Source organism: Bufo gargarizans, chromosome 3 (assembly GCF_014858855.1).
Source record: "Bufo gargarizans isolate SCDJY-AF-19 chromosome 3, ASM1485885v1, whole genome shotgun sequence".
Classification (NCBI taxonomy): Eukaryota; Metazoa; Chordata; class Amphibia; order Anura; family Bufonidae; genus Bufo; species Bufo gargarizans.
Genome location: NC_058082.1, coordinates 121,461,565 through 121,605,743, shown reverse-complemented (window position 1 = coordinate 121,605,743; position 144,179 = coordinate 121,461,565). Strand labels below are relative to the sequence as shown.

The 144,179-nt window shown below is 43.9% G+C and overlaps 2 protein-coding genes across 5 annotated transcripts; both read right to left on the bottom strand.

Annotated features, from left to right (window-relative positions):
* Positions 1–27,086: 27,086 nt before the first annotated feature.
* Positions 27,087–115,736, bottom strand: STAT2 (signal transducer and activator of transcription 2). Of its 2 annotated transcripts, none has more exons than XM_044284813.1 (24): positions 115,600–115,736; positions 110,112–110,267; positions 97,919–98,063; positions 97,060–97,155; positions 93,627–93,719; positions 90,802–90,880; positions 86,810–86,895; positions 84,857–85,005; positions 83,692–83,850; positions 82,388–82,480; positions 76,816–76,875; positions 74,458–74,478; positions 74,241–74,328; positions 69,058–69,114; positions 68,884–68,967; positions 68,136–68,234; positions 67,145–67,280; positions 64,734–64,783; positions 55,628–55,722; positions 54,703–54,842; positions 54,292–54,480; positions 48,658–48,712; positions 32,579–32,718; positions 27,087–27,508 (listed from the first exon to the last, which is right to left on the bottom strand). In XM_044284813.1, exons 2-24 carry the CDS (start codon positions 110,240–110,242, stop codon positions 27,444–27,446), a joined length of 2,310 nt encoding a protein of 769 aa, XP_044140748.1. In that variant the 5' UTR covers positions 110,243–110,267; positions 115,600–115,736; the 3' UTR covers positions 27,087–27,443. The 2 variants fall into 2 exon arrangements, with proteins under 2 accessions (XP_044140748.1, XP_044140749.1); XM_044284814.1 differs by lacking the exon at positions 115,600–115,736 and adding an exon at positions 110,665–111,031.
* Positions 115,737–120,916: 5,180 nt separating this feature from the next.
* On the bottom strand, positions 120,917–135,596 carry APOF (apolipoprotein F). 3 transcript variants are annotated; one of them, XM_044286751.1, is made up of 4 exons: positions 135,501–135,596; positions 124,532–124,735; positions 123,836–124,041; positions 120,917–123,625 (listed from the first exon to the last, which is right to left on the bottom strand). In XM_044286751.1, the coding sequence occupies exon 4, from the start codon at positions 123,621–123,623 to the stop codon at positions 122,586–122,588; it is 1,038 nt and encodes a 345-aa protein (XP_044142686.1). In that variant the 5' UTR covers positions 123,624–123,625; positions 123,836–124,041; positions 124,532–124,735; positions 135,501–135,596; the 3' UTR covers positions 120,917–122,585. The 3 variants fall into 3 exon arrangements, with proteins under 3 accessions (XP_044142686.1, XP_044142687.1, XP_044142685.1); XM_044286752.1 differs by having other exon boundaries at positions 123,836–124,036; XM_044286750.1 differs by lacking the exons at positions 123,836–124,041; positions 124,532–124,735 and having other exon boundaries at positions 135,501–135,564.
* Between the last annotated feature and the right edge of the window lie 8,583 nt (positions 135,597–144,179).

Genomic DNA, 144,179 nt, shown 5'->3' with positions numbered 1-144,179 from the left:
ATATATCGTCACATCTAATTTCCCAATTCCCCAATGGAGGGGGGAGTGTTTTCCGCCAATTAACTGCGACTAGTACTCTAGCTGCTGCCAGTAGTTGCGTGATGAGGCGTTTGGTAGCGACTCAACAATTTATCTGGTCTAATAAGTTAAGTAGACAGATCTGTGGAGAAGGCTGCAAATTAGTCTTGCATACCTTTGTGATAACTAAGCATATCTGTTCCCAATACGTTTTGATTATCTCACATTTCCACCAAATATGTAGAAAGGTGCCTCTCCCTCTTTCACATCTCCAGCATCTCTCACTTACCTCGGGGTACATTTTATGTAAAACTTCTGGCGTGTAGTACCATCTGGTTAATATTTTAAAATAGTTTTCTTGCAACCGCACGCAAGTTGAAATCTTCGGGGTCAGTGAGAGACACCTATGTAGGGACTTTTGATCTTTATCTAAGCCTAAATCCAATTCCCATTTCTGTAAATAAGGGTTAACATCCGGGCTTGTAAGTGCGAATATCATAGAGTATAAACTGGAGATTTTTTTAACAGGTTCCTGTCTCTGGAGGACTAGTTTCTCAAACCTCGTTGGGTCCGTCTTGTTTATAGGTGTAATTAGCTTTAAGTAATCCCTGACATAAGATTTTTATAGAAAAGATAAACAGGAAACATTTTCCCCTCTATCCCACTCTTTTCTCAGTGTGCCCCACTCGTCTAAAACATCCACTATTGGCTTAGTGCTAGCTTTAGCCTCTTCTGAGAGAGTTTGTATAAATTGCGGAGATGCATCTTGTAGGATATCCCTCAGTTGTGTCAAGGGGGAGAGTGTGGCAGTGAGAAAATCATTTTTCAGTTTTTGTCTCCATATCCGTGTCGTATTTTTAGTAATGGGATTCCCAATATTTGTTTCATTAACACACTTGTCATGTAGACGTAAGGGTCGTATTGAAGATCGACTAATGGCAAACTCAGACTGAATATCAAGTCTATCCCCTTGATAGCGTAGCCACTCTAGACACCTCATCCCCTGAACTGCCAAGTAATATCCATAAAAGTCTGGCATCCCCATACCTCCTCGTTTGACGGGTAAAGTAGTGTATTGTTTAGTTGAAGTTTGTGTTTAAAACAGATTTTCCGCCATAGCTGCAACATGAGATCCACGACTCCTAAAGAGATATTAGGAGACCAAATTACTGCTAATGAGGACACTGGTGTCAATAGGTCAGATTTAAGTATAACCCACTGTGGGGGATTAGGGCGTGCATGGAAGGACACTAATTGAGACAGCCGACCTGCTAGTTAAGACTTCTATATTGAAATGAGCTTCTATTTTTTCTTACAGTAAGTATAGCAACAATTCAGTTTCCCTCTTTTCATGAATTCACCATTTACTTATGTCTTTGTGCATTAAGCAATGTGCTTTTTTACTTGTAGTTCTATATATATATTATATAAATGGGGCACTGAAAATCCACCCACCCTCTTACGTAAATGCATGATTGACCTGTCTATTCAAGGTCTTTTATACGTGTATGACCCATTAAAGGGGAATCTGTTACCTCCCGAGTCCTGTGAAGTGCAGTACTGCATGAATAGTACCGCTATCCCTGACTCCGGTTCACTAAGTTCAATGTCCATGTTCACCCTCATTCCCACGCTGTGCACCCACAAACCGGCACTTTAATACATTGAAAGGACTTATCCTGGAGTCCTCTCTATTATGTGTACATGCGTCCTTGCAATGTAATTAAGCGCCAATGTGTAGGTGTGATCTGCGGTCAGGGGTAGCAGTACTATTCATGTAGTACTGTACTTCATAGGGCTTGGTGAGGTGGCAGGCACCCTTTAAGCCTAAGGCTACTTTCACATTAGCGTTTTTTGGCGGATCCGTCATGGATCTGTAAAAACGCTTCCGTTACAATAATACAACCGCTTGCTTCCGTCATGAATGGATCTGGTTGCAGTATGTCTTCTATAGCCATGACGGATCCGTCATGAACACCATTGAAAGTCAATGGGGGACGGATCAGTTTTCTATTGTGTCAGAGAAAACGGATCCGTCCACATTGACTTACATTGTGTGTCAGTGCGGACCCGTCTTGCTCCGCACCACATTGCGAACAGAAAAACGCTGCTAGCAGTGTTTTTCTGTCCACGATGGGGACACAACCAAACGGAACGGAATGCATTTTGGTGCATTCCGTTTCGTTAAGTTCAGTTTAGTCCCAATTGACAATGAATAGGGACAAAATAGAAGCGTTTTCATCCGCTATTGAGATCCTATGACGGATCTTAATAGCGGAAAATAAAAACGCTAGTGTTAAAGTAGCCTAAAAGATGCATGTGATTTTTCTGGTTGCCATCTAGTAAAGAAGAATCCCCTCTCTCTCATCTACCACACAAGGTTTTTTTTTTGTGGCTTAGATCGACACACAAACTTTTTCTCAGCCTTTTAGCTATAGATGCCTAGAACAAGTATGTGCAAGTTTCCACTCTTATTTCCTTGTCACATGAAGAAAACAGAATAATAATGAGATAAGGGAATAATTAGAGGAACCCATTGCCTCATAGGTTTATAAGTGCCATGTAGAAGGTGTGAGACTGCAGAATAGATGAATGGATGCATAAAGTCAGAGCCATGAGGTTTTCAGAGCAGCAGTGGATACATGGTTGATCACAAGTTAATCAATAATGAAATCATAGCCATATGGTGAAGACATCATTTTCAATTGTTATGCAAGGGAACCTGTTACGTTGAACGTGGTGTCTGAGCTGAAGGCAGAATGTTATAGAGCAGGAGGAGCTGAGCAGATTGATATATAATGTTATAGAGCAGGAGGAGCTGAGCAGACTGATATATAATGTTATAGAGCAGGAGGAGCTGAGCAGACTGATATATAATGTTATAGAGCAGGAGGAGCTGAGCAGATTGATATATAATGTTATAGAGCAGGAGGAGCTGAGCAGACTGATATATGTTATAGAGCAGGAGGAGCTGAGCAGACTGATATATAATGTTATAGAGCAGGAGGAGCTGAGCAGACTGATGTATAATGTTATAGAGCAGGAGGAGCTGAGCAGACTGATATATAATGTTATAGAGCAGGAGGAGCTGAGCAGATTGATATATAATGTTATACAGCAGGAGGAGCTGAGCAGACTGATATATAATGTTATAGAGCAGGAGGAGCTGAGCAGATTGATATATAATGTTATAGAGCAGGAGGAGCTGAGCAGACTGATGTATAATGTTATAGAGCAGGAGGAGCTAAGCAGACTGATATATAATGTTATAGAGCAGGAGGAGCTGAGCAGATTGATATATAATGTTATACAGCAGGAGGAGCTGAGCAGATTGATATATAATGTTATAGAGCAGAAGGAGCTGAGCAGACTGATATATAATGTTATAGAGCAGGAGGAGCTGAGCAGATTGATATATAATGTTATAGAGCAGAAGGAGCTGAGCAGATTGATATATAATGTTATAGAGCAGGAGGAGCTGAGCAGATTGATATAGAATGTTATAGAGCAGGAGGAGCTGAGCAGACTGATATATAATGTTATAGAGCAGGAGGAGCTGAGCAGACTGATATATAATGTTATAGAGCAGGAGGAGCTGAGCAGATTGATATTTAATGTTATAGAGCAGGAGGAGCTGAGCAGATTGATATATAATGTTATAGAGCAGGAGGAGCTGAGCAGACTGATATATAATGTTATAGAGCAGGAGGAGCTGAGCAGATTGATATATAATGTTATACAGCAGGAGGAGCTGAGCAGACTGATATATAATGTTATAGAGCAGGAGGAGCTGAGCAGATTGATATATAATGTTATAGAGCAGGAGGAGCTGAGCAGACTGATATATAATGTTATAGAGCAGGAGGAGCTGAGCAGACTGATATATAATGTTATAGAGCAGGAGGAGCTGAGCAGATTGATATTTAATGTTATAGAGGAGGAGGAGCTGAGCAGATTGATATATAATGTTATAGAGCAGGAGGAGCTGAGCAGACTGATATATAATGTTATAGAGCAGGAGGAGCTGAGCAGACTGATATATAATGTTATAGAGCAGGAGGAGCTGAGCAGATTGATATATAATGTTATAGAGCAGGAGGAGCTGAGCAGATTGATATATAATGTTATAGAGCAGGAGGAGCTGAGCAGACTGATGTATAGATTTGTGGGAAAAGATTTCATATAACTTGCATTTTATACATTTAAATTCCTGCTCATTTTGGGCTTTGACGTCCAGGAGGCGGTCCTATTAGTGATTGACAGTCCACCCCCCCCTTATGACTGTGTATACTCAGCTGTCAATCACTGATAGGACTGCCTCCTTGACTATAATAGGCCCATATATATATAAATTTCCCGTTATGAATGATTTTGTAACAAGTTCCTGCAGCATACCCCCTGAAACAGTAGATTCATACTTACCTACTTCCTACTGCTCTGGTCCTCTGCGCTGCCCCCGCTGTCTCCATCTTCCCAGGGCTGGCATCAGCACCCGGCAAAGCAGGGCAAGTGTCGGGGCCCACTGCTCTTGGGGGGGCCCACTCACAGATCTCTGAACAGTTGGAAATCCCAAAGAGTCGGGACTCTTCCTGGCTTAGGAGTCCCTGCTCTGACTCCATATATGGATATGTCCATATGTGGAATCAGTGCTATGACCATGAAGGGTGCTTTCCCGATCTCTGCTGGGGAGAGGCGCTTCTGAGCAGGAAACCCGCGCTTCCATTTTTTAACACTCTCAGATGCCGTAGTGACATCTGACAAGGGACCCACTGAGATTTATCGCCCAAGGGCCCACATGAACCTGGAGCCGACCCTGCATCTTCCGGTCCCCACACTGTTTACATCTGACTGTGGGCATAGTCACATGCACTGCTCAAGCCAACTGGCTTCAGCAGTGATGTAGCCACAAGCAGCACTATTGTTACAAGGTTATTTCTAGTTATTCTTATTGGTTCTTTCCCTTTAAATTTCTGTCAGTACTTTCACTGTCTGGGTGGGCAGATAAAAATAAAAACAAAAAACTCTTTAATGATATACACTTCTTTAAAAAAAAAAAATGTAGATAAGTAAACATCCTCTAAACATTTAGAGACAGGCAGATGGGACGTGTTTGCTGCGTAACTAATGACCAATGTGGACTTGTTGTATCCACTTTAGGTTCAAGTTTCTTGGCATAATTATTTGTGATATACTACATTAAAGGGGTATTGCCATTTCAGAAAATGGGGGCATATCACTAGCATATTCCCCCATTGTCTAATAGTTGCGGGTCCCATCGTTGGGACCAGCACCTACAACGAGAACAGAGCGGTGAGAGCTAACACCAAGCGCTGCTCCCCGCTGCTCCCATAGAAGTGAATGGGAGAGCACGCGTGGCCCCTGCTCCCATTCATTTCTATGGGGCCGCCAAAAATAGCCGAGCGCAGTGCGCCCTCCGTTCATTTCCCAGCTCCGTTGTCATTGTAGGTGCAGGTTCCAGCGGTGGGACCTGCACCTATCAGACAATTGGGGCATATCCTAGCGATATACCCCCAATGTCCGAGATGGGAAAACCTCTTTAAAAATATATCGGTGCTATTAAAACATATGAAGACAACACCAGGTCCCAAAGAGAAACAGCCCAGCCGTTATCTGGTACAAATTATCAACAAGTATTCACCTCTGCTGGGTTGAAACAATGTGGCTGGCCGATGTGTCAGAGACTATGTGCTGTATAGAGATGTTGTCTGCCCTGCACTCAGTCAGTCCATGTAAAGAGCCGAGAATCGCTCATAGCTAAAGCCCCCTAACTCAGGGAACGCTATCCTGCTCTACGTGTTTCAACAGATTCTGTAGTAAATGTCTCACCAGGAGCTAGATAGCTGAATTAGAGCGCGATTCCCTAGGGTAAATTGAAGCGGGCGGTGCTGGCTGTAATAGTAACGTGCAGCCAGGTCTCCGGCATTGGTATGGCCATCAGGTGACGACCAGGCTGCATGGACAGGAGTACTGCATGCTGGACATTATGAGGAGAAGGCCCACTGGACTAGGTATAAAGAGAGATGCATGTAAGATACAGTTTAAATTGGTTATCCAACCCCTATAATGCCCTGGCCCCTCATACAGGTTATACCCACCCCTATACTGACGTTAGGGAGATGCAGCGGCGGCCGTGCTGGGAGCAGGAGTGACGCGGTAAATATAACCTGTATGAGGTGCCTGGCCATTTTCAGGGGCATTATAGGTGTTGGATAACCCCTTTAAGCTCCAAGTGACATCTGAAAGGAAAGATGTATGTGCCTACTTCTCTGTGTATTAACCATTGGGTGTCGGCCAAGTGCCGTATTGGGAGCTGGCCGATGAGGAGCTTGCCCATTGATTGCAGGTTACAGTGATTGTTTCTTTACTTTACTATGTATGTGGTCTGTCTGTTTATGTCTTCTATAACAGTTAGTAAACTTTTTATCCACTTAGCCTTTGCTAAGCTTATCTTATTCTCGTATCTCAAGCTACTTTCACACTAGCGTTTTTTGCAAAAATACTTCCGTTACAATAATACAACCGCATGCATCCGTCATGAATGGATCCGGTTGTATTATGTCTTCTATAGCCAAGACGGATCCGTCATGAACACCATTGTAAGTCAATGGGGGACGGATCAGTTTTCTATTATGTCAGAGAAAACGGATCTGTCCCTGTTGACTTACATTGTCTTGCTCCTCACTAAATAGCGGACAGAAAAACACTGCTTGCAGCGTTTTTCTGTCCGTGATCCTATGACGGATCTCAATAGCGGAATTGAAAACGCAGATGTGAAAGTAGCCTAAAAGTTGCATGTGATTTTTCTCATCTACCGCATAAGTTTTTAGTTTTTTTTTGTGGCTAAGATTGACACACAATTTGTTTTTCAGCCTTATAGCTATAGATGCCTAGAACAAGTATGTACAAGTTTCCACTCTTATTTCCTTGTCACATTAAGAAAACATAATAATAATGAATGTGGTGTCTGCAGGCAGCATGTTATAGAGCAGGAGGAGCTGAGCAGACTGATGTATAGATTTGTGGGAAAAGATTTCATATATCTTGTATTTTATACATTTAAATTCCTGCTCATTTTGGGCTTTGACGTCAGTGATTGACAGCCCACCCCCCTTATGACTGTGTATACTCAGCTGTCAATCACTGATAGGACTGCTCCTTTGACTATAATAGGCCTAAATATATATATTATATATATATCTATACACAGTCAGGTCCATAAATATTGGGACATCGACACAATTCTAACATTTTGGGCTCTATACACCACCACAACAAGATGAGCTTTAACTGCAGACTGTCAGCTTTAATTTGAGGGTATTTACATCCAAATCAGGTGAACGGTGTAGGAATTACAACAGTTTGCATATGTGCCTCCCACTTGTTAAGTTGCCAAAAGTAATGGGACAGAATAATAATCATAAAGCAAACTTTCACTTTTTAATACTTGGTTGCAAATCCTTTGCAGTCAATTACAGCATTAAGTCTGGAATGCACAGACATCACCAGACTCTGGGTTTCATCACTGATTATGCTCTGCCAGGCCTCTACTGCAACTGTCTTCAGTTCCTGCTTGTTCTTGGGGCATTTTCCCTTCAGTTTTGTCTTCAGCAAGTGAAATGCATGCTCAATCGGATTCAGGTCAGGTGATTGACTTGGCCATTGCATAACATTCCACTTCTTTCCCTTAAAAAACTCTTTGGTTGCTTTTGCAGTATGCTTTGGGTCATTGTCCATCTGCACTGTGAAGCACCGTCCAATGAGTTCCGAAGCATTTGGCTGAATATCAGCAGATAATATTGCCCAAAACACTTCAGAATTCACCCTGCTGCTTTTGTCAGCAGTCACATCATCAATAAATACAAGAACCAGTTCCATTGGCAGCCATACATGCCCACGCCATAACACTACCACCATGCTTCACTGATGAGGTGGTATGCTTATGATCATGAGCAGTTCCTTTCCTTCTCCATACTCTTCTCTTCCCATCACTCTGGTACAAGTTGATCTTGGTCTCATCTGTCCATAGGATGTTGTTCCAGAACTGTGAAGGCTTTTTTAGCTGTCGTTTGGCAAACTAATCTGGCCTTCCTGTTTTTGAGGCTCACCTATGGTTTCCATCTTGTGGTGAACCCTCTGTATTCACTCTGGTGACGTCTTCTCTTGATTGTTGACTTTGACACACATACACCTACCTCCTGGAGAGTGTTCTTGATCTGGCCAACTGTTGTGAAGAGTGTTTTCTTCACTAGGGAAAGAATTCTTCGGTCATCCACCACACTTGTTTTCTGTGGTCTTCCGGGTCTGGACCTTTTATCTGCTCATTGTAATTGGGATAATGAGGGAATAACACACACCTGGCCATGGGACAGCTGAGGAGCCAATTGTCCCATTACTTTTGGTTCCTTAACAAGTAGGAGGCACATATGCAAACTGTTGTAATTCCTACACCGTTCACCTGATTTGGATGTAAATACCCTCAAATTAAAGCTGACAGTCTGCAGGTAAAGCACATCTTGTTTGTTTCATTTCAAATCCATTGTGGTGGTGTATAGAGCCCAAAATGTTACAATTGTGTCAACGTCCCAATATTTTTGGACCTGACTGTATATATACTAGCAGAAGGACCCGGCTTCACACGGGTATATTTAATCTATTTAATTTCATGTTTCGGTGTGTCGTAAAAAGATATCAACAGTATCCCCCATAAGTGACCTCTACAGTAACCGCCCCTTTAACAATGACCTCCACAGTGCCCGCCCCTTTAACAGTAAACGCTCATTTAATAGGGACCTCTACAGTGCCCACCCCTTTAACAGTGGCCACTCCTTTAATAGTGACCCCCACAGTGTCCTCCCTTTTAACAGTGCCCACCCCTTTAACAGTGACCACCACAGTGCATGCCCCTTTAACAGTGACCGCCACAGTGCCCGCCCCCTTAACAGTGCCTGCCCCTTTAACAGTGACCCCCACAGTGCCTGCCCCTTTAACATTGACCACCTCTTTAACAGTGACCTTCATAGTGGCCACCCCTTTAACAGTGACCTCCACAATGCCTGCCCCTTTAAAATTGACCACCCCTTTAACAATGACCTTCATAGCGGCCGCCCCTTTAACAGTAACCTCCACAGTACCCACCCCTTTAGCAGTGACTTCCACAGAGCCCTCTCCTTGAACAGAGACCTCCACAGTGACCGCCCCTTTAACAGTGACCTCCACAGTGACCGCCCCTTTAACAGTGACCTCCACAATGCCTGCCCCTTTAACAGTGACCTCCACAATGCCCGCTCCTTTAATAGTAACAGCCCCTTTAACAGTGACCTCCACATTGCCCGCCCCTTTAATAGTGACCGCCCCTTTAACAGTGACCTCCAAATTGCCCATCCCTTTAATAGTGACCGCCCCTTTAACAGTGACCTCCACATTGCCCACCCCTTATACATTGACCACCCCTTTAACAGTGACTTTCATAGTGGCCGCCCCTTTAACAGTGACTTCTGCAGTGCCCGCCCCTTTAACAGTGACTTCTGCAGTGCCCGCCCCTTTAACAGTGACCTCTGCAGTACCCGCCCCTTTAACAGTGACTTCCACAGTGCCCGCCCCTTTATCAGTGACGTCCGCAGTGCCAGCCCCTTTAACAGTGACCTCCACAGTGCACGCCCCTTTAACAATGACCTCCACAGTGCCCGCCCCTTTAACAATGACCTCCACAGTGCCCGCCCCTTTAACAATGACCTCCACAGTGCCCACCCTTTAACATTGACCACTCCTTCAACAGTGACTTTCATAATGGCCGCCTCTTTAACAGCTCATAGCCCGAGAGAAAAAAAAGCCTCTCAGGCTATGAGCTGAGCGCTGCGATTGGCCAGCGCTGCAGCATAGGAGAAAGAGATGCCGGCAGGTTCCCCTGGGTGGAGCCTAACTATGAAGATACCGGAGGCAATAACGGGAGAACGGAGCGGCGCCCGGGTATAACAGTAAGTGCAGGGGGATCCCTGGGCGCTGCTCTACATGCCTGTATAGTTACTTTAGATGTTTTATTCTACTGAAAGGTCCTCTTTAAATTTCTGTAAGTTATTTTACTGCCTGGGTGGGCTGATTAAAATAAAAACAAAAAAACTCTTTAATTAGATACACTTCTTTAAAATATGTAGATAAGCAAACATTCTCTAAACATTTAATTAAGGACAGGCAGGTGGGACATGTGTTTGCTGTGTAATTAATGACCAGTGTGGACGTGTTGTATCGTCTTTAGGTTCAAGTTTCTGGGCATAATTATTTGTGTACTGCATTAACAATATATCAGTACTATTCAGACATATCCCAAAGGCAGACAGCACCAGGTCCCCAAGAGAAACAGCCCAGCCGTTATCTGGTACACATTATCAACAAGTATTCACCTCTGCTGGGTTGAAACAATGTGGCTGGCCGATGTGTCAGAGACTATGTGCTGTATAGATATGTTGTCTGCCCTGCACTCAGTCAGTCCATGTAAAGAGCCGAGAATCGCTCATAGCTAAAGCCCCCTAACTCAGGGAACGATGTGTGCATGAGCCCTTAGAGCGCGATTCCCTAGGGTACATTGAAGAGGGCGGAGCTGGCTGTAATAGTAACGTGCAGCCAGGTCTCCGGCATTGGTATGGCTATCAGATGACGACCAGGACATAAGTACTGCATGTTGGACATTATGAGGAGGGCCGCTGGACTAGGTATAAAGAGAGATGCATGTAAGAAACTGTTTAAAGGGGTTATCCAACCCCTCATACAGGTTATACCCACCCCTATACTGACGTTAGGGAGATGCAGCGGCGGCCGTGCTGGGAGCAGGAGTGACGGGGTAAATATAACCTGTATGAGGTGCCTGGCCATTTTCAGGGGCATTATAGGTGTTGGATAACCCCTTTAAGCTCCAAGTGACATCTGAAAGGAAAGATGTATGTGCCTACTTCTCTGTGTATTAACCATTGGGTGTCGGCCAAGTGCCGTATTGGGAGCTGGCCGATGAGGAGCTTGCCCATTGATTGCAGGTTACAGTGATTGTTTCTTTACTTTATTATGTATGTGGTCTGTCTGTTTATGTCTTCTATAACCGTTAGTAAACTTTTTATCCACTTAGCCTTTGCTAAGCTTATCTTATTCTCGTATCTTAGGCTACTTTCACACTAGAGTTTTTTTACGGATCAGTCATGGATCTGCAAAAATGCTTCCATTACATTAATACAACCACCTGCATCCATCATAAACAAATCCGGTTGTATTATGTCTCATATAGCCATAACGGATCTGTCTTGAACACCACTGAAAGTCAATGGGGGATGGATCCGTTTTCTATTGTGCCAGAGAAAACTGATTCATCCCCATTGACTTACATTGGGTGTCAGGACAGATCCGTTTTGCTCCACACCACATTGCGGACAGACAAACGCTGCTTGCAGCGTTATTCTGTCCGTGATGGGAGCGCAACCAAACAGAATGGAGTGTATTTTGGTGCATTCCGTTTCGTTCAGTTTTGTCCCCATTGACAATGAATGGGGACAAAACGGAAGCGTTTTCCTCCGCTATTGAGATCCTATGACGGCTCTCGATAGCGGAATTGAAAACTATGGTGTGAAAGTAGCCTTAGAATATGTAAAAATTCCTATGCTCTGAGCTTCCTCTCATGGTGGCTGCAGGCATCCAGTTTTACCATTTACTATGCGAGAGGCAGAGGATTTAGGCTAGGGCTAAACGACGATATGTGTCACACAACACATAGGGCACAACTACACAGCAACATACGGTACAGACCAAAAGTTGGGACACACCTTCTCATTCAAAGAGTTTTCCTTATTTTCATGACTATGAAAATTGTAGATTCACACTGAAGGCATCAAAACTATGAAGTAACACATGTGGAATTATATACATAACAAAAAAGTGTGAAACCACTGAAAATATGTAATATTCTAGGTTCTTCAAAGTAGCCACCTTTTGCTTTGATTACTGCTTTGCACACTCTTGGCATTCTCTTGATGAGCTTCAAGAGGTAGTCACCTGAAATGGTCTTCCAACAGTCTTGAAGGAGTTCCCAGAGATGCTTAGCACTTGTTGGCCCCTTTGCCTTCACTCTGCGGTCCAGCTCACCCCAAACCATCTCGATTGGGTTCAGGTCCGGTGACTGTGGAAGCCAGGTCATCTGGCGCAGCACCCCATCACTCTCCTTCATGGTCAAATAGCCCTTACACACAGGGGTCAAGTCCTGGGAAAAAAAGTGTGGGAACTCACCCAAGATCCAGTGCCTCCGCGTGAAGTCACGGCACGCGGCGTACGCAAAGGGCAGGGAAGGTCACTCTCTTTCTCCCCCCTCCCTCCCTAGTCACTCTCTTTCTCCCCCCTCCCTTGTCACTCTCTTTCTCCCCCCTCCCTTGTCACCCTCTTTCTCCCCCCTCCCTCCCTTGTCACTCTCTTTCTCCCCCCCTTACTTGTCACTCTTTCTCCCCCCTCCCTCCCTTACTTGTCACTCTCTTTCTCCCCCCTCCCTCGTCACTCTCTCTTTCTCCCCCCTCCCTCCCTTGTCACTCTTTCTCCCCCTCCCTCCCTTGTCACTCTCTTCTCCCCCCTCCCTCACTTGTCACTCTCTTTCTCCCCCCTCCCTCACTTGTCACTCTCTTTCTCCCCCCTCCCTCACTTGTCACTCTCTTTCTCCCCCCTCCCTTCCTTGTCACTCTCTTTCTCCCCCCTCCCTTGTCACTCTCTCTTTCATTCCCTCCCTCCCTTGTCACTCTCTCTTTCTCCCCACCCACCTCGGGTGTATCGTGGCCGAGCTCTGTCCGGTCCGTGATACAGGAGCATTTGCTGTACCCGGCCGGACTGACAGGAAGTGCACACTAAGTGAGCACTTCCTGTCAGTCCGGCCGGGTACAGGAAACAAAAGCTCCTGTACCACGGACCGGACAGAGCTCGGCCACGATACACTTGAGGCGCTTCCCTCCTGTCAGTCCCTCTCTTCATGCAGCGCCAGACCGGGGCGCCGACAGTGTTGAGGGGCACAATGCGCTGCCCTGCTGAAAGGGAACGGCGTTCCTGCCAAGAAAAAAGTGCAGGAACGCCGTTCCCACGCGTTCCTGCAGGACTCGAGCCCTGCTTACACAGCCTGGAGGTGTGTTTGGGGTCATTGTCCTGTTGAAAAATAAATGATGGTCCAACTAAACGCAAACCTGATGGAATAGCATGCTGCTGCAAGATGCTGTGGTAGCCATGCTAGTTCAGTATGCCTTCAATTTTGAATAAATCTCCAACAGTGTCACCAGCAAAGCACCCCCACACCATCACACCTCCTCCTCCATGCTTCACGGTGGGAACCAGGCATGTAGAGTCCATCCGTTCACCTTTTCTGCGTCGCACAAAGACACGGTGGTTGGAACCAAAGATCTCAAATTTGGACTCATCAGACCTAAGCACAGATTTCCACTGGTCTAATGTCCATTCCTTGTGTTCTTTAGCCCAAACAAGTCTCTTCTGCTTGTTGCCTGTACTTAGCAGTGGTTTCCTAGCAGATATTCTACCATGAAGGCCTGATTCACACAGTCTCCTCTTAACAGTTGTTCTAGAGACGTGTCTGCTGCTAGAACTCTGTGTGGCATTGACCTGGTCTCTAATCTGAGCTGCTGTTAACCTGTGATTTCTGAGGCTGGTGACTCGGATGAACTTATCCTCCACAGCAGAGGTGACTCTTGGTCTTCCTTTCCTGAGGCGGTCCACATGTGAGCCAGTTTCTTTGTAGCGCTTGAAGGTTTTTGTGACTGCACTTGGGGACACTTTCAAAGTGTTCGGACTGACTGACCGTAATTTCTTAAAGTAATGAAGGCCACTTTTCTTTACTTAGCTGCTTTTTTTCTTGCCATAATACAAATTCTAACAGTCTATTCAGTAGGACTATCAGCTGTGTATCCACCTGACTTCTCCACAATGCAACTGATGGTCCCAACCCCATTTATAAAGGCAAGAAATCCTACTTATTAAACCTGACAGGGCACACCTGTGAAGTGAAAACCATTTCAGGTGACTACCTCTTGAAGCTCATCAAGAGAATGCCAAGAGTGTGCAAAGCAGTAATCAAAGCAAAAGGTGGCTACTTTGAAGAACCTAGAATATTACATATTTTCAGTTGTTTCACACTTTTTTGTTATGTATATATTTCCACATGTGTTACTTCATAGTTTTGATGCCTTCAGTGTGAATCTACAATTTTCATAGTCATGAAAATAAAGAAAACTCTTTGAATGAGAAGGTGTGTCCAAACTTTTGGTCTGTACTGTATGTTGCGAGACAATGTTTATAATGATAGTCTATGGTGTCACACTGCGACATGAGACACGACAGTCGCAGAATAATTAATTTCAAATGGATTTTTTGCGTCTGTTGTGTCGCAGTGCGACACCATAGACTATCATTATAACAATTGTCGTACAACAATGCCGTAGTGTAGCCCTAGCCTTAAAGTTATATTGGGGAGATTTAGCAATGTATATATGGCAGTAGGTACTCAGAATTAGTGTCATATTTATCAAGCACCAGCTCCACTTTCACAATACAGAGGTTGGGTACAGTAAGTGAGGCAGAGTTCGACTTTTACCTTTTATAAAAACTTTCCTCCATTTAAAAAAAAAAATTTTTTACTATGGAGCCCTGTGAAAGCTGTGTACACCCCTGGTACAAACTTTTAATCTGCCAAACAAAAGTTATTTTTGACATTCAGAAGTCCCTTTAGTGCTGGGCAGATTTTCTTGGATTTATAATGCAAGCATCTCTGGCTTTGCAATCTTTCACACAGCAGATACAGAGTAGCTGGCATACATTTGGATTTGTGCATACATTTATAATATATAATAAATATGTGACATGCTAACAAACACACTACATCATTCTATTCATTTTTTACATATATATTTTTATTTAAAGTAATCTAGCATATAAAAAACACAACACATTCACAAGACAATTCTTTTTTCACTATTATTAGGCTACTTTCACACTTGCGGCAGGACGGATCCGACATGCTGTTCACCATGTCTTCACCATGTCGGATCCGTCCTGCGGCTATTTCGCTGTGCCGCCGGACCGTCCCCATTGACTATAATGGGGATGGGGGCGGAGCTCCGGTGCAGCACGGCGGTGCACGGCGAAAGGCCGCCAGACTAAAATTACTGCATGTCAGGCTTTTTAGTCCGGCGGCTTTCGCCGTGCTGCGCCGGAGCGCAGACCCTGTCCCCATTATAGTCAATGGGGACGGAGCGGCGGTCCGGCGGCACAGTGAAATAGCCGCAGGACGGATCTGACATGGTGAACAGCATGTCGGATCCGTCCTGCCGCAAGTGTGAAAGTAGCCTTACATTGGTTTTTCCAGTTTCCACTAAATAGTGCTCCACTACTGTGCAATAACAAGGTATGCCACTTACAGACACTGTAATTGTGCCTGGCCTTGACTTGCATATGGCTCTGTGGACATATAGCTGCTCAGTGTACTAAAGTTAGTGGTGGTCAGTTGATGTGCTCACATGGCCGCTTTGTACATAACTTCTAAACTTTGCATGTGCATAGGTACGGATAAATCGGTCATATAAGTACATCACGTGCCCATCACTAGTTTTTTAACCACTTAAGGACCACAGGTTTATACCCCCCTAGTGACCAGGCCCTTTTTTACAAATCGGCACTCCACAACTTTAGCAGTTTATTGCTCAGTCATGCAACTTACCACCCAAATGAATTTTACCTCATTTTCTTCTCACTAATAGAGCTTTCATTTGGTGGTATTTCATTGCTGCTGACATTTTTACTTTTTTTGTTATTAATTGAAATTTAACGATTTTTTTGCAAAAAAATGACATTTTTCACTTTCAGTTGTAAAATTTTGCAGAAAAAACGACATCCATATATAAATTTTTCGCTAAATTTATTGTTCTACATGTCTTTGATAAAAAAAAAATGTTTGGGTAAAAAAAAAATGGTTTGGGTAAAAGTTATAGCGTTTACAAACTATGGTACAAAAATGCGAATTTCCGCTTTTTGAAACAGCTCTGACTTTCTGAGCACCTGTCATGTTTCCTGAGGTTCTACAATGCCCAGACAATAGAAAAACCCCACAAATGACCCCATTTCGGAAAGTAGACACCCTAAGGTATTCGCTGATGGGCATAGTGAGCTCATAGAAGTTTTTATTTTTTGTCACAAGTTAGCGGAAAATGATGATTTATTTTTTATTTTATTTTTTTCTTACAAAGTCTCATATTCCACTAACTTGTGACAAAAAATAAAAAATTCTAGGAACTCGCCATGCCCCTCACGGAATACCTTGGGGTGTCTTCTTTCCAAAATGGGGTCACTTGTGGGGTAGTTATACTGCCCTGGCAATTTAGGGGACCATATGCGTGAGAAGTAGTGTGAAATCAAAATCTGTAAAAAATGGCCTGCGAAATCCGAAAGGTGCTCTTTGGAATGTGTGCCCCTTTGCCCACCTAGGCTGCAAAAAAGTGTCACACATCTGGTATCGCCGTACTCGGGAGAAGTTGGGGAATGTGTTTTGGGGTGTAATTTTACATATACCCATGCTGGGATGAGATAAATATCTTGGTCAAATGCCAACTTTGTATAAAAAAATGGGAAATGTTGTCTTTTGCCAAGATATTTCTCTCACCCAGCATGGGTATATGTAAAATGACACCCCAAAACACATTCCCCAACTTCTCCTGAGTACGGCGATACCAGATGTGTGACACTTTTTGGCAGCCTAGGTGGGCAAAGGGGCACATATTCCAAAGTGCACCTTTAGGATTTCACCAGCCATTTTTTACAGATTTTGATTTCAAACTACTTCTCACACATATGGGCCCCTAAATTGCCAGGGCAGTATAACTACCCCACAAGTGACCCCATTTTGGAAAGAAGACACCCCAAGGTATTCCATGAGGGGCATGGCGAGTTCCTAGAATTTTTTATTTTTTGTCGCAAGTTAGTGGAATATGAGACTTTGTAAGGAAAAAAATAAAAATAAAAAAATCATCATTTTCCGCTAACTTGTGACAAAAAATAAAAAATTCTAGGAACTCGCCATGCCCCTCACGGAATACCTTGGGGTGTCTTCTTTCCAAAATGGGGTCACTTGTGGGGTAGTTATACTGCCCTGGCAATTTAGGGGACCATATGCGTGAGAAGTAGTTTGAAATCAAAATCTGTAAAAAATGGCTGGTGAAATCCTAAAGGTGCTCTTTGGAATATGTGCCCCTTTGCCCACCTAGGCTGCAAAAAAGTGTCACACATCTGGTATCGCCGTACTCAGGAGAAGTTGGGGAATGTGTTTTGGGGTGTCATTTTACATATACCCATGCTGGGTGAGAGAAATATCTTGGCAAAAGACAACATTTCCCATTTTTTTATACAAAGTTGGCATTTGACCAAGATATTTATCTCACCCAGCATGGGTATATGTAAAATGACACCCCAAAACACATTCCCCAACTTCTCCTGAGTACGGCGATACCACATGTGTGACACTTTTTTGCAGCCTAGATGCGCAAAGGTGCCCAAATTCCTTTTAGGAGGGCATTTTTAGACATTTCGGATCCCAGACTTCTTCTCACGCTTTAGGGCCCCTAAAAAGCCAGGGCAGTATAAATACCCCACATGTGACCCCATTTTGGAAAGAAGACACCCCAAGGTATTCAATGAGGGGCATGGCGAGTTCATAGAAAAAAACATTTTTGGCATAAGTTAGCAGAAATTGATTTTTTTTTAGTTTTTTTCTCACAAAGTCTCAATTTCCGCTAACTTGGGTCAAAAATTTAAAACTTTCATGGACTCAATATGCCCCTCAGCAAATACCTTGGGGTGTCTTCTTTCCAAAATGGGGTCAGTTGTGGGGTGTTTGTACTGCCCTGGCATTTGAGGGTCTCCGCAATCATTACATGTATGGCCAGCATTAGGAGTTTCTGCTATTCTCCTTATATTGAGCATACAGGTAATGAGATTTTTTTTCCCGTTCAGCCTCTGGGCTGAAAGAAAAAAATGAACGGCACAGATTTCTTCATTCGCATCGATCAATGTGGATGAAAAAATCTCTGCCCAAAAAAAAAAGGAGGGGAAAGGCGTCTGCCAGGACATAGGAGCTCCGCCCAACATCCATACCCACTTAGCTCGTATGCCCTGGCAAACCCGATTTCTCCATTCACATCAATCGATGTGGATGAATAAATCATTGCCGGGATTTTTTATATTTTTTTATATATACAAAGTGTTTGCCAAAGCATAGGAACGCCGCCTCCTCCTCAGCTCGTATGCCTTGGCAAACGTATCTGTTACTGCAGAGGAGAAATCTCGTCTTGCAGCGCCGCATACACTGACTTTTGTGTAATCTGACAGCAGCGCAATGCTTCTGTCAGAATGCACATCAGTGCTGCAGCTGCTTGATCGCTTGGTCCACCTAGAAGGTAAAAAAAAAAAAAAAAAAAAAAAAAAAAAACAGGCCGCAACGCAATAAATTTATTAACATTAACTTTTATAAACTTTTGAAACAGAACAATAACTTTTTTGCTTACCGGTGATTTTTTTTTTTGTTTTTTTTTTTTACCTTTATTGAACAAACCTCTCCTTCCCCATGGGACAATGTGCAAAGCGCAAATCGCCCAGAGATGCGGCGAAGTACATTATGCACTTTGTCCCAGGTGAAAGGAGAGGTTTGTGGCAGCTCTGTGTGAAAGGGCCCTAAGACCCCTGTGTGCCTGTCCTGTGTACGCAATCCCTATGCTAATAGTGTACCTGAGTGTGGAACTTGCGGAAACACTCCCCTATGCATAGGGCAGGCTGGTCAGGACAGTCAGGACAAAAAAAGGTGGTGTCACGCCTTATTCCACCCCTGCTACAGACACGACATCTTTTTCTTGTGGAACGTTGAGTTGGGGTACCAGGATAGACAGACGGGAAGTGTCTGCCATGTAGCCGGCTCACTACATCAGGGCCTTGGGGCACGGACCCTCCTGGATACAGGATTTCCGAAATGATCTCTTCCTGGAATTTTAGGAAGGATCCTGTTCTCCCAGCCTTACTGTAGAGAACAAAACTATTGTACATCGCCAATTGGATCAAATAAACAGACACCTTCTTATACCAGCGTCTGGTTCTGCGGGAAACTAAATAGGGAGCCAACATCTGGTCATTGAAGTCCACCCCTCCCATGTGAAGGTTATAGTCGTGGACAGAGAGGGGTTTCACAATGACTCCAGTTGCCCGTTCAATTTGGACAGTCGTGTCTGCGTGAATGGTGGACAGAAGGTAAACGTCCCTCTTGTCCCTCCACTTCACCGCGAGCAGTTCTTGGTCACACAAGGCAGCCCTCTCCCCCCGTGCAAGTCGGGTACTAACGAGCCGTTGGGGGAAGCCCCGGCGACTAGGTCGCGCGGTGCCACAGCATTGAATTCCGACTAGATGTAAGTGCCGAAAGAGGGCCACGCTTGAGTAAAAATTGTCCACGTATAAGTGGTACCCCTTGTGGAGTAAGGGTGACACCAAGTCCCAGACAATCTTGCCACTGCTCCCCAGGTAGTCAGGACATCCGACCGGCTCCAGTTTTGAGTCTTTTCCCTCATAGACCCTAAAACGATATGTATAGCCTGTGGCCCTTTCACAGAGCTTATACAGTTTGACCCCATACCGGGCGCGCTTGCTGGGGATGTACTGTTTTATGCCAAGGCGCCCGGTAAAATGTACTAGGGACTCGTCTATGCAGATGTTTTGATTAGGGGTATACGCATCTGCAAATCTGGATGACAAATGGTCTATGAGGGGCCGAATTTTATGGAGCCGGTCATAAGCAGGGTGGCCTCTTGGATGACAGGTGCTATTGTCCGTAAAATGCATAAAGCACATGATGGCCTCAAAACGTGCCCTAGACATTGCAGCAGAGAACATGGGCATGAAATGTATTGGGTCTTTAGACCAATATGACCGCAATACATTTTTTTTAGTTAGACCCATGCTGAGGAGAAGGCCCAAAAAAAATTTAAACTCGGAAACGGTGACTGGTTTCCACCGGAAAGGCTGGGCATAGAAGCTTTCCGGATTGGCGGTAATAAACTGTGTGGCGTAGCGGTTGGTTTCTGCCACAACTAGGTCATAGAGATCCGCGGTGAAGAACAGCTCAAAAAACTGAAGGGCCGATCCTAAATGAGCCGTCTCCACGCGAACTCCAGACTGGGCGGTGAAAGGGGGCAATACGGGTGCGGCGGAATCAGGGGATTGCCAATTAGGATTTGCCAGCACCTCTGGGAGACTAAGGGTTCTACGGGCCTGTGAACGCGGTGGCTGCGACAGGGGAGTTATTGCACGTGCCACCGTACCAGCTGGAACTGCCCTTCTGGTGCTCGCCACTTCACCAGGGAATACGGCAGTGCTGGTAGAAGGTCCAGGCTGTGCTGCGCTGCTGGTGTATGCCGCACCATAAACAAGATCAGCGCTAGCACCACTCTGCTGCAAATGAGGATCATCATGCAGGGTAGGCAGAACTCTTACATGGGATCGGGTACGTCTGGCCGTAGCAGGGACCTCTACCTCGTCATCCTCACTAGCCGTTAGAGTGCCACTGCTGTCTACAGGTTCATATTCTGAACCACTGGATTCAGCGGATGAGGCGTCCCCATCGCTTTCATCCATCACGGCCAGAATCCTGTAGGCCTCTTCAGCGGAATACCCCTTGTTTGACATTTTGGGTTCACTAAATTTAGGGGGTATTCCTCTGAGACTACCCAGGGAAAAAGATCAAACCTGCTTAGTAAAAGGGAGTGCTTGCGAAGTAAAGCTGCGATCGCTAATAAAGATCCAAAAAGCTCAAAAGTGATCTTTATAGCGCCGCAGCGATTTTACGGTGTTTTTGCAGTGATCAGAAAAAAAAAATTCTGTCACTGCGGCGGGGCGGACTGAACGCAAGTGTGCGCACAAGATCAGGCCTGATTGGGCGAACACTGCGTTTTTTGTAGAACCTAAGGTGACCCTAATGTACTTATATAGATCTGATTGCGATCAGTATTGATCACTTACAGATACTATATAGTACTAGTGCTGATTAGCGACAGCGATGACGCTAATCAGCGACTAATCGGTGACTGCGGTGCGGTGCGGTGGGCGCTAAACTACCTAGCAAGTAGCTAACTACCTGGCAGGGATGAGGGACCCTTACAGGGGGGGTGATCAATGACAGGGGGGTGGACAAGGGGGTGATCAGGGTGATCAGGGAGTCTAATATGGGTGATCAGGTGCTAAATAAGGGGTTAATAAATGACAGGGTAATATCTAATGTGTAGTGTGGTGTTTGGTGCTACTTACTGAGCTGCCTGTGTCCTCTGGTGGTCGATCCAAGCGAAAGGGACCACCAGAGGACCAGGCAGCAGTTATATCAGACGCTATTTTCAAAATAGCGTCTGACATAACCATTTCATTGGACGATTCAAAAATCTACAGCCTGCCAGCCAATGATCGCGGCCGGCAGGCTGCAGATGAACTTGTGCACTATGCGTTCCTGTGAACGCGCGCTCCTGTGTGCGCGCGTTCACAGGAAATCTCGGCTCACGCGAGATGACGCCAATCGGCGTTAGCGTAGCCTGGGAGCGCCGCAGAGATGACGCCTTTCGGCGTTAGCGTAGCGGTAAGTGGTTAAGATATTCTTTATTTCTTCATTTTCACCCAATATATTTACAGATACAGACTGGAGTCACAAGTGAAAATGTATGATCTATTGACCATAATGATGTCACAGGGGCTTATGGGCAGAGAAGGAGCACCTTCTCTCTGTCAAGCTCCCTTGATCTTGCGGTTGTTGATCACAGTATCTGAGGGGTTAAATGGCCAAGACCAAAGGTTTCTCTGATCCCAACTATAATAGCAGGAGCCCTGCTATCAGTCACTGACAGGCTCCTGCTTGTTGATTGTGTGGCCATACCTCCTGTGCCCACATTAGTATGTACCTGGACATCATGGTGCCTTAGGGTACCTGCACACGGGTGTACGTAAACATGCAGAAGATCCGCACCCATTTCTGTGTGTTTCTGCACCACAAAAAGCACCAAAACCTGCAATATCCAACAGCGTTTTTGGTGCAGAATAGATGCAGTTTTGCCACAGAAAAGGGTGAAATCTGCAGCTAAAACCACAAAGATAATTGACATGCTGCAGATTTTTAGATCCACACAACAATGGAAAATATTGTTACGTGTGCAGGTACCTTTAATGCATGGCAATCCATGACACCATCCTAATCTTTTGCTGGCTTTACTTCTTCAAAATCATCCTTCAAAGTCTCCATGTCCTAGAAAAGTCCTCAAAATGCAAAGAAACGAGAGGCTGGATGTTCCTGATGACATATTGTCATCGACATTAGATTATGTGGAGAAGAAGGAAAAGCAGAAGAAGGGCTCCCACCTGTAGGGCAGGAGAGCGCTGGGGTTGGAGAAGTGGGTATGCCAGAGCTGATTAATATTCTGGGCATTGCAGGCCAGAACAACAATAATATGCATATTGTGCCCCCACCTAACCAGCCAAACCCCACACCAGCAACAGCCCCTGTTTAAAGGTGCATTAAAGGTGCTGCACAGCCATTAACAATGAAATAGGACTATACAGTGCGGTCTTCATTAAATGAGAGGCAGCAGTGGGCCAATTGGTTGCGAGGTTCTTCACCGCAGCATGGCCGCAACCCGTCCGCAGCACGGCTTCTCCATGTGGCCCTACCCTGAGGCAGAGTGGCCTGGGTATACCTGATTTATAGCGTTTTGTGACAAATTAATTCGGAACAAATCTAATTTCTTGGCAAACTGCGATGAAGTTGCCAAATCAATTTCTTCAAAACTTTGCTCATCTCTACATGTGACCCTGCTCCACAGCACCATATGCAAATCCGGAAAACTGGGCGCAACTGGAGCAAATATGGCAGCTGAGAATCATTATTGTTAACTGGAAGACAAACTAAATGTACTTTGTAACTGAATATTTGAGCAGTATAGCATGTAAAATGAAGAATAATGGTAAAATACTGCAGATGTAAATAAGCCACAACCCAGTTTTAACAATACCAGGAAACGCCAGGAACTCAGAGACTCATGAAGTCAGGGCATTTGACAGGCACACAATTGGCAGTTTCATGGAAATGGTTTTCAGAGCTTTGAAGTATAAGGAATCTTGCAGAACATAAAGATTATTTGTGACAATAACGACTATTATATGACTAACAGCATTTACCATCCTGCGGAAGCAAACAGTGGCCCTCGTTTATTATTACTGATATCTGTAGAATCTCATTACACACATACTTATGAAGAAAGTAAGCCAAAAGGAATAACCCACTGCACCCTGCCCGGGGCCAGGCTTCATGGGAAAAAGACATGGCTTCAGATGCACAAAGTAAGCCAACTAATAGGTGGCATAAAACTGGACTAGACAGTCTAAAGGTGCGCCAGATTTCTCATACAGCGTCAGCAACTGTGATGAATGTGGCGGATCTTTAGATTTCTTGTCTGAGTTTACAATTTCTACACCTTAGGGCTCTTTCACACTTTTGTTCTTTTCTTCCGGCATAGAGTTCCGTCGTCGGGGCTCTATGCCGGAAGAATCCTGATCAGTTTTATCCTAATGCATTCTGAATGGAGAGAAATCCGTTCAGGATGCATCAGGATGTCTTCAGTTCCAGAACGGAACGTTTTTTGGCCGGAGAAAATACCGCAGCATGCTACGCTTTTTGCTCCGGCCAAAAATCCTGAACATTTGCCGCAAGGTCGGATCCGGAATTAATGCCCATTGAAAGGCATTGATCCGGATCCGGCCTTAAGCTAAACGTCGTTTCGGCGCATAGCTGGATCCGACGTTTAGCTTTTTTTAGAGTGGTTACCATGGCTGCCGGGACGCTAAAGTCCCGGCAGCCATGGTAAAGTGTAGTGGGGAGCGGGGGAGCAGTATACTTACCGTCCGTGCGGCTCCCGGGGCGCTCCATAGTGACGTCAGGGCGCCCCACGCGCATGGATGACGTGATCGCATGGCACGTCATCCATGCGCATGGGGCGCTCTGACGTCATTCTGGAGCGCCCCGGGAGCCGCATGGATGGTAAGTGTACTGCTCCCCCGCTCCCCACTACTACTATGGCAACCAGGACTTTAATAGCATCCTGGCTGCCATAGTAACACTGAATGCATTTTGAAGACAGATCCGTCTTCAAATGCTTTCAGTTCACTTGCGTTTTTCCGGATCCGGCGTGTAATTCCGGCAAATGGAGTACACAACGGATCCGGACAACGCAAGTGTGAAAGAGCCCTAAGGCAGGATTAGTAAATCTGCCCCAATGTTCATAAATTCCATGCTGCTTCATGAATAAGTCGACAATGTTCATAAGTAGAGACCACTTCAAACGATAGAGTTTTCCGTCTGGATACGTTCAGTTCTGCAAACAGATAGCATCTGGACTGAACCCTGACCCATTCTTTTCAATGGGCATATGCACATGAGCATCGTTTTTGAATGACCATTCGTCTGTTCAGGAAAAATCTCAGCATGTTCCGTCTTTATCCGTTTTTCATGCAGGACTGGTACATTTAAGTCAATGGGTCAGTGACAAAAAATTGACAGCACGCGCATGACATTCGCACACAGTTTTTCACTGATGGTTGCTAGGAGATGCTGTGTGTTATTCTTCAGTTTTTCTTCATGTGCGTGAAAAACGGATGTAAAACAGATGCAATCCTGATGGAAACACTGAATGCAATCACAGACAATACTGATTCCACTTGTGTGCAAAATATAAAAAAATGTATTGAACAGACCCTGACACATTCTGTATCACTCATGTGAAAGAGGCCTTGAGGTGGTCACACACCTTCAAAAGTGGGTTCTTTTATATGTATTTTCCCTTTAAAACTAGAAGTACAATTCTGGACCCAAAAAGATACAAAAATCCGAACCCTTTCATTAGTGTTTAATATATATTATATATATTTACTGGCTGCTTTTAAAGGGTTTCTACCACCTCATTTGGACCTAATTAGCTGTCAGACACTAGCGATCTGCTAGTGTCTGCTCTACCTAACCATGCTATTGTAATACTTTTCTCTGCAGCAGTTACCCTAAAAAACAAACTTGTATTGCTATGCAAATGAGCCTCTAGGTGCTATGGGGGCGTCTTTTCAGTGCGGTCTACTCACCATGTCTGCCGCCCAGCTCGTCCCTCCAGCCCGCCCATCTCCTCTAGATTGACAGCCTCCATCGCGGCCGAATTCTCGCACCTGCGCAGTGTGCGTCTGTATTCGGCGCAGGCGCAGTGACTGTCAGACCGCTCCCTGCGCCGGCATCTCCACTGCGCCTGCGCATCTCCACTGCTTGAGGCCAGGCGTCGTCTGTTCCTGGGAGCACTCAGATGTCATCGGCGCAGGTGCAGTGGAGATGCCGGCGCAGGGAGCGGCCCGACAGTCACTGCGCCTGCGCCAAATACAGACGCACACGGCACAGGCGCAAGAATTCGGCCACGATGGATGCGATGGAGGCTGTCAATCTAGAGGAGATGGGTAGGCTGGAGGGATGAGCTGGGCGGGTAACCGCTGCAGAGAAAGGGATTACAATAGCATGGTTAGGTACAGCAGATCGCTAGTGTCTGACAGCTAATTAGGTCCAAATATGGTGGTAGAAACCATTTAAGCTCGGATCAATAATCGCTGCCTGCAGCTCAGCTACAATGTCTAATGGAGAATATTCTATTTACTGAAGTCCTTCTATCATATCTGAGAAAGTGGGAGCATATTCACACTAAGGACAGGATATAAAAATAGGATACCTTTTCCATTTTAAAAAATTGATGCATCCAGGTTTTTTTAAGCTGTAGAAGCTTATGGATTACTGGAGTTGTAATCATTTTACAGCTCATAATTCAGTATTCTGAACCATTTATATATTATGTGTAGATTTTATAATTTATTATGGTTTTCCGACGTGTCTGTAAAAATGTTGGCTGTCTGTAATTTTTTGGATACATTGTCCAGAAATATTAAAAATGAGGTTGGCAAACCTGAGTCACACTTCAGTTCTAGTGCATTCCTTGTCGTCCAAATGACAGAACCCATGATATACAGCAGTGCGGCATCTTCCGTCATGAATAGCAGCTACGGGGCATACATGAACAAAGCCTTAGCTACCTCTTAGCGCCCCCTCTACCCTCCTAGTAGTGACGACACTGGGCCAGCGGTAAACAGTGAGAAGGCCGCGGTGCTCCTGGAGTGCCGCTGCCTTCTCAAAACAGCTGATCGGCGGGGGTCCCTGGTGTCGGACCCCCGCCGATCAGATGCTGATGATCTATCCAGAGGACAGATCATCAGTTTAAACAAACTGCAGAACCCCTTTAAGGTATTAAAATATTGTATGAAAATGAATATGATACAATACAGAAAAATATCAATGCTAACTCTTTAAAAAGCAACCAATGAGAGTTTGAATTCTGCACTGGGATGAATTTTGACAGATTAAGGCTACTTTCACACTTGCGTTCAGAGCGGATCCGTCTGGTGTCTGCACAGACGGATCCGCTCCTATAATGCAGACGTTGGGATCCGTTCAGAACAGATCCGTCTGCATTATAGTTCAGAAAAATTCTAAGTGTGAAAGTTGCTCAGACGGATCCGTCCAGACTTTACATTGAAAGTCAACGGGGGACGGATCCGTTTGAAAATTGCACCATATTGTGTCAACTTCAAACGGATCCGTCCCCATTGACTTACATTTTAAGTCTGGACGGATCCGTTTGCCTCCGCACAGCCAGGCGGACGTCTGCTGAGCGGAGGACAAACGCTGCCAGACTGATGCATTCTGAGCGGATCCGCATCCACTCAGAATGCATTAGGGCTGGACGGATGCGTTCGGGGCCGCTTGTGAGAACCTTCAAACGGAACTCGCAAGCGGAGCCCCGAACGCTTGAAAGTAGCCTAAAGTGAATTCAGGGTCTGGATTAAAAGCTGACGGATAGCGCTATGAAGTTTGGCATATAAAGAGCCTAGAGTAGTACGGGACATTTATTGTTAGGGACGCCTTCTCCATTCTACCTTCATGTGCATATTCCATTACCTGCAGACGGCGACACAGATGAACCACTCTTTTCTTTTTCCATTGTGCTCCCACTTGTCGGCGTGGTCAGTAATGAAAGAGGAGTTTGGTCAGGATTTAATACACAGGAATGCTCTAAATACCTCGTACCCTACTGTGCAGAGATACAGTTTCAACCTGCACTTCCTCCCTGATGGTATGCATCACTGAACACGCACACTTTCTTTGAATTTCCCAAAATGAGCACTTCTTCTATCACTTTGTACATTGTAGATAATGGAAGTTGAGAAAACGTTCCTGGAAGATTTCATTACTAAGTGAGGACTGAGAACATTGGATCGCTGCCCGGATTTATAAAAACCGTATCCATTGTCATCTCTGAAAAATAAAGTGATATTCCGGATTCAGCATGTTATTACACCACGGCCTTCAGAGAACATTAAAAATAGAAACTATTTTAGGGTACGTCCACATGGGATGTAATCATGTGAATTCTCTGCAGAATCTGCATGACTTACATGTGGATTTGTCACAGATTTTGCGGCGAATTGTCACAGATTTCACCACGTGCTTCGCAAAGGGTGAAATCTGTGGTGAAAATCCACAGCATAGTTTGACTGGGGATTTAAAATCCGCACTGCCAGTAGAGGGCTTATTCAGACGACCATATCTGTTTTGCGATCCGCAAAACACTGATAACAGGCGTGTGCGTTCAACATTTTGCGGATTGGTACATCCTGTCCTAGGATAGAAATGCTTATTCTTGTCCGCAATTTCGGATAAGAATAGGACATGTTCTATCTTTTTTGCAGGGCCATGGCACATAAGTATGGATGCGGACAGCACTCGGTGTGCTGTCTGCATTTTTTTGCGGCCCTATTGAAATGACCGGTTCCGATCCGCAAAATTGTGGAATGGATGAAGACATAAGTATACGGTAATCTGAATGCAGACTTTTTTTGCGTGGTCTGTCTTCACGGTGAGCATGTCACTAACTGGATGTTACCATTTACCTTATTATGGGTGGCTGCACAGGGATCCGATTTGTGTGCAGAAAATCCGCAAGAAATCTGCCCTTATTAATGCGTTTTTGGTGCAGATTTTTCACAGATCTCACCCTTCCATTGAAAAGGGGGACATCTGCACAAAAAATGCAACAATTGACATCCAGTAGATTTCAAAATCCGCCCAGCAGTACAATTCCCACGCCTAAGAAAAAAAGCAAAGTGTACCTGAGGTTTGTCTACTCTCGTACACTTTGCTGGAACTGTATTAGGGCTTGTTCACACGAACGTTTTTTGCGTTCCGTATACGGGCTGTTTATTGCATTCCGTATACTGTGCGTATACGGAACCATTCATTTCTATGGGTCCGTAAAAAAAGCGGAATGTACTCAGTGAGCACTCAGTTTCCGTATGTCCGCATTTCCGTTCCGCTACATTTTGTGTCTTGTCCTATTATTGTCCGTAAATCACGTTCCGTGGCTCTATTCAAGTCAATTGGTCCGCAAAAAAAAACAGAACACATACGGAAATGCATGTTCCGTTTCTGAGGAACCATCTATTGGAAAGGTTATGCCCAGCCCAATTTTTTCTATGTAATTACTGTATGCTGTATATTCTATACGGAAAAACAGAACTGAAAAAACAGAACAGAAACGGAAACACATCGGAAACAAAAAACAGAACAACGGATCCGTGAAAAACGTTCCGTGAAACACTGAAAAAGCCATACGGTCGTGTGAACAAGCGTTTTTTCTGCATTAAATCTGCGTGGAAAGAAAAGTGAGTAATCTGCACCATTTGCAGCCACACTAAGGGGACGTGTCCCTATACAGCCGGATGTTGTCCAATTAGTGCGCGAGTTAGGGATACACCCTATTGACAAGCGGAATGATAACACCTTATTTCTTCATACGTTCCATGGAAAAATGACAGGAATGGTACAATACAGAGTTTCAAGAATTATTATTTTATGTATGAAGCAAGTATTTATAACTACAGAAATACCAGGAGTGCTCCCCTTTATTTTACTATACAGAATATTAAAGTGGACGCCACAGCCGTCGGGTATCCGCTGTTTTAAACAGAAGGCACCCAGGGCTTATGTATGCGATCATCGATAATGGCGATTGCATACATTAAACCCCTCCGATGCCTTGGTTCAGGGCCGTCTTTAATATTGATTGGACCCTGGGCAAGAATTTACTTGGGCCCCCTGGATCCCCCCCCCCCCCACCTGCACTTTGCTGTACTTGCTATACAGCATCACTTACCTGTCACATCCAGGGCCTCCAGATGACGTCTCCTCTCTGTCATCATCTTCTCCACTCGGTCTGGACAACTTCTCTCAGCCGCCTCGTCTCTGCAGAGTGTGACACACAGACATCTTAGCTCACATTCTATCATTATCCCCCAACTGGAGTCCCCACAGTGTTATCCTGCTGCTTGCTGTGCCCCCCCCCCCCCCCCCCGGGGTGTAGCTATAGGGGGTGCAGAGGTAGCAGCCCCTAGTAGTAATAGGACCTGCCTATAATGTCCCCTGGATTTGCAGTGCCCCCTGCAGTTATAATCCTCCCTCCACCATACAGTCCCATGTAAATAACATCACCTCCTCCCCAGCCGCCTCCAACGCACAATCCCATGTAAACATCACGCCCTACGGCTACTTTCACACTTGCGTTCCTGCAGATCTGTCCTGCACTTGTACAGGACGGATCCGCACCGATAATACAAACGAATGCATCCGTTCAGGACCGATTTGTATTAGATTTGAATTTCTAAGTCCCAATACGGATCTGTCCTGACTTACATTAAAAGTCAATGGGGGACGGATCTGTTTACAATTGCACCATTTTATGTCAATGCAATGGGATCCGTCCCCATTGACTTACATTGTAAGTCAGGACGGATCCGTTTGGCTGCGCAAGGCCATGCGGACACAAAAACGCTGCTTGCAGCATTTTGGGGTCCGCCTCCATAATGGAACAGGGGGCCGTACGGAGCCGAACAAATGCATTATGAATGGATCCGCATCCATTCAGAATGCATTGGGGTTAAACTGATGCATTTGGGGCTGCTTGTGAGAGCCTTGAAACGGATCTCACAAGCGGATTACCAAACGCAAGTGTGACCGTAGCCTAAACATTAATTCCCATGTACATAAACATCATTCCCCCCCCACAATCCACTTTCAACATACAGTCCCATGTAAATAACATCACTCCCTCACCCAGCCACCTCAAGCATACAGTCCTATGTCAATAACATCCCTCCCTTCAGCCCTAACATACATCCCAGTTAAATAACTACAACTCCCAGCATCTGCCTCTCCCTTCACTTACCTTTTCTCATGTACAGACATCACCATTAGGCTCCTTCTCCTCTTCACTCCGTCCAATCCTGCACTGGTCACATGATGGTGACATCATCCAGGTCATCCTATCACAGCCTGTTTTGCTGATCACATGACCTGTGATGTCACCGCAGGTCCTTCAGCTCTTCCCAGTGTAAGATTCAATTGTATTGCCGTTCTGTGTACGGCAATGCAGTTGTATCTAGCAGGCAGGCAGGACATTCGGGGCCTGGGACAAAACATCCCAGGCCCCGAATGTTTTAACCTAGCAACGCCCCTGGACTAGTGAATAGGAGTCAGGAAACAGAGCTCCCTTGGGCCCCCAGGAGCAACTGGGCCCGGGGCAGCTGCCCCTTTTGCCCTGTGGCAAAGACGGCCCTGCCTTGGTTAAATGTGACTGAGGCATCTGGGAGGATAAAAACCGAAAGCGCGCACTCCCGGCCGTGCACCGACTCCCCTAGCGATGATGGGGGAGCCGGATGTAGTGTGTGGCAGCTTCGGTCCTCCTGAGTGACATGAGGAGGAGTATAATAGTGTAATTCTCATAGCGCCCAGTGTAAATGCATTGAAGTCTTTGACAGATGCAATCTAATGATTGTTTGTTATAGTTCCCTAGGGAACTATTAAAGAGGGTAAGAAAAATTATAATAATAATGTAAAATATAAAAAAAATTACAAAAATTGAAATCACCCCCTTTCCCGAAAATTTATAATATATAAACAATTTAAAAAAATAAATGTCATGCGAAAACGCATTTACTATTAAAATATTTATCCCATACGGCAAACGGCAAAGCAAGTCAAAATGGCCAATTCACAATTTTTGGATTGCTTCACCTCCCATAAAAAAATTAATAAAAAGTGATAAAAAAGTCATACCCACCTAAATTGTATCAATGAAAAGTACAGATCATCCTTCAAAAAATGAACCCTCACACAGCTCTGTACACATAAAAGTAAAAAAAAAGTTGTGGGGATCAGAAAATGGCGATGCAAAGAAAAAAATTATTTTTCCAAAGTTGCTATTCTTTCAGTATTCAGTATCATACTGACCCAGAGAATGAAAATAACAGTTTTAGCGCATATAAAAAACTGTAAAACCCCAAAAACCTGTGGCAAAATTGTGTTTTTTTATAATTCCACCACACTTGGAATTTTTTTTCCTGCTTCCCACTACATTGTATGCCACTAGAAAGTACAATTTGTTCCGCAAAAAATAAGTCCTCATAAAGCTATGTGACTGGAAAAATAAAAAATAAAGTTATGGCTTTGGGTAGGCTGGAAATAAAAAACAAAAATGAAGTTAAAAGTTAAGAGAAAACTGGTTGTGGACGCCTTTGTGGGAATTTTTTTGTTATTGCATTCTACTTATTTAGGGAGGGAAAAAAACAAACATTCTTTTCAATTAGTCTTTATTGCTCCTCCCTTTTCAGTGAATCCGTCGAAGAGCTGCTCTGATGGCTTGAGCTGTGGCCCTGAACTTCTGACAGCTCATATACACTCATTATAGCTAAATTGTCATCAAACTAATAAGAATTTAGCTTTAATAAATTTTTACAAGCTAATAAGGAAGTACAGATCAGGGTTACAGATTGAGCTGTCACATCAGCTCTTTGACGGATTCATTGAGAAGCGGGAAGGTAACCGTGCCCACTTCCCTACCCCTTCGCTGTGACTAACCGCGCTTATTCCCCCACAGCCGGCTGGCTTTGCCGAACAGTTGGCTGTCAGTCACAGTAGAAGGGGCAGGGAAGGGGGCACAGTTACCTTGAATTGAAGCAAGGAGGCCGCTGCCCCCCTTGACTTCAAGCCTGACTGGAAAATAGCGCGGACGGAGGATAAAAGAACGTTTTTCATACTTCTGCCTCATCAGACTGCAGTAAGAAAATTATCATTAGAAACTCACTGCCGGCTACTTGAAGGTACTGCTGGCGGTTTGGGATGGCTTTTGTCGCTGACAGGTTAAAGGGGTTTTCTAGGAGTTGATAACGATGACCTATCCTCGGGATAGGTCCGAGTATTAAACCAAATAGTGTGATCCACCACTTTGGATAAGTAAGCAGATAAAACGGAAGGCAATCAATGACGACTCACGATTCAAGTTATCCGGGACTGCAACATCTTGGAAATATTCAGCTTGGTCTTGCAGACACATTTCATGCTCACTTTGTGTGGTATCTGAAAAATATTGGGGTGTTCCTGAAGCAATACTGCTGTGCGAGTCATCCACACTCCTAGAATAGAAAATATATATAACTATGCAGCTCAGAAAAGGCTAAATCAAGACCATTTATCCAAATCCTACAATATGACCCACAATGCTCATTCCCTAGCAGTGACTGCAATAATTGACTGTCCTTGTACATGGTTATGGTTAGGGGAGGTAATACATGGAGATTAGCTTACTAGTGGCTCCCTGCTCTGACTAACCGAGGGTCGTCTCAAGCAGGGGACACCCATCTATCACATCCATATGACCTAATAGGAAATATGGAAGGGAATTTGTTGGGACCAGACAATCCCTTCAAGGAAAAGACCTTGATTTCAAAAACTCATATGAAAAATAATCATGACTGTAATGTCTTCATCAAACTCATGCGGTTTGCATTGAAAACAGGATTTTTTATACTCACCTGTAAAATCATTTTATCCTTTTCTCGCTGTATTTATTGGGGGACACAGAAGACTATGGGTATAGCTGCTGCCACTAGGAGGCGATGCTAAGTGAGAAAAGGTGTTAGATCTTGCTACCGACTATACCCCTCCTGCAGACACTGAGCTAATCACTCTTGTAGAGAGTAGACGAAAATAGTTCCAGCACTTGAAATTAAACTGAGTTGCACTTTATTTCTTCTTGTAGCATATAACTCACATGGACACAATCCTTCACCTCAGCATGGTTGACGCGTTTCGAACACAGGTGTGTTCTTAGTCGTAACCTAATGAGACTATCCTTCCTGGCCTTTAAATACACTTCCCACCCCCAATCAAGTCAGGGGTGGGGATATACAAACCTCTTGCTAAGGAATGCTCATTAACTTGCCACACATAAAAAACTGAATCCACATATAAAATTACATCAAATGCAATCAATATATAATCCCAATTCCCAACCAAAAATTTGGTGCATGAAAACCATGAAAAAACGCACAATGTGAACGAACTAAAAAGGAAAAATTTTACAATTAATTTTCTTAGTTTACATTGTCAAAATGTAAATAATAAAACATATTTGACAACATATAATGGAATTTGCTTTGTGTTTGCACAAGGGAACACGAGAAAAGTAAAAATTATAATTTTTTTATTCTTCTACATATATACTGATTATATTATTAATTAATTGTAATATGACTTAATAATACATAAGCTCTTTTCTCCTGTTTAATCCCATTGGAGATCTGTTTTTCAGCCTAAGAATCCAGAATGCCTCTCTCTGCAGTATCTTTTTTTGGTATCTCCACCTCTAGGGGGAGCCACCACTTTTTCTATTGCAAATGTTTGGAAGCTTTTCAATCTGCGGTCATGTGAGAATATAAAGTGTTTGGCTGCTTTTGATGTATCCAGGCAGGAAGGATTAGTTATGTTATTAATATGTTTTTAATATTCTAGTTTTAAATTTCCTAGAAGAACTGCCTACATACATTAAATCGCAGTCAGCACACCGTATAATATAAACTATACCCACTGTATTACAGTAATTAATGTAACTTTTAATTGGAAACTCCAATCTATGTTTTGAATCATGAAAGCTTTTGACAGTCACACTATAGTTACATGTTTTACATGGGTGACTTCCACATTTTGAAAAACCCATGTATTTCAACCAAATGTTGGTTGTGGTTTTGGTCACATTAGAAAAAAATTAAGGGGAAAGAGTGTTTGTTCGTGACCGTCTCAATACTACTCTACAACTACTTTTTAATACTTCATATAAAATGTCATCCTCATATAAGATCGGAAGACATTTGGGTATAACATCCTTTATCTGGGAGAATTGTCAACTATAAGTCAATACTAATGTGGGTGAAATAACATTTTTACCTTCCTTTCTGTATTTATTTTATATTTTTTATTTTGTCTATATTGGATCTTTTTTTCTGTCCTAAAAAGCAGCTCACTTCTTCGTTTGTTTGTGCGATACTGAGGGCTCTAGTGAGCATCCATTGAGGATATCCTCTATCCTGTAAACGGGAAATGATTTCACCACATTACCTATTGAAAGAAACATCTGTACTGCAATTCCTGAGTGTTCTAATCATTTCTCCTACAGGACTGGCCTTAATAGTATGCATAGTTAGTATCATATTATCAGGGATGCCAGTCAATTTAAGATCAAGGAAGTTAATAGGATGTGAATCAAAAGAGCAAGTAAACCTCAAATGATATGGGTTATCATTCAAAAACGTAATGAAGGCCGGTATGGCAGACACATCGCCCTCCCATATCAGGAGGAAATCATCGATGTATCTGCCATACCAGCCTATCATCTGAACAAAGGGATTTGCATCATTGTATATGTATCTCTCCCCCCAGTATGACATTACAAGGTTAGAAAGCAACCGAGAAAGTCTAGCACCTGTCAAAACTCCTTTTTTCTGGACATAATACTTATTTTCAAAAAAATAATAATTGTGAGTTGATAAAAATCTAGATATGTCCAAAATATAATCAATAAGACCTGTGGAGTATTTACTATATCTATGCAGATGATACTCTAACGCTGAAATAGCCACATTATGTGGAATTGACAGGTACAATGAAACAACGTCGCTGGCTATCCACATAGAATCGGTACTCCATTTAACATCATAAAAGCATCTCAAAATGTATGAAGTATCTTTTATGTAACCAGGGACTCTTTTTACCAATGGTTGCAAAAGGGAATCCAGCCACTCTCCTAACCTTTCAGTTAATGAACCTATACCTGACACTATAGGTCGTAGGGGAGGCAGATTAATGCTTTTGTGTACTTTAGGTAAAGCATGGATGATGGGTGTAACTGGAGATTCCACATTCAAAATACTGTTTGTGTGTTATAAATCCTAAATATCTGCCTTTGCAGAGAATTTGAATATATTCATGTTGGTATTGATTCAAAGGATTACTATCCAATTTTTGATATGTGGAAATATCCGATAATATACCCATCATCTGTTGATAATAAATTAGTTTATCAAGTACTACTACCGAACCTCCCTTGTCTGCCATTTTAATTACCACGTCATTAAGACCAGCTAGTTCTTTTAAAGCTAATTTTTGTTTGTGTGATAAATTGTCATGCGTATCTATATGACATTGTGTATCATATACGGCAGCAAGTTCCTTTTCTATAGTTTCTTGAAAGACATCCATACTGTGGGTACGAGATTTTAGAGGATAAAACTGAAGGTTCAACCCCTTAAAATGATCCCTTGTCATATTATCCTCAGCTGAATCCTCATTTTCATGCTGTAGACTCGTAAGACACACTCACTGCGTGTCCGCGAGTGTCCAGCAGAGTCGCCAACATCATAGAAATGTCTATTTACAGTTAGATTCCTGACAAATTTATTTATATCCAAAATGGTAGAAAACATCAAAATTCCCCGTAGGTGCAAAATTAAGTCCCACAGCTAACACTTCCCTTTGTTCTTTTGTTAGGGTATGATTAGATGGGTTCATCATTTAAAAAAAATGATTCTACAGAGAAGAACCATTCAGTTTTTTTAGGCTGAACACCAGATCTCCAATGGGATTAAACATGAGATAAGAGCTTATGTATTATTATTAAGTCATATTAATAATATCAGTATATATGTAGAAGAATAAAACAATTAACATTTTTATTTTTACCTTTCTCATGTTCCCTTGTGCAAACACAAAGCAAATTCCATTATATGTTGTCAAATATTTTTTATTATTTTAATTTTGACAATGTAAACTAAGGAAATTAATCGTACAATTTATCCCTTTAAGTTCGTTCACATTGTGCGTTTTTTGATGTCGTGGAACTAATTTTTGGTTGGGATTATATATTGGTTGCTACCTCACAGTATGAAATGCCACATTTGATGTAATTTTATATGTGGATTCTATTAGTTATGTGTGGCAAGTTAATGAGCATTCCTTAGCAAGAGGTTTGTATGTCCCCACCCCTGACTTGATTGGGGGTGGGAAGTGTATTTAAAAGGCCAGGAAGGATAGTCTTCATTCTCTGGGTCAGTATGATTACAGTGACAGGATGTACAGCGCCAGTGCGTGTTCGTGGAAGGGGGGTTGCATGAAAAACATCCAGTGGACTTGTTGCAGGGAAGTGCGGCAGTAACCACATGAAGGTGAGCGCACATGCACCACCTTAGAGGGGGTAATTCTGCAACAGACACCACACTCAGTGCCAGAGTACTTTTTATTTATTTATTTTAACCCTTTCTACCCCGGGTTAGTTTTCACCTTCCTGCCCAGGCCATTTTTTGCAATACTGACATGTGTCACTTTATGTGGTAATAACTTTGGATTTTGAGCCATTTTGAGAATGTTTTCTTGTGACACATTGTAGTTCATGAGTCAATATATTTCACCTTTATTTATGAAAAAATCGCAAATTTACCAAAAATTTTGACAAATTCGCAATGTTCAAAATTGATACCTCATAAAATATTTATTACTTAACATTCCCCATATGTCTACTTTATGTTCGCATCATTTTGTAAACGTCATTTTATTTTTTTAGGACGTTAGAAGGCTTATACTTTTAGAAGCAATTCTTAAAATTTAAGAAAATTTCCAAAACCCACTTTTTAAGGACCAGTTCAGGTCTGAAGTCACTTTGTGGGGCTTACATAGTGAACCCCCCCATAAATGTTCCCATTGTAGAAACTACACCCCTCATACTACTCAAAACTGATTTTTACAAACTCATTCCACAAGAATTAAAGGAAAATAGAGATAACATTTCAAAATTTCACTTTTTTGGAAGATTTTTCATTTTAATCAATTTTTTTCTTTAACGCATCGAGGGTTAACAGCCAAACAAAACTCAATATTTATTACTCTGATTCCGCGGTTTACAGAAACACCCCACATGTGGTCGTAAACTGATGTAAGGGCGCACTGCAGGGCGCAGAAGAAAAAGAACGCCATATGGTTTTTGCAAGGCAGATTTTGCTGGATTGGTTTTTAGATGCCATGTCCCATTTTAAGCCCCCCTGATGCACCCTTACAGTAGAAACTCCCAAAAAGTGACCCCATTTTGGAAACTAGGGGATAAGGTGCCAGCTTTATTGGTAATATTTTGGGGTACATATGATTTTTAATTACTTTATATTAAGTTTTTTGTGAGACAAGGTAACCCAAAAATGGCGGTTTTGGCACAGTTTTTTATTTTTTACAACATTCATCTGACAGGGTAGATCATGTGCTATTTTTATAGAGCAGGTTGTTACGGACGCAATTATATGACATATGTCTACTTTGTTCGCTTCAGTTTTACAAAGCAAAACTGGAAAACAAAGTATGTGTTTGTGTCCCCATTTTCTGATATTTAGTTTTTATTTTTCTGCCGATCGTCTTGTGCAGGGGCTCGTTTTTTGCAGGAAGAGTTGACGTTTTTATTGGTACCATTTTTGGGTACATATGATTTTTTGATCGTTCATTATTACACTTTATGGGGCAAGGTGACCCAAAAATTGGTAATTTTGGCAGTTTTTATTTTTTTATTTTTCCAGCATTCACCCGGGTTAGGTCATGTGATTTTTATAGAGCAGATCGTTAGGGACGTGGCAATACCTAATATGTATACTTTTTCTTATTTATTTAAGTTTTACACAATAATAGCATTTTTGAAACAAAAAAATGATGTTTTAGTGTATCCATAGTCTGAGAGCCATAGCTTTTTTACTTTTTGACCGATTGTCTTAGGTATGGTCTCCTTTTTTGCGGGATAAGGCGACAGTTTAATTGGAACTATTTTGGGGGGCACACGCATTTTTGATCGCTTGGTGTTGCAATTTTTGTGATTTAAGTTGACAAAAAAATTGCTTTTTTGGCACTGTTTTTATTTTTTACAATGTTCACCTGAGGGGTTAGGTCATGTGGTATTTTTATAGAGCAGGTTGTTACGGACGCGGAAATACCTAATATGTATACTTTTTTTTTATTTCACTTTAACACAATAATAACATATTTGAAACAAAAAAATGATGTTTGAGTGTCTCATGTTCTGAGAGCTATATTTTTTTTTTTTTAGCGATTTTCTTATGTAGGGGCTCCTTTTTAGTTGGATGAGGTGACGGTTTTATTGGTATCATTTTGTGGGACATATGCCTTTTTGATCACTTGGTGTTGCACTTTTTGTGATGTAAGTTGATGTTTTTGACACAGCTTTTATTTTTTTATGGTGTTTGTCGGACGGGGTGGATGATGTAATATAATTTATAGAGCCGGTCGTTACGGATGCGGCGATACCCAATATGTGTGTTTTTTCATTTTTTTCCAATTTTTTATTACAAAATCGGGGAAAAGTGGCGTTTTTTTCTTTTTTGACAATTTTTTTTTATAAAGAACACTTTAAAAAAAAAATGTTTTTACTTTATTTCTGACTAACTTTTGGGGGTCTGATCCCCTCTGCAATGCATTACAATACATCTGTATTGCAATGCATTGCCTGTTAGTGTATTACACAGAGTAATACACTAACAGGTTGCCTAGGAGACCGAGCCTGGGGCTGGATCTCCTGACCACTCGTAGAAGGCAGGTTTCGATACCGTGCAAGGCATTGGGCTGCCTTCTCATCCATCGGGTCCGCGCCACAGCAGAGCGGTGACCCGATGGGCTCCCTAACCTGCAGAAAACCCCTTCTACGTCAGCGCTGACCGCAGCATAGAAGGGGTTAATGCGCCGGCATCTGTGTTTTCACCGATGACGGCGAATACAGCAGGGGTCCAGCTAACGGGAACAGCCGGTCCTCTGCAGCTGACCGGGCGCAGCTCTTGCACCTGCCCGATCAGCGGGCCGTAATATTACAGCGCTGGGAGGCAAGTTACGTCCCGCTGCGCCGCACTATTATGGCGCTGGTCGGGAAGGGGTTAATATAAACATTTAGTCGTGTATTCAAAAACAGACCCCCTAGCCCCAACTGGAGGCAAAAAGGGGTTAATTTTAAACTACACAGCCACGTAATGGGAAAGCCAGCCTCAGTAAGGTGGCCGGAAAGTAAGGCCGGGCCGGGGGCGGAACTCAGCAGGCTCCTGGAGAAGGGGGATGTCTGGGCGCGAAGATTTCGCGCCTGGGGGACAGTCCCCGCCCACCAAACTCGAGGATGAAAGTTTAAAAGCCGGGGACTCGCGTAGCCTGAACAGAAGGGATTCCCAACCCCAGACCGAGGAGACCTGGGACGGGGGTACTCGACGCCCGGTAGCTGGATGCAGCGGTCCCCCCAGGAGGGGATGTGAACGCTGGGAAATGGTACTGGTAGGCCCCAGAGGAAGAGGGTTGAGAGGGGGGGCACAAGGAAAGAACCCGGGCCGGGAGGGAATACAGTGGGAAAACAGCACTTGGCCGAGGAATGGAGGGATGGAGAGGGGAGGTGGGGGTGAGAGATTCGGGGAGGATGTGGATGGAGGGGGTTATACTCACCCTGTGTTCACAATAAAAAGTCATGCACACTACTCCTATGCTTTATATTATCATGCACCCCTCATCCTCTTCTGTTCACCCCCCCCCCCCTCTCGGGGTACCAACAGGGTCACCTCTTCAGCCACTAGCACCGAGGTGGTAGTGAGGCTAGAGTGGAGGGGGGACTGCAGAAATGCAGGTGACCCCATGGCTGGCGGGATGCAGGGGAGCTGAGCCGCCCTGGTCCACTTTTGCCTTCTTGGGGGAGGTCGGGCGATGAGGGGAACAGACACCGGCCTTCCTCCCTGGGTAAACAGAGAGGCAGTGCATCTCTGTTTCCTGTACCTAAAGGGGAAAAAAGGAAAAATAACAAAAGAAGATGCCCTGCAAAGCAGGGAGGTCTGCCTACTACAGACACTAAGCTAAAACTGATTAGCTTAATGTATGCAGGAGGGATATAGCTGAGAGGAGGATCTAACACTTTTTTTTGCCTAGCGTCGCCTCCTAGTGGCAGCAGCAGCTATACCTATGGTCTCCTGTGTCCCCCAATGATACGAGCGAGAAATACTAGTAATAGGCCTGGAAGCCTTGTAGTATGGGGTGACTTCCCCTACACAGATTGAGCTCAGACCGATGCCAAAGAGAGAAAATGGAAGCAGGCGCGTGATTGAGTGTTGTCCCAGAACTAGGAAGAAAAGATCTAGGATACTACCTAGTAAGGGAAAAAACAACAACCGCACGAGTACTGCATAAGACAAAGCCTAACAGCTGTATCAAAGTTCCGGCAGTCGACCTGTATCTAGGACAGAACTCGACTCAAGCTTGCTTGGCTTCACGAATTAGTCCAGGAAAACACTCACCACTTACAGCAACCAGGGTTGCCAACTAGAATTTTAGTTTTTTCTGGACAATTTTACCCAAAATCACGGACAGCCAACATTTTTCACGGACAAATTGGAAAACCATAATGAATGATAACGATTCTAAGTAATACGTGTCTATAGCTCAATACACTGATAAGATCTCATACCAGCATTTACTGGGAGCTATAAAATGATGAAAATTACCACCAAATTAATCTAGTCAAGAACCAACAAAAAAAATCATGGACACGTCTATTTTTTCACGGATACGGGAAAAAAGTCGCCTATTTTTATAGACTGTCCAGAAATTTCTGGACGGTTGGCAACCCTGACCGCAACAGACATGGGAGGTATAGCGAGTAGTCTGGAGCAGGAAACCACCGTATGTAATAGGCTAAAAAAGGTGGCTGGGTAGTCGCAAAGACGGCAGTAGAAAACAGAGTCTGTGTACCGCAAAACGACAAGGTACTGAAACATTACAAGGTAAGAGAAAATGATGACCAGGGTGAGCAGCAGACTCCACCAGCATAATGGACTGCTGTGGCCACATGGGGCAAGTGGAAAGCCATGAGTGGTGTGGCACTCATGAAGAGTAGAACTGGGCAACTCTGGAAACACAGTTGTCCAGTGACTCATCACTGGCAACAACAAGCAATAGTACCATTACTCCTCTGGTGAAGTGTAATCACTTCCCCAAGTGAAAGGAGAAAAGTCCCCGCCTGAAAACTACAGGATTACGCTGACTTGACAGATAAAGCATACTTGTATAGTGCAAAGACTCCAACTGTGGTAGGGAGTAAGGAGACCGCCTAGTGCATGTAGGTTTGTCTGCAAACAAATGTAGTGATAATGCAATGACTCTGCAGATGTTAAGAGAGAAAACCAGAATTGAGTATGTCTGACAGATTGCGGCTCTGGCGATAAGGCATATGTTCTACTTTTGAAATGAGAAAATGCTGAAGTCTGGGGAACTGCTGCACCACATATGCTTGTTACAGATCTGTAGTAGAAAGAAATGCGTAAACTTGTTCAGTCCAGCAGGAAGCAATAACTCAGGATCCCCATCTGATGAAGGGGGTACTAGCTGACTAATGCACTCACTCCATCTCTGGTAGAGGGTAAACCGGTTGTCTGGTGCAACTTCAGTGCAATGACTCCACACTGAATGAGGGAAGGTTGACACCTGATGTAGGGCAGTACTGGGAAGGCTTGTATATAAGACCATATTGAACGCGCACTTACTCCACCTGTGGTAGTGAGTAAAGAGGTTGACTGGTGAAACTTCAGCACAATTACCCCGCACTGAATGAGGAAAATTAGAGTTTTGTGGACTCCCCTCCAAAATCTCTTTCTCGCCGAGTTCATTGGGGGAAACAGGATTGTGGGCATAGCTGCTGCTGTCGCTAGGAGGTGACACTAGGCTAAAAAGTGTTAGCTCCTCCCGCGGCTATATCCCCTCCAGCCTGGAGAGAACATATCAGTTTCTGTACAAGCAGTAGGAGGAAAATAAATCAGAAATTAAATAACATAACAATAACCAGTGGATCCAAACCCAAAACTGAGGACCCTACCAGTTAATCAACTGCCGTCACCTGCGGCAAAATTAGAAACAAAAACAACGGGTGGGAGCTGTCCCCCCAAAAGAACTCAGCGAGAAAGAGATTTTACAAGTGAGTCCACAAAAATCTTGTTTTCTCGCTCGTATCATTGGGGGACACAGGACCGTGGGATGTCCCAAAGCAGTCCATGGGGAAGGAGAAACCACAATCTCATGAAAGTCACAACTACAGGAGTCTAAGACACCGCAGCCCGCAAGACCTTGCGGCCCAGAGCGGCATCTGTCGATGCAAAAGCATGCACCTGGTAGAACTTGGTGAACATGTGCAAGGAAGACCAGGTTGCTGCTTTACACAACTGTAAAGCGGAAGCCTGGTGGAAACGGGCCCAAGAACCACCCACTGCCCTGGTCAAATAAGCCGTGATACAAAGGGGCGGATCCTTGCCCCGGGAGCGGTACGCCTCGGCAATGGCCATGCGGATCCACCTGGCAATCGTTCCTTTTGAGGCTGCCAAACCCTTGCGAAGACCCTCAGGAATAATAAACAGTGAGTCGGTACGCCGGAACGACTCTGAAGCGGATAAATCTGCAGGGCACGAACCATGTCCAGCTGGTGGAGGGCTCGTTCCCTAGGATGTGAATGCGAGGGACAAAATGAGGGGAGAACGATGTCCTTGTTGACAAGACGGAGACTACCTTCGGAAGAAAGAAAGGCACAGGGCGAAGCACCGCCTTATCTTGGTGCAGAATAAAAAAGGGCTCCCTACAGGAAAGCACCGCCAATTCTCACATGCGCCTGATGGAGGTGACCGCCACCAGAAAGGCCACTTTCTAGGAAAGAAGGCGGAGATAAACAGTGTCAAAAGGCTTGAAGGGAGGTGATTGGAGAGAACCAAGCACAAGGTTCAAATCCCAAGAGGGTAAAGGGGGGCGATAAGGAGGGACAGTGTAAGCTACCCCTTGGAGGAAGGTCTTAACCAGGGCCTTTTGCGCCAGAGGTTGCTGTAAAAAGATTGCAAGCGCTGACATCTGCCCCTTTAGGGAACTAAGACCAAGACCCAAATCCAGCTCCATCTGCAAAAAGGAGAGGATTGTGGGATGGGAGAAACAGAGTGGAGGGAGGCGACGGTCCGCAAAGAAGCGCTGGAAAGACTTCCAAGTCCTATGATATATCTTGGACGACGTCGGCTTCCTGGCCTTAATCATTGTGCGAATGACTCAATCTGAGTTTCAATAGCCACCCTATCAAACGTAGCGATTCTAAATGCTGGTAGAAGACTGGTCCCTGAGAGAGAAGGTCGTCCCTGAGCGGAAGCGGCCACGGAGAATCTACTAGGAGAAGTATGAGATTGGTGTACCAGGCTCGGCGCAGCCAATCCAGGGCGATGAGAATCGTCTGAATGCCCTCCCTCTTGATCCTGTGAAGGACCCGGGGTAGGAGAGGGAGAGGGGGGGGGGGGAAGACCAGTGCATCTACTGCGCATGCCCGGGAATCTCTTGTCCACGAGATGAAGGTGGGAAGCTTGTGGTTGATTCTGGATGCCATCAGATCCACGTCCGGACGGCTCCAAAGGAGACAGATGGAGTCAAACACCTCTGAGTGCAGAGACCACTCGCCCGGGTCCACGGTCTTCCGGCTGAGGAAGTCCACCGTCCAGTTCTCCACTCCTGGAATGTAGACTGCCGATAGCACTGGTAGATGTTCCTCCGCCCACTTTAGAATTTTCTCCGACTCCGCCATCACCGCCCGACTGCGGAATCCCCTATGGTGGCTGATGTACGCCACTGCATTGGCATTGTCCGACTGGATACGGACTGGCAGTCCCCTCAGGAGAGGAGTCCAATGAAGCACGGACAAATAAATGGCCCGAAGTTCCAGGATGTTGATAGGGCAGTCTGGATTCCAACAGAGACCATTTCCCTTGGACTGTCCGAGGTGGGAAGATTCCGCCCCATCCGAGGAGGCTGGCATCAGGGGCGATGACCGACAATGGATCGGGGATTTGCCGGAGACCAAGGTTGGAGTGGAGTGCAACCACCTGAGGTCCAACCGCACCCGTGGAGGAAGGGCGATGGTATGGTCCAAGAAACTTGGTGTCTTGTCCCAGGACGACAAGATCGCCTGCTGGAGAGGACGAGTGTGAAATTGCGCAAACGGAAGTGCCTCGAAGTAAGAGACCATCGTTCCCAACACCCGCATGCAAAACCGGATCGACGGATGTCTGTGCCGGAGAAGAAGACAAACCGACAGCTGAAGGGATAACAGTTTGTCCAAGGGGAGGCAGAGGCCGTGCCGAGGATCATGCCGAGGAAAGTAATCCGTCTGCTGGGATGCAGTGCTGACTTCTGGAAGTTTACCAGCCAGCCGAAACGTGCCAGGGTGATGAGTACATTCGTTCTGACCGAAGGTCGCAGGATGTCATCCAGATAAGGGATCAGGGTGATGCCCCTGGAACGAAGAAGGGCGAGGAGAGGAGCAAGCACCTTCTTAAACACTCGCAGTGCTGTTGCTAGGCCAAAGGGTAGAGCCACAAACTGATAGTGGAGAGACTCCACCACAAAGCGAAGAAAACGCTGGTGCGCAGGAGCAATGGGAATGTGAAGGTACGCGTCCTGAATGTCCACCGAGGAAAGGAACTTGCCCCGTTCCAGAGAGGCAACCACGGAGCAAAGAGACTCAATCCTGAAGTGCTGGACCCTGACACACCGGTTCAGTAACTTGAGGTCTAGCACCGTGTAAACGGATCGTCCTTTCTTGGGGATAACAAACAGATTTGAATAAAAACCTGTGAACTGCTCCGCAAGCAGAACCAGGGAGATCACTTCCCGGACGAGAAGGGACTGTAATGCCTGAAAAAAAAGGCAACGGCTCAAACTCTGTCTCTGGGCGGCTGGGAAAGGAAGAATCGGTCCGGCAGGTGGAGGCTAACTCGAGCTTGTAACCCAAGGTTATCTCAAGTACCCATTCGTTGGAAATGTGGGACCGCCAAACTTCCTGAAAAAGGAGGAGCCATGCTGAAGATTGTCTATTGGCCTGGGCGCGGGCAGGTCGTGCCTGCGAGCGCAAGGCTGGTTGAGGTTTGAAGGACGGTTTTCTCTTCTGCTCTTGATTAAGACGGGCGTGTGCCGGAGAAGCGCCGAAAGAAGCGCAAACGGGAGTTCGAGGGCCTGGAGCGAACCAGACCCCTGGCCTTGCCCTTTAGGAGGTGGGTACTTTTATCATCCGTGGCCTCAGATGATCTCGTCCAAAAGAGTAACGAACAGACGAGAACCCGGAAAGGGAAGCTCCGTAAGAGAACGCTTTGACGAGGAGTCTGCAGCCCAGACTTTAAGCCACAACTCGCACCGTAAGGCGAAGGTGAGAGTGGATGAGCGGGCAACAAGAGTACTTCCCTGCAGGGCCAAAGACTGGAGGTCCGCCGGGGAAGGTCAGCCATAATGTCCTGGTGCAGGCGAAGGGCCCATTCAGAGACCGCCTTAGCCACCCACGCTGAGGCAAAAATGGGATGATTAGCGGAACCAGCTGCCGCAAAGGCGGACTTAGTAAAAGACTCCAGGCGGCGATCCACAGGGTCCTTAGCGAAACGCTTTACGGGCGGGTCCACTTTGGGCGGGGACGACAATTTTGCGACCAGGTCTGGTGGAAAGGGGTATAACAGATTGAGGTGCTTAGAAGCGCCAAAACGACGATCTGGATGGTCCCATGCCTTGGCAATGACGCCCGAAAAATCGTCATGCAAGGGAAAGGCCTTAGGGGCTTGTCTCGAGCGGAGAAACTAAACTCCCTGGTGGCTAGATGAAGGAGTCGTCCTGAACTTGAAAGGCGTAGCGGACAGCCACGACCAGGCTATCTACCATGGAAGAAATCTTAGAAGATTGTTCCTGATCCAGATCCGAGTCTGAATCAAGTACCTCCCCTTAGTACAGTGTCTAGCCTGGGAGGGAGGACATGTCTGTGCGTGGCCTCAGGGGAGGTGGAGACACTGAGGCGTCAATAGAGGAAAATTGTCCTGTTCTGGGCCGCTTGTGAAGTCTGCCCCTAGGTTGGTCTTCCGAGGAAGGTGTGGGATGCGCAGGCGAGGACTGGTCAACCAATCGACCCATGAGAGAAAGGGTGGATTGGGAAACTTTTGATAGGATCTCTACTGCCCAGGACAGGGCGTGGGCCCAATCCGGTTCCACACGGTTAGGGAGGCAGTGCGGCTGCTCAGGAGGGATGACTAGGGCCGGTCTGGGCGCACAGCATGCGGTACACAGGGAGTCCGACTAGCCGCGAGGAAACTTGAACTCGCATTTAGCGCAAGGGTAGTGGGTGGGGGCTGGTGGCGGGCGGGCGTCAGACGTGGGTTTGGACATGGCTCTAAGAGCTGGTCCCAGGGCTGGAGGGATATAGGGTTGTCCTATCAGAAAAGCTGCAGGTGGAACCAGCTCCTGATATCCCCCAATGAATCTTCCTGCTGACCGAGGTGTGAAGAGGGAGAGGAATGCAGACTTCTCCCAGGGCCAGCGTAGGAAAAAGAGGCAACCCTGCCCTCTTAGGAGTGGCCGAGGGCCCCGCCCTGCAAGGGTAGGGGGCAGGAGGAGGGTCCAGAGAAAATTAGGCCTAGTAGGCCCCGAGACCGGGAGCTAAATTAGTTGCGGTGGCCGGCACTTCCGGTTGACGAAAACCAAAAGTGGAGCAGGAGGAGCGGAGGCTGCCCGGTAGAAAGGGCGCAAACTAGAGACATCACGAGAGGAGGAGGAAACAAGCCTGAGGCACACGGGGGCCAAGACGGCCGCAAACCGGGCTAGGCCGCAAAAGAAGCCGGGGGGCTAAATTAGTTGCTGCGGCTGGCCGTAAAGCACTTCCGGCCGAAAATTAAGGGCGGAACTGAAGGAGCGAGAACTGCCCGGGAGAGAGGGCGCACACCGTAGACCAGCCAGAGGAGTAGAAAAAAGGGGCCGAGGCGCGCGGGGACTGGGAAGGTCTCCAACCAAATAGGGACTGGGGCCTAAATTAGAGGGGCGGGCACCAGAACGACACTTCCGGGGTGGCCGCCAGAAGGAGATGCCACCCCAAGACCCCCTGATCCAGGGCCAAATCCCCAAGGGAGGAGAACATTTGGGCCCCAGGGAGGAAAAAGGGGAAGGAGGGGAGCGGGCAGTGGGGAATAGGGGAGGAATACCAATCCGGCCTACTCACACCATCTTCCTCCTTTTTTATTCACCCTCCCTCGATGGGTCCAGCAGGGTCACCTCTTCAGCTGCTGGCACCGAAGTGGCAGGAAGCTGGCAAGGAGGAAGGGCAGGATCCAGATGACCCCTTGGCTGGCAGGAAGCAGGGAGGCGAGGCTGCCCTGGTCCTATTTTTCTTCTTGGGGGAGCTGGACTGGGAGGGAAGCGGACCCAGGCCATGGTCCCCGGAAGAACAGGGAGGCCAGGCGGCCCTGTTCCCCCAGCCTGAAAAGGAAACAAAATAAAAAAAACTGCAGAATTGACCCTGCAGCGGAGGGAGGTCTGCCTCCTACGACACAAAGCTAAAAACCGATATGCTCTCTCCAGGCTGGAGGGGATATAGCCGGCGGCAGGAGCTAACATTTTTTAGCCTAGTGTCACCTCCCAGCGGCAGCAACAGCTATACCCACGGTCCTGTGTCCCCCAATGATATGAGTGAGAAAGGGAGATATCTGGTGCATGTCATGGTGAACACACAATTACTCCACCTGTAGTAGTGGGTAACGTGGCTGCTTGGAGTGTCAACAAGAAGCTATAAAGTATAAGAACATAGAAAAAACAAATGTGCCCTTTAAAAAATTGATTCACATTTGTACTTAAAGGGGCATTTTCATCTTAGACATATATGACATATCCACAGGATAGCCAATAAATATATGGTAGATGCAGATCCCACCTCTGAGAACCTCCAGAACTGGGACCGCAACCTTTCCTTTACTACCTGGTGCTCTGTGTCACTGTGAATGGACAGGTTCTTACACATATGCAGCTTTCTTCATTCCCTTCTATAGGAGTATCCTGTAGATATACTATAAGTGTCTAACAATCAGAATAAGACCTTAAGGTGAAAACAGTTTTACGAGCGTATACCTCAGTAGAAGGCATGAGAGCAATTCATACATAAAATCTATTGACCAACCAAAGATGCACATCTCACTTCTCACCTTTCAGAAACCATGATCAGCCTGCGCGTCATGTACCTTTGGTATTCCAAGTTTACTGTAAGAAAATACACCAGTAAGAGTGATATAACTATATGGTTTGACAGGCACTTCTTGTGTGAGAACAAAGCTAATAAAAGGGTCTCCCATGAAGCCCACTTAACAGTCTGCCTGCGCTCTCATTTGCTCCAGTCTTTGCTCAATCTTTGGAGCGAGCAAATTAATTTACCAACTTTTACACTCGCTGCAAAGTCATTCTGTCACCAATTTTATGCTGCCCTAAAGACAGCACAAGATGGTGACAGAGACCCTGATTAAAACTTGGGGTTACTTACTTACCTCACTATTGGGCAGCTCCAGCACAAAGTGTTAGTTCGCTCAGTACTGTGCGGGAGCTCGGATGTTCCCCATATTCAAGAGCTCCTGGCTGCCCCTTCTGCTGATGATTGACAACCATGCTATGATGAAATGTGTATAGATAAAAGGCTGCCAATTGGAGCAGGAAGGGGGATGACGACTCATGAATATAAAGACTCCGAAGTTTGGGTACTACATGGCTCAGCCTGAACCAGGTACTGTTCATTAGTGAGAGAACAAGGCTGGGTCTATCTCTGAGTCATGAGAATTATGCTGACCTCAGATAGGACTGTATAAAACTGTTGTTCCCTTTAACTCCTTAAGGACACAGCCTTATACCAGGCCATTTTTTGCTAATCTGACCAGTGTCGCGTTAAGTGGTGATAACTTTAAAAAGCTTTTACTTATCCAGGCCATTCTGAGATTGTTTTTTTTATCACACATTGTACTTCATGACAATGGTAAAATGAAGTAAAAAAAATAAAAATCATTTTTATTTACCAAAAAATAACAAATTTACCCAAATTTTGGAAAAAAATGCAAATTTCCAAGTTCAATTTCTCTACTTCTATAATACATAGTAATACCTTCAAAAATAGTTATTACTTTATATTCCCCATATGTCTACTTCATGTTTGGATCATTTTGGGAATGACATTTTAGTTTTTGGGGACTTTACAAGGCTTAGAAGTTTAGAAGCAAATCTTGAAATTTTTCCGAAATTTTCAAAAACCCAATTTTTAGGGACCAGTTCAGGTCTAAAGTCACTTTGTGAGGCTTACATAATAAAAACCATCCAAAAATGATCCCATTCTAGAAACTACACCCCTCAAGGTATTCTAAACTGATTTTACAAACGTCGTTAACCCTTTAGGTGTTGCACAAGAGTTATTGGCAAATGGAAATGTCTAAAGTAATAACTGGAATGGGGCAACTACAGTACCCTGAAAGATTTTCAAAATTAGGGTTATTCACTATAGAATAAAGACGACTGAGGGGACGTGGATCTGGCGGCGAGGGACTGGAACAAGGGGATACTAGTATAAAAGTTATCCACGTACAGGTGGTAACCTTTATCTAGCAGTGGGTGCATAAGGTCCCACACAAGTGTCCCGCTAACACCCAGAGTGGGGGGACATTCTGGGGGTTGAATACGGGAATCTCGCCCCTCGTACACACTAAACTTGTAAGTGTACCCTGAGGTACTCTCACAAAGTTTGTACAGCTTCACGCCATACCTCGCCCGCTTTAAGGGAACATACTGGCGGAAAATGAGTCTCCCCTTGAACGCAATGAGAGACTCATCAACCGCGACCTCCCTTCCAGGTACATAGGCCTGTACAAATTTGGCCCCAAAGTGATCGATGACCGGGGGAAATGCTGCATGGGGGGGACATGCAGCATGATGCAGGCATTTCCGGATGGCCTCAAACTGGGTACGTGTCATGGTCGTACTGTAAAGTGGGGTCTGGTAGAGGACGTCCCCACTCCAGTAATGCCTGACCCTAGGTTTCTTGACTAGGCCCATGTGCAGAATGAGGCCCCAAAACGTCCTCATCTCGGCTGCACTGACCGGGGTCCAGCCACCAGGCCTAGCCAAAAAGGAGCCCGGGTGTTGATCAACAAACTGTTGGGCTCACAGGTTTGTTTGCTCCACCATTAGATTTACAAAGTGGTCACTGAAAAAAAGACTAAAGTAGTCGTATTCAGTGAAGCCCACTGTGGAAATATGGATTCCTGGTTGGCCTACAAAATCAGGAATCACGGGCTCTAAACGCTTTGGGGTACACCAGACAAGTTTACCGGCAGGGGGCTCCGGTGGATTTAACTGGTGGGCTGGAAAACTAGTAAGAGCCCCAGAGCTGCTCGTACTAGGGTGGGCCACAGGGTCCCTAGCATGGCAGTCCCCTTGTTCCGCCTTGGGGGCTCATCATCATCGCTAGATGATGAGGAGGACGCGGATGACAAAAGGAAAGTGGGGTCATCCTCGTCCTCACTAGGACTCTCTGAGTCAGAGGCAAGCTGGGCGTATGCCTCCTCAGCCGAGAACATCCGGCGGGCCATAGGGGAGTGTGTGTCTGCGTGTGTGTGTGCGTGTAAATCTTTATTCAGTGTGTGTGGGGGCACGGGTGTTCGCGAACTCGCCCTAAACCTAACAGACAAAAATAAATAAATGACTAACTAAAAAAAGGGCAAAAAATGTGAAAAAAAAAAATGTGAAAAAAACCCCCCGAAAATCGCTGATCAACCTGTCCAAAGTTGATCAGCGATGGGGTGTGAGATGCGCTAACAGTGGCCGGACGCTAAGAGTGCTGGCTACAATCAGCGTACGCACACAAAAAAAACCTGCCGGCGCCCCAAAAATGTCCCGGTACTTAAGGAAACAGGGTTTACCTGTACGTCCTGTGTAGTTCCAATCACTGCCGCACGGCCGGCAGTGATCAGAACGGGGTGCCTGTTGAAATCATTCAGCAGGCACCCTGTGACAATGCCTAGGGGGGTCCTGTGACCCCCCCCCCCCCCCATTGCCGATCGCTACAAACTATGGAGACACTACAACAAAATTATATTATTGTGTAAAACCTTAATAAATAAAAAAGGTATACATATTAGGTATTGCCATGTCCGTAAGAACCTGCTCTATAAAAATATCACATGATCTAACCCCTCAGGTGAACAACGTAAAAATAAAAAATAAAAATGGTGTCAAAAAAAACATAATTTTGTCACCTTACAGCACAAAAAGTGTAGTAGCAAGCGATCAAAAAGGTATACGCACCCCAAAAATCATAACATTAAAACAGTCATCTCATCAAAAAATGAGACCCTAACTAAGACAATTGCCCAAAAAATATAAAAAAAATGTCTCTCAGACTATGGAGACACTAAAATGATTTTTTTTGTTTCAAAAATGATATTATTGTGTAAAATTTAAATTAAAATTTAAAAAGTAAACATATTAGGTATCCCTGCGTCCGTATCAACCTGCACTATAAAAATAGCACATGATCTAATCTGTCAGATGAACGTTGTAAATAATAAAAAATAAAAACTGTGCCAAAACAGGTATTTTTTGGCAAATTTTCCATTTTAATCCATTTTTCTCCGTAACAAAGCAAGGGTTAACAGCCAAACAAAACTTAATATTTATTGCCCTGATTCTTTAGTTTACAGAAACACCCCATATATGGTCGTAAACTGCTGTATGGTCAAACGGCAGGGCGCAGAAGGAAAGGAATGCCATGTGGATTTTGGAAGGCAGTTTTTGCTGGACTTGTTTTTTGACACCATGTCCCATTTGAAGCCCCCCCCTGATACACCCCTAGAGTAGAAACTCCAAAAAGTGACCCCATTTAAGAAACTACACCCCTCAAGGTATTCAAAACTGATTTTACTAACTTTGTTAACCCTTTAAGTGTTCCACAAGAGTCAATGGCAAATGGAGATGAAATTTCTGAATTTCTATTTTTTGTTACTTTGCTTCACAAAAAGTGTAATATAGAGCAACCAAAAATCATATGTACCCTAAAATAGTACCAAAAAAACTGCCACCTTATCCCATAGTTTCCAAAATGGGGTCACTTTTTTGAAGTTTCTACTCTAGGGGTGCATCAGGGGGCTTCAAATGGGACATGGTGTAAATAAACCAGTCCAGTGAAATCTGCCTTCCAAAAAACACACGGCCCTCGTTTCCCTCTACGCCCTGACGTGGGGCGTACAGTGGTAAACCGCAGAGTCAGGGCAATAAATATACAGTTTTGTTTGGCTGTTAACCCTTGCTTTGTTAGTGGAAAAAATTTATTAAAATGGAAAATTTGGCAAAAAATTCTGAAATTTCATCTCCATTTGCCATCAACTCTTGGGGAACACCTAAAGGGTTAATGATGTTTGTAAAATCAGTTTTGAATACCTTGAGGGGTGTAGTTTCTAGAATGGGGTCACGTTTGGGTGGTTTCTATTATGTAAGCCTCACCAAGTGACTTCAGACCTGGTCCCTAAAAAGTGGGTTTTTGAAAATTTTCAAGATTTGCATCTAAACTTCTAAGCCTTCTAACGTCCCCAAAAAATAAAATGGCATTCCCAAAATGATCCAAACATGAAGTAAACATATGGGGAATGTAAACTAATAACTATTTTTGGAGGTATTACTATGTATAATAGAAGTAGAGAAATTGAAACTTTTGTAAATTTGGTATTTTTTTATAAATAAAAATGATTTTTTTTGACTCCATCTTACTAGTGTTATGAAGTACAATATGTGACGAAATCTCAGAATGGCCTGGATAAGTAAAAGCGTTTTAAAGTTATCACCACATAAAGTGACACTGGTCAGATTAGCAAAAAATGGCCTGGTCCTTAAGGTGAAATAAGGCTGTGTCCTAAGGGGGTACGCCCTGTGTCCATAACAGGTTAAGTGAATATTAGAGAACTGGCAAATTGACTCACACATTGTATGGACTTATCCGCAAAGAAGGCTACACAATTCTCTTATCTTTAGGCCTAATGCACACGACCGTTTTTGCGGCTCGGGTGCGGACCCATTCACTTCAATGGGGCCGCAAAAGATGCGGACAGCACTCCATGTGCTGTCCGCATCCGTTGCTCCGCTCCATGGCCCTGCAAAAAAAAAAAAATTGCGTGTCCTATTCTTGTCTGTTTTGCGGACAAGGATAGGCATTTCTACAATGGGTCGCCTGTTTCGTTCCGCAAATTGCGGAAGGCTCACGGGCGGCTTCCGTTTTTTGCGGATCTCCGGTTTGCGGCACCGCAAAAAACAGAACGGTGGTGTGCATGAGGCCTTAACTGAGATGAGACAAAAGTCTAAATGCAGTTCTGTTCAATCCCCGATATTCTGCCCGTCTAAAGGTGCCACAGATCAACCAATGAACGAGTGAAACACCTCAATCATAGTTCCTGGGAAGCAGATCGTCCTGTCTAAACAGCGCTTTGCTGCCTAGGAACAATGATTCTGTATGGGGACGAGCGATAGCAGCCATTGCTCATCCTCATACTATGGAGGTGATCGCTGCATGTAAATCCAGAACTTCACCTTCACTTAATGAGCAGCTAATTGTTGAGAAGGAACGCTTCCTGATAATCGGCTGCTTCTCAGATAGTGTAAATGCCGCTTTACTCTTGTACAAACTACTTAGTTAAACAGCTACAGGAAATATTGTGTAATTAGTAAAGAGCGCTGGAATTTTGGGCCATTTTCCTGTTGAAAAAGTTTGGTAGACATGTTTCATAGAGGATTGTACATATTAGGCGTACTCCATTCACCTTCAGTTCTCTCCTCATAATACTTCCCAAAAGCTTCATCCTTAGGGATATTGGGATACAGATATTTCAGTGGGTTCTCCGGGATGTTTTCCTCGGTCAGAAGTTGGTAGTTCCGGATGATCTCTGTGAGGGGGATGTGGCCTAACTCCTTTTTGGTGAAGGGCTTAACAGACTGGATTGAATAGGTTCCTGTGAGGAGACATGTCAATCACTTTACGAAACCGCTGTTATATATAATGCAACATATTTTCTTATCTCATGTCAGACTGCTCCATTTTCACCTTGACATCATGTATACTGTAATTGCATGTCTAGCCATGTTCACCATAAGATAATGAAAAGGATAACTAATGTCACAAACAAGACTAACCCGTGCTCACAGCAGGATTACGGTATATTGGTATAGCCTACCATCAGGCTGGTGGTCCACCCAGGAACATGTAATCCCTCCATCACGCATGCTTTCACTAAAGCGAAGGAGAAAGGTACCCTGTTGCTTGGTCTTCAGAATATCTTCCTCTGTAGTCCGACTCACAAACCCCATCACATGGCTGTCACAATGAGAAAAAATAAAAATGTAGAGGGAGAAGGAGTGAGTTATTGAGACCACCAAGATGCAAAGTGTATACAGTCTACATAAACAGGACTCAACATCAAAACTGAAAACTACACAGCAAGATACCACACAATGTGTGCGCTGACAGATTTCTATCACAGCCAGCATGAACTTTATCAGCACTGTGTGCTAGAGTAGCTCTTCTGCCAGATCAGACTAGACAAACAACCTCCCACATCTGAGCCTTACGTGCCTATGGCCTTGTCACCGATTCCCAGGCTATCCTTCCTTGGACTACTTTTGGAACGTACTAACCACTTCATACTGGGAACATCCCACAAGACCTGGGGCTGAATTTATCATTAAAGGGGTATTCCCATTGCTAGTACAGTATATGCCTCCATTGTCTGTTAGGTGCGGGTCCCACCTCTGAGACCCCCACCTATGCTGAGGATGGAACAGGGAAAGCGATAGCTGCAGGACCCTGGGTTTCCCAGGGTCCAGCCACCGCCAAACGCTCTCCCCATACTAGTGAATGGGAGCACATCACACTTGTGTGGCCACCGCTCTCATTCATTTTTATGGGGCTGACGGAAAAAGCAGAGGCCCAATAGAAATGAATGGCTCCATTCTCGGTGTAGGTGCGGGTCCCCCAATGAAAGCAACGCGTCACAGAAAACCAATAGCTACTTGATTTTTGGTGATGGTGGTCAGTACTGGTTACTTAATTATCTCACGTAAGCAAAGTGAACATTTTATATATCTCATCCTAAGACTTACCCATCATTCCAGGTGTCTAATAGGCGTGCTACCACAAGACCTAAAACTGCATCAAACCACTCCCAAAAGGTGAAGGATGCACCATGCATATTTTCCTGTAAAATTGATAAGTAAAAGTAGTAGATTTGTAAACTGCTTTACACCCAATACATTTTGCTTACTGTATGAGGTTTATACCATTCAGCTCAGATTCCACCAGCCCTCCCAATTCTCCTCTATTTATTCCTGTCTGTTGCATCATTGCCATGCTAGAATAGTGCTCCATACAGCTCTGAATGATATGACCAGATTTTTCTAACACCTCTTCACACCATACTGTCCTGACTATTATGTTGCATTAACCATTCCTGATAAAAGATTAGTGATGCCCCTTATACTATGTTCACATCACATCTGTGATGCTTTAACCCTTTCGGGACACCGCATATTTTTAATTTTAGTTTTTCCCTCCCCGCCTTCCAAGAGTCATCATTTTTTTTAGTTTTCTGTTCACGTAGCCGTATAGGGGTTTGTTTCTTGGGGGACAAGTTGTGCTTTTTAATTGCAGTATTTATTTTTGCCATAGGTTGTATTTGGATGGATATTATTATGTGGTACAATTATGGCAAAATTCCATTTATATCGTTTTTAATATGCTTTACCTATATGCTTTGCACCGCCATATTATGACAGCCATAACTTATATTTCTGTCTTCAGAGCAGCATTTTGTAGGATGTACTGTATTTTTTGGTTCAATTTTGGGGGGTCCATACGACTTTTTGATCACCTTTTATTCAAAGTTTTGGAAAGGACAAGGTGACCAAAAATGGTGGACAAGCAAATTTTCTTTTTATTTTCTGTTACGGTATACACTGCACAGGAAAAATATTTTTATGGTTAAATAGTTCAGACAATTTTGGACACGGCTATACCTGTACGCGATTTGAATTTTTGGACTTGATCTTTTAGTTGCCTTATGGAGTTGGACAAGCCAGTCTTCTGATCGCTTTCCCATAGACCACAATAGAATAGTATTGCAGTCTATGGGATTTTCAGAGCCTGCCTGTGAAGCTGTGCCCCATGCACAACTTTTCAGGTAGTTAGACATGACAGCCCTGGGAACTTTCTTATGACCCCAAACTATCATCGCATCCAATCGGAACCCTGAGATTTATGAGGGGTTAAATGACTGGTATTAGAGTCATCGCCGATCCCAGTCATTGCAGCTGGGCGTTGGCTGTTATATACAGCAAACTCTGGATTCGTATAGAGTGGGCTCAGTGTGTACAGCACTCCATGACGTAACTGTATGTTGTGGTGTGCAAAAGCGGGATAAGGGCTAAAATTAGATCAAGATTATGATGCTTTCCGCAATACAGTCAGGTGTTGCATATATCTGCAGCTCTCACTCCCGATCTGGTTTCTAAACATGCTCGCTCCAGTTATATCACAGCTAGCACTGTGATCCCGGTCTTGTTTTAAAGTTTATATTCTTGTAGCTCTAGCTGCTATACAGCCTGAGCTAGACCAGATTGAAGCACACCCCACCTCCCCTTTCGGTGACTTTGATCTCAGCCAGCATGGTGGAAGAGTGGAAGAGCAGTGGGGAACATGCTGCAGGGAGAGAAAGAGAGGCATTGATCCTCCTCTCCCTTTGTAGCTGTGCATGATACCAGGGGAGGGGGCTAACATGGACTTGTGTTATCACCTTCCCTTCATATCACAAAGCATACCTGCTCTCTTTTTTTAAATCAGATATCTCTTTATTATCAGTTTTCAGACTTTTTATCATCATTATGACATACTTTGTTGACAAAAAGCACATCCATTATCATGCATATACTATAGACACATTGCAAAGCATATGGCTACACAGTAAAGACATACAACTAAGCATAAAGTCGTACAGTACAGATATTGTTATGGTAATCAATAAAACCACCCACTAACAAGTAACCCCTTTAACCCCTCCCCCAACCCCAGACCCTACAAAAGCAGGACACATCGACATCAACCTCCCTTCATCTCCACCCCTGGGGTGTCGGCACTGCAATAACCATTAGCAAACTATCACCCGTCTCCATTTTCCAGTCATCTATAAACCCATAGAGTATGTCTACCAATCATCCACATCCGCATTCAACCATATCTCAATTTCAAGTCGACCAACAACCAGTTTTGGCATATACACATCACACATACCAATCATTGAGGACTATCCCCCCCCCCCCTTTCTCATCTATACTCCGAAATCATAGAGAACTTCTTGTAAGCGCCAACCAAGAACTACAGCATCCAGAGTTATCGATCCAACTTCCCCATATTGCCTCAAATTTGGACAGATTCTTCCTTTTTTGATAAATCCCCCTTTCTAGGCGAATCACCACGTTTAGTCTAGCGACGTATTCTGAGATATCTGGAGGCACTGGTTGGATCCATTTTGCCGCCAACGGTTTCCTTGCTTGTTATAGCATTCTCCATATTCCAGTGGCTATAACAGATTGCAAGTTATCCTCTGGCATAATACCCAATAGGCACAGCTTAGGGTCTAGGGTAAGACTAGCACTATATACCTTGTTTACAAGGTGTAGTACAGCCCTCCAGTACGAGGTCAGTGAAGGGCAAGCCCACATCATATGTAGTAGATCCGCCTCAGCACTTCCACATTTTGGACAAGTCGGACTATCTCTACAGCCTATTTTATGTAAAAACACTGGGGTCTTGTACACCCTATGTATTAAGTACAGATGGGATAGACGCGCCGCTTCACTAAGAGATAAATCGGGGGTGAGGTCTAACACTTCCGCTCATTGCTCATTCGTGAGTACACCCACATCCCTCTCCCAATGTGGTCTACTTTTAAGGGGATATCCTTTAAGAAGGTCCTCTAATAAGGCTTGATATACCGTGGAGATCGCTCCCTTTACTGATCGTGCATTAACCGCCGCACCTAACGTTTGATTGGACACAAACGTCACCGGGGCTGCTTTGGATTGGACTTCCAATGCATGCCTGAGCTGCAGATATCTATAGAACTGTGACGAGGGCAGCCCAAATTCAGAACACAGCTGCTGGTATTGCTTTAAGATCCCATTAGAATAAATATGCCCTAAGTTCCATATAACTTTATTATTCCACTGGGAGAATCCATTCAGGCCACCTATTTCATGGAGCACAGAATTGTTCCATAGAGGCGAGATGTTCATTAACCCCTTTATTCCTAAGATAGTTTTTGCTTTACTCCATACCCTCCTCATGAGTTGTAAAGTTGGAATACCCCCCATTTCTCCTTTTACCTCTCCTTCTATAGCTGCTAGCGGGGGAGATCTATACGAAGCCCACCCCATCAGCCTGCCATTTTTCCCTCCCAGGTCGCCTAATACTCCCCACCCCTTGAAATGCTGTAGTTGGGCTGACAAGAAATATAACATAGGATTAGGCAAGGCCAGACCACCTGCATCTTTATTCCTCTGCAAAATTTTGTATCTGATCCTGCCTCTATTATTTTTCCATATAAAGAACCGAAACAGTTGTTAGAGATATAATCTGCAGGGTTCATCGATACTATCACTCTGAGATATTTAAACGATTGTACCACTTTGAGCTCAGAGATATTGGCATGACGGGCTTGCACTTGAGAAGATACTGGGAGGATTACTGACTTATCCCAGTTTATGAGAAGTCCAGACTGGTCACAAAATTGTGATATTATAGAGATTATAGAATCAATGGAACCAGCTAGATCACCTACATAAATCAGCATATCGTCTGCATACAAAGATACGCGTTCTTCCATAGAACCAGTCACTAGCCCTCCCTACCAGCGGTGTAGATCTTAAAAGACATGCTAATGGTTCTATTGCTATCGCAAATAATAAGGGAGACAACGGACAACCTTGTCTCATCCCCCTCTGCAGAGCAATCGCAGGTGATAACTGACCATTCACTCTAATTCTGGCTCTGGGCTCACAGTATAAGAGCTTGACCCATTTTAAAAAAACCTGATCCGAAGCCCATCTTAGACATGACAGCCCACAGATATTCCCACTCAACCCTGTCAAAAGCTTTGGCAGCGTCAAGTGAGACCACCGCAGCCTTACTATCCTGTCCGTCTCCTCCCTCCAGCTGGAGATTCAAGAATAGTCGCCTAAGGTTCAAAGCCGTAGATTTTCCAGGCATAAATCCAGATTGAAAAAATATGGGGGATTCAGCCCGCACAACCCCTAGCAGGTGCAGATTGCTATGGCGAAATACAGATACAAACGTAAAAACACAAAATGCAATCGCACACTGCAACCAGCACTCTGCCCTGCCTTTATGCTGGATGTTGAGTAAGGCATTGGTGTACATTTTGGCCAAAGCGTAATAAGCCACTCACCACATCAAGGTCGCCTTAATGAGTGGTCCCTAAAACTAGTTCCTACCTTTTATGGGCCATGACAGCCACACAAAGTCCAGGGAGCGCAGGTACAGCATGCACGCCAAGCACACTCTGCTTTTAACCCCGTCCGGTGCCATTACAGCTTTCATCGGATCCAGGGATGCAAGTACCAACATGCATGCTGAGCCCACTATATACTTCTCCTGGAGCCTAATGGCTACTGGTAGGTGCTATACAAGCAGACTCAGTTTTATACTGACTTTAAAACCAGCCTCCAGGGCATACTAACTGGTCAGGTGTGCATGACTGCTTGGAGATCGCCACGCCTCCAATATATACTACAAAGAAAAAAATATGTGGGATTCAGCCCGCACAACCCCTAGCAGGTGCAGATTGCTATGGCATAATACAGATACAAACGCAAAAACACAAAATGCAATCGCACTCTGCAACCAGCACTCTGCCCTGCCTCTATGCTGGATGTTGAATAAGGCATTGGTGTACATTTTGGCCAAGCGTAATAAGCCACTCACCACGTCAAGGTCACCTTAATGAGTGGTCCCTAACACTAGTTCCTACCTGTTATGGGCCATGACAGCCACACAAAGTCCAGGGAGCGCAGGTACAGCATGCACGCCAAGCATACTCTGCTTTTAACCCCGTCCGGTACCATTACAGCTTTCATCGGATCCAGGGATGCAAATACCAACATGCATGCTGAGCCCACTATATACTTCTTTATGTGGCTGTCATGGCCCATAAAAGGTAGGAACTAGTGTTAGGGACCACTCATTAAGGCGACCTTGACGTGGTGAGTGGCTTATTACGCTTTGGCCAAAATGTACACCAATGCCTTATTCAACATCCAGCATAAAGGCAGGGCAGAGTGCTGGTTGCAGAGTGCGATTGCATTTTGTGTTTTTGCGTTTATAAATCCAGATTGATCATCGTGGATAATAGTTTGAATGACCCTATTTAAACGATTGGCCAAGACTTTAGCCAGAAGTTTTACATCCACTGTCAGGAGAGATATGGGCCTGTAGGAGTCTACTAGAGAGGGGTCCTTGCCGGGCTTGGGTATTACTACTACTATCGCCTCTCTCATAGAACAGGGCAACCTACCCTCTCGATATGCATCTTTAAAAACAGCTAGCAGGTGCGGAAGTAGTAATTCCCCATGTTTCTTATAGAATTCCCCAGGGAGACCATCCCCCACAGGCGCCTTTTCATTGGGGATGGAATTCAGCGCCATCTCCAGTTCCTCTAAAGCTATATCTTCATCAAGAAGCATCATATTCTCCTCAGATAAGACAGGGATGTTAATCCCCTCTAAATAGTTGGATCTATCCGACGCATTAGTGACCAGCCTGGACTTATACACCTCCCCAAAATGAGTATAGAACTCTCCCAAGATGTTCTCATCTCCTGTTACTAATTGCTCTCCAGTTCCTCTAATTGAGGCTATACAGGAAGGACCAATTTGTGCTTTAGTCACAGTAGCCAACAAGTGGCCCGCACTTTCCCCTTCAGCGACATACCTGCTCTCTGATCAATGGGTCTCTTTTACTTCCACAAAAGGATTAGGAATATGAACGCTTGCTAATCTAATCAGCCACAACCCAGACATTCACCAGTGTCCTGGTCATAGCATCAAATACTTGCACCCCACACATACAAACATCAATAATGTTTCCATGTGTCACTGTCCCCATCCTGTCCACAATAAGACATCTGCAACATGTCTGTCTGTGAGCAAACTTAAGGAGGACCTGTCAGCATTCCTGACATGTCTGCGTTAGTAACTACTCGCATTCCCCATGTAATAACAATTCTGGATCATCTATTGTTAAGACTATGTTGCGCCGTTCCTTTATAATTTCTATTAGAAGTTTACAAATAAATTGCCAGCAGTCTGCAGTAAAGGTACTGCTGGGTGTTACCAGTAGCGGGTGTGCCTGACTCTGTCTAATCAGTGCTGTTGGTGTCAGACTGTTCAGGGACATATGCTCAACTGGTAACACCCATCTGTACCTTTACTGCAAGCTGCTAAAAATGAATTAATAACTTTTAGTAGAAATAAAAAAGGAATGGTACAACATAGAGTCATAAGAATTGATGTTCCAGAACTGTTATTACATGAGGAATGCAAGTAGAAGCGGATCAAAACATTCAGCAATGGGGTGGTGGGAAGCCAATAGCAGGCTAGGGAGGCTCGTTCCCGTTGCGGCCTGCTATTGGCTGACCGCGCCCCCCCCCCCCCTCTTATGTTTTGATCCGAGTGACAGGGAGATGCAGAGGCGGCCATGTGGGCATAAAAAGTGACGCGGGTGCCGGGAGCAGGGTAGGTTTAACCAGTGTGAGGGGCACAGGCATTTTGGTGGGCATTATAGGGGTTGGATAACCCCTTTAGGTTTAGGGATTTGTAATCCTGCACGGTCACATCTCTGAAGAAGACTCTCAGCCCTTGCTCTGCTAATCTGAGCTGCAGTGAAGGGAGGAAATTATCAGGGCCGGGCTTAATGTCCAGCCCTGTCAATCTAGTGGCAGGTGGGCGCTTCTTTACCTGTGGATGAAGTCCTGCTGATGAGAAAAGTCGATTTGTTAGAATCAGTTCACTCATCTCTAGTATGAGCTCATCACATTTTACAGTTTTTTGGTGAGTATAATTTTCTTTGCATAAGGCAGAGTACACACTTAAAGGGGTTGTCTCATTTCAGCAAATGGCATTTAGCAGGTAGAGAAAGTTATTACAAGCCACAATGTAATGTTATTATCCATATTGTCTCCTTTGCTGGCTGGATTCACGTTATACACTGCTTGTATCCAGAGGTTATGACCACCCTGCAATCCAGAAGCAGTGGCTGTGCTTGAACACTATATGAAGGTGCGCATAGGCCTGCGTTTTTTTCCATTAATTTGCAAGCACGGCCACCACTGCTGGATTGACGGGTTTTGAAAGTGCATATACATTTAGGAGGCATGGTGTGTATAACTTTCTGCTTGGGTAACCACTAACACAAACTTTTGTGCAATTTTTATGCAAAATTGTATAAAGGTGCCTGTGCATATAAAGTGTTGTGACACAATGTGCCACGTGTCTGCTTTCAGAAAATATTTAGAAATAAAGAGGGGGGTCGGGACTCAGCCGCATCATGATGGAACAATTTCCATCATATAAGTATCCTTTTTAATCTAATTTTACATTTTCTGCTTTTGGCGGAAATTCATGGATTAGAGGAGTCAATTATTAGGGTTAAATTAGGGGCATTTCTGGTGCAGATTCTGTGACTTTTCCCTGCTCACGCCAGATCTAAAAAAGTGGTTGTGGGAGAGGAAAGGGGACAGCCTGTTTTAGGTGTAGAAAATGGTCTAAAGGTAAGACAGCAAGGGAGCTGTCTTACATTTAGAAGTGGAGGAGGATCCACTGAAGTTATGAAGAGGCCGAAGAGGATCCACCGCTAGGTATAAGGGTTATTAAGACCGGAGTCTAAAATGCCAGTTTTAATAAATGTGCCTGTGAGGAATATGGATTACCATTTATTGGCAGCCCTGATTCTCATTTGATTCACCTTTTGGCATGTACACAGTCAGTGTACATGCAAAATATGTTCACACCACCCATCTGCTGTCAGCTAGCAAGGGAGGAAGCCCCAGGGGTTCAGGCTTCAAGGAGGCCCCAGGTGGATAAAGTCACACAACAACCAGCCAGGTTGGAGGCAAGCTAAAACTGCAGGAAATCCCCCAGCAGAAGGTCTCAGCCCTGCCCAGGATCAATGATACCTCCCAGACATGTTGGCACCTACATTTCATAAGGAATTATGAATCATCCGTCCATCCCAGGCATAATTCGGTTTTTTTTTTGCGATCCTGTGGCAAAGCCAAACATTAACGTGGTCCTGGCTTGATGCTAGGATGCCCGGGAGGGGAGATATACAGATCTCCCTTACAGAAACAAAATAACGGTACCATGCTTGGACCCTAGTTGTAGCCGGAACCCAGGCGGATCAATTGGGCCTGGAACCATCTTCCTGCGACATTCTGGTCTGGGGCTATGAGCCCTAAGGGGTTTTATGGGTCATTTTCTGCCAGCACCAGAGAAGAAGGAGTGGACCCTACCCATAGGCGGGGAGGGGAGCGGCCGGCTTCAGGTCATAAGCCCATGCAAGTCAGTGGGCGGGGTCTTTTCTGAAGGGGGTCACATCGTGACAATGTGTTTGGAGAGACCGGGAACCAGCTGACATCACTGCCCCCACGTAAATGCAGCCAAGGACTATTCCACCATTATAACCCAAGGCGATTAAATATAATATGTGCTGTCTTGTATCTCGATCACGAATTCCCACGTCCGTGTTTCGGCCTAGTTATAATCTACCGCGGGTTGGTTTCTCGCCCTATATAATCCCGTTAGTGGATCGGGCTTTTATCAAACGAGAAGCTAGTGGCAGATTTCCCGGGCTGAGAAGGCGCTGTTTCACAGCGGCAGTGAAAAAGCTCTCTCAGCTTGTTGCATCTCTGTGCCCACGTGGACAGGAGGTGGCTGTGTAAACTTTACCAAGCTGATCTTACCTGCTCCTCTGGAGGGCGTAACGTCACGCTTTGGTAACAAGTGACCATACTGTGTCTCGTGGGCTCGACGTAGGTGACGTTAAGCGGGCACGAGGTGTGGTATCCTTTACAGTGCCCCTAGGTGCTTATCATATTTCACATGCTGCATTTCATATTTTATGAGTGTTTTTAATAGTTACCTTTGAGAACTTATTCCATGTCACAATGCTGTCCTCATTTAGTACTGATCCTTGCAAAACAAAAAACAAACTGTTAAAGAACTGCTTGTAAGTGCAAACCACAGGCATAGTTATAGGGGGGTGCAGAGGTAGCAGTCGCTACCCGGCTCAGGAGCCTGAGGGGGCCCAAAGACCCTTGTGCCACATAAGAAGACACCAGTATTATAGAAAGAGCATGCTGGTCAAGTTAAACCTCTGGCTGGAACGAAGGGATTAGGTCAAGAATTTTGCATTAGGGAGAGTGGGTTCCATTAAAATGTTTGCCTCGGGAAGCACGAAGGCTATGTACTTTTCTGTCCCTCGCCACAAACCAATGAGGGAAGAGCTAAACTCTTGCACTACGGACCATGAGCCTTTAGCTACCCCCCTTGGTGCAAAATATACTTTTAATAAGAGAAATAACTAAAATAAACACAGAAATGCTATATATTCACCTGGTATATTTTATATCATACCATAAAAAGAATTAACAATTTAAAGTGTACCGGTCATTAAAATAATATATGTAGTGCAGCCAGAAATGTTCTGTCTAACCTGCATACTACAGAATCTATTTCCTTCTCTCCGTTGGTTTCTGTAGATGTATTTTTTTTTTCTATCCATGGTGGTAAGAAGGTTTGTACACAAACATAGAAGAGGATTCTTTACAGTAAGAGCAGTGAGACTATGGAACTCTCTGCCTGAGGAGGTGGCAAATTCACTAAAAGAGGGGCCTGGATGTATTTCTGGAGTGTAATAATATTACAGGTTAGAGTTACTACAGATGGGTTGTTGATCCAGGGAGTTATTCTGATTGCCTGGTTGGAGTTGGGAAGGAATTTCTTGCCCTAAAATTAGGAAATTTGGCTTCTACCTCATGAGGGTTTTTTGCCTTCCTCTAAGTCAACTTGAAGGATAACAGGCTGAACTGGATGGGTGCCTATTTTCATCCTTACAAACTATGTTTCTATGAGTCATATTGAGCAGAGGTATAGAATGGCATTGTATGGCATGTTTTCTTGGGGTTAAGTTCCAGTAGACCTATTCAGGCTCGGAGTGGCCCACAGGGGTACAGGGGAATCCCCCGGTGGGCCCCTAGTCTCCCACCCCCTGCACAAGTGGCACATAACACATTAGATTTAGTACACTACATACATATATTCAATGTACAGCACCTCAACCAGCTTATGTTCATATAAAAAACTTGTTAGATTATTTATAATATTTTAATGTATCCGTACGGTGAGCCCCCAAAATAAATTTTACTGGTGGTCCCTAGGTACCCCAGTCCGACACTGGACCTACTAAGTCCAATACGCAACAAAGTCTAAGGCCATGTAAAATTGAAGTGTTCAAAGCCTTAATTTAGATCAAAGCCTAAAACAGCAATGCTTTGGCATGTAAGCCTTAGGGCTCGTTCACACGAACGTATTTTGCGTTCCGTATACGGGCCGTTTTCTGCGTTCCGCATACAGTCCGTAGACAGAACCATTCACTTCAATGGGTCCGCAAAAGATGCGGACAGCACTCTGTGTGCTGTCCGCATCCGTTGCTCCGTTCCGTGGCCCCGCGAAAATTATGAGTCATGTCCTATTCTTGTCCGTTTTGCAGACAAGAATAGGCATTTCTATAATGGGCCTCCTGTTCCGTTCCGCAAATTGCAGAAGGCACACGGGCGGCATCTGTTTTTTGCAGATCCGCAATTTGCGGACCGCAAAAAACGGAACGGTCGTGTGAACAAGCCCTTAGTCACAGCTTGAAGAATGCTTGCACACTTCAATTTGCCAGTGTCTCGCAGTTACATAGTTAATACAGTTGAAAAAAGACAAACGTCCATCAAGTTCAACCAAGGGATAGGTGGGGACGCGAATCCCAGTGCCTATGACTATTGTATACTGGGCTCACCTACTATGATCTGAGCCAATCAGATGTCTCCCGTCAGTCTGAGGGAGTATCTGCAGCCCCCAACTGCCTGCTCTTCCCGTTCTCTACTTATGTTTTTAATTTGATTGCTAAATTGGTGACAATTTATATAAAAAGGCGCAAAAATGATCTAAAGTGATCCAGAAATCATATCTCTGTTTCGCTATAATACTAAAACATTTACAGAAATTCTAACTGCACTGATGGACTATTAGGGACGTCAGAGAGTGAGTTTCCCTGCTCTGCAAAAAGTGTTTCTGGAAGACTATGTGACTATGCGCAGCCACCCTTGGATTTTTATCACTGCTGTGTAATATTACATTTCTGCTCCAGTTTCCAACAGTCAGACCCTCAGTGATGGAGCTGCCACAAGAAAGTACTATATATCATTCCGGATACTTGGAACACAAATGCACAGGGAATATGTCTGCGCCCTTGTAATTTAAAGAAATGACTAAAGAATGCTTTACCACATAGCTTCTTTCCTAGCATTTGCAGCTGGTTTGCATTCAGACCCCGTTTCGTGCAGAACGAGAATTGCCAACTAAGCACATCTGCTACCAGAATCCATGGAGCAGCTGAAGGTTTGGAGAAAAAAGCCACATCCTAAAAATAAAAACATGCACTCAAATCAACAAAGTCCATTATTAGGGTCTGATCAACTGCTTTTGAGGACTACAGTAAATGTCATGTTTCAGCAACTACAGAGTCCTTGCTTCAGGATTCAAAATGGAAACATTTAAAGGGGTTGACCACTATCTAGGTGCTGGGAGCAGCAGATACATGCACATAGTAATAGGCATTATAGCGCCAACGTCTGATGGTTTAACATGCCTAATTTATGTTTACTTGCAGGTACGCTTACCTGATTCACCCAGCTGCGCTCCCAAAATGGCTGCTTATGGAGAGTCATGTGACCAGTCTCATTCATCAGCAGATTCCATTCACTGACACTGGGACAGAGGATCTAGAACAGCTGCACTCCGTCCCCAGTGTAAGTGAACGGATGCTGCTGATGGACAGGTGACATGAAACTGCATTAAAAGCCAATTTGGGAGCGCGGTACCAGAGAGAAGGTAAGCAGATCTTCAAATAAACATAGATTAGGCATATTAAACCATTGGACATCAGGACAGATGCTTTAATAATGCCTACTACTAGCTGCATGTATGTGCCGTTTCCACCATATGTGCAGCTAGTAATACATAGTGGTCAACCCCTTTAAGCGGTGACATCCATATACCTAGTAGGGCATATGGATAGGGTTTCTACTGGTTAGATACCCCCTATAAGTTCAATGCTTGCTAACAATTCTAAGCAAGCATCAAAGAGTTAATATGTAGTGTGCATCCTGCAGGGTTCCCCATTATAGAAAGCAATGGTTTGTGTTCACTGGAGAATAATTGCGGTATAACATTAGTGGTGTAAATAGTTTGCTATATAAGCCACAGACATCCTTACCTTGGGGTCAGGGCTAATCAGGTTGAACCACAATACCGATGCCCATGCTCGTACAAACTGAGTGAGGTTGGAGATCACAACAAAAGGCAAAGTACTAGCCTAAAAGACACACCAAAGGCATTCATTTAAAAAGGTGCCTGAAGTAAGGCAGAAACGCTACAACAATATATTATAAAGAAAGAGATCAAGAATTTGGAATAGGTATGCTAGGGAGACAAACACTGACAATCACTATATAATGCCGAATTAGCTACAAATCTGATCCACATAATAGTACAGATGCAATGGGAACCAACCTAACCACTATATTCTTCAAGCGCTCGTTAGTGATTATCTGAGGGTGTAAAAGTGCTGCTGATTACTTGATCAGGTTATAGTATTGTTTCTGCAGACATCTAAATCATCTAAATCATCGTGGTGTTTAAACAGTCTCTGCTGCCGGCAAACAGTGTTGAGACGATTGATGGAATTAGTGATCGCTCATCCCCATACTGTGGAGGAGATTGCAGCATGTAATAGCAGCGGTCTCCTTCACTGATGAACAGGCGACTATCAGGAAGGAACGCTTCCTTCCAGACGATCGCTTCCTACATCAGGCCATGCTACCAATCACGGATAACAGTGTACAACTGAAGTCAGAAAGAAAAGGGATATAAATGTATAAAATAAAAGCTTTTCAGTATTTTTTCCCACAAAACTATATATCAATTTGCTCAGCTCCTCCTGCTCTATAACCTGCTTAATGTACCTCTATGTCCAACTTCACTCCCTCATAGTTGAACTGAGTCTTCAAGGTAATGATGTGAAGCTCTTCCATGACACTCAACAAGCCCTAAACAACAACAGAAAAACAAATGGTAACAATGATATATACAATAAGATGAAAAGATTGATGTACCGCAACTATACATCTATTACTTACATCATTTGCACCTTTACTGCCTTTTCCTCCGCCACCAGCTTTTTGTTCTCTCAGTGTCTACAGAAAGACAGTTAAATTGTTGTAAAATTACTACTATTAGGCCTTATTCACAGCTTTCACGGTAAATATGGCAAATGTATATGAAGGTATCCACAAGACCTCTTATATAGACACCAATAATAAATGACTCACAGCGTGAGTACTCGTGCTAAGCCTACACGCCAAGTATAACACCAAAAGAGAAAGGCCTCTTATATAGCCAGTAGAAGCCAAAAGAATATCCATTTTAGCATGAGCAGGCCAATTTGCATTGGTACACAATTATTTTATTTTTTTACAGTGGGGGCCATACACTGATCAGCCATAACATTACAAGCACCTGCCTAATACTGTGTACAAGCTGCAATGCATTGTGTCTTCTGAAACCTTTTGATAAGAACTAGCAGTAACTTTTCCAGCAATTTGTGCTATAAGTTCTTCTGTGAGTTCTTCTGTGGTAGGGGTGTCAAACTCATTTTTTCCGAGGGCCACATCAGCCTTATGGTTGTCTTCAATGGGCGTATTATAAATGTAACTATGCCAGTTAGGCGTATCGCCTGTTGAAGGCAACCATAAGGCTAATGTTAACATATTGTTAAATAACACAAAATATAATATAATTATATATGTACAGTTAGTATAGCGTCAGGACATTCTGAACGCTGTTGCACCGTGGCTGTGGGAGACAAGTATGGGCACTGCCATGCGGTGAGCGGCACTAACTACTCACATATATACAGACGTGGACAAAATTGTTGGTACCCTTTGGTCAATGAAAGAAAAAGTCACAATGGTCACAGAAATAACTTTAATCTGACAAAAGTAATAATAAATTAAAATTCTATAAATGTTAACCAATGAAAGTCAGACATTGTTTTTCAACCATGCTTCAACAGAATTATGTAAAAAAATAAACTCATGAAACAGGCATGGACAAAAATGATGGTACCCCTAGAAAACACAGAACATAATGTGACCAAAGGGACATGTTAATTCAAGGTGTGTCCACTAATTAGCATCACAGGTGTCTACAACCTTGTAATCAGCCATTGGGCCTATATATATGGCTCCAGGTAATCACTGTGTTGTTTGGTGATATGGTGTGTACCACACTCGACATGGACCAGAGGAAGCAAAGGAAAGAGCTGTCTCAAGAGATCAGAAAGAAAATTATAGACAAGCATGTTAAAGGTAAAGGCTATAAGACCATCTCCAAGCAACTAGATGTTCCTGTGAGTACAGTTGCACATATTATTCATAAGTTTAAGATCCATGGGACTGTAGCCAACCTCCCTGGACGTGGCCGCAGGAGGAAAATTGATGACAAATCTAAGAGACGGATAATCCGAATGGTAACAAAAGAGCCTAGAAAGACTTCTAAAGAGATTCAAGGTGAACTTCATGCTCAAGGAACATCAGTGTCAGATCGCACCATCCGTCGTTGTTTGAGCCAAAGTGGACTACATGGGAGACGACCAAGGAGGACACCATTGTTGAAAACGAATCATAAAAAAGCAAGACTGGAATATGCCAAACTACATGTTGACAAGCCACAAAGCTTCTGGGAGAATGTCCTGTGGACAGATGAGACAAAAATCGAAGTTTTTGCCAAGGCACATCAGCTGTATGTTCACAGACGAAAAAATGAAGCATATCAAGAAAAGAACACTGTCCCTACTGTGAAACATGGAGGAGGCTCTGTTATGTTCTGGGGCTGCTTTGCTGCGTCTGGCACAGGGTGTCTTGAATCTGTGCAGGGTACAATGAAATCTCAAGACTATCAAGGAATTCTAGAGAGAAATGTACTAGCCAGTGTCAGAAAGCTTGGTCTCAGTCGCAGGTCATGGGTCTTGCAACAGGACAATGACCCAAAACACACCGCTAAAAACACCCAAGAATGGCTAAGAGGAAAAAATTGGACTATTCTAAAGTGGCCTTCTATGAGCCCTGACCTCAATCCTATTGAGCATCTTTGGAAGGAGCTGAAACATGCAGTCTGGAAAAGGCACCCTTCAAACCGGACACAACTGGAGCAGTTTGCTCATGAGGAGTGGGCCAAAATACCTGCTGAGAGGTGCAGATGTCTCATTGACAGTTACAGGAAGCGTTTGATTGCAGTGATTGCCTCAAAAGGTTGCGCAACAAAATATTAAGTTAGGGGTACCATCATTTTTGTCCATGCCTGTTTCATGAGTTTATTTTTTTACATAATTCTGTTGAAGCATGGTTGAAAAACAATGTCTGACTTTCATTGGTTAACATTTATAGAATTTTAATTTATTATTACTTTTGTCAGATTAAAGTTATTTCTGTGACCATTGTGACTTTTTCTTTCATTGACCAAAGGGTACCAACAATTTTGTCCACGTCTGTAACTGTCCTCACCTGCACGCCACAAAAAACGAGGCTACGGGCCTTGTGTTTGACACATATGTTCTATGGGGTGGGACTATAGGGGCTAGCTATTACTCCCTAGGCACATCAATAAGGCCTTATGTGCCCACAACCCTGTCACAAGCTATATTTCCTTGGACCACTTCTGGCAGGTACCTCCAGGTTTCTACTCAGAGTATAATGTAGCTGGATTCTACATTGCCCTTAATTCTTTAGGCCAAAAACCCAGGAGAGGCAAGTCTGATAGTATAGGTCATGTCTGTTGGAAGCCAACTTGTCATCGCTAGACGGGCCCAACACAACTTTGATTTAAAAGAGCTTCTAATTTCATATAGTAAGTATAGCAGTTATTTAATTTACATTTATTCATGTGTCCATATGTGTCTTTGCGCATGGCAGTGTGCTGCTTATTGTAGCCCTTGTTTGATTTTACATTGCAGCCATGGTAGAATGAACTCTTTTTTTCAAATTTTTGAAGATGCTGGTCTAGCTTTGTTTTTTGCATTGTGCATTTGGAGAGTGGCTTCCCCTATTTAGACCATGTACTTGGTCCCAGTATGCCCAGGGCTTCTAATCAGAGTATAATATAGCGGAATCTAGATTGGCCTTAATTTTGTAGGCCAAAAGACCAGGAGAGACAAATCTGACAGTATAGGAGCAGTCTGTTGAAAGCCACTTTGTCACTGGTACGGTAGATGGGCTCAACACAATTTTGATTAAAAAAATGTGCACAAAATGCTTGTAATTTTCATATAGTAAGTATAGCAGTGATGCAGTTTACATTTATTTATGTTTCCATTGTTTAAATGTGTCTTTGCCGCTTGTAATCCTTGTGTACTAACCACTGCAAACCATGAATACCTCACAAGACCTAACACCTTTTGGAGATGCTCTGACCCATTCGTCTAGCTATTACATTTTGGCCAAAGTTGCTCCGATCCTGTAGGTTACCAAAGTACAATACATAGACATTTTTAACATATCATTGCGCATAAAAGAATGCCAGTGTAAGATAGACTGACCTGTGCAGACATATCCACAGCAATAATAAAAGACAAATAAAATATTCATATGCACTAAGCCAGCGTAAAAGAGATGGAAGGGGGGGGGGGGGGCGGTGGAGGGGTGGGGGCAAGGGAAGGGGGTGAGGGGTGAAAAGTGGGAGATATCTGGGGGGCTTGTCAGATACTCCAAGTATCAATCCACCCTGTGGCCTGTCCACCTCTGTAACATGCGATATTCAACAACTATTATGGAGGTCCATGGGTCAAGACCTCAGGTAGGAAAAGCAGAAATGATCAATATGAGACAAGCGTTTTAGCATATTGTAGCTAAGGATCCCAAGCAAGTAGAAAAAGATCATGTCTATGAGCTTGCCAGCTAGTTAGCTCCTCCATATGACACAGTTGATGCACTTTCTCCAACCACTGATGTTCAGTCAGTGGATAGGATTGCAACCAATGAGCATTTGAAGAAAAAAATGTGGGGCGTTCAGCCCGCACAACCTTGTATGCAGGTGCTCATTGCTATGGCGAAATACAGATACAAGCGCAAAAACACAAATGCAATCGTACTCTGCAAACCAGCACTCTGCCCTGCCTCTATGCTGGATGTTGAATAAGGCATTGGTGTACATTTTGGCCAAAGCGTAATAAGCCAAATGGCTACTGTAGCACCTACCGGTAGCCATTTGGCTCCAGGAGAAGTATATAGTGGGCTCAGCATGCATGTTGGTACTTGCATCCCTGGATCCAATGAAAGCTGTAATGGCACCGGACGGGGTTAAAAGCAGAGTGTGCTTGGCGTGCATGCTGTACCTGCGCTCCCTGGACTTTGTGTGGCTGTCGTGGCCCATAACAGGTAGGAAATAGTGTTAGGGACCACTCATGAAGGCGACCTTGACGTGGTGAGTGGCTTATTACGCTTTGGCCAAAATGTACACCAATGCCTTATTCAACATCCAGCATAAAGGCAGGGCAGAGTGCTGGTTTGCAGAGTGCGATTGCATTAGTGTTTTTACAATGAGCATTTGGCCGCAGCTAGAAGGTGCGTTAACAATGAGTGTTTAGATGGACGTAAATGAGACGTGGGTTGAGCAAGCAGCACCAGTCCTACTGTGAGATTAATCTTAGGGGGCCTACTGCTCACATATGTGCTTGAACCTTCGTCCAAAAGGAGCTGACCAGTGCACAATACCACCAATATATGACTTGGCATGCCAAAATGGGAATGACATCTCCAACAGAGTCTGGTGGATGATAAACCCTGCCCAAACAAAAGATCTGGTGTTTTATACCATCATGACAGTAATTTATAGTGATTTTCCTGTATTTTTACACAAGGTGAGAAGCCATGAGAATGAGCTAAAATTAAGGTCTTGTCTGCTTTCGATACAGATATACCTAATTCCCTCTCCCAAGACAGTAAAAAGATGGAGATTCAACAGAAGATAATAACAATTGTTGGGAATATATAGAGTAGAGTTTTTGTCATGTACGTTTGTGTGCAAGAGTCGAACCAGGATAGCTGCCTGCAGGCTGAGTTTGAGCAGAAAAATAGGGAGCATACAGCCTGAATTAGCACTGCAGAAAGAGAAGTCTAATAGAAAATCTTGCTTCTAAAGGGTGTTACATGTTTATGTTTTCTGCAGAAAACAACTGTGCACTCTAGTGTATAACATTCACTTAAAATTTAAAAAACCATTCAATTAAAATTGAAAGAAAGCATGCTATTGTTATGCGGGTACATACCAAATGTTTATACTCTACTGCCAACTCCTCCTCATTCGTATACTCCAATGCCTTGTCTTGTGTACCGAGCAAATTAAATCTGCGATACCTAACAAAAAAAAAGAAGAAAAATAATTTGCTATGCATGTATAAAAATCCTAGATAACCTGGTGATAAGAATGCATGTAATGTTATTCTCAGGTGCTTCAGCACCTAATTAAATAAAAAATGGTCTTACCCCTTGATGTCTGGAGGATACCTGTTAAAGACATATAACTGGCATTAAATACACGTAATGGACACATGCATACATATAAATGATACACATCCTTTCTTATGACCAGCTATCTTATTTTAGAAAACCTGCCACAAGTTTCATGCTGCTAGATTCTAACACCTCCAGTGCATGCCAATGAGTCCTGATATTCATGAGAATTTGCCTTTCTAGCCCCCCCCCCCCCAGACACACACACACACACTGATTGATAGTTTTTTTTCCTGAATTAGCTACAGGTGGGCGGAGAAAGGCAAGAGCTCATGACTATTCAGTACTCATTGGCTTGTGCTGTTCAACAAAACTGCTGAGCCAATTAAAGAAAGCGACCAAGCATTTTGCTAAGGGGATCTGTCACTAGTCTATGTTGCCCTTAGTTAAGACAACATAAAAATGGTGACAGATTACCTTTAAAAACAGATTTTTGTACTTATCATAAAATCCCTTTCTTGTTGAATTAATTGGGTGAAGGGACACATAGGCCCTGCAACTAGGGGGCTGACATTAGGAATAAAAAATAAGTATTTGCTCCACCCAGGTGGCCTATACCAGTGGTGCCCAACCATTTTTCGTGCTGTGTTTTCGCGCATACACAGGCAGTAATGCATTGGAATACATGGGTTTTCTAATGAATAATAATGAAATAACTTTATAAGTAAAATTCCCCTTGTGGAAAACAAAAAAAAGTTTTATAAAGTTTAAAACGTAAAAAAATAAATAAAATGTACGTGAACAAATAGAGATTATCCTCTGCAGCAAGTGAGGTTTTCAGTGGTCACGTTAGAAAGCCTTGCTCTGGTACAACATGTGATTGGCATGTAAACAAAGACATGTAGTGTACTGGAGCAGTGGGCGGTTTAACAATCTATTTTATTACACTTTTTGCTGGTATATTTTTTTACTCGGACAGCCCGCTTTAATGTGTGTGAACCTGTAACAAAAATGTAAATTAAAAAATCTGTTTAATTTGGCAATCCTTGAAAACAGGTATATAATCATTGCACCACAGTGAGAGAAGCCCATCTTTCTTAGGGTCCGATGAGAGGCTGATCACAAAGGATCCCCAGCAATCAGTTGGAAACTGAGAGAGAATCTGTCAAAAATGGATTCCACCGCTGAAGATTTTTTATTTTCAGAATAAGGGCTCATGTATATGAATATATTTTCTTTCCGTGTCTGTTTAGGCTTTTTTTGCGGACCATATGAGGGACCATTCATTTCAATGGGTCTGCAAAAAAAAGGAAGTTACGCGTGCATTCCTATTCCATATGTCCGTTCAGCAAAAAAATAAAAATAAATAGAACATGTCCTATTATTGTCCCCATTATGGACAAGGATAGGAAGGTTCTATTAGGGGCCAGCTGTTCCGTTCCGCAAAATACGGAATGCACACGAACGTCATCCCTATTTTTTGTGGATTCGTGTTTTGCGTACCGTAAAATACATATGAGCCCTAATAGGAGGATAAATCTGCCTTGCATTGATATTTTGCTTGCCCCTTTAACTGTATTTGTCATTCAGGAGGTGACAACCCCTCTAGGAGCCGTAATAGATGCAATTTTTTGTTGTCAGTTTTGGAAGACACAGAAGAAACAGCAACTGAATGTAATGTTTAAAAAGACAAAAGATTTATGTGGGTTTTATGTGGAAACTAACATAATAAACATAAGTAGTCAACTTATCATTACAATATTAACAACGTAAAGGTCAGGACGGTTTCCCACACCCTGTTTTTCAGAAATTTTTTAAATTTTTTGTGCAGTTTTTTTTTTGAGCCAAAGCCAGGACTGGATTCGAAAGGTATACTTCTCTGTTCTGTTGGATCCAATTCTGGCTTTGGTGCAAAAATCTGCATCAAACATAGCATTTGCAGTTTTCCCAAAAAAGCGGTGTGTGAAACCACCCTTACAAATCATTAAAAATTAAACTTGTACAGTGATGACCAGTTTGCATTGTTCGCCCGCGAACATATGCGGGCTGCCATCTTTTTTCACAAGTCCGGCGAGGCACAGGTAAGCCCTTACCTGTGTTTGAGCCTGTCTGAAAACAAATGCGGTCACCGGGAGCAGGCAGTTCCGAGAACAGCCCGATGAAGGCCCCCGGTGGCTGTTCTCGGAACTGCCTGCTCCCGCTGACTGCACTTGTTTTCAGACCGGCTCGCGCACAGGCACAGGTAACGGCTTACCTGTGCCTTGCCGGACTTGTGAAAAAAGATGGCAGCCCGCATGTGTTCGCGGGCGAACAATGTGAACTGGCCATCACTGAACTTGTGTATCAAATAGCAGTAAAATTCTGAGCTCTGTGGTTTTGGAAGAAACATACTTATCTATTGTATGAGAGACCTTCATGTTGTGTCTGAGCTGCTGGGAATTCACAAGGAATCTAAAAGGAAAAATAAAGAAGCAATTCATATTAATAAGAAATTAATGATGATTAAGTTACCAATATCAGCTAATTTACTTAATCACCCACCTTCCAAACTGCAGATTATTAACAATCAACAAGACTATACTGTTATGGTAGATAAACCCTAAGGGCTCTTTCACACGACCGGATCCCGTCCGGGTAATCTGCTGCGTGAAAGAGTGCCAAGTCCCGTTCCAGACCGGAGATACGGAGCATTAACCTGACTGATAATGCTCCGAGCCTCTCTGTGATCTTTTTACTACAAAATCACAGTGAGATAACATCATTCATGTTAATGATCCGTGTCTCTGCTGTCTGGAACGGGGCTTGGCACTCTTTCACGCAGTGGATTCCACGCACTGCATCCGGTTGTGTGAAAGAGCCCTAATCTAGACTCCTTTTAAAGGAAATGTAACACCTATATTATTATTACTAAATGAAACTAGATACTGACTTAGATATTCCTTATTTTTATCTGATTATAGATATCCTATTATTCTATTTTCTGAACATAATTATGAGGACAGCTATCTTTCTTGAGCTCCTTTTGGTCAGAATTCAGAGATAAGCTTCACAGCAACCTCATGGACCATAGAAACCTGTAGTCTGGAGTCTCACTGACATCTAAGGGAGTGTGCTGTGGGCTTGCTCTGTGACCTGTGCAGAGGTCAATAAACAGGAAAGAGGATGAGGGCTGTGACCATCACTTATTGTCAATAGTAAATCTTGATTTATCTGCCTTCAGCTTTATAATGGAGGTGTTATCTTGTCTATGATGATAATGAGATGACTACCTTTAAACTATAGTACTTCAAACAGTAGGTCATTTTCTAATTTCACATCCCCTTTAAAGGAAACCTGTCACCAGGATTTTGCGCATAGAGCTGGGGACATGGGCTGCTAGATGGCCACTAGCACATCTGCAATACCCAGTCCCCATAGCTCTCTGCGCTTTTATTGTGTTAAAAAACAGTTTTGATCTATATGCAAATTACCTGATATGAGTCCTGTATCCGGAGAGGAGTCAAGCGGAAAGGAGCCCAGCACCTCCCGCGTCCTCCGAATCTCCTCCTTGCTGGCTGACGTCACAGAGCTGGAGCGCCGAAATCTCGCGATGCGCGAGCTAGCGCATGCGTAGTTTGTTCCCTGTGCTGATGCCAGCACAGGGAATGAACATGATGCCGACACTGTGCATGCGCTAGCTCTCGCATCGCGAGATTTCGGCGCTCCAGCTCTGTGACGTCAGCCAGCAAGGAGGAGATTCGGAGGACGCGGGGCGGTGCTGGGCTCCTTTCCGCCCTAACTCATCTCCGGATACAGGAGTCATATCAGGTAATTTGCATATCGATCAAAACTGTTTTTTAACACAATAAAAGTGCAGAGAGCTATGGGACCTGGGTATTGCAGATGTGCTAGTGGCCATCTAGCAGCCCATGTCCCCAGCTCTATGCGCAAAATCCTGGTGACAGGTTCCCTTTAAATCTGAAGTTCAGAGGTCAGTCAGAATCTATAACACAATTTACAATATAAATCAGTTTCTTTATGACTATAGTGAGTTGAAAACACTGTAGCTTGAGACTATATGGAAAACCACTAATTGGCTCTGAAGCCACCAAAATGTCAAAATAAAAAAAATATGAAGGATTACATGCAGACAACTAATACAGATAAGCAAGTCAGAAAAGGCTACTGGAAGCAGGTAAAAGGAGTCTGTCACCAGGAAATTCAATGTTAAATCGGGCACAATGCTGTGTAGGGCAAGCTCGGCTTCCTGGTTGAAAAGGCCAGGCTCCTGCACAGTATTCTTGATTTGAAAGAGCCAGGCAAGGAGTGGCAGGGGCTAGCAGAGGAAGTGGGAGGAGCAAGGGTGCATAGAGTGGCTTGGGCCTGCCCTCCGTGCACTTAACTGCAAATTTGCATATGCGTTAAAAAGTACTTTTTCTCCAGAATGAAGCAACAAAAGGCATAATTACATTTAGCTGAGCCCTACAAGGCACTGTGTCTGGTTCCCTTTAGTTACTTTCTATGTAGAGGACAGAAGCTTCTTCAGGGCCCTGTACAGTACTAAATTTTACCTCTCCACTTCCTTTCCTCTCTCTCTCTTTTTTTTTATTTCTCCCCCATTTTTTTCTTTTTCTTTCTTGTTAGTTCTTTTGTACTGTTTATACTTGAGATCATCATTGGTTAGGGTATTTTCACACTTGCGTTAGAGGAATCCAGCAGGCAGTTCCGTTGCCGGAACTGCCTGGCAGGATACGGAAAACGTGTGCAAACTGAAACCATTTGTTTCCGGATACATTTGACAAATGCATTGAAATACCGGATCCGTCTCTCCGGTGTCATCCGGAAAAAGGGATCAGGTATTTTAATATTTTCAAATTTTTTAAAGGTCTGCACATGCGCAGACCGGAAGACCGGATCCGTCAATGCGGCAATTGTAATGCCGGATTTGGCACTAATACATTTCAATGGAAATTAATGCAAGTGTTCCGGAATTTTGGCCGGAGAAAATACCGCAGCATGCTGTGGTATTTTCTCCGGCCAAATACCGTAAAAGTGACTGAACTGAAGACATCCTGATCCATACTGAACGGAATGCACTCCATACAGAATGCATTAGGATAAAACTGAAGCATTTTTCTCTGGTATTGAACCCCTAGGATGGAACTCAATACCAGAAAACATTAACGCTAGTGGGAAAGTAACCTTAGTCTCATCTTACATCACTGTTTCAATAGTGTGTCGTGTTGAGATATCTTTAAAGGGACACTGAGAGGCCCAATAACCATAATTAGCTGTACATATATATGCACAGGTCTTCTAATGTGCATTAAAAACATATAAGTATAACCCCTGTCCACATTATGAATACAGTAAACTAACGTTTTATAACCTGAACTAATCGCTGTTCTTTCTGCCCAAGGGGAGCGGTTTCAGCTCCACTTGCGCCCAGCCAGCCTCAGCCCAACCGCCGTTTTGAAGCGCCGCCCAGCTCATCAATATTTACTTCGCTGGGCGGCTTCTGCTGTCCCCGACCTTCCGAGATCCGGCGCATGCCCAATAGAAAGCTATGGGCATCGGACTCGCTTTCAGCTTCTGCGCATGCACCCGACACCCATAGCTTTCTATTGGGCATGCGCCGAATCTCGGAAGGTCGGGGACAGCAGAAGCCGCCCAGCTCATCAATATTCACTTTGCTGGGCGGCTTCTGCTGTCCCCGACCTTCAAAACGGAGGTTGGGCTGAGGCTGGCTGGGCGCCAGTAGAGCTGAAACCCCGTCCCTTGGGCAGAAAGAAAAGCGATTACTTCAGGTTATAAAACGCGAGTTTACTGTATTCATAATGTGGACAGGGGTTATACTTATATGTTTTTAATGCACATGAGAAGACCTGTGCATGCATATGTACAGCTAATTATGGTTATTGGGCCTGTCAGTGTCCCTTTAAGTATTTGGTCCATTTGATTGTTGGGGACTTATCTGATGCAGCAATTTATCCCTTCTGCTGTCAGTTATCATTGCAGGATTTTCTGACACTCTCACGGCATTGTACTGTCCATCTCTGGTGATGTCCTCCTTCCTTTTTTTTTATATTCTGTATTAGGGGTGGGCGATATAGGCGATATGCGATATAAATTTGTGCCACGATATGGATTTTGTGCATATAGCCTATATCGCCGGACCGCGATATGATCGCGCTCTCTGCGCGCACCATGTCCTCCTGAGCCGGCACAGTGGAGAAGGAGGGAGTCCCTCCCTCCCCACTGTGCGCGGCTGCCGCTGACCACCAATGAGAACAGAGGAGGAGGGGAGGGACTGACAGTAAATCATTGAGTTTTCACGATCTCAGTGAGATCGTGAAAACTCAAATCCGATGGTATATTCTAACCCCCAGGCATTCCCATGGTGACAGGGACGCTTGCCTGGGGGTTAGAATATACAGGGCCACGCCGCTCACAGGAGAACATTTATAAACTAATCAGTAACTTTATTCATTGCTAATCTCTTTATTGGATACCTTACTATGTCTTAGCTCCAGTAACAGCAGGCAGTGCGGGCGGGCGGCACTCACTCACTGACGTCACGCGCCGCCTAGTGGGAGGAGCAGGCGCTTTACGTCAGTGAGTGCCGCCCGCCCGCACTGCCTGCTGTTACCGGAGCTAAGACATAGTAAGGTATCCAGTAAAGAGATTAGCAATGATTAAAGTTAAAGTTACTGATTAGTTTATAAATGTTCTCCTGTGAGCGTCGGGGAGGGGGATCTGTGGATGTTACTGTTTAGGGGAGGGGGATCTGTGGATGGCACTATTTAGGGGAGGGGGATCTGTGGATGGCACTATTTAGGGGAGGGGGATCTGTGGGTGGCACTGTTTAGAGGAGGGGGATCTGTGGATGGCACTGTTTAGGGGAGGGGGATCTGTGGATGGCACTGTTTAGGGGAGGGGGATATGTGGATGGCACTATTTAGGGGAGGGGGATCTGTGGATGGCACTATTTAGGGGAGGGGGATCTGTGGATGGCACTGTTTAGGGGAGGGGGATCTGGGGATGGCACTGTTTAGGGGAGGGGACTCAGCTCCCTGCTGTTGTGTGCACAGAGCACAGGGCAGCAGGGAGAGTGCAAAGTCCTATTCACCCTAATAGAGCTCTATTAGGGTAAACATGACAAGGGTTCTAGCCCTTAAGGAGGCTAATAGTTATTAAATAAAAAGTAAAAACAAACAAAAAAAAAGTTTAAAACCCCCCCCCAAATATAGAAAACAATATATCGTGATATATATCGCATATCGCACATGCTTAAAATTATATCGCAATATAGATTTTAGGCCATATCGCCCACCCCTATTCTGTATTAAGTGTGTTTGTTTAAAAACTGATAAAACCCAATAAACTCTCTGAATGAAAAAAATAAATGCAGCAAACCTCATCCGCTGTCCAAGGGAGCAGTTCATCCTGGTACGGGTAATGGGCAGTACAATACGTGTAGGGCACTACTAGATGGCCAACTGGTATATTTCAGTTGCGCAGATAATTTTCCAGAAAAATGTCCATGATGATTGACTGGATTTTCACATGTTTTGCAGTGTCTGCGGCATTGTATGTTGAATAATTTCACGTTACAAGGGCCCATGGAAGACCATTGTATGTTATTGTATGTAAATATTGTAACCTGAAGCCATTGTAGCTCAAGGAACCAGTGTTAGGGTGGTATTATACTGCCGGATGGTATTATACTGCCGGATGCTCAGGCAGTGCAAGCGTTGATGGATAACACATCCATTGGCACTCGTTTGCACTGGCTTTATTACACAGGCTGATGCAAACTATTAATTATTGGCGGTACATCCCTGATTACACAGGGATGAACACTGGTTTCCAATAATTTGCCCGATTATCGTGCAGTCTAATAGAGGTTTTAGCAAAAAGCTACACAACAACCCTAAAACAATAATATCTGTTCACACAAGCACCTACTTCATTCTCTGCTCACCTGCCACCCACAGAAAACTGGGTGCTGGTTTTCAGTACCAAAGGTCTCTTGCATGGATAGGCCATAATTGGCTGCTTAGATATGACAAATGATCTGATAGGAACAATTAACAACAAAGGATACATTATTTAAATAAAAGCAACAACACAATTCTCACATTTAGTGCCAATAGGAAATGGTATCTCATTGGTCTCTATGGGCAACTGCTCCAATTTTCCATACCTGCCCTTTTATTTTTACTTCTTACTTTACGTAGTGGGGAAAACATCTTCAAATGATCCACAAGCAATTGAGGTGTGGCAAATAGACTAGCTTATGCACTTTGAGGGGCATATCTATGTTAGACCTCATAGAGAAGCTAATGACATAGTGTGGTTGCAAGACATATGTCCATCAAGGTCAAACAAGTGATGGGAAAGAAATGGATGAATGACAGGGCTGCAGGTAAACTTTAGAACTTAGGGGGTCATTTATTAAGCTGAAATACGACAATAGTAGGCGTATTTCAGGCGCAGATTGTGCAATCTGCAACTTCTCCCCGCTCGCGCCAGGTTTAAAATAGTGGGCGTTGTCGGGGAAGGGGATTGGCTGGCAAGCTAATCTCATTTACCATTTTCTTCGCTTTTTTCAGGCATAGAAAATGGGGTAAATGTAAGACAGTTTGGAAGCTGTCTTACATTCAGAACTGGTGGAGGATCCACCGAAGTTATAAAGAGGCGCAGGTGGAACCACCGCCAGTTTAGGGGATTATTAAGACTGGCGTCTAAAATGCCAGTCTTAATAAATGTGCCCTTGGTTTCCACCTATTGATCCAGAGGAAAATAACATTTAAAAAAACTATAAGGCATTAAAGACATTGTAATCCAACCGCTGGGGGGCCCCCCACCAATCATGATATTAGGGGCCCGTACTCCCCATATGAATGGAGCAGCAAACAAGCATGTGTGGCCGATGCTCCATTCAAACTGGGGGGCAGAGGCCCCCATTCTGGTAATCAGCAGGGCCCCCAGCAGTTGGACAACCAAAGATCAGACACTTATGCCCTATCCTGTGGATAGGGGATAAGTTGTCTTAATGAGGCAACCCATTTAACCAATTTGCCCTAAAAATGTCCTTCACAAGTGGCTATCAGACTGAATCAATGTTCAAACAAGATTTCTATAATTTCCACAGGTATTGATGTTATTTTTTGTGAAGCCATCAACTATTACGGCTTATTCCCCTCTCCCCAGTCAGAAGACATGCATACACAACTTAAACTGGAGAAAACTATGACCAAAATTCCAGTGATAGCTTAAATTTACCTCTGGAGAAGACACCGCAGCATTTCAAGCAGTCGTTCCAGTAGTTTTGGAGGGTCAATTTTTAAGGGGTCTCCTTCATATGATATTTGCTTTGGAAGCTCACCAAGGTTACACAGGATACGTTTCAGCTGGAAGAACACTTCCACTGTCTTTGTCACCCTGTATTATGAGTGGAAAGAGAGTCACTTAGGCTGGCTTAACATATGTCTGCAATCCATGTTAGTTTCTCTCCGGCGTGGTACAGAAAATCCAAAGGGAATCTGACGCCAAAATTGACCCCATAGTTTTCTGCAGCATGTCAATTCTTTCCATGGATTTTACCCTGCAATTCTCTCCTATCCTCAAGATAGGTCATCAATATCTGATCAGTAGGGGTCCGAGACCCAGCAACCCCGCCAGTCAGCTCTTGAATGGAGCAAGTACTTGTAATTACACTACACTACTGCCCCACAGGCGACAACGGGCAGTGTAATGAAGAGGAAGTAGTGCCACCTCCACTTCAAACAGCTGATCAGCCAGGTGTCGGACCCCCACAAATCTGATACAGATGACCTATCTTGAGAATGGGTCATCAATATATATGGCTGCACAACCTATTTAATTTTAGGATTTTGCCTCCATCCTTACAGAGCAGTATACAATGGCTTAGGCACAACATTCTGGGTACACTCCATCTAACATACACATCTACTGCTTCCTAAAGTAGGAATATGTTTTGTTTTTGTTGCAACAATGGGTAAGCTTTAGGGTCCGTTCACATGTCCGCAATTTTTTGCGGAACGGGTGCAAACCCATTCATTTTCAATGGGGCCGGAATGGATGCGGACAGCATTTCTGGATCCGCAATTCCGTTCCCGAAAGAAATAGAACATGTCCTATTCTTGTCCGCAATTGCAGACAAGAAAAGGCATTTTCTATGAGAGTGCCGGCGATGTGCGGTCCGCAAATTGCCAGTGTCCGTGTTTAGCAAAACACTTACGGACGTGTGAATGGACCCTTAATCAAACAGAAACATATTACAGATAACTTAGATATAACTTTACAGAAGTCCATCTCAATTCAGATTCATGATCATCCACCAAAGATGGAGAACTCCAAAACAAGAACAATAACCAAGTGTATTGAGGAAACTAAATATGAAGGTTTAAAGTGGTTTTCTACTTGCCAGGTTTCGAGCTTCTTGAGACAAGTGTTCGTCGTAGCTCCAATGCAGAATAATCTTTGCCTTTGAAGCCAATCAGACAATTCTTGCTTCAGAAAATCAAGAAGGGTCTCGCACAGCCCCAGGAGTTGCTTAACTTGGTCAAGTATCTCCTTTTGTAATAAAAAATAAATAAATAATAGTAATAATATTGATTATAGCAACAGACATGCATTTATTTATTTGAGCATATTATTATTATACTCACTTATACAGTAAAGCGCTACTATATTCCGCAGAGCTTTACAGACATTAGCATCACGCTGTCCCCAGTGGGGCTCACAATCTAAGTTCCCTATCAGTATGTCTTTGGAGTGTGGGAGGAAACCGGAGAACCTGGAGGAAACCCACGCAAACATGGGGAGAACATACAAACTCCATGCAGATGTTGTCCATGGAGAGATTCCAACCTAGGACCCCAGCGCAGCAAGGCACCACTGCTAGCCACTGAGCCACCGTGCTGCCCATATACACCATAGCCCACATTTACTAATGTAAGTGCACCTAAATTGCGCTAAAACTTAGAAAAAAAATTCACACACCTAAAGGGAGATTTATAATATCCCATGCGTCTGAAAAGGTGTGGTAAAAATTCACTAACTATGGGGGGGTCATTTATTAAAGGGGCTATCCGAGGCTGGAAATGACCCCCATATGCCCGGGCCTCTCACACCGATTCTACTTACCTGGCTCCCCGCTCCCTGCGCTGCTCCTGGTCCTCACACGGCCGCAGCTGCTTTTCCCTGTATGCGGATGAAAACATCTGGTGTCGGGGTGGAGGAGCAGCCAATGGCAGGCCCTGACGGGGACGAGCCTCCCTAGCGTCACCCGTGATGCTGGGGAGGCTCGCCCCCGTCACCATTTCCAACCTCAGATAATCCTTTTAAGACTGGCGTTTTAGATGCCGGTCTTAATAACCCCTGTGCTGGTGGTGGATCCACCAAAGTTATAAAGTGGTGACGGTCTTTACATAACTTTGGCGCATCCACTGCTGGTCTAAATCTACACCAGCTTGCTTGCTGGATTAAATTTAGACCATTTTCTATGCTTAAAACAGGCATACAAAATGATAAATGAGACAATCCCACTCCCCCTTTTTTAGACCTGGCGTGAGCGGGGAAAAGTGGCGTATATCTAAGGCTACTTTCACACTAGCGTTCATAGGTCCGTTCGTGAGCTCCGTTTGAAGGAGCTCACAAGCGGACCCGAACGCCTCCGTCCAGCCCTGATGCAGTCTGAATGGAGCGGATCCGCTTGAAGATGTCACCATATAGCTCAATCTTCATATGGCTCAATCCCCCATTGACTTTACATTGAAAGTCTGAACGGATCCGCTCAGGCTACTTTCACACTTAGAATTTTTTCTAAGTTATTAATGCAGACGGATCCGTACTGAACGGAGCCTCCGTCTGCATTAATATGATCGGATCCGTTCAGAACGGATCCGATCGAACGCTAGTGTGAAAGTAGCCTAATAGTAAATTACCCCCTATGGTTTTGTGACTTTTTAAAAAATTGTCGCATCTCATAGTTTTACACAACCCTCACCACTTTTTAGAAAAGGGGTGTGACAAGGGTGGCAAGGGGGCATGGCCAGCAGCGGGCACAAATTTATCATTTAGGCCAGTTTTCTTGCGCAAATGAAGCCAGAAATCTACGGCTGCTCAGAGCTGCCATAGATTTCTCTTTTGGCGCACGGACTGCTGGAGGATGCGCCTAATTTATGATGATTTACAGGATTGGCAAATTTGCCATAATATATTAAAGAAACTGGTGATGGGATATATGCATCACACTCTTTGTGACACCACATACAATCAAACTAAGGATGGGTTTACACATGGCAGATCTGTTTCATACATTTTTGAGACTGTTCCATACATCTGAATGGGACATTCAGAAATTACAATTTCTCACCCTTCGTTTTCTGTCTAGGTCGTTCACTTGGGCCTGAAGCTCCGTAAGCTTTTTCTTGAGGTCTGGATCTGTAGGACGTGAAGCCACTGTAAGCGATAAAGGAGAACTATTAACACAGCAAGCACTTACTTGCTGCGGGATCCATACTGTGGGCTGCACCTGTACTTGCTATTGCTTCAAATGGCAAGTACAAGTGCAGCCTGGAAATTAGAGATAATCTGCGAGTGGATCGCTGTGCCATGACGTACAGAATACAAATACCTTTGCAGAGCAAGATATAAATATGCTCACAGCTAGCACCAGGCTAGCAGTTAGTTTCTTAATGGAAATGAAATACTTTCATAATGTTGCCATACAGCGCTTTAATGGGAATCTGTCACCAGGAGTTTGGACTATTATCTGCAGTAGCACATGACCAATACTGCAGATAAGGAATCCAGATATCTATTCTTTTTTTTATTATTATTATTTTCCTTCTGCCCCCATTCCCTTCATGTCAGAAATAACCCCTTCTGTACCGACCCACTTTTCACCTTAAATCCCAGGCCGATTTTTGCAAATCTGACATGTGTCACTTCATGCAGTAATAACTTTGGAACACTTTCACTTATCCAAGCAATTCTGAGACTGTTTTCTCGTGACACATTGTACTTCACGACAATCATAAATTTGAGTCAATATATTTCACCTTTATTTATAAAATAATCAAAAATGTACCAAAAATTTGGAAAAATTCGCAATTTTCTAAATCTGAATTTTTCTACGTTTAAAACAGATAGTACCGTATTTTTCGCCGTATAAGACGCACTTTTTCTCCCCCCAAAATGGAGGGAAAATGCCCCTGCGTCTTATACGGTGAATGCTGTCAGTTTTACATCGCAAGCTGCGATGTAAAGCGAGCGGGGACTCGGGGAGGGACTGGGAGGAGGAGCTGGGGGCCGGCGCAGTCACTGTACTATAGCCCCGCCGCTCCGGTATACTAATATAATATGTCTTATTTAATTAATAGTTATTAAATATGCCCCTTTATTCCTAATAGTACCTTAAAGGGAACCTGTCACCCAAAAATCGCCTATTAAGCTGTTTACAGTACCTTATAGTGCTGTATAGTCGTTTCCTGATGCACTTTTTGTTAGTTTTGCAGCATGTATGCTCAGTCAGAAATCGATGTTATATTCAGCTGCTGCCCCGTGCTTCAAGTCAGGCTTGAAGTCACGGGGGCAGCGGCCTCGGCGTCTTACATGGCCCTCTCCCCGCCCCCTGCCTCTGTGACTGACAGCCGAAATCCGATTCCGGGACCGCGCTCAACGGCCGCATGCGCAGTAAAGGGCGGCAGGAGCGCGGTCCCGGCTGCCGCGCGTACTACGCGCCGTCTTACTTTCGCCGCACTGCGCATGCGCCCGACATCCTGTATCAAACGCGCCCGCGCCCGGCATCTGGGCGCGGGCGCGTTTGATACAGGATGTCGGGCGCATGCGCAGTGCGGCGAAAGTAAGACGGCGCGTAGTACGCGCGGCAGCCGGGACCGCGCTCCTGCCGCCCTTTACTGCGCATGCGGCCGTTGAGCGCGGTCCCGGAATCGGATTTCGGCTGTCAGTCACAGAGGCAGGGGGCGGGGAGAGGGCCATGTAAGACGCCGAGGCCGCTGCCCCCGTGACTTCAAGCCTGACTTGAAGCACGGGGCAGCAGCTGAATATAACATCGATTTCTGACTGAGCATACATGCTGCAAAACTAACAAAAAGTGCATCAGGAAACGACTATACAGCACTATAAGGTACTGTAAACAGCTTAATAGGCGATTTTTGGGTGACAGGTTCCCTTTAAATCCTAAGCGCTTCAGTACAATGCAGGCCGGGCGGGCGGCAGCGTAACTCCCTGATGTCACGTGCCTGCGCCGCCTACTTTATGAATGAAGCAGGCGGCGCAGGCAAGTGACGTCAGTGAGTGACGCGCCGGCCGCCCGGCCTGCCTGCCTCCAGGCTCCATTGTACTGAAGCGGTTAGGATGTAAGGTACTATTAGGAGTTGGGGGGCATGTTTAATAACTATTAATTGAATAAGACATCTTATATTTGTATACTGGAGCGGCGGGGGATCTGTGGATGGCACAGTTATGGGCTGGGAGGGTCTGTGGATGACACATATATAACAGTGCCATGCACAGATCCCTCCCTGTAACAGTGCCAGCCACAGATCCCCCTGTAACAGTGCAAGCCACAGATCCCCCCATAACAGTGTCTGTCATCCACAGATCCCCCCATAACAGTGTCCGTCATCCACAGATCCCCCCCATGACAGTGTCCGTCATCCACAGATCCCCCCCATAACAGTGTCCGTCATCCACAGATCCCCCCCCATAACAGTGTCCGTCATCCACAGATACCCCCATAACAGTGTCCGTCATCCACAGATCCCTTCCATAACAGTGTCCGTCATCCACAGATCCCTTCCATAACAGTGTCCGTCATCCACAGATTCCCCCATAACAATGTCCGTCATCCACAGATCCCCCCCATAACAGTGTCCGTCATCCACAGATCCCCAGTAATAGTGCCATCCACAGACCACCATTAGTTCCAAACCCACAGCACACCTTTTGGTTAAAAAATTTTTTTTTCTTATTTTCCTCCCAAAAAACCTAGGTGCGTCTTATGGGCCGGTGCGTCTTATACAGCAAAAAATACGGTAATTCCTCATAAAATAATTATCAATCAACATTCCCCATATGTCTGCTTTACGTTGGCATCATTTTGTAAATGTAATTTTATTTTTTTAGGACGTTAGAAGGCTTAGAAGTTTAGAAGCCTTTTTTAAAATTTTCCAAAGCCATTTTTTTAAGCACCAATTCAGTTATACAGTGATTTTAAGGGGCTTACATAATGGAAACTACCCATAAATTACCCCATTTTAGGAACTACACCCCTCAAATTATTCAAAACTGATGTTACAAACTTTGTTAACCCTTGAGGTGTTCCACAAGAATTAAAGAAAAATGGAGGTGAAATTTCTAAATTTCACATTTTTGGTAGATTTTGTTATGTTAATCATTTTTTTCTTGCAACACAGCAAGGGTTAACAGCAAAATAAACCTCAATATATATTACTCTGATTCTGCAGTTTACAGAAATACCCCATATGTGGCGGTAAACTGCCCTATGGGCACGTGGCAGTGGTCAGAAGGAAAGGAGCACCATATGGATTTTGGAGGCAGATTTTGCTACAATGGTTTTTAGGCACCATTTTGTATTTGAAGAGACCCTGATGTACCCTACAGTGGAAACCCCCAAAAAGTGACCCCATTTTGGAAACTACACTTCTTAAAGAATATATTAAGGGGGGTACTGAGCACTTTGACCCCCTAAGCGTTTTACAGAATTTGGAAACACTTGTCTGTGAAAATGAAAAGTTTCATTTCTTCCAAGAAAATATGTGCTTTTTTTTTGTTTTGTTTTTAAACGTTAAATTTTTTTTGTAAAATTTGTATTAATTCTTTTTTCACTTTATTTTTTGCCCCACTTTGGGACTTCAACTTTTGGGGGTCTGATCCCCTTTACAATACTTCTGTATTGTGATACATTGGCTGTAAGTGTATTACCAGTGTAATACACTTACAGCTTCCTGCCTGTGAGATCCAGGGGGCTGCCTTCCCTGCCATCGGGTCCCCGTCACAGCAGCACAGGGACCCGGTGGCCACCCTGCACCCGGCAGAAAAAAAAACCTCACCTTCTGCGATTGGACAGCTCACGGCCAGGGAGAAGGAGACGCCTATTGAGAAACAGGGCAGTCTCCTCCGCCCTGTACCGATGATAACATTTGCATAAAGGGTGGGAGAATTTAACGGGGGCCACAGTGGGCGAACTTAGTTTATAAAGTCTGGACCCATGAAAGGTCCTCTTTAAGGTGGTTGCATTGAGTTTAAGAAATTACTTACTTCATATAAGTGGCAGGTGAATGGGTTTTTATTTCATAAAAAATTCTAAAAAATACTCACATTGTATTTTGTAAGTCTTATATCTAAAGTCGAAGATTTCCTGTTGCTCTTCCAAAAACTTAACTTCTTGATCAAGAAACTGAAAAAAAAATTAAAAGTCAAAGCGTTATAGGTATCATAGAGAAACATGATTAACAAACAGCAAAGTGAAGACATTTTAGTACAGTATATTTAGCAATATCTACATACAATTATGTAATGTTTATTGTCAGCTTTCCGACGTTCTACAAACACACAAAGTCTTAAAGGGGTATTCTGCTTTTAGCAAATAAAGCTAATTTGTTATATAAAGTTATACAATATTCCCATATACTTTCTAACAATTCATCATAGCTATCAAGACATCAGTTAGGCTACTTTCACACTAGCGTTAGTCGGTCCGCTCGTGAGCTCCGTTTGAAGGGGCTCACGAGCGGACCCGAACGCAGCCGTCCAGCCCTGATGCAGTCTGAATGGAGCGGATCCGCTCAGACTGCATCAGTCTGGCGGCGTTCAGCCTCCGCTCCGCTCGCCTCCGCACGGACAGGCGGACAGCTGAACGCTGCTTGCAGCGTTCGGGTGTCCGCCTGGCCGTGCGGAGGCGTGCGGATCCGTCCAGACTTACAATGTAAGTCAATGGGGACGGATCCGTTTGAAGATGCCACAATGTGGCTCAATCTTCAAGCGGATCCGTCCCCCATTGACTTTACATTGAAAGTCTGGACGGATCCGTCCGAGGCTATTTTCACACTTAGCTTTTTTTTTTCCATTTTAATGCAGACGGATCCGTTCTGAACGGAGCCTCCGTCTGCATTATTATGAGCGGATCCGTTCAGAACGGATCCGCCCGAACGCTAGTGTGAAAGTAGCCTTAACTGTTATTAAATAGGAACCTTTACTGTGTACTTCTGGGGGATGAAAATCTTTCCTGGTCATGTGATGATCATGCATGAGCTCGGCTAATTACAAGATACATCTTTAAAACCTACACAGTAACAAGCCATGCACCCATGTTATGCTATGGTTTAAGCAAAGAATTTCTTGTGCCTAAAAAGCTACTAATTAGTATTACTATTCTCTTCCCAGGCATAATGTTAAAAAATAATACTTTGTTAACCCTTACTAATGTTAAATAGTAATACTTTGTTAACCCTTACTATTCTCTTCCCAGGCATAATGTTAAATAGTAATACTGTTTGGTACCTTTTTAGGCACAGAAAACCCTATCTTTACAACAGAGCTGGTCTATAGAGTAGTTGTAAATCTGCTGCCTGCTACGCATAAGTTTTAGAGTTGAATTCCCAGTACAGAGTTGTGAAAGAATTTCTTTAGTAAAACTGGAACTTCTACTTTCAAGCTTTTCTTTTATGGTAATACTGTCATTTTTCTGAAATGTTATCGTTACTAAAAAATAAAAGAGCAAAAACCATTACAACCAATGCGTTTTAGTAACATACTTACTACTAAACATCCCTGATATATATAGTGAACATATTATTTAAGGTGTTTGGTAAATAGCATAAAAACACCGCACATTTTTTCACAGTTCATAGAAATTACTTATGCATATAGTAGTTTGCCTGTACAGGGCCCTGAAATTCCTGACGGCAGTCTTGAGTCATAGAGATGGACTGGAGGTGCCCTGATCTCCACCCTGCATGCTTGCCTGGTTGCTTATGGTTTATGGGCTCCAAATAAGCAGCCTATACTCCATTTGGCAGTGCCTTTGACTCCTCTTGAAAGTCGGACTTCCTGGGAAGATTTAGGTGAAACTCACTCCCTAAGATAGCATATGACAAATTAACCTGGTGTACATGTTACCCATTTGAGTAAACTTGGTTGTTTCTCCCTTAGACTACAATGGAGAGAGCCGGGCACACGTCTTCATCCAGTCACCTCCTAAATGTGGCAGTGGCCGGCTAAGTTGTGTTGAAAAGCAGGTTCCAGCAGAGCCCCATTCTCCTGACAGAGAAGTGTCCTAGAGTCGGGATCTCCAGCTATTAGAGATTTTATTGCATATCCTTTGGGTATTCTATAAATGACTAAACTATGAAACCCCTTTAAGGCCGTAGTTTGCCCTACTAAAGAACCTCCCCATTCAGGCATATGGAGTAAGGAACCTTCCTCTATGACAGGGGCCAGCAACCTTCGGCACTCCAGCTGTTGTGAAACTACAATTCCCAGCATGTTCCATTCATTTCTATGGTAGTTCTTAGCAGAGTAGAGCAAGTATGCATGCTGGGAGTTGTAGTTTCACAACAGCTGAAGCCCCGAGGTTGCCTACCCCAGCTCTATGGCGTCCATACAGATGTGGGCTGTGTGGCAAGGCATACTTTTAATGTAAACCTTCTGATACTCTCATCAAGGCACCCAAAAACGGTGTCCCCTGGCCATGGGATCTACAAGCCAGGCTGTAATACTACTTGCCATTTGAAGCAATGGAAAGTACAGTTGCATTGCGGCAAGTACAGGTAATCCACATTTGGATCCTGTGGGCCGGCCACCCCATGTATGGGTAACTGGCCACATAGTAACAATATTGCAAATGTCAATACACCCACAGAAAAGTCTTTTAACATGTGCATAGTGCATTATGTATTCCGGGAAAAGGTAAATTTAATCCACTGCAAAATCTGCATGCACCACATACACACACGGTTTGCTGTACAGTTCCCTCACATCTGCAGAATCTGAAGATTTTTTTTATCTACATGTAAAGGGATTTTTGTATTGCATTTGTAGGATCCCCACTGAAAACCTGCCAAGTCTGAACATGGCCTAAAGAGAACATTGGAAATGCCTTAAAAAGAACAGAAAAACAAAAAAACTGTAGGAAACCCTCTTACCATGACATGTTCTTTCACTTCATTAACACGCTGCTCTATTTTACTTTGCTGTCCGGTCTTCATTGGTAATTGAGCTTGCTGTCCATTCTGTGACTATGGAGATAGTTTAAGGTTATATGACACGCTTTGTACAATCAGATTATTCAAAAACCAGCCTCCATGAACAGTGAGGGGCTGGCCACGCTGCTCAAGAGACTCCCCCTTGATTGACAGGGCCAGACATCTCGCCTGCCCCCGTCAATCTCACGCCAGCGGCGTTGCTCTGAGTAGTGGTGCAAGCACAGAGGCTCTGCTACTGCTATCATGTGCCACTCAGGTCTGGGTACACCAGAAGCATAGAGACGCATGCACAATGTCAGGCAAGGTGTCTGGCCCTGTCAATCAAGGAGTAAGGGAGTCTCTTGAACAGCATGGCCCCCCACATTTATCTTATTTAGGGTATGTTCTCATGTAGTGGATATGTATGTATTCTCAAACCAGAATTATGGGTGAATAAATATAGCATATTACAAGAGCAGCAAAGTGGTTTAGATTTTAACAAATCTGCAGTGGGAAAAAGTTTAGAATTTTAAATCTTTGCAAATTCATAACAAAATATAAACATATAACATATTTTTTCCATCAGATATGGCTGTACCATTAGAGTCCAAAGTCCAATTGATATACCGTATATGTTACAAAATATAGCAGTTTTTCTTCTTTTAAATATTCTCTCCTCTTTTACCTTGTTAATTACCTTTTACCCAGTAATTAAAGGTTTTGAGTAATTAAGTAATTGCCTTTTACCAGCAGTGAACCCCTCAGAGAGTTTGTCCAACATTCCAAAAAATCAATACAATAGGGTGGCTGGGCGGTGTTTAACCAGTTGAAGACCTGGCCATCATTTACTCCTTTTCCTGACAAGGAGCATTTTCCTTTATTTTTTAAAGGGCATGCATCTTTGAAGTCCTAATAGTTTAGTTTTTTGTTTTGTTTTTTCAGTTTCGTTATAGAAATCATTTTTGCGCCTTTTTCTGGTCATGCATGGGGCTTTATAGAAAAAAAAATAATAATTATAACCAGAAAAATGAAAAAAAATAAAAATAAAATACAATAGTCTTTTTCATATTTTTAAATGTTTGGTTAATAGCACAATGTCCCCTTTCCATAACGGTCATATACGGGATAAATGAGTTATGGGTATGGTCACGGGGGTTTATTTTGTCTATATTTTCTTTCTCTTTTACACTTTGTGCTCCCTCCATAAGATCATACAAGACCTCTGGGGAACATTGAACAATACATTATTTTCTATTTATTGCTAATTTCACCTGTACCCAGGGCGGACATATTAGTCCCAGTTACAGGGGGCATACAGCCCCCAGAGAGGATGCACAGGGCTGTACATTATCGATCTCGTCTCAAAAGGGCTCCCTGTCCCCACAGCTGTGAAATTAGCGTGCAGCTGCTTTCTCTGCAAGGACATTTAGTAACATCCATTCAGAGATATGTGCCAGCATCTACAGTATATGGATGGTTGACCGTCGATTGTAAAGGCAGCTACAAAGACCCCTCAAAAAAGCACTTGTCTCTTCACAATGTCCCAGTTCCATTTTCCTAGCTCCCTGCCGTTTCCGATCCCCGATGTATACATACATGATCACAAATGGCCTTGTAATAGCATGGAACCGCTGACACTCAGGGACCGGAAACCTCAAAAGCGGGAGTACCAGGTACCAGGACACTGTGAAAAGGTGCTTTATGAGGATTCCTTAACAGACAAATTTGGTTTCACGTTAAAGAAGCATATTGGAAAATGCCTGAAAAAATCCCCTAAAAACATGCTGGAATAAAAAAAATAAAAAAAACGTAAGCATAAAAATGGCTCTAAAAATGCAATTGTGTATTAGGTTTCCTAATTCACAAAGGCTTCCATCTGACATCTGGAGGAGGTGCTTGAAATTGCACAAAACAACGCATTTCAAAAAAAGCGTCAAAACATGCAAAAGTTGTCAAAAAGTAAAAAAAAAAAAGTGTGTGACCAGCATTATGATATTTAAAGGGGTTTTCAGGGATTTTGATACGGATGACCTAACCTAGGTCATCAGTATCTGATTGGTGGGTGGGTCTGACATCCGGGACCCCTGCCGATCAACTGTTTGAGAAGGCACCGGCACTCCTGTGAGCGCCACGGCCATCTCTCCACTCAACAAGCACTGCCGAGTACAGCGGCTATGCTTGGCATCGCGCTCAGCCCCAATTAAGTGAATGGGGCAGAGCGTGATTCCAAGCACAGCCACTATACAATGTACGGCGCTGTGCTTGGTAAGCATGGAGAAGGGCCCCCAAAGGATAGGTGATCAGTATCAAAATCCTGAAAAACCACTTTAAATATCACACAATCCATTTAAGGTTCTCCAGGGGCTCCATAACAAGTATACGACAGCAACATCTACAACACAGGAGAAATTTCTTAAATTCTTTAAAAAATTGTAATATTTTTGCCGGACTAAAGCCTCATTCACACGTCAGTGTTCGGTCAGTGATTTCCATCAGTGATTTTGAGCCAAAACCAGGTGCGGCTCTAAACACAGAACAGGAGAAGATCTATCCCTTATACCTTATGTCTGTGGAGGCTCCAGTCCTGGTTTTGGCTCACAATCACGTGTGAATGAGGCTTAACAAAGAAATACAGTTTGATATATAATTTAGATACACCTCATAAGAAGATGTATGGTTCATTGTGTATTTTTGGTACAATCATACAATTAGATTATAACAACTTTTGAAATCCAGTGACTTTTTCTTCATTTTCTGCAAAGACTTAGGCCTCTTTCACACTACAGTATGTTGAATTCAGTGTTTTGCGTTCCGTTTTTCACGGATCCGTTGTTCCGTTTTTTGCTTCCGTTGTGGTTCCGTTTCCGTTCCGTTGTTCCGTTCCGTTTTTCCGTATGGCAAATACAGTATACAGTAATTTCATATTAAAAATTGGGCTGGGCATAACATTTTCAATAGATGGTTCCGCAAAAAACGGAACGGATACGGAAGACATACGGATGCATTTCCGTATGTGTTCCGTTTTTTTTGCGGACCCATTGACTTGAATGGAGCCACGGACTGTGATTTGCGGCCAAATATAGGACATGTTCTATCTTTTCAACGGAACGGAAAAACGGAAATACGGAAACGGAATGCATACGGAACACATTCCGTTTTTTTGCGGAACCATTGAAATGAATGGTTCCGTATACGGACCGTATACGGAACGCAAAAAACGGACCGTATACGGAACGCAAAAAACTGTAGTGTGAAAGAGGCCTTAAAATGTTTTTCCGAGATTTTTATAGTGATGACCTATGCTCTGGATAGGTCATCAGTATCTGATCGGTGGCGGTCCGACACCCGGTGCCCCCGCCAATCAGCTTTAAAATGCTATTGAAATAAAACATACCTGCGAGTCTTGAGAATCTAAAATAATCTGTTTCTCCTTTACTAGAAGTTCACGGATCAGTTCTGCGAGGTGCATTGGATTTTCCTGGTACTGAGACTGCAAAAAGCAACTGGTCAAGTTACCAAACACATTCTCAGGATTAGTTAGCAATCAGATTTCAAAAGCTTGCCCCCAATCAAAAAAAAAAAAAGAAAGATAAATTCTAGTTTCAGCAAATAAAAGCTTAATCCCATTATGTGAGAGGACATTTAATATTTTCATATATTCTTACTATATCAATTCCTTACATTTTAGAGTACTTTCACACTTGCAGCAGAGGATTCCGGCAGGCAGTTCTGTCGCCGGAACTGCCTGCCGGATGCGGCAATTCGGACGCAAACTAATGGCATTTGTCAGACGGATCCGGATCCGTCTGACAAATGCATTGAAATACCGGATCCGTCTTTCTGGTGTCATCCGGAAAAACGGATCCGGCATTCATTTATTTAGCATTTTTAAAGGTCTGCGCATGCCAGAACACTTAATGCACTAATACACTTCAATGTAAATGAATGCCGAATCCGGCATGTGTTCCGTATTTTTGGCCGGAGAGAAAACTGCAGCATGCTGAACGGAATGCTCTCCATGCATTAGGGTAAAACTGATCAGTTACTCATAGAGGCTCTGCTCTCTCTGCACTTTGATTGACAGGACCAGGCAGTGAAAACATCATGAAACCTGGCCTCATCAATCAAAGTAGCACTGTATACACATCTTGATATCTTACACATGATTTATGTGAAGACCTGCTTGAAGGTTTGCACTGGTCCTAATATTCAGATGAAGTCCGCAGAACACGTCCAAAACATAAAAAGTATACCTGTACTTTCAGCTTGAAATTACGCATGCTATTAGCCTGCACCACTTCCCGAGCATCTGTAAAGCGGCTGTAATGTATGTCCAGATGTTCAAAAAGATTCTGACACAGAATGGTGGCCAGCGACCAATCTCTTGCTGCCAGCTTCCTGTGATATTGAAAGAATTACACCATGTCAATGCCCACCGCCATAAGTACAGAACAATATAAACCCTCATTATGGAAACAGCATCTTTTTTTAATAAAAAAAATAGCAATAAAAAGCAACATGACAGCTACTAGTTATTATTAAAAAGTGTTTAAAAGCAGGATGTATACATAACAGTGTTTTGGTCTTGTTTCTTCTAATGTGTTTCATGGTATTTGTGTTCTCATTAAAGGGAACCCATCACCATGAAAATGCTAAACAATCTGCAGGAAGCATGCGATAGAGCAGGAGGAGCTGAGCAGACTGGTATATAGATTTATGGGAAAAGATTCAGTAAAACATGTCATTTATACATTTAAATTTCTGTTTATTCTGGGCTGTGATGTCCCGGAGGCGGTCCTATCAGTGATTGACAGCCTTCCCTCTATGACTGTGTATACACAGACAGCTGTCAATCACTGATAGGACCGCCTCCTCCCCTTAGTCAAAACATTTATCAGCATTTATCAAAACTGATGTAAAAGGAAAACTGGCTTAGTTGCCCAATCAGATTCCACCTTTCATTTTCCAAAGGAGCTCTGAAAAAATGAAAGGTGGAATCTGATTGGTTGCTATGGGCAACTTAGGGCCCTTTCACACTTGCGTTGTCCGGGTCCGGCATAGAGCTCCGTCGTCGGGGCTCTATGCCGGAAGAATCCTGATCAGGATTATCCTAATGCATTCTGAATGGAGAGAAATCCGTTCAGGATGCATCAGGATGTCTTCAGTTCCGGAACGGAACGTTTTTTGGCCGGAGAAAATACCGCAGCATGCTGCGCTTTTTGCTCCGGCCAAAAATCCTGAACATTTGCCGCAAGGCCGGATCCGGAATTAATGCCCATTGAAAGGCATTGATCCGGATCCGGCCTTAAGCTAAACGTCGTTTCGGCGCATTGCCCGATACGACGTTTAGCTTTTTCTCAATTGTTACCAAGGCTGCCGGGACGCTAAAGTCCTGGCAGCCATGGTAAAGTGTAGCGGGGGAGCAGCATACTTACCGTCCGTGCGGCTCCCGGTCGCTCCAGAGTGACGTCAGGGCGCCCCAAGCGCATGGATCACGTGATCACATGGAACACGTCATCCATGCGCACGGGGCGCTCTGACGTCATTCTGGAGCGCCCCGGGAGCTGCACGGACTGTAAGTATACCGCTTCCTCGCTCCCTGCTCCTACTATGGCAACCAGGACATTAATAGCGTCCTGGCTGCCATAGTAACACTGAACGCATTTTGAAGACGGCTCCGTCTTCAAATGCTTTCAGTACACTTGCGTTTTTCCGGATCCGGCGTGTAATTCCGGCAAGTGGAGTACACGCCGGATCCGGACAACGCAAGTGTGAAAGGGCCCTTAGCCAGTTCTAATTTACAACAGTTTTGCTAAATCTCCCCGTGTGTTTTAATACCTTTCTATCATAGTCAGCATTAACTTTTCCATCAATTTGTGCTAAAACAGCTATTCTGTGGGATCAGACAAGACGAGCTTTGGGTCACTTCACACATCAATGAGCCCTGTGCGCCCATTACCTATCCACTACCACAGCCTCTTCTGCTTAGTCATGTCCTCTAGATACGACTTGACAAACGTCCAGAGCAAGGCCGAAACATTGTCTACTAGTTGGGGAAAAATGCTTATTTCTCCGAAATAAAAATGGACCCATAGTGGATTAAAATGTATAATATCACACGTCTACTTGCCCAATGCCACGATTAATAAATTCCTATTGTGCACTAATTTTTCGAAAGTGGCATGTATACTTTTCCTAACTACCTTTCTACCATCGCCAGCGTTAACTTCTTCAGCAATTTGTGCTACCATAACGCTTATAACATTGGACCAGAGACGAGCCTTGGCTTCCCATGTGCATCAATGAGCCTTGGGCGGCCATGACCCTGGTTCACAGATTGTCATTCCATGGACCACTTTTGGTAGGTACTAACCACTGCATACCAGGAACATCCCACAAGACCTGTCGTTTTGGAGATACTTTGACACAGTCATCTAGCCATCGCCATATGGCACTTATCATCGCTCAGATCCTTACACTTGCCCATTTTTCCTGCTTCCCTCCCCCATAACCCCAAAGGGTACTATACACTTAGTGAGTCTCATGTGGATTTCCAAAGCAGAAAAACCAAGCAGATGTGGCATAAACCCTCAGCAGCAGCATCTGCATCAAATAGTGCTGCAGATTGCATTTCTGATGTGCTGTGGATTTGCTGCAGAACTCACCCTCTGCATTACAAAGGGTGAAATCCGCGACAGCCACAAAATAAATCCTCATGCTGCAGATTTAAAAAGCTTCCCCGTGTCAATTTAGGTTTGACACTCTCTGTAGCACGTAGATGAAATGTTTATAATCGCTTTCACTTCACTGCTACTGTCCAACTCTGCGGATTTTCCCCACACAATTCTATTGCGCAAAATATGCAGCGTTCACCCAAAGGCGGTACCCAAAGGTTAAACCAACAAACTTCAGATTTGGAGTGGATGAAATAAACACAAAACCCGACACAAAACACACAAGTAAATCCACAACACGCTTGTCAGTTGCAGATTTAAACTCTGTTCAAAGTAATGGAAGAACATCTCAACCAATCCGTGAACAACCCGTAAGATAACGGCCATGCTGCATATTTTAAAGTCCAAAAGAAGAAATCTACATCTAAAAAAATCCACAGTATGTAGATTAGGATTGGAAAATCCCACAGACTTGTATCGTATTGTACTGTGCTGCAGACCCACAAGAGATCTGCAACATGTGAATGTACCCCTAAGGTGCCTATTTGAGATGAGCAAAACTATAAAAAATTGGCTTTGGCCGCTTCACCGAAGTTCACAAAGAAATTTAAAGGGAGTCTGTCACCTACCTGACCGGTTTCAAACAGGTGACATTGTTCAGTGGGGCACAAAGACATGACACAGATGTTACTCGTGTTTAGTTCTTCAGATGCTTCAAATCGCCCCAAAAGTCGTTTTTATCATATGCTAATGAGACGTTGCAAGTGCCCAGGGGCGGAGAGTTTTCTGAAAGTGCCCAAGTTCCCCCGCCTCACTCGCGCCTTACTCCGCCCCGCCCTGTGGCTCTGTGACATTATATTTCCCTATAGGCTGTTCGCGCATCACTGCCGGGCCCGGGCATGCGCACTGTTCTGCCTACTGTGGTCAGAGGCACAGAGATATTCAGTGCGCATGCGCCAATTTCACTCCAGTAACTGGCGCATGCGCACTGCATATCTCTGACCACAGTAGGCAGAACAGTGCACCTGCCCGGGCCCGGCAGTGATGCGCGAACAGCCTGACGCTGGGTTCAGACCTGAGCGTTCTGAAACGAGCGCTCTGTATGCGCGATTGTACGGGCGTTTACAATCACGCATACAGAGACTGGCGTTCACACATTGTCGCGCGTTCCCGAATTTCTATGTGCGGGAACGCGCGACAAACGCCCAAAAAAAAGCTCAAGCACTTGTTTGAGCGTCGGGCGTTTTACAGCGCGATCGTACGCGCTGTAAAACGCCCAGGTGAGAACCATTCCCATAGGGAATCATTGGTTCTTGCCTGTTGTGCGTTTTACAGCGCGTAGGAACGCGCTGTAAAACGCTCAGGTGTGAACCCAGCGTATAGGGATTATAATGTCACAGAGCCACGGGGCTGGCCTGAGCTTACTGAGGGGCGGAGTTAGGCGCGAGTACGGCAGGGGAACCCGATGAAGGCCCCCGGTGGCTGTTCTCGGAATTGCCTGCTTCCGCTGACCGCACTTGTTTTCAGACCGGCTCGTGCACAGGCACAGGTAAGGGCTTACCTGTGCCTCGCCGGACTTGTGAAAAAAGATGGCAGCCCGCATATGTTCGCGGGCGAACAATGCGAACTGGCCATCACTGCTGTCATGTCTTTGAGACTATTATGATAAGTTCACCTGCTCAGGTTTGTTCTTTAGAGAACCACTGCACACATGGCTGAAAGAAGTCGTCATGGCTGTCCGGGTAGAATAGAGAATATGAAGAAAGAGAACGTCGCTGTCAGAGGAGATTTAATAGGTATGTAGTGCTGTATTCTCCTGTAAATGTGATAGTGCTGAATGTAATATCCACGCAAACATGCCTTTAGCACTGGGGTTGGGGTGTTGGGTTGAGAATTTGACACATGCATTGGGGCTTGAGCCCCAAATCTTTTGAGACCCTAGCAATGCCCCTGCCAGAATGTATGAATATACCCCAAGGCTCAGCTTAAATAAAGCTCCTTGTGACGGCTGCATTTCCTGGACTGACTGCTGCTCGTTTGACCTGAACTTCCTACAATAGGCCGCCTGTACACGAGTGCGGGTGAACGTACTTCAGAATCGCACGAATTTCCATGCGGATTTATATGCATTTCTGCACCATATCCGCTCCAGAATCTGCAAACTATTTTAGCAGTTTCCTTATTAACTTCAATGGGAAACAATACACTTGAAAGAAGCAACATGTCCCATCTCAAGCGGATTTGAAATGAGCAGTCTAAAGAAAAAAACGCAACCATGTACATATGGTCATGTTTTACCTACTAAAATCAACAGAAAGAAGTTGATCACCTTTTCTCTGTGTAAAACGGCCATCTTAGGCCCTAATCACACCTCTGTGTCATAACTCTCAAGAAAAGACAGTCAGTGCTTCTTCCATGAAGATATCTTTGAAGGGTCTGCTGCTAGTGCTTTTGCCTGTTTTTATTAATCCCCCCTGTGCATCATTTGTATTACATGTGCACTGCAAGGCAGAAAAGGGGACTTACAGAGCATCTTCTACAAATTGGTCGGCAACATGAACCAAAGTTGATGGACACAAACAGCACAAATGCTTTATTCATGGACAAGTAATTAGGTTCTTATGGAATGAGCCAAATATTTTAGCCATTTTTTAAAGGCACGGCATCTTTTTATGGGGGGAGGGGGGTTGGCGGTAAATTACAGCTTCCTCTCCCATTCAATTTAATGAGATGAAAAGCTGTAAATACCCTGATCTGCTCCTACAACACAGGAGGTGAGCACATAAACACTGAATGGGAACACAGCATTCTCACAAGCACCGAAACCCCTTCAACCACCTGAGGAGGGAGGAGGGAGCCAGGAGTCAGACCCCCACTAATCTGATACTGATGACCTGTCCTGAGGGGAGGTCATCCATATCATGAATCTGGACAACCCCTGTAAAAGTGTAAAAGTGAATCGTAAGGGCTACAAAAAGCCTCAGAGTAGTCTTAACTCTAAAGGGTTAAGGGATTACACATTGGCCATGACATGTGATGGAGGGGGGCGTTGTCAGCATAACTATCCCAAAAATGTAACCAGTACAGCTGAAGGCACACCCTGACCACACATCAGCTTGACAAACAATTCTGCTCTGGCAGTTTAAAAAAAATGTCTCCTAAAACAAATAAATGACAAAAAGCTAAAGGGAATAAATAGACACCACTCGGGTCATTTATCAAACTGCTGTAAAGTACAACTGGCTTAGTTGCCCCTAGCAACCAATCAGATTTCACCTTTCATTTTTGACAGCTCTGTTGGAAAATGAAAGGAGGAATCTGATTGGTTGCTATGGGCAACTAAGCCAATTCTACTTTATACCAGTTTGATGAATGTCCCCATGTATATCTGCAACAAAAACCCAACAGATTGTACACATATTGCAGAAAATACACCCAGTCATTTACACTTTTGACTGCCTTGGTGCAACTTTGCATGAAAAAGTTATTTACTGGGACTAAAATGCTTACTCAAGAATATACACAGCACATTAACCCTTTAAGGGATATTCCAGATTCCCATGGATGGGGATCATCAATATCAGCTTTAATAGGGTTTTCCAAGATTACCTATCCTGTTTGAGAAGGCAGCGACGCTCCAGTGAGCACTGCGGCCTACTCTTAGCTTTTCCTAGGCCACTGACGACATGTTCACCCCTCACGTGAGCGTGATACCAAGCACGGCCGCTGCACAATATACAGCACTGTGCTTGGTAAGCTGTGAGTAGGCCACAGTTCTCACAGCTGAAACTACAAATCCCAGCCTGCTCTGTTCACTTTTACGGGAGTTCCTAGAACAGCCATACAGGTGTGCATGCTGGGAGTTGTAGTTTCACCACAGCTGGAGTGCCAGAGGTTGCTGACCGTATCCATATTGTCCATTTTGCTGACAAGAATAGACATTGTGACAATGGATACGCAAAAAAATGGATGTAACACAGATGTCATCCGTACTTTTTGCGGACCAGCCGTGTGAATGCACCCTTAAAATTACATGTTAACTATATTCTGTGGGTCAGTATGATTAAGGAGATAACAAATTTATACATTTCCTGCAATGTTTTACAAAGATTGCTTTGTGTCGCCATATTCTGACACCCATAACTTTTACTTTTATTTTCTGCCAATAGAGCTCTGTGAGGGCTCATTTTTTTTGCTGGGCAAGCTGTAGTTTTTTTGCCATCTTGGGATACATGCAACTTTTTGATAGTTTTTTATTCTATTGTTTTAGAGGCAAGGTGACAAAACAGTGACAATTATGCAAAAGTATTTTTTTCAATCTAGTTACCATATTTTTCACTTTATAAAACGCACCAGACTACAAGATGTACCCCAGGTTTAGACAACAGAAAATTAGAAAAAAATATTTTTTTGTTTTAGTTTTTTGGACTTGAACCTGCTATCATTTGATTGGCTGTACTATCCGCAGTAGTACTTTTGTGTCACTGTGTATAGAGATATTTGCTGGCATTTTGCACAAAAAAAGTTCATCAGCTCACCCGCAGCCAGCAAAAGAAGTGCACGGAGCTCCCGGACCAGGAAGCTTGCAATAGAAAAAAAATCCTCCGGCACGCTGTTAAAATCAAAAGTTTTATTCTGTATACATTAAAAGTACTGGAACATGAGCCATAACGTGTTTCGCCATCAAGTCTTGGGGTACTTTCACACTAGCGTTTTTCTTTTAAGCCGGAAGAATCCTGATCAGTTTTATCCTAATGCATTCTGAATGGAGTGAAATCCGTTCAGGATGCATCAGGATGTCTTCAGTTCCGGAACGGAAAGTTTTTTGGCCGGAGAAAATACCGCAGCATGCTGCGCTTTTTGCTCCAGCCAAAAATCCTGAAGACAACACTAGTGTGAAAGTAGCCTAAAGTGTTTGGACAGCATGGAGATGTTCACCACTTTTACATTAGTCACATCAGTCACAATCCTCGCAGCCGGCTACATAAACCACATTGGTTGCGTTACACTTAATTTATGTTTTTATCTGAGATTACTGCATTACCTGTTTTCATGTGTGAACAGAGCCTACACTTAGAATGTCCACACCTATAACAACCAGTAGTCTTTAGCCAGGTCTGCAGTTTAGGTGGACTGTCATTGAATAGACTTGGAGATCCTTTAGACCCTAATGTCGGCGTATTCTGCTCACTATTTTAATGCCAGGGTCTAAAATAGCTTTTAATTCGTCATCCTGAAAAAGGACAGGAAAATATTTGTACAATTTTTCGATATCTGTGTGAACTGTTTTTTTGATGATCTCCTGCTGCATGACCAATCAGGTCCTCTCTATCCACGTGCCTGAATTTATCCCATTCTCTGTTTCTCAATCTAAGGCCTTATGCACACGACCGTTGTGTGTTTTGCGGTCCGCAAACCGCAGATCCGCAAAACACGGATGGCGTCCGTGTGCATTCCGCAATTTTGCGGAACAGTACGGACAGCCTTTAATCTAACTGCCTAAGCGCGGACAAGAATAGGACATGTTATATTTTTTTTGCGGACCACGGAACGGAGAAACGGATGCGGACAACACACGGAAGCATCTTTTGCGGCCCCATTGAAATGAATGGTGTGCCGGCATACATACATAATTCCTCTGGGTAGCCATCTTATATGCTTCTGGCCTATGTAAAAAACCAGTGAACTCTCATCTTCTTGAAGCCTGGGTTACCTATGATATAGATGGACACTTTTATTACCACTACTCTGTAAGGCCAGCAATAAAAGGTCATAAAAGCTATACCAGGCCCAGCTCGCTGTCAAGCCTGGCTGGAGCGTGACGTCATTAATTTCCAGGTCTGGTTTGAGGAGAGCTAATAGCCCTTAATTAGCTCTGGGCATAAAACCAGTCCACTTTCATATTTCATTTATGAATCAACTTATGCCCTTTCTGACACCAGATCCAGGCTCTACAGAGTATTGTGGTTAATTGGGTATCCAATATGACTAGAGGATGTGATTCCTTAGCTGACCTATGGGTGGTAGAAGAACTACAGGTCCCAGCATTACCGTGTGTGGTCTCATTCTGTAGGTAAATAAATAAGGATCGCAAATATGTATTCTGTATAACAATATGCCGATGTATCAAGGAGATACGGGCTTAAGTATAATCCTCCTTGTAGGAACTGAACTTTGATGGGGTCATAAAACACTTGGGGGCAATCCCTAGGATTGACAGTCACTCTGCTGCCATTGGCTGACAGGAGTAAGTCTCCTGCCCATGGCAGAGTTCATAAAAATCCATGCACAAGGACAGAGGAGAGAGACCCATGGAACATCACCAGACACTTAATTGGACATTGACGGCATATCCCTGTATCAGAAGAACTTTGAGGGTCTCCCCTGATACATACTGAAAAGGGGTTTGCAAGGATTCAAAAAGGACATATGAACGACCATCTGAAACCCAGAGAAACTAAGTATTCTTTCATCTTTTTCCCTTTCATTTGAACTGTCGTGATTATTTATATTGTTATTATTATTCTGTAGATTTATAGTCATTTTCATTAGACTTGTATGCACTGCTTTTTACCGCTTATTAAAGATTATAAAATCTAAGTGGCCAAGTCTTCCATATTCTAAGCTGCTGAACAACGTACCTTGCCTTTGAAGAGACGTTACCAGGTAGTTAGTTACATTGCATTTAGGAATTGTAGCTGGGGGTGATTGACTGCGGTTGGTCAGTAAGTGATATCCGGTTCATCCACTGATCTGTGTGATAGTGAATGACCCGGATAGTCGGCTCGTGGACCGGGAACCCACGTGGTGGCAGTTACCGAAGTGTAGTGGGGGGTGTTAGCCGAGTGGTAATACCCCGGTCACGTGAGGTCTCTGTGTGTGCGCAGACTCCGTCACAGACCACTACGTCACAGCTGTGGGATCCGGAGCGGTCGGATCCATAGTTCGTGACAAATGGGTCCGCATCCGTGCTGCCAAAACTGCGGCTCGGATGTGGACCAAAACAACCGCCATGTGCATGAGGCCTAACGTGAAGTGTCTTTAGTTCCTTTTAAAAGGTAATGTTTTCGGTGCAATTGCGGCGTAACTTAATGCCCTCCCCATACGGAATGCTATTTACCACATGCCGGGGGTGGCGTGAGGACGCCAACAGCACACTATTACCACTAATATCCCTCCTATAGGTTATGACTAAGACTTAATGTCGAAACGCGTCCACCTGTTATGACTCGTGTTCCTGTACTTTTAATGTATACCGAATAAAGCTTTGATTTTAACAACAGATTTATTTTCTATTTGCTGACGTTCTATTACAACTTGCTAGAGGCCTTCAGAAGGCATGAAACTACGCAGCAACTTGTGACCACTCAGACATCACGGTCGCTTGTGACTGCAGCGTCTCAGATAACGGTCAGCTGTATAACAGAGCCGGCACCTGCTATGTAAGTGGGCCACTCCATACATACTTCACGTACAAATGAGTCTTTTCATAGGTATATACATTGATATCCAATTATTCTAGTCAAGATGGATGTTCATTGCCTTTAAGAGCCATGCTCGACTATAGTTACAATTTTGTAGGTCTTGAGTAGGCCGAAGTAAGGTCGCACAAAGGTTTCTACTCTTCAGTGTTATTCTTCTCATGAAAGTACCAGTCTGAGAAGCCTACTTAAAAATTTATGACGGGAGATAAGATAAGCTCTATGCAGCTGGTGATAATTACCTATACAATTAGGCATTTATTAATGAAGCAAAATATATATAATGTATGTATTCATTTAATGAGCCTTAGTTAGTCCTTAGCATAAGACAATCAGTAGGACATATATATATTACTTTATATTATATTGTTATATATTATGAAGACAACATGTATCCAGTATAATATATATATATTTCTCATTAGCAGAATATTCATCTCTAAGAGTGTCTGTAAAGATGTGTGTTTTGTAACAAATAAATCTCATCTTTGGTATGACAGGAGGTACTGATATCTCTGTGAGAAAACAATGCCCATTCATACCATTACGGTCCATAAAACAACAGTGTGAGAAACATTCAGAGAGACTCCTAGAGGTCTGTCTCGAATTGCTACAAGTGTCAGAATTAATCCCTATAGCTTTGAATTAAAGCTTCTAAAGGTGAAATGTATAGAATACGTTTTATTCAGACTTGCATAAGTTAACCCTTTATACTATGATGCAAATAGCTTACACAGCAGTGCCACCTAGGTATGAGTAGGTGACATTACAACAGTAGCAAAAGTGCATTCTGAGTAAGGTGATGATGTCATATTTCTTATGAATAGTCACGCCCATCCGACAATGATTGGAAAGTTCCAAACTAGGACGGTGTGTCTAAGTTTGTGATCATAAACCACACAAAGGGAGAGGGGGACAAGTTGAGTTCTCTAGAGGGGTCTATCAAGATGAAAGCCATGGTGAGATGCGCTATGATGGACCACCCAGCTTTCCTAGGAGCAGAAGTGAGATTCCTACTAGGACTTGGTAAGAGACACAAAGAATGATATTTCATTCTATTAAGACTAATTTGATAGTGTGGGTGAAATTATACCATCTAGATTGGCGAACTAATAAAGAAATTAATTAATTATCTTCATATTAAGATGTAGTCTTAGGATATTGTGAGGCTTCATTCTACCTGAAGAATAATCAAGACTCATAATCTAGCAAAGCATTAAATGATTGCTTTTATATATATATATATATATATATATATATATTGATAGAACATTCTTCGCCAAGCTAAGTGATGGATTCCCACAAGAAAGACTTGTTTCAAGTCCTTCCCATTTAAGATATGATCTAGCAAAGATCCTAGATCCCTGTTATTTATCTTAATAGCCTTACCAAAGTCATATGTGTGAAAATAGTCCAGGATGGGGCGGAAGAATTCAGTTATCTCTTCTAAGTCATATGCTTGAATGGATTTGCCCATTCTGGAAGTCATGTGATGTGTAGTTGGTTAGAGGGGGGCAGAATGTATTCAATATTGATGTCTAAGATTATACATGTCCATTTCTTGATATCATGAGATTTCGTCTGAACAGACGTGATGTATATAACTTATGTTCCTATTTGATATCCTAACCTAATAACAGCTTGGTTATAATGTGCCAAGTTATTTCTACTCACATGTATTGTTAAGCTTGTAATGCTTTATATCAACACTGAGTATATTCATTTGCATGTATCATTGTGTTTATTTACTTATATATGTTTATAACCTTGTAACCAATAAATCTGCATATTTTTATAATACCTGTGTATTATTGTATAATATAGAACTACATGTTTATCATTAACGTCATCTCACGTCAAAAGAACTTATTTATCTGAGGAAATAGTCGGACTCACATGTGAATTATATCAATTAGTTTTACAATTCACCAGGTCATGATTTTAAGAATTTATGACAAATTTAATAAATAAAAAAATTTCATGGTTAATTATTTTTTATGACCATAATTAATTCTTAATTGAATTATTACTTCCCAACAGTTTTTACCAAATGCATGGTTGGACAGGTCCTACAACATCAAGTCTGTAAACAATCTAGTGACAGATTCCCATTAGGTGGTTACCATGAGACTAAAAAGCGTTCCTGATTGATAAATTAGGCCGTGCACCCAACGGGGACAGAAAATTATGTAAGTGCTTTTTGTACAGCACTATGGCATATGTTGGAGCTACAAAAATACTGCATGATAACATAAATGGTACTAAATGTCCATACATCAACTCTTTCTCACCAGTCTTGTGATTCCAGCCAGTGGGCTAGGTACTGTCGCACATCCACAGGAAGAATTTCCTGGCTGTAGACAGTATGGACTTGCTCTTGGAATACATTCGGTAGCTTCAAAATGGCTTCCCACTGACTCATCTTGTGTCCAGAAGCTGAAGTCTCACTGAAGAAAGAAGAAGGAGAGCCATGTACATGAGAACTCTTTCCCAACACTACACTGAAGATCATTGACTTCTTCTAGTGCATGAGGCCATGCAGATACCATAAGACCATAGTCACTTTACCATGCAACCTTCTGCAACTTCTGTAACATCCCTGTGCTTCAATTTCTTACCCTCATCAAGATATCTAATTGCTATGTAAAGCATTACAGTACAATACTACATGGAGTGATCAAAAATCTCATCCACGTGCAGGACAATGACTCTGCACACAAATTGACCTGCGCTTTGGATTTTTTGTTAATCTCAGCTTTGGATTTTCACCGCAGGTTTCATCCTCTTCAATAAAAAAAAAAGTAAGAATAAAAATAAATATAAAAAAATAAAATAAAAGGTTACCACTGCGTTTTTTAATCTGATGGCGTCGCAGACCTCCGTGTGAGGTGGGCTCGATTCACATCAAACAGCAATTAATTCATCGATGGGGTCGCGCTGCCTCACATAGGCATAGAACTTCTGAGTGACGGTAGGGATATGGTATTTTTTTCTAGTGCAGTGCAGCCGAACACCTGCGTTCCAACAGAGGATAGTTCTTGCCACAAAACGACCCTTCTGTGGATATTAGAGGTTGGAGCACATAGTGAAGGTCCACCAATTTTCCATATAACAATAGGTTGTATTATACTCACAAAAGTATAAGATCAACAGGCATCTGAACAAACATAAATTCCCCCGTATTCACAAGACCGCCCGACCCAGGTTTCGCCAAAATAGCTTTATCAGGAGCAGATGTTACACCCACACTTGGGCGTTCTCTTTATATGGGTCAGGGATGACAGAAAGGCGTACTCCTCACACCCCCTTCAATACAAAATACCCATAACATAATGCCTTATAAAAGATTTAAAAACCTATAGAAAGCACTTCTTATTATAAAAACATTTAAGCTATAATAAAACTCTGCAATAAATAGTGGGACTTTACCTGTATTATACTCCTATTCTATCACAAATAATAAAACTTCGCCACCATATTATCTTTCATATATCACCATCCTCGTAATAAAGCAGCCTCTTTAAACAGCCCTCCCAAGCACCTAACATAAAGGGGGATACACATCGCCGCATTGTCAGTGATATATCCTTCATAAATAAAATTTCCCACTGCTTAAAGGGTTTCTACCACTTAGGTGTCACATATTTAGCTGTCAGACACTAGCGATCCGCTAGTGTCTGCTCTGGCCAACCATCCTAATATAATTGCTTTTGGGGCGCTGGTTTGGCTAAAAAAACTACTTTTATTAATATGCTAATGAGCCTCTAGGTGCTATGGGGGCGTCATTAGCACCTAGAGGCTCCGTCTACCTTCAGAAACTGCCGCCGCCCAGCGCGTCCCTCCAGCCCGCCCATCTCCTCCTGAATGCGATCCTCCTTGTGAGCGCCTGTATTCTGCGCATGCGCAGTGAATGTCTGACAGCTTCCCTGCTCAGACATCTCCACTGCGCCTGTTCCTCGGAGCACTATGGCGTCATCGCGCAGGCGCAGTGGAGATGTCTGAGCAAGGAAGCGGTCAGACATTCACTGCGCATGCGCAGAATACATACGATCGCATTCAGGAGGAGATGGGCGGGCTGGAGGGACGCGCTCGGCGGCGGCAGTTTCTGAAGGTAGACGGAGCCTCTAGGTGCTAATGACGCCCCCATAGCACCTAGAGGCTCATTAGCATATTAATAAAAGTAGTTTTTTTAGCCAAACCAGCGCCCCAAAAGCAATTATATTAGGATGGTTGGCCAGAGCAGACACTAGCGGATCGCTAGTGTCTGACAGCTAAATATGTGACACCTAAGTGGTAGAAACCCTTTAAGCAGTGGGAAATTTTATTTATGAAGGATATATCACTGACAATGCGGCGATGTGTATCCCCCTTTATGTTAGGTGCTTGGGAGGGCTGTTTAAAGAGGCTGCTTTATTACGAGGATGGTGATATATGAAAGATAATATGGTGGCGAAGTTTTATTATTTGTGATAGAATAGGAGTATAATACAGGTAAAGTCCCACTATTTATTGCAGAGTTTTATTATAGCTTAAATGTTTTAATAATAAGAAGTGCTTTCTATAGGATTTTAAATCTTTTATAAGGCATTATGTTATGGGTATTTTGTATTGAAGGGGGTGGGAGGAGTACGCCTTTCTGTCATCCCTGACCCATATAAAGAGAACGCCCAAGTGTGGGTGTAACATACGCCCCTGATGAAGCTATTCTGGAGAAACCTGGGTCGGGCGGTCTTGTGAATACGGGGGAATTTATGTTTGTTCAGATGCCTGTTGATCTTATACTTTTGTGAGTATAATAAAACCTATTGTTATATGGAAAATTGGTGGACCTTCACTATGTGCTCCAACCTCTAATATCCACAGAAGGGTCGTTTTGTGGCAAGAACTATCCTCTGTTGGAACGCAGGTGTTCGGCTGCACTAGAAAAAACTGCCATATCCCTACCGTCACTCAGAAGTTCTATGCCTATGTGAGGCAGCGCGGCCCCATATATGAATTCATTTTCTTCAATGTAGAAAGGCAAAATCCATTGCTGCATGTGCGGTGGACACATCCGTGGTGTCTGGGCCTACCATCATAGTATACGTCTCATGTATACTGTTCAGACAGGACTGAAGAGGCAAGAAGGGGAGAGGTAAAATCCAGGTGTCTAATCTGCGGTTTGTGTTAAAGGCCTGCACTGCTGAGAAACATGATTTCTTAAAGGGGTTGTCTGGGTTCAGGACAGAACCCAAACATATCCCCTTCTTCCCCCACGACAAAGAAATGCTCCGATGCTCATATCAGAGGGGCTACTTGGATGAAAATGGGGATATGTCCGGGTTCAGCTTAGAACCCGGATAATCCCTTTAATGTATTCAAATAAGCCTCTAGGAGCACCAGGGGCGTTGCTGTTTCACCTAGAGGCTTTGCTCTCTCTACAACTGCCACATCATAGTCAAAACATCATAACACCTGGGCCTGTCAATCAAAGAGCAGAGAGCGCAGAGCCTCTAGGTGTAATGGCAACGCCCCTCATTTGCACATATATAAACCATCATTTTTCACATATGAACATGGGACCAACATGGATGTCTTCAGCTGCCAAATGCCAGTTTCATAGGTACAAATCTGCTGACAGATGCCCTGGGAGGTCTAGGTTCTGTATGTAGGGGTCTGGTGTAGGCCTCCATTTCTTTCGGGGGGCTAATCTGGGGTGTAGTATTTATTTAGGGTGTCTGGTTAGGATCGCAGGGGGTCGTATGCACTCTTTGGTTAAGGGAAGACAGTTTGTGCCCTTTTCAGAATCTGGCAGGCATGGCGTATATATATATACAGTCCTGATCAAAAGTTTAAGACCACTTGAAAAACGGCAAGAAATCATATTTTACATTGTTAGATCTTAACAAGGTTCCAAGTAGAGCCTCAACATGCAACAAGAAGAAATGGGAGTGAGACAAAAAAAATGTGAGCATTCAGTTAATTGAAAATAACTATTAAAAGTTTAGGACCACTTGCCTTTAAAAGGCCAAATCTGTGCAAAGATGTGGATTCATTGTCATTTTCTGTCAGGTAGTCACACGTTGTGATGGCAAAGGCAAAAAAACTCTCCCTTTTTGAACGTGGTCGGGTTGTTGAACTGCATAAGCAGGATTTCTCACAGCGCCATCGCTGCTGAGGTGGGACGCAGTAAGACAGTCATCTGGAATTTCTTAAATGATCCTGAGGGTTATGGAACAAAAAAGTCAAGTGGAAGACCCCAAATAAATTTCATCAGCACTGAGCCGGAGGATCCAATTGGCTGTCCGTGAAGACACTGGACGATCCTCAACCCAAATTAAGGCCCTTACTGGTGCTGACTGCAGCCCCATAACCATCAGACGGCATCTGAGACTGAAGGGCTTCAAAAACAAAAAACGTCTTCAAAGACCTCGTCTCCTTGAACGCCACAGAACTGCTCGTTTGGACTTTGCAAGAGAGCACCAAACATGGGACATTTAAAGGTGGAAGAAAGTTTTATTCTCTGATGGTTTCCAACGTTACTGGCATGACAAGCAGATCCCACCTGAGATGTTTTCTACTTGCCACAGTGGAGGGGGCACCATAATGGTCTAGGTTGCTTTTTCCTTCAGTGGAACAATGGAGCTTCAGGCAGTGCAGGGGCGTCCAACGGCTGCTGGCTCTGTACAGATGTTGCAGAGAGCATTCCTCATGACTGAGGGCCCTCGTCTGTGTGGTAACAAATGGGTTTTTCAACAGGACAACGCTACAGTACACAATGCCCACAGGACAAGGGACTTCTTCCAAGAGAAAAACATCACTCTTTTGGCCCATCCTGCGTGTTCCCCTAATCTAAATTCAATTGAGAACCTTTGGGGATGGATGGCAAGGGAAGTTTACAAAAATGGACAACAGTTCCAGACAGTAGATGGCCTTCGTGCTGGCCGTCTTCACCACTTGGAGAAATGTTCCCACTCACCTCATGGAAACGCTCGCATCAAGCATGCCGAAACAAATTTTTGAAGTGATAAACAATAACGGCGGAGCTACTCATTACAGAATTCATGTTTGGAAATTGGATTTCCGTTGGGGGGGGGGAAGGTGTTTTTTTTTGGAGGTGTGTTCCTAAACTTTTGATCAGCTGAAAAACAGCCCGTTTCCGTTTATTCGTTGTTTTCATTAAATTTAATGCTTAAAAAATGTTTTGTCTCACTCCCATTTCTTCCTGTTGTATGTTAAGCTCTACTTGGAAACTTGTTAAGATCCAGCCATGCTAAATATGATTTTTTTTGCCATTTTTCTAGTGGTGTTAAATATTTGATCAGGTTTGTATCTGGAGAGTCTCCTGCCGTAAACCTCTGGTACCGGCGTATTCTGGATCCGGAAACTACTGTTTTCTATACCAGACATTCACCGCTAATGGGAAGCTAGCCCAGGAGATAGCAGCATTATTCTGCTTAGCTGTGGCAGCAGGAAGTGAGGCTATGTCAGCTGTCCCTTCTGACACATTTATTGTGCTGCAGTCTTATCAATGACTAGGCCACTGCTGTCCAGCTGCACAACTGCTGACAGTGCAAGCCCTAGGAATAAGGAGTCATAAGAAACTGTCATTGCATTCTGATGCCACTGTCGCGCAAAGCAAAAAAAAAAAAAAAAGGTGTCGCATCCAAACTGCGCGACAGATAAAGTGCGCAGCCCCCAAGCACCAGCGTCTATAGAACCCGTACTATAAAGCGCTCTCACGGCAGAACACGTGACACACGGGGCTGGGGGGGGGCAATAGCAGAAGAATAACATTACCGCACGCATCCAGCGAGCCTCTTCACTCCTGGGAAAGAGCAGCCGGTGTCATTCCCGGAGCGCAGACTCGGTCACCAGCTGCCATTGGTCGACCCGGACGTCAATCTCGGACAGCAGCCAGTCAGTGTACACCTGATGGGGACGTTGTATTGTCACAAGCCCTGCCCCTCTAGATGACCGTTGCTAATGATTGGTTACTTGAGAGAAGGCGGGCATAATACCTTGTTAGGGGCGGGGCATAGGCAAGTTTCTATCCGATTTCCCAGGTTTTACGTCAGAATCAGGGTGTGGCCTGTGTCTGCACGTGGTGCGCTGCTGGTGACGCTGGCTGTTCTGGGCTGAGAACCTGTTACCTGAGGCGGTTACGTTATTTCTTAGCAAACGTTCAAACGTTGCCGCCACCTGCATAATATTTCTATAAAACTGTATATTATTGAACTGGTTCAGTGGTGTGAAGGGGTCCAGAATGATACGTTGGAAGCACTCTACAGGCAGCCTTTCATCAGCCACAAGTGTAAAGGCACGCTTAACCACCTCAGCCCCGCTAGCTGAAACCCCCTTAATGACCAGGCCACTTTTTACACTTCGGCACTACACTACTTTCACCGTTTATCGCTCGGTCATGCAACTTACCACCCAAATGAATTTTACCTCCTTTTCTTCTCACTAATAGAGCTTTCATCTGGTGGCATTTCATTGCTGCTGCCATTTTAACTTTTTTTGTTATTAATCGAAATTTAACGATTTTTTTGCAAAAAAATGACATTTTTCACTTTCAGTTGTAAAATGTTGCAAAAAAAACTACATCCATATATAAATTTTTCGCTAAATTTATTGTTCTACATGTCTCTGATAAAAAAAATGTTTGGGTAAAAAAAAGAAAATGGTTTGGGTAAAAGTTATAGCGTTTACAAACTATGGTACAAAAGTGTGAATTTCCGCTTTTTGAAGCAGCTCTGACTTTCTGAGCACCTGTCATGTTTCCTGAGGTTCTACAATGGCCAGACAGTACAAACACCCCACAAATGACCCCATTTCGGAAAGTAGACACCCTAAGGTATTCGCTGATGGGCATAGTGAGTTCATAGAACTTTTTATTTTTTGTCACAAGTTAGCGGAAAATGATTTATTTTTTATTTTATTTTTTTCTTACAAAGTCTCATATTCCACTAACTTGTGACAAAAAAATAAAATTCTAGGAACTCGCCATGCCCCTATCGGAATACCCTGAGGTGTCTTCTTTCCAAAATGGGGTCACTTGTGGGGTAGTTATACTGCCCTGGCATTTTAGGGGCCCATATGCGTGAGAAGTAGTTTGCAATCAAAATCTGTAAAAAATGACCAGTGAAATCCGAAAGGTGCACTTTGGAATGTGTGCCCCTTTGCCCACCTAGGCTGCTAAAATGTCACACATCTGGTATCGCCGTACTCATGAGAATTTGGGGAATGTGTTTTGGGGTGTCATTTTACATATACCCATGCTGGGTGAGAGAAATATCTTGGTCAAATGCCAACTTTGTATAAAAAAATGGGAATGTTGTCTTTTGCCAAGATATTTCTCTCACCCAGCATGGGTATATGTAAAATGACACCCCAAAACACATTCCCCAACTTCTCCCGAGTATGGCGATACCAGATGTGTGACACTTTTTTGCAGCCTAGGTGGGCAAAGGGGTACACATTCCAAAGAGCACCTTTCGGATTTCACCGGTCATTTTTTACAGATTTTGATTGCAAACTACTTCTCACGCATATGGGCCCCTAAAATGCCAGGGCAGTATAACTACCCCACAAGTGACCCCATTTTGGAAAGAAGACACCCCAAGGTATTCCGTGAGGGGCATGGCGAGTTCCTAGAATTTTTTTTTTTTTGTCACAAGTTAGTGGAATATGAGACTTTGTAAGAAAAAAAAATAATCATAATTTTCCGCTAACTTGTGATAAAAAATTCTAGGAACTCGCCATGCCCCTCACGGAATACCTTGGGGTGTCTTCTTTCCAAAATGGGGTCACTTGTGGGGTAGTTATACTGCCCTGGCATTCTAGGGGCCCTAATGTGTGCAAAGTAGTTTGAAATCAAAATGTGTAAAAAATGACCTGTAAAATCCTAAAGGTGCTCTTTGGAATGTGTGCCCCTTTGCCCACCTAGGCGGCAAAAAAGTGTCACACGTGATATCGCCGTACTCAGGAGAAGTTGGGGAATGTGTTTTGGGGTGTCATTTTACATATACCCATGCTGGGTGAGAGAAATATCTTGGCAAAAGACAACTTTTCCCATTTTTTTATACAAAGTTGGCATTTGACCAAGATATTTATCTCACCCAGCATGGGTATATGTAAAATGACACCCCAAAACACATTCCCCAACTTCTCCTGAGTACGGCGATACAACATGTGTGACACTTTTTTGCAGCCTAGATGCGTAAAGCGGCCCAAATTCCTTTTAGGAGGGCATTTTTAGACATTTGGATCCCAGACTTCTTCTCACGCTTTAGGGCCCCTAAAATGCCAGGGCAGTATAAATACCCCACATGTGACCCCATTTTGGAAAGAAGACACCCCAAGGTATTCAATGAGGGGCATGGCGAGTTCATCGAATTTTTTTTTTTTGGCACAAGTTAGCGGAAATTGATTTTTTTTTGTATTTTCTCACAAAGTCTCCCTTTCCGCTAACTTGGGACAAAAATTTCAATCTTTCATGGACTCAATATGCACCTCACGGAATACCTTGGGGTGTCTTCTTTCCGAAATGGGGTCACATGTGGGGTATTTATACTGCCCTGGCATTTTAGGGGCCCTAAAGCAAGAGAAGAAGTCTGGAATATAAATGTCTAAAACATTTTACGCATTTGGATTCCGTGAGGGGTATGGTGAGTTCATGTGAGATTTTATTTTTTGACACAAGTTAGTGGAATATGAGACTTTGTAAGATATAAAAAATAAAAAATTTCCGCTAACTTGGGCAAAAAAATGTCTGAATGGAGCCTTACAGGGGGGTGATCAATGACAGGGGGGTGATCACCTATATAGCCTCCCTGATCACCCCCCTGTCATTGATCACCCCCCTGTAAGGCTCCATTCAGACGTCCGTATGATTTTTACGGATACATGGATCGGATCCGCAAAACACATACGGACGTCTGAATGGAGCCTTACAGGGGGGGTGATCAATGACAGGGGGTGATCAGGGAGTGTACATGATGTGATCACCCCCCTGTCATTGATCACCCCCCTGTAAGGCTCCATTCAGACGTCCGTATGTGTTTTGCGGATCCGATCCATGTATCCGTGGATCCGTAAAAATCATACGGACGTCAGAATGGAGCCTTACAGGGGGGTGATCAATGACAGGGGGGTGATCAATGACAGGGGGTGATCAGGGAGTGTATATGAGGTGATCACCCCCCTGTTATTGATCACCCCCCTGTAAGGCTCCATTCAGACGTCCGTATGTGTTTTGCGGATCCGATCCATGTATCCGCGGATCCGTAAAAATCATACGGACGTCTGAATGGAGCCTTACAGGGGGGTGATCAATGACAGGGGGGTGATCAGGGAATCTATATGGGTGATCACCTCCCTGTCATTGATCACCCCCCTGTAAGGCTCCATTCAGACGTCCGTACGTGTTTTGCGGATCCGATCCATGTATCCGTGGATCCGTAAAAATCATACGGACGTCTGAATGGAGCCTTACAGGGGGGTGATCAATGACAGGAGGGTGATCAGGGAGTCTATATGGGGTGATCATGGGTGATCAGGGGTTAATAAGTGACAGGGGGGGTTTAGTGTAGTGTAGTGGTGTTTTGTGGTACTTTACTGAGCTACCTGTGTCCTCTGGTGGTCGATCCAAACAAAAGGGACCACCAGAGGACCAGGTAGCAGGTATATTTTGATAACAGCGTCTAATATACCTGTTAGGGGTTAAAAAAAATCACATCTCCAGCCTGCCAGCGAACGATCGCCGCTGGCAGGCTGGAGATCCACTCGGTTACCTACATTCACAGGAAATCACGGCTCTCGTGAGATGACGCATATATGCGTGACTCTGCGCAGAGCTGCTGTCTCCGGACCGCAGATCTGTGTTAGGCAGTCTGGAGGTGGTTAAAGGGGTTGTCTCACTTCAGCAAGTGGCATTTATCATGTAGAGAGTTAATACCAGGCACTTCCTAATGTATTGTGATTAGCCGTATTGCTTGCTTTGCTGGCTGGATTAGTTTTCTTATCATATTATACACTTCGGATTTCCATGGTTACGACCAACGTCTAATCCAGCAGCAGTGGCCGTGCTTGCACACTACAGGAAATTACACCAGCCGCTCTGGTGGCAGTTCACATAGGCTGGCGCTTTTTCCAATAGATTGCAGGGTGGCCGTAACCATGGAAACGAGCAGTGTATAATGTGATGGAAAAATGAATCCAGCCAGCAAAGGAAGCAATATGGACAATCACAATACATTAGTAAGTGCCTTGTATTAACGTAGTCTATATGATAAATGCTATTTGCTGAAGTGAGAAAACCCCTTTTTTATCTACATAGCAGTATGAGGACTTTTTTTGCGGGAGAGGTTGTATTTTTTTTAAATAGCGCCATGTTTCACCAGCTTACGTCTAATGTACAACCAACTATTATACATTTTTTGAGGGATGATGCAGTAAGAATTCCGCCATTGTTTTTTTGGGCTTTGTTGCTACGGCGTTCACTTTGTGCTGTGACATGAGAACTTTATTTTTTGTGGCAGTATGACTATGCCAATACCAAACATACAGACATTTCTACATTTTCCTTTTTTTGCATAATGAAATATCTGTTATTAAAAAGTTGTTTTTGAGTCATCAAATATTCGAAGACCCAAAAGTAAATGCTTCGTTAGGTTCAACCACTTGTGGAGACAAAACAATTATGCACAAATTCGTCCTATACCCCTAGGTCAGTTGTATCCGAAATTCTAGACGTAGACCTCTTTCACAGGAGCGTATGGAAATCCATCCGTATTCTGGCTCTGTAATACGCATGGATTCCGGATGATATACCATCAGTATTGCTTCAGGATTTATATGCATATTCCTTCCTACGTGCATTTTTTGATGCACTCCTGTAGACTGTAAGGGATGTATTTAGAAACAAGTCCGCACAACGCTCCATGCTGTGGATCTCAAATACTGATGGAAATTATAGGCCCATGTGACTGGCCCCATATATTAATATTAGCAGCAGATTCCAATACATAAAATCCAGACTATATACAGATTGCAAATACGCTCATGTGAAAGCGGCCATAGAATTTGGCTCTCCAGACACAATAATTCACACAAATTGGAATCAATATGGATATTTAATATACAAATACAGGATAAAAGTATAAGGTGAAAACATACAATGTGTAGAAAAACGTGATGCATGTTCACTAAAAATATTGAAGAAAAAAGTGTTCTCCCAATTAGAGTCAAAGGAATCTATTCGGCTCCGTTCCTGTCCCCGTTCCGAGCGCCGCTTCTGGTCCCCGCACCACCGCTACTGCTGCTTCTCCCTGTACACGAATGAAAACATCTGGTATCGGGGGGGGGGGGGGGGAGCAGCCAATGGCAGGCGGGGATGGGGACAAGCCTCCATAGCATGCAGGGACCAGGAGCGGAGTGGGGAGGGGGGCAAGTATATTACCTGTGAGGGGCCCGGCACATGGGGGCGCTGTTTGAGAAATTTGATAACCCCTTTAAAGAGACCCTCCAGTACAAGAAATAAAATTGACGTTAACTGGGAATGAACAGAAAGTTTACATTTTTAGTTGCAGATCTGCGAATTTCCAGACTCCTGCCATCCAAGATGTCTGCACGCCTCTTAGTCTATCTGGTGCACTCTGTACGTCTGCAGCCTGAACCACTTCCTACTTGTCCAGCTCTGTTCACATGAGCCATGCTGACCAATCCAAGGGCAGCAGGAAGTGTCTCGGGCTACCAAATGCACAGTATGCATACATCAGATAGTCTGAACAGTACTGCAGCCATCTGGGATGGCAGACGAGGAGTTTGGGAACTGATGGATCTAAAGATAAAAAGGAGGGCACCATGGTAAAGAAGTTATTTGGTAATTATTATTGGTGACACCCAGGACCTCCGCAGATCAGCTGTTAGCAGGCTGTAAGGAGGCCATGTGACGTCACCATACGTCGGTCACATGGCCTAGTTGTAACTCAGCCCTATTTAAGTGAATTGGGCTGCACTGCAATACCAAGCACAGCCACTATACAACGTACGGCACTGTGCTTGAAAAAGTTGGCTCCCTGAAACAGCCTGGGACTCGGATTCCCGCCGATCTGATAATGATGACCTATCCTGAGGATGTCATCATTATTATCCATCATGGATAACCACTTTATCGTTCTATTAGGCCTCATACACATGACTATATTTTTGGTCATCATATGATCTGCATTTTTTGCGGATCACACGCGGACTTATTCATTTCTAAATTGCAGACAGCACACAGATGTCAACCGTGTTCTGTCCGCACCCATGCGGCCGTTCCACAAACTATAGAGCATGTCCTATTGTCTGTTTTGAGGAACGGCTTAAGAACTATGCTAAGCGGCATATGTGAAAGCAGCCTAACTGATGCTCTAAAAACTCATTTTAACATATGGGGATTAAACAGGACACTTTCTTTTTTGTTTATCCGTTCCTCTGACAGAACAAAATAACACAAGTCAATGCAGATGTGAACAAGCTCTAATTATTCTGCGCCAGGGATGCCCAACCTGCGGCCCTCCAGCTGTTGCAAAACTACAACTCCGAGCATGCCCTGTTAGCTGTAGGCTGTCCAGGCTTAATGGAAGTTTTAGTTTTGCAACAGCTGGAGGGCCGCAGGTTGGGCATCCCTGTTCTAAGCTAAGGAGTCCAGTGGTTTGATCTACTCAGTGACTTCTCGCTATTTCTGTATTCCCACTCATTGATGGACGGCTGTCAATCACTGAGACGAGGCAGCACGTTCAACGTGACAATTGTGCTTTAAAGTAGTTTATAGCTGATTTCACACCATCTTTTAATGCAGGCTTCACACCCATACCTACACCTGCACTTATTGCCCCAGAAACTCCCCCAGTGGCAACAAATAAAGAATCATAGCCTAGATCAACAGAGGCTTCAATGGCCCTGTCCTCGGCAAGACCAGAGCATCCTTGTGAGGCATAATAAACAGCACTTCCAGCACTGTAATAGCCACTGACCACTGGAATCCATTGCATAACTTTATAAATGTGCAATTCCTTTTCACTCTGGCACTCAGGATCAGTAGAACGTCTCCTCAGGTGTTCACCAATACAGCGATGCAGCCATAACTTTGATCCAGCATGGGGTACGATATACCCGCCGTTCCTTGCCACACTTTTATATTGCCCCAAGGTTTCAAAAGAAACACCAGCACAAACTGGACCTAACCTACGACAGTGCGCTTGTGCATGATGTAGGGACGAATGGAACCCAAGAATAAAACCCTTCAGAAGAACGTTCTGCTCCTCTTGTTGGATACCAGAGCAATGCTTGTGGTGTGATGGATCCAGAGCATTCAGATAAATAGACTCTAAATTGAATCTCAGTAAGTCAAACTTGTGAAGATGTTGTTGGCTATTATGAGGGGCAGTGGTTTGGTGAATAGGGGTATTGAATTGCTCAGCCATTATATTGAACAATCTCCTGGCATCGTCATCTTTAATTAAATCCAAAAAGAAACGATCCTGTTCAGTTAAACATCCAACCTGCAAAAAGCCCAGTGCCAGAGCAGGTTCTAGCAGCCAAGATGAAGAAGGCAGGAGAAGGCCAAGAAACTCTCTGCAATCCTCCAAGAGTTGGCTGCATGTCTGGTTTTCTTTTGCCCAGGAGAAGTCTTTTGCAGTGATGGCCTGGAGAGGTCTTTCCACAGTCTCAGCAGTCCCAATACCATTTTGTACCAAGCCATCTATGATATAAGGTTTGCTGTACAGATATGGATGTAACAGGAGAAAAATCACACAACGCAACAAGAGATTCATGTCTGAAAGAAATAGCAAAACAGGTGAGCTACATAAACAAAGAGCACAAATCTCAAAACCTATAGTACCTTAGCGGTTGAGTCACAAAAGGATTCTACATTTTTCAAATTAGCACCTGGGACTGAATACTTTTGTAATTGTACTGTATGTAATAAGAAAATTAACATATCCTCTTAGTTATAATTTTTTTTATTTTTATGTTTAGCACCCACCTGCTGTTTGCTCTTTTTCTTATTTCTTTGTCCACCTCACTCAGGTGGTCGCACACGCTCAGTTTAAATCTTCTGTTAGAAGCTTTGACAGTTACAGGCAAAGAGCTGCAGCAGAAAGGGCATGTACCTTGAGCTCGATTAAAATCAATTGGAGCAATGAGTGGGGAGATCCATGGTTTCATGTGAGGCGCAGGGCTGGTTCTAGCCTTGTTAGAAGAAGATTGTCATGTACTATATGATTTTCATATTTTTTTTTCACATCAGTCATGGCATAACCCCTTTAGGAAAACTAATGCAAAATGTGAAATAGATAAAATCATCTTATACTCAACACTTTATCCATCACCATTCTCTGCAGAGAAAAAAGCAGCGGGAGGAGGACCAGACCAGCACCACGAGAACAGCGCTGGAGAAAAGGGCGAGTACAAAATGATTTCTTATTTTAGACTATTGCAGGGCTGGTCCAAGATTTTTAACTATCTCAGACAATCTCTTTAACACAACACCATACCCAGTGTAGCATTAGGAGCCTGAGTTTGTATCAAACCCGCGCATTATCTACATTCTACAACTCCATGTAGGAGATAGGTTACATTTGTTGAATCTGTAAGAAAACTCCTTCTCCAAACACAGCCAATCTGGATGTGTATAATCGAGAAGATAAGAAAAAAATAAGAAAAAATCAGCGGCACTCACCAAACGCAGGTTTTCAACATATCATCACTTTATTTGTGATAATAGGTACATGCTTTTTTCAGGGCTGGGGCGAACAAGCCTTTCACTAGGATCAAGAAACGCCTGAGCGGTGTGTGGCAGCGACGGCCGTTTCGCCAGCGACGTCCGTTTCGCACTGTGTGTACTTCTTCCGGCTACCTATATGACGTACACAGGTGTGCCGGCCTATTTAAAGAGGGGCGTGAAGGTTAACCTAATGTAGGGTGAATCATCCTCAATCGCATATAAAGGCAACACCTGTGTGCGTATACAACTGAAATTCAATCAAAAAACACTTCAATTGTAGGTTATAGTGGCTCACTCCGCTTGTCACCATGGTGACGGTGCCCTGCTGCAAGTGATTCACCTAATCTCTTAATTGAAATAAATATAAAATAATCAACAGGCACTCACCATCTGGATTTCACATATACAACACATTTAATAAATGTTTGGAAAAAAAATAGAAAAAAGGGATAAATGTTATGAATAAAACATAGGACACTAAGGCTATGCAGTTTGTCAGTGGGTGACTTTCGAATTAATAGTTCAATATAAATAGTCTCTTATAAAATTCTTATAAAATTTGATAGCGCTTGCTGTAGAGGCGTCCCTCTCACAGTTAAGCTACTCACCCAGACCCAGAGCGCTTGTGTTTTCTATTTGTATGGTGTGGTAATGGAGCTCAGCTGTCGGCGTCTCACATGGTATTAGATGAAAAAGACAAAGTGGTTGGTGATCTTGTATAGTTCTTGCTTTTTCGAATCTTTAGTTCTTAATACTGCAGGATGATTTGGTCTGTAGTTTGGTTCCTTTAGTCCGCCACTGTGGAAGAGGTGAGGTCACCTCGAAACGCGTCTGGCGGACTAAAGGAACCAAACTACAGACCAAATCATCCTGCAGGATTAAGAACTAAAGATTCGAAAAAGCAAGAACTATACAAGATCACCAACCACTTTGTCTTTTTCATCTAATACCACGTGAGACGCCGACAGCTGAGCACCAACACCACACCATACAAATAGAAAACACAAGCGCTCTGGACAGGGGCGTAGCTAAAAGCTCATGGGCCCTGGTGCAAGAGTTCAGCTTGGGCCCCCCTTGTTGGAAAGGGACAGGGGAGCACATAGCCTTCCTGCTGCCTGAGGCAAACATTGAAAGGGCACCCCCTCATGCCAAATTCTTAACCTAACCCCTTCCCTCCAGCCAGAGGTGTAAATTGACCAGTATGCACTTTCTATAATGCCAGTGTCTTATGTGGCACAAGGGTCTTTGGGCCCCTCAGGCTCCTGGGCCCGGTAGCGACTTCTACCTCTGCACCCCCTATAGCTACGCCCCTGGCTCTGGGTCTGGGTGAGTAGCTTAACTGTGAGAGGGACGCCTCTACAGCAAGCGCAATCAAATTTTATAAGAATTTTATAAGAGACTATTTATATTGAACTATTAGTTCGAAAGTCACCCACTGACAAACTGCATAGCCTTAGTGTCCTATTGAGAATACCAGACACTTCAGGGCATAAATCAAGGATATTCACGAAAAATTACTGATCTAAATTTGGGCTGTTATACATTATAATATGCATATTCTGCAACAAACTCAGTAATGGATTGTATTTGGACTACCCACAAGGATAAATAGACAAGTACACCTAGTGAATTTTCGAAACTATATTCGAATACTATCCGAAAAATGATATACAAAAAATTCTAAGTGATACTTTTCTGATCTTCAAATTCATTTTATTCGATTTTTTATTCGATTATTTATTAGATTTTTATAATTGACTCTACCCCATTTATTTATCGTCTATTGACATATGGTTATTAACTCTTTTTGTATACTGTGTGTAAGGTTAAGATATATTGTATCAACATCCATTTTTATTCATAACATTTATCCCTTTTATCTATTTTATTTCCAAACATTTATTAAATGTGTTATATATGTGAAATCCAGATGGTGAGTTGCCTGCTGATTATTGTATATTTATTTCAATCAAAAAACAATTAGTACATTTAAATGAATACACTAAAGTCGTTCCGATCACTTAGACCTAGGGGTCCCATGGCGTCCGTGCGAATTATCCATCGCGCTTCTTTTTGTAAAAGGAGGCGGTGTCTGTCGCCTCCTTGTTTCAATAGTGGGACCACCTTCCACAACAGATGTCATTAATACAGCTCCCCTCCCCTTAAGGGGCTCAACTTCTTTAGGGCTGATCTCCTCCTCAATCCCAATAACATCCCTAGCCCTACCTGCTGGAGTATGGATGGACTTGAAGGACACCAATGCTCTGCTAAACCCTCACCCAAGAGATTTTCTTTCTGTGGCTTATCTCAGAGCCTATCTAAAACAACACATCTCAGTGGGCGACCTTTTCCGCCCTCTAGTCTGGCTGGAGGCTTTGATCTCCTCACAAACAATACCCAGAAAGCTCATTTCACTGATATACAGTAAGCTGCGCCTGCCCCCCATAATAGCTAAGCCATCCTTTATTAGGCAATGGGAATTGGATCTAAACATTACAATTCCTTACGAGTCCCTACCTAAATTATTAGAATCTCCACACAAAGTCTCCCGATTTGTTAGAATTCAAGAAAACAGTTATAAAATCCTTACTAGATGGTACAATACACCAGATAAGACAGCAAGATACATAGGGTCCGCATCGGATACCTGCTGGAGGTGTCAGGGGGAGCAGGGAACTTTCCTGCACATTTGGTGGGCATGCCCGCCTATACATGAATGGTGGCGCAAGGTATTCTCAACTGCCAATAAAGTCTGTGGTTCCTCAATCCAACCTTCCCCGCAAACTGCTCTTCTTTCCTTTTCCCAAGGAAAGGAGACCCCCAAACAGCCATTTCTGTTCATACAGATGATACTGGCGGCTCGTCTCCAACTCCCCAAATACTGGCTTCAACCGACAACTCCCCCTTTGGATCAGTGGATCCAAAAGATTGATCAGATTCACAGATTTGAGGAACTTTCTTTTTGGGAAACTCGCACACATACAACTTTCCTCAAAAAATGGGTCAAGTGGGCCAACTACAGAGCCCCTAAACCTCAGAGCACTACTAACGTCTAGATTCCTTGGAGCGCACAAGCCGCTTTTTGAACATCCTCTCAATACGCCCCATGTTCTTATTATCAAGACTCTACATAAGAGTAGACCAAAATATTTTGGCATCTGATGTTATTACCCTTATGAATATTTGACATAGTAACTAATACTAATTGCCTTTCTATTGTAGCTGGATTGCCTCAAGCTTTTAATGTCAGTCATGTACGCTAACCTATGTGCTGTGTTATATTGGCTAATTCACTATAGTATCACTCTGTGTCTAACCATACTATGATGTAGCCTGCGAGCATATACCTTGGTACTCCCTGTTACCTTCTGTTACACTTGAAAATTCAATAAAAATATAAATAAAAAAATAAAATAAAATAGTGGGACCACCTCAATTCCAGTAAAACCCAGGCACTTTTTGTTGCCCCCGTGTTTTTGCCATACATGGTCTATTAAACGTGGGCAGCCCTTCTTGGTCTTGATGGAATTGAGGTGTTTCACATTTAGCCATTGGCTTGGAGACTGTTCACAGTTAATACGGCTGCTCACTAATTGGTCTTTAAGGGTATGTGTTTTTCTAAAGGTGATGAGGAATTTCCTAGCCGTTAATTCATCTAGGCATTTCTCACTTTTTAATAGATCCCAATTGTTGTAGATGATTTTCTGATTGCATCAGCCATAGGGCTGTACTTAAACACAAATACAAATCAATTTTCCTTCTCAGATTTTTTTCTCTAATGTAATAACTCCCTTTGTGTGTTTTCACCTGCCCTCCTAAGAGCCTCATTTAACATTTTCAATGGATACTCCCTCTTCACTAAGCGATTTTTTTGTTCTGTAGCCTGTCTCATATATCCTTCATTACAGCTATTGATGCGTCTTAATCGCGTTAATTGCCCATATGGTATGGCCTCCTTCATGCTCCGTGGATGGAAACTCTCATGGTGTAGAAGGGAATTCGAAGCAGTGGGTTTACGAAAACCCTCGGTTATTACTTCGCCATCTCGAATAATGACAAAAACATCAAGAAATTCCGAAGTCTCACCCCCGAAATTCAGGGTGAAAAACATGTTCATGTTATTTTCACGATTTAAATACGTCACAAAATCCTTGCATGTTGCTTGACTTCCCCTCCACACCATGAAGACATCATCCATGTAGCGCAAGAATATCTGGATGTTAGCTAGAAAGGGGTTCTTTGTGCTGAATACATATTTGTTTTCCAGGTTATTAAGGCATATATTGGCAAAGGTGCACGACACTGGCGTCCCCATCACCGTGCACCTGCCGATACCATTGTTGATCAAACCTGAAAACATTGTTGCTTAACACAAACGACAGTGCTTCCTCTACGAATTGGACATAAGTCCCATCCTTTTCAGTGGATGCCAACATGTCCACGACAGCCCCTCCTCTCGCTCGCTGGGGAATCCGGGTATATAGGCTCTCTACATCTAATGACACCAGGTTCCAGTCTTCCTGCCACTGGAGACTCTCCAGTGCCAGAAGAAAGTCCTTGGTGTGCTTCAGATAGGTCACCGATTTTTTCAGGGCTGGTCTCAAAAGCCAATCAAGGTACTTCGACAAAGGTACACGCTTAACAGAAAGCCAAATTGCAGCTTTTGAAAAAAAAAGCTAAACAGGAAACTGGTAATCACACAAACAGAAATATAGGAAAACAAAAGAGACAAATTCCTACGGGATAAGAATGATTATGAGACCGGGAAAGTGTTTGATTGGAGAAAGAGGAGACAACGTAGAAGAAGACCACAAAGAAGGAATAAGACAGATTTCTGGACAACTGACTCGGACTCCAGTGTTTCGGATGATCCGAATGCACAAACCGAAAAAACATCAAAAAACTTCGCAAGAGGAGAACAAGGAGAGGTGGACGGAGAAGGAACAAGCAGAGTTCGAAAATCAATGAGAAGCAGGAAACAGTGTCCTGGAAGCAATAACAGAGACTGACCTAGTAGATGATGATGACTTAGTCATCAATTTGTCTGGTGTTGAATTGCCCCCGGACTGCAACTCAGCCCTCAATCGAGGACTGGGGTTCAGTCTAGTTGAGCAATTTGACCGGACTACCTTTGAGATAGAGTTGTATAGGTCCATCAGAAAAATGTATCTTCACAAAACATTCCATGATACCCCTATGGTTTCTGCCCCACCGAGACAGGGCAAAATCCCTGTGACGGTTGGGCATGAAAGCGAGATGCTTAGAACAATGTTTGATGAATCTGAGATCGCCTGTCTAGAGATCCTAGTGAACAGAGATCTCGATGAATGTGGAGAGGGGGAAGAAAAAAGGGAAAGATTCATGGGTGGGATTAAGTCAACCCTATGCCTGCAGGCGGCGGTATAGATACCTTTTACAAAATGATACTTCGAGACGCTAGAGCATTGATATACCCTTGGTTCCCCTTTAACGTTAGTCGAGGGGAATTCGGGGCTATACGGTGGTTACGTGATCACCCTTGCATTGTAGTCAAACCTGCCGACAAGGGGGGCAACATCGTTTTGATGTCCCTTGAATATTACAAATCAGAGGCCCTGAGACAACTCGAGGATGTAAATACATATCAGAAATTATACACAAACATAGAAGAGGATTCTTTACAGTAAGAGCAGTGAGACTATGGAACTCTCTGCCTGAGGAGGTGGTGACGGTGAGTACAATAAAGGAATTCAAGAGGGGCCTGGATGTGTTTCTGGAGTGTAATAATATTACAGGATATAGCTACTAGAGAGGGATCGTTGATCCAGGGAGTTATTCTGATTGCCTGATTGGAGTCGGGAAGGAATTTTTATTCCCCTAAAGTGAGAAAAATTGTCTTCTACCTCACAGGTTTTTTTTGCCTTCCTCTGGATCAAGTTGCAGGATGACAGGCCGAACTGGATGGACAAATGTCTTTTTTCGGCCTTATGTACTATGTTATGTACTATGTTAATGACCCAATTCCCACCCTGCAACGGCAACTGAGGGTTTTGTTGCAAAAATACATTAACATTGGCTTCCTCGCTAACAATAGTATAGATAAGCTTGTGCCAGCATTTCCAAAAAGACCATCCTGGTATTTTTTGCCAAAGGTACATAAGTCACCAACTCGACCCCCCGGCCGCCCTACAGTGGCGGGGATCGGGTCGGTGACTGAACCTTTATCAAAGTACCTTGATTGGCTTTTGAGACCAGCCCTGAAAAAATCGGTGACCTATCTGAAGGACACCAAGGACTGTCTTCTGGCACAGGAGAGTCTCCAGTGGCAGGAAGACTGGAACCTGGTGTCATTAGATGTAGAGAGCCTATATATCCGGATTCCCCAGCGAGCGAGAGTAGGGGCTGTCGTGGACATGTTAGCGTCCACTGAAAAGGATGGGACTTATGTCCAATTCGTAGAGGAAGCACTGTCGTTTGTGTTAAGCAACAATGTTTTCAGGTTTGATCAACAATGGTATCAGCAGGTGCACGGTGATGGGGACGCCAGTGTCGTGCACCTTTGCCAATATATACCTTAATAACCTGGAAAACAAATATGTATTCAGCACAAAGAACCCCTTTCTAGCTAACATCCAGATATTCTTGCGCTACGTGGATGATGTCTTCATGGTGTGAAGGGGAAGTCAAGCAACATGCGAGGATTTTGTGACGTATTTAAATCGCGAAAATGACATGAACATGTTTTTCACCCTGAATTTCGGGGGTGAGACTTCGGAATTTCTTGATGTTTGTGTCATTATTCGAGATGGCGAAGTAATAACCGAGCGGGAAGGAGGCCATACCATATGGGCAATTCACGCGATTAGACACGAAATCCATTACATCCTGACGCAACCTTGGCCACCAAAAACGACGAGACAATAGCTCCAAGGTTGCTTTACTACCCGGGTGCCCAGCAAGTGCCGAATTATGATGTTCCTTTAATAATTCAAGACGCAGGTTTAACGGTACAAACAATTTCTCTGAGGGGCAAGAGGCCGGGGCGTCCCCCTGGGCCTCTAACACCTTTCCCTCTAGAACAGAGTGTACAGCAGAGACAACCACTCCTCTTTGTAAAATAGGTACCGGATCACTAACATTACCCCCTCCAGGGAAACTACGAGATAATGCGTCTGCCTTGGTATTTTTTGCCCCAGGACGATAGGTGATTACAAAGTTAAATCTGGTAAAGAATAGCGACCACCTAGCTTGTCTAGGGGCGAGACGCTTAGCCGATTCTAAGTACAGAAGGTTTTTGTGATCCGTAATCACCGTGACGGGGTGGATTGCTCCCTCTAAGAAGTGACGCCACTCTTCAAACGCCAGTTTAATCGCCAACAGTTCCCTATTTCCAATATCATAGTTCTTTTCTGCAGTAGATAACTTTTTGGAAAAGAAAGCGCAAGGACGCCATTTGCCAGGAGACGGACCCTGAGACAATACAGCCCCCACTCCCACCTCTGACGCATCTACTTCAACAATAAAAGGCTGGGAGACATCAGGTTGAATTAGAACAGGTGCCGAGGTAAATCTCTCTTTTAGAGAGGAAAATGCAATTTTAGCGGCGTCAGACCATTTAGAAAAATCAGTCCCCTTCCTAGTCATGTCAGTAAGGGGTTTAACGATCACTGAATAATTTTTAATGAACTTTCTATACAAATTTGCAGTACTTGCCTGACATGTACTTCATGTGTTTTCAGATCAGCCGAATAAATTAAGATATCATCTAGGTATATGACTACAAACCTGCCGATGAGATGACTAAAAATATCATTAACGAAATGTTGGAAGACAGCAGGGGCATTGGTCAGACCGAAAGGCATGACTAAATTTTCATAATGCCCCTCAGGGGTGTTAAAAGCTGTCTTCCACTCATCCCCTTCCTTGATACGAATCAGATTGTAGGTCCCCTTAAGATCAAGTTTGGAGAACCACCTAGCACCCGCAATCTGATTAAAAAGGTCAGGAATGAAAGGAAGAGGGTATGGGTCTCGGATGGTTATCCGGTTTAGCTCACGGAAATCTAGGCAAGGACGCAGGCCCCCATCTTTCTTTTTAACAAAGAAAAACCCTGCAGCCACGGGTGAAGAAGAGGGTCTGATGTGTCCCTTAGCCAGACTCTCGGAGATATAATCTTTCATGGCTTGTCTCTAGGGACCCGAAAGATTATACAACCTGGACTTGGGTAATTTTGCACCGGGAATCAGGTTAACCGGGCAATCATAAGGACGATGAGGTGGTAGCTTCTGACAACCCTTTTCAGAAAAAACGTCCTCAAAGTCCGAAATAAATGTAGGTAGGGAAGCTATGGAGGCGATTAAGCAATTGTTATTTAAGCAATTCTCTCTGCAATGCTCACTCCACTCCAATATCTCCCTGGCCTGCCAATCCACCACTGGATTGTGCGCTACCAACCAGGGAAGACCCAATACCACAGGAGAGGGAAGGCCCTCCAGAACGTAACATGAAAGACACTCATTATGGTGGTCCCCTACCCGAAGGTGTAAGTTATGGACAATGTGAGTGAGGTTTCTCTGAGACAGAGGAGCAGAATCAATAGCGAATATGGGAATAGGTCTCTGCAGCGTACAGAGAGACAAACCCATAGTGCGGGCAAAATGGGCATCTATCAAATTTACCCCTGCTCCACTGTCTAGAAAAAAAGAAATAGACTCCGTCTTAACACCAAAAACAATAACCGCTGGCAACACAAATTGAGATGTTCGTATGGAGGAAACGTATACCCCCCGGCTGACATCCTCCGCACAGCCTGGGGTTAGTAGTTTTCCGACGGTCTTTTGTTTTTGAGAAAGGAGGGACAGACATTACAGACTCAACATATAATCCCAGGTGGGCGACAACAGGAGACAACAAAAAGCCCAACAGGGATCCGGAAGGTAGCACTCTGGAACAACAACCAGGATTCACAGCTCCAGTGGGTCAGTATAGAAGTCCAGGCAGGAAGCTCTATAACTGGCAACTAGAGAAGTGTGAGAGGAGAATATAAGGAGGTTGGGAGTGGCAGACAAGAAACAGCTGAGGAGGAGAAGCTACGGATCCCTGAGTGAGACAAAAAGGATTGCAAGGCAAACACAGAAAACAATCACTAAGAAACAACGTGATCTTTAGACATAGAGCGCGCAGCCACCCGCTGCGACTTCCTGACCCCGGGTATAACGGAGTCAGACGTGGCTCTTGACACCCTCGTGACAATCGGACAAGGGGCAAAAAAAATATTTAGCATATTGTGTAACTATCACTAAGCAAACAAGGCATTTTGCCGCCCATTGGCAAGTGCCGCCCTAGGCAAATGCCTTGTTTGCCTCGTGATAGACACACCCCTGGTGTGTGTGGGGGGGGGGGAATTACTTAATGAAGGGCAGTGTGGTAGCAAATTACTATATGGATGGCAGTGTTGGGGCAAATTACTTAAAGGGAACCTGTCACCGGGATTTTGTGTATAGAGCTGAGGACATGGGTTGCTAGATGGTCGCTAGCACATCCGCAATACCCAGTTCCCATAGCTCTGTGTGCTTTTATTGTGTAAAAAGCAACAAATTGAGGAGGACACGCTCACACTCTGCCCTAACCCCTGAAGACCCGGTGATACGGCGAAACATGTCGGGGGGCAGCGTGAGGCTCTGATTTTTATGGCAGTAAATCACTGTGCCATAGTAGTATAATAAAATGAATCGCACTGAGCAAATATAAAATACAGGCAAGCGCGCAGCCTGTTGGCAAAAGTGTGTATCGAAACCCAGTCAGGTGACAGTCCTGACAGGGTGATTTAAAGGGACATACAAATGGCCAGTGACTACTGAAAATTTTAACAAAACTGTCCCTGACTCATCTCCAGGACAGGACTCATCTCAGGTTAATTTGCATATGTATCAAATAGTTTGTTTTTTTTACACAATAAAAGCACACAGAGCTATGGGGACTGGATATTGCGGATGTGCTAGTGGCCATCTAGCAAAAAATGCTATGATGTCCACATGCCCCTATAGAGTATATCGGCAGGTGCTATGTTCATAAGACAACCCCTGAAAGCCATGCAGTGTGTGCAGGTCACAGCACAGCATGCGGCATCGACAGAAGACCAGGGAGTGGTAATTACTGCCAGCATAAAATGCGTTGTATAGACCGCTCCCTGGTCCTAATGGAAGTGCTCATTAATATTCGCCCTATGAGAGACACTGCCATTTTTCTGGGGGAAAAAGGTGACTTATAGCAATAAATACAGAATACTATGTATAATGGTTTAGTTAGGATTTTTATGAATTTTCATATTTTTAAAACGTAATTAGAACATTAATGAAGATAAAATATGAATACTTATATGGGGGGCATTCAAATATAAGCAGGAATTTATGAGCTACACTCTATTTATTGAATTCAACAACCATTTTTCTATGTAGTCTCCTGCCACTGCAATACACTTGTTCCAGCTCTGAGGAAACTTCTTACTCCCAGTAGAGTAGAAGTCTTTTGACTGCATGTATGACCTATTCTTGCACAGCAATCAATAACCTCTTCAATCAAATTCAATTTCTTTCCTCCTAAAATTTCTTCAATTTAAGATAATCTTTAAGTATTGTTTCTACGCTTCCAAGACTTATTTCAAGTTTTTCAGTGATTTCCCCATCAGTAATTCTCTTTTATTTTATTTTATTTTTTTAATAAGTGTTTCAACATTAGTCTGCTTAGTTCTTGGCCATGGGGACATGTGGTTCATTTTCAACTCCATTCCGACCCTCTCTGAATGACTAGTTTAAACATGTATGTATTTGCCCAATAAGTCATGTTCACCTTGCACTCTTTATAAGAGCCGAAAATTCCTGTTTATAAGTGAACGCCCCTGCTATTTGGTGTTGTTTGCATTTGTTATAAATACAGTTTGACTTACGGTACTTGAAGCTGGCAGCTGTTCAGCCTTTTGGGTGGGAGAGGATCCTGTGTGCCAGTCTGCAGCTTTATGATACCTGCTGATAATGGCCAGTCAACCGCTCACAGGTTTCCACCCACTGTTTAAAGTCCTCGCAGTATCAATTTGGTAAACATGTAAAACCTCATTAATGCTAGTCAAACTCAAATTTCTAGTAACTTAGCAAGCAGTTTTGCAAGAGGTCATGGTCTTTTTACAGGAGAACTCCATTGAATTCCCATAATATATCAGGTTTAAATTTGTTAACTTGTTCAGTTCGGATTAGACATGGTTCAGACTGCAGCTAGGGCCATTATTGCATGACTATATAATTATTTTTTATTGGTCATTAACCCTTTAACCACCTCAGCTCCCCTAGCTTAAACACCCTTAATGACCAGACCACTTTTTACAATTCTGCACTACACTACTTTGACTGTTTATTGCTCGGTCATACAACTTACCACCCAAATGAATTTTACCTCCTTTTCTTCTCACTAATAGAGCTTTCATTTGGTGGTATTTCATTGCTGCTGAAATTTTTTCTTTTTTTGTTATTAATCGAAATTTACTGAAATTTTGCAAAGAAATTTCATTTTTCACATTCAGTTGTAATTTAAAAAAAAATAAAAACGATATCTATATATAATTTTTTCTCTAAATGTATCGTTCTACATGTCTTTAATAAAAAAAAATGTTTGGGTAAAAAAAAAATGGTTTGGGTAAAAGTTATAGCTTTTACAAACTATGGTACAAAAATGTGAATTTCCGCTTTTTGAAGCAGCTCTGACTTTCTGAGCACCTGTCATGTTTCCTGAGGTTCTACAATGCCCAGACAATAGAAAAACCCCACAAATGACCCCATTTCGCAAAGTAGACACCCTAAGGTATTCGCTGATGGGCATAGTGAGTTCATAGAACTTTTTATTTTTTGTCACAAGTTAGCGGAAAATGATGAATTGTTTATTTTATTTTTTTTCCTTACAAAGTCTCATATTCCACTAACTTGTGACAAAAAATAAAAACTTCCATGAACTCACTATGCCCATCATGAAATACCTTGGGGTGTCTTCTTTCCAAAATGGGGTCACTTGTGGGGTAGTTATACTGCCCAGGCATTTAAGGGACCCAAATGCGTGCAAAGTAGTTTGAAATCAAAATCTGTAAAAAATGGCCTGTGAAATCCGAAAGGTGCTCTTTGGAATGTGGGCCCCTTTGCCCACCTAGGCTGCAAAAAAGTGTCACACATGTGGTATCGCTGTACTCAGGAGTAGTTGGGCAATGTGTTTTGGGGTGTCATTTTACATATACCCATGCTGGGTGAGAGAAATATCTCGGTAAGACAACTTTTCCCATTTATTTTATACAAAGTTGGCATTTGACCAAGATATTGATCTCACCCAGCATGGGTATATGTAAAATGACACCCCAAAACATATTGCCCAACTTCTCCTGAGTACGGCGATACCACATATGTGACACTTTTTTGCAGCCTAGATGCGCAAAGGGGCCCAAATTCATTTTAGGAGGGCATTTTTAGACATTTGGATCCCAGACTTATTCTCACGCTTTAGGGCCCCTAAAATGCCAGGGCAGTATAAATACCCCACATGTGACCCCATTTTGGAAAGAAGACACCCCAAGGTATTCAATGAGGGGCATGGCGAGTTCCTAGAAAAAAATTTTTTGGGCACAAGTTAGCGGAAATGTATTTATTTTTTTCTCACAAAGTCTCCCTTTCCGCTAACTTGGGACAAAAATTTCAATCTTTCATGGACTCAATATGCCCCTCACGGAATACCTTGGGGTGTCTTCTTTCCGAAATGGGGTCACATGTGGGGTATTTATACTGCCCTGGCATTTTAGGGGCCCTAAAGCTTGAGAAGAAGTCTGGAATATAAATGTCTAAAAAATTTTACGCATTTGGATTCCGTGAGGTGAGTTCATGTGAGATTTTATTTTTTGACACAAGTTAGTGGAATATGAGACTTTGTAAGAAAAAACAAAAAATCAATTTCCGCTAACTTGTGCCCAAAAAAATGTCTGAATGGAGCCTTACAGGGGGTTGATCAATGACAGGGGGGTGATCAGGGAGTCTATATGGGGTGATCACCCCCCTGTAAGGCTCCATTCAGACGTCCGTATGTGTTTTGCGGATCCGCGGTGTCCGTGTTTTGCGGATCCGCAAAACACATACGGACGTCTGAATGGAGCCTTACAGGGGGGTGATCACCCCATATAGACTCCCTAATCACCCCCCTGTCATTGATCACCCCCCTGTAAGGCTCCATTCAGACGTCCGTATGTGTTTTACGGATCCACGGATCAGATCCGCAAAACACATACGGACGTCTGATTGGAGCCTTACAGGGGGGGGGGGGGGTGATCAATGACAGGGGGGTGATCACCCCATATACACTCCCTGATCACCCCCCTGTCAGGCTCCATTCAGACGTCCGTATGTGTTTTACGGATCCACGGATCGGATCCGCAAAACACATACGGACATCTGAATGGAGCCTTACAGGGGGGTGATCATCCCATATAGACTCCCTGATCACCCCCCTGTAAGGCTCGATTCAGACGTCCATATGTGTTTTTCAGATCCGATCCATGGATCAGATACAGGGGGGTGGGGGGGTGATCAATGACAGTGGGGTTATAAGGGAGTCTAATATGGGGTGATCAGGGGTTAATAAGGGGTTAATCAGTGACAATGGGGGGGGGGGGTGTAGTGTAGTGGTATTTGGTGCTACTTATTACTGAGTTGCCTGTGTCCTCTGGTGGTCGATCCAAGCAAAAGGGACCACCAGAGGACCATGTAGCAGGTATATTAGACGCTGTTATCAAAACAGGCTGTAGATCAGCTAGTTTACCTTCCGTTTCTGTGAACACGCGCGCCTGTGTGCGCACGTTCACAGGAAATCTTGCGGCGGCGCGTCCACTCGGAATAACAGGGCCGCCGCCGGGACGCAATCCTGCGTACGGCGGTCCTGTCCCACAAAAAATATTATATAGTTTTTAAACCAGCACCTGGATCTGAATACATTTGTAACTGCATGTAATTAAAGAATGTTTACAGCTACTGAGTTATTCAATAAAATGTATCCGTATAGTGCCCCTTCTTCTTTGACTGGCTCATTAAGACGGCCGCACATGCTCAGTTTCATCTTTTAACTAAATCCTGGGCTGTGATAGGGAGAGCTGAGAGCAGAAAAGACACTCCCCTTGAGCTGTCAGCTTGATATAAATCTAGCAGAACAATGAATGGGAATATCTCTGGATCCATGTGAGGTACAGGGCTGGTTCTAGCTTTCTTAAAAAAAAACAAAAAACCTGTCATGTACTAGATGATGTCTGATTTTATTTTTTACATTATTCATGGGATAACCCCTTTAAAGGGGTTGTCCGGGTTCAGAGCTGAACCCGGACATACCCTTATTTTCACCCCGGCAGCCCCCCTGAGCCCAGCATCGGAGCATCTCATGCTCTGATGCGCTCCAGTGCCCTGCGCTAGATCGCGCAGGGCACAGGCTCTTTTGTTTTCAATAACACACTGCCGGGCGGTAACTTCCGCCCAGCGGTGTGTTCGGTGACGTCACCGGCTCTGAGGGGCGGGCTTTAGCTCTGTCCTAGCAGTTTTACTGGCTAGGGCAGAGCCAAATCCCGCCCATCAGTGCCGGTGACGTCACCGGAACTCAGAAAAATGCCTTTGCCCTGTGCAATTTAGCGCAGGGCAAAGGAGAGCATCGGAACGCTTTTACTTATCCAAGCCATTATGAGCCTGTTTTCTCAAGGCACATTGTACTTCATGATAGTGCTAAATTTAAATTGATTTATATTTCACACACATATATATATATATATATGTGTTTTACAGAAAGTTTTGAAAAAATGTAGATTTGAATTTCTCTGCTTTTAAGACAGATAGTGATACCTCATCAAATAGTTATTAACATTCACAATATGTCTATGTTGGCATAATTTTGTAAATGCTTTTTTTTTTTTTAGGACGTTGGAAGGCTGAAAATTTTAGAAGCAATTTTCAAATTTGTAAGAAAATTTAAAAAATCCACTTTTTTTTACCCACTTAAGGACCACAGGTTTATACCCCCCTAGTGACCAGGCCCTTTTTTACAAATCGGCACTCCACAACTTTAGCGGTTTATTGCTCGGTCATGCAACTTACCAACCAAATGAATTTTACCTCCTTTTCTTCTCACTAATAGAGCTTTCATTTGGTGGTATTTCATTGCTGCTGACATTTTTACTTTTTTTGTTATTAATCGAAATTTAAAGATTTTTTTGCAAAAAAAATGACATTTTTCACTTTCAGTTGTAAAATTTTGCAAAAAAACCAGCATCCATATATAAATTTTTCGCTAAATTTATTGTTCTACATGTCTTTGATTAAAAAAAAAATGGTTTGGGTAAAAGTTATAGCGTTTACAAACTATGGTACAAAAATGTGAATTTCCGCTTTTTGAAACAGCTCTGACTTTCTGAGCACCTGTCATGTTTCCTGAGGTTCTACAATGCCCAGACAGTACAAACACCCCACAAATGACCCCATTTCAGAAAGTAGACACCCTAAGGTATTTACTGATGGGCATAGTGAGTTCATAGAACTTTTTATTTTTTGTCACAAGTTAGCGGAAAATGATTTATTTTTTTATTTTATTTTTTTCTTACAAAGTCTCATATTCCACTAACTTGTGACAAAAAATAAAAAATTCTAGGAACTCGCCATGCCCCTCACGGAATACCCTGAGGTGTCTTCTTTCCAAAATGGGGTCACTTGTGGGGTAGTTATACTGCCCTGGCATTTTAGGGGCCCATATGCGTGAGAAGTACCTTGCAATTAGTGGCGTCGCTAGAGGGGGGCGAGGGGGGGCAATTGCCCCCCCTATGTTGTTCCTTGCCCCCCCAGGTGCCCCCCCGCTGATTCCCCCGAGTGAATACTATGGAAGCGCTCATTAGTACAGAAGGACCAGGAAGTGGTGAACGCTCTGTACTCACCACTTCCTGGTCCTCGGCTGTCGGCTGTGCAGGGCTGCGCACAGCGTGTGGTCGCTCTGTGACCTCACGCTGTGCGCGCCAGTTGAGAGCACGCACAGTCGACTGAGGAGGGAGAAAATGGCAGGCGGAGTCCGTCCAGGAGCAGGAGAGGTAAGTGTTTTTTTTTTTTAATTTTATAAAAAATGTGGCTGCTGGGGGCATTATGGGGGCTAATAGGAGGCATATGGGGCTAATTGGAAGCATATTTGGGGGCTAATTGGAGGCATATTTGGGGGCTAATTGGAGATGTATGGGGGCATTTGGAGGCATATTTGGGGGCTAATTGGAGGCATATTTGGGGGCTAATAGGAGGCATATGGGGCTAATAGGAGGCATATGGGGCTAATAGGAGGCATATGGGGCTAATTGGAGGCATATGGGGGCTAATAGGCATATGGGGCTAATAGGCATATGGGGCTAATAGGCATATGGGGCTAATAGGAGGCATATGGGGGCTAATTGGAGGCATATGGGGGCTAATTGGAGGCATATGGGGTCTATGGGGCTAATTGGAGGCATATGGGGGCTAATTGGGGGCTAATTGGAGGCATATGGGGGCTAATTGGAGGCATATGGGGGCTAATTGGAGGCATATGGGGGCTAATTGGAGGCATATGGGGTCTATGGGGCTAATTGGAGGCATATGGGGTTAATTTGAGGCATATGGGGGCTAATTGGGGGCTAATAGGAGGCATATGGGGGCTAATTGGAGGCATATGGGGGCTAATTGGAGGCATATGGGGTCTATGGGGCTAATAGGAGGCATATGGGGCTAATAGGAGGCATATGGGGGCTAATTGGAGGCATATGGGGGCTAATTGGAGGCATATAGGGGCTAATTGGAGGCATATAGGGGCTAATTGGGGGCTAATAGGAGGCATATGGGGGCTAATTGGAGGCATATGGGGGCTAATTGGAGGCATATGGGGGCTAATTGGAGGCATATGGGGTCTATGGGGCTAATTGGAGGCATATGGGGTTAATTGGAGGCATATGGGGGCTAATTGGGGGCTAATAGGAGGCATATGGGGGCTAATAGGAGGCATATGGGGGCTAATAGGAGGCATATGGGGGCTAATTGAAGGCATATGGGGGCTAATTGGAGGCATATGGAGCTAATTGGAGGCATATGGGGGCTAATAAGAGGCATAATGGGGGCTAATTAGAGGCATAATGTGGGCTAATGAGGCATAATGGGGGCCAATGGGGCTAATAAGAAGAATAATGGGGGCTAATGAGGCATAAGGGCTTATATGGGGGCTGATATGGGAGTGATGAGAGGCATAATGAGGGCTAATGAGAGGCATAATGTGTCATCCACAGATCCCCCATAACAGTGTGTCTTCCACAGATCCACCATAACAGTGCGCCTGTGCACTGACGAGAGACAGAAAGAAGGGGAAAGAATCCGTGGAAGCAAGCAGAGGACAGCACAGCAGACGACTGAATAGCTTCTTTTGTAAGTAAATTGTTTTATTATAACTGTATCCCTGCAGACCGCAACTCTCTCGTATTTTGTAATCTTATTTTGTTTTTGCCCCCCCATTTTTGACTGTGGTATCTTTGTGCCCCCCCTATATATTGTTCCTAGAGTCGCCACTGCTTGCAATCAAAATCTGTAAAATATGACCGTTGAAATCCGAAAGGTGCACTTTGGAATGTGTGCCCCTTTGCCCACCTAGGCTGCTAAAATGTTTCCCGAGGTTCTACAATGCCCAGACAATAGAAAAAAAAACACAAATGACCCCATTTCGGAAAGTAGACACCCTAAGGTATTCGCTGATGGGCATAGTGAGCTCATAGAACTTTTTATTTTTTGTCACAAGTTAGCGGAAAATGATGATTTATTTTTTATTTTATTTTTTTCTTACAAAGTCTCATATTCCACTAACTTGTGACAAAAAATAAAAAATTCTAGGAACTCGCCATACCCCTCACGGAATACCTTGGGGTGTCTTCTTTCCAAAATGGGGTCACTTGTGGGGTAGTTATACTGCCCTGGCAATTTAGGGGACCATATGCGTGAGAAGTAGTTTGCAATCAAAATCTGTAAAAAAAATGGCTGGTGAAATCCTAAAGGTGCTCTTTGGAATGTGTGCCCCTTTGCCCACCTAGGCTGCAAAAAAGTGTCACACATCTGGTATCGCCGTACTCAGGAGAAGTTGGGGAATGTGTTTTGGGGTGTCATTTTACATATACCCATGCTGGGTGAGATAAATATCTTGGTCAAATGCCAACTTTGTATAAAAAAAATGGGAAATGTTGTCTTTTGCCAAGATATTTCTCTCACCCAGCATGGGTATATGTAAAATGACACCCCAAAACAGATTCCCCAACTTCTCCCGAGTATGGCGATACCAGATGTGTGACACTTTTTGGCAGCCTAGGTGGGCAAAGGGGCACACATTCCAAAGAGCACCTTTAGGATTTCACCAGCCATTTTTTACAGATTTTGATTTCAAACTACTTCTCACGCATATGGTCCCCTAAATTGCCAGGGCAGTATAACTACCCCACAAGTGACCCCATTTTGGAAAGAAGACACCCCATGGTATTCCGTGAGGGGCATGGCGAGTTCCTCAAATTTTTTTTTTTTTGTCGCAAGTTAGTGGAATATGAGACTTTGTAAGGAAAAAAATCAAAAAAAAAAAATCATCATTTTCCGCTAACTTGTGACAAAAAATAAAAAATTCTAGGAACTCGCCATGCCCCTCACGGAATACCTTGGGGTGTCTTCTTTCCAAAATGGGGTCACTTGTGGGGTAGTTATACTGCCCTGGCAATTTAGGGGACCATATGCGTGAGAAGTAGTTTGAAATCAAAATCAGTAAAAAATGGCTGGTGAAATCCTAAAGGTGCTCTTTGGAATGTGTGCCCCTTTGCCCACCTAGGCTGCAAAAAAGTGTCACACATCTGGTATCGCCGTACTCAGAAGTTGGGGTTTCAAACTACTTCTCACGCATATGGGCCCCTAAATTTCCAGGGCAGTATAACTACCCCACAAGTGACCCCATTTTGGAAAGAAGACACCCCAAGGTATTCCATGAGGGGCATGGCGAGTTCCTAGAATTTTTTATTTTTTGTCGCAAGTTAGTGGAATATGAGACTTTGTAAGAAAAAAATATATAAATAAAAAAATCATCATCTTCCGCTAACTTGTGACAAAAAATAAAAAATTCTAGGAACTCGCCATGCCCCTCACGGAATACCTTGGGGTGTCTTTTTTTTTTTACCTTTATTGAACAAACCTCTCCTTCCCCATGGGACAATGTGCAAAGCGCAAATCGCCCAGAGATGTGGCGAAGTACATTATGCACTTTGTCCCAGGTGAAAGAAGAGGTTTGTGGCAGCTCTGTGTGAAAGGGCCCTAAGACCCCTGTGTGCCTGTCCTGTGTACGCAATCCCTATGCTAATAGTGTACCTGAGTGTGGAACTTGCGGAAACACTCCCCTATGCATAGGGCAGGCTGGTCGGGACAGTAAGGACAAAAAAAAAGGTGGTGTCACGCCTTATTCCACCCCTGCTACAGACACAACATCTTTTTCTTGGGGAACGTTGAGTTGGGGTACCAGGACCACTTAAAGACAGACGGGAAGTGTCTGC

Coding starts and splice junctions, on each gene's coding strand:
- STAT2 (XM_044284813.1), bottom strand. CDS start 110,242: ATGAGTCAGTGGGAAGCCATTTTGAAGCTACCGAATGTATTCCAAGAG. Junction 67,281..68,135: donor TGATTAGCCCTGACCCCAAG/GTAAGGATGTCT, acceptor TTTTATTTTTAG/GATGTGGCTTTTTTCTCCAA. Junction 54,481..54,702: donor GGTGGACCACCAGCCTGATG/GTAGGCTATACC, acceptor GTCTCCTCACAG/GAACCTATTCAATCCAGTCT.
- APOF (XM_044286751.1), bottom strand. CDS start 123,623: ATGAATCTCTTGTTGCGTTGTGTGATTTTTCTCCTGTTACATCCATAT.